Genomic DNA, 122,721 nt, shown 5'->3' on the forward strand with positions numbered 1-122,721 from the left:
TCCCTCTTGGAGGAACTCCTTTTCCTCCTTCTCTCTGTAGTTCTCTTTATTGATTGATCTTTACTATAGGCTTTTCAGGAATATACTCTGGTGTTACTTCTGTCTGGCTTCGGCCAATTGTGACTTTGATTCAGTGAAGGTCTATCAGAGAGAGACCTTACAACTTCTGGGACAGGACCTGGGTATTCCCCTATGAAGGGTAGTGATCTACAAATATGACTTTTGAGCTTCCACAGAAACTTGTTCCTGGCTTTACCCATAGCTCTCAGACAAGTTTAATTGTTCAAATATGCAATATCAAAGTTTTAGTGACTCTGAAATGGGCAGATACTGGCAAAATCTAAGACATATGTCCATAATCCCATGAAGCCCAATTTTGTGGGAGCTCAAAAGTTTGATTTACAGATCACTACCCTCTATAGGGGCATACCAAGGCCCTGTTGGGACCTTGGCCAAGTCTGAGGTGTTTCAGGTTGTGGGCACGGCACAAAAAGCACACCTGGAGAGCTCCTGATGGTGGGCGTGCCTAGGGCCAAGGCTCAAAACAAACCCCCAAAAAGGGTGTTGGAATGCCTTTTGAATTATCACAACAAACCTGAAAAATCCATCATCAAGACCAAATTTGAGTTGTTAAAACAGTGGAGAGGTTTCTTGTGACCTTATGCACTGGGAGAATTTGATACTGGAGGTTCTCCTGTAGAAAACACACTGATTGATCACTTTCTTTCTGGCATATATGCCTGATTTTGATACTTCAAGGTTTGGATATCAAAGTGATGCTGTGTTAGGATCACAAATGAACCACATCATGATCAATTACATGAATGTTTTTCTTGTATCAATGAAAAAAAATCATGGTGTCCAGCGATCCATTTGAAAAAAATGTGATGCCATGCCCACAAAAATTTGAGTGCACCCACAACCTGAGAGGTGTCTGATGTGGTATCTTTTTTTGATCACCTGACCCAACTGACATGTAATATTCTTCCACATATGCCTTTGATGAGGGAGCTGTACAATTTTTTTATCAAGATTATCAAAAATCATTGGGACAAAACCCTATGCTTCCTTCAGAAATGAATGTAAATGTGATTGCTGCATACAAATACACATATTGGTGAGCTAGGAGACTTAAACAGGTCTTAAGTTGTGTTTGGAACAAATTCATTTGATGATTGACTTGAAGTTGAAAACTTGTCCTAACTTAATAATCATTATGAAACACAACAGGTTCACTCAGTTACGTAATCTGATACAAATCCTTATACATCACCCAAGAAAGTTTCATAGATATTCCTGCATGATACACGTGTCATGAGATGTAATTAATTCTTAGAAACAATGAATGAGAAAGTGTAATGATCTTGGAATTCTAGATCAAAAGAACTCATGATCAAACTCAAATCCTTTCCCTTTATCCTCCACAAATCAACAGTACCTTCCACTATATCCCCCCCAAACCAAAAAGTGCATCAATAACAATGATCTATTTTCTCATTCAAGTTGCAGGGTTAATCCAGCTTCTTCTTTTCTTTACAATAGCTTCTCCATTTTCTCAACCCCTAAAAAGTCCAAGCTCAATGAGAATCCCAGGTGTAGGAGATGACTTCAAAGTTCAGAAATTCTGTGACACTGACCAAGGTTGTGGGACTTTTCCACATGCATACTCAAATTTGCATGATACCAAAGAAGATAACAATAAACAGCTTATTGACCTCAATGTTATTCCAGAATTAGATCAAGTTTACTTCGAATTTCATAATCACATAATCCCTGACCAATCATCTGGACCGTCAATTTCCTTGAGATCTTTTGATAAACAACTCACACCAATGACATCACAAAGTTCTGGTGAAAGAATGGGGTCATTGGTTGAATTGGACCACATAACTGAAAGTCCTCCTGTCCCTCAAGATCCCAGTAGTGAAGGAATAACACCTGAAACGATGGCACCCTTGTTTCAATATGATGATGGTGATAGAAAAAGACGCAAGTACACTAATTATTTGCCTTTGGGAGATGTCAAGGGGAAAAAACCAATCACAGAACCACTGGATGAAATTGCTCCTGGACTTCAAAATGAATCATTCAATTCACAAATTCCTGAATCTCAATATGTTGTACCACATCTCTTGATAGGTTTTCTCCAATGGCAATACAGCTTAGCCATCTGGAAAAAGGATGGTCTTTCTGAAGAGATCAAGGATGCTTTTGACTCCTTGAAACACTTAGCTAGCCTGGACATCCCAGATTCTGTCAATGAAAAGGCAATTTCAAGCAAAATAAATCTAGCTATCAACAAAATCAAAACTGATTTAGTCACAGGAGTCATTGGAGCTTTAAACATGATCTCTTGGCAAGGAGAAAAAGTTTCAACACCTATCAATGTGTTGATCCAAGATGCATGGGAATTTCTACACAAGTTCTTGAAGGAAGACATCACTTCTTTCAAAGAGCAATACCTCTGTCCTTCTACTAGGGGAATGAAAAAATGCCGCCGCCTCCCTTTTGGATCTGAGAATCTGCTGAGCTACACGATGTCTCTCAAAGATGATAACAAGATACCTCCACAGACCACCCATAGGATGTTACAAATATGGGCCAGTTCATCCATCTACAGGGATTCTATCCCTGAATCTTCTTTGAACTACTTGTCATTCATTCATAGTTGTGAGATGGTTTGCAAAATGAGGGGACAAGACACATTAATGGTTGAATCATTTAGGCAGAGAACTTTGTTGCATAAAGATAGTCCAAAGAATAAGGACACAAATATAGTGCCAACATTCATCTTTTTCAAATTCATCAAGAATCATGGGCAAGTGATAGTCGCAAAAAGACAGACTCAATCCAGAATTACTATTTCAAATTTCTTTGATGATTCCAATCAAATAATACAATCTATGTTTTTGCAAAAAGCAAAGAATGACCAATCCTTAACAGCTCTTCCTCAAGGAAAAGTTATGCTTAGTCAATCTCTTGTTCAAAAAGCATTCAAGAGAGCAAAGGAGGACATCACACCAGCATTCATGGGTATTTTATGGTTAATGCATCCAGGGCTTGAAGTGTACAAAAACTGGGATGAAATTTATGAGAGTGGATGGAAATTCTTGGAAGCGTATTTCTCTAGATGGACAAGCTATTTAGCAAAAAGCAATGATCCTATCACCCTAACCCCAATTGAAGGGAAAACAATTGCAGAAGATTGCTCTGACTTCAAAGGAATAATGCAGTACCTAGGAAATTTAGGTAGCACACGCTACATACCTATGACACTGATTTGGCATCTTGCAGATTTGTGGTATGAAGAGAAAATCATTCTCAAGAAAAGTGAAATTATTTATTCAAGGTTTGATAAATTGAAACCAGACCGTACTGCAATCAAAATGAAATGTTTGAAGTTATCTGAAGGCTCTTTCAATGCAAAGGGGCCAAGGAAATCATCAGAAATGTGATCATATCCAACTTCTAATTTTGCCCAATTTCAATGTTCAATAAGCAGAAGAAGACTCAATGCAGAGTTAAAGCTTCAGAACACGAATGAATGTTCACTCCATCTTGTATACATGGCTCAAGCTGATTTCTCAATTTCTTGAACCAAAATATGGATTTTACTTCAGAGATACAAAAAAAGACTCAGGATAGTTGAATTGAGATTTTTTGGTTTGATCAAGTTTGTTTGGTTTCTAGGTATTTGCAATTTTGAGAGAATAATAAAGTAATTCACTTATTGATTACTTATATGTTGTTTATCTGTGCAGCCATTGACCACTTCTGATCAATGAATGTCCAAAATTTCAGGGTTTTCTTGTTGAGCATGAGAAACTTTGGTGAAAATTGGGAGTGTTAACATTTCCACATCAATTGATCACTTCGGGTAGCTTAGGGTGTATATAAATTGAGTTTCCATTGACGTATGTGAATGAAGAGATATGTGATCATTGCCAGTTTGTAAAAATATGGTTTCTGTGGGCAATCCTTACTTTGATCAGAAACCAAATTGGTTTGTAACTACAGTCAAACAGAGTCAGATTGTAGCATGTGTCCCATTACCCATAGGAGCCTTGCTGGGGCACTGTACAGGTCCCCACACCTAGGAAATGTAATCATTGGGTTTGAGACAAACCCTGGCCCTGCCAATGCAGAACTTCAATGATTACGTAAATCACTTGGAGGGGACTGTACATGACAAGTGGTCAATGCTTATCTCAATACAACCTCTTTAGATTCATTTTCACCTGAAAATGTTGAATTGCCTGTAATTTGTATCAAGATCTCCATGTAAATTTACAACACTTTATACTATTGAATTTTTCTGGATTTACCCATCTTCTCATGTATTGAACAATCATGCACTCATTTAAGTCACAGATCTACCTCCAACATGAGGAGATATAACAGCATTGTTGATAGCTTATGCAGCTGCTGATAAGTGTCTACTTTTGTTTTGCTTCTCAAAGAATCCAATTTTAGAGCGCAGCACCCACTGTTCAAACAAGCTAGTGATGAATCAAAAGCAAAATAAATAGAACTCTCAAAAAGGCTTTGAATGAATGACTATTGATCTTTTTTTAACTTTTTTGAATTATGAATCAAAGTGTGAAATAACTAGAACTCTAAAAAATGACCAGGTGGAATGAAAATCTAGTAAATTGTGTGTATGAGAAAGTAAAATGTGAAATGGACTGTTTGGAATTAATCAAGCAAGGGAAAAAAACATCAAGCCAAATGAATAATTATTAATCTTTTATTTAAGCTTTTGTGTGATGATTGGAAATGTGAAACAAGTCTGATTTTTTTGATAAGTTCTTGATGTTTTCTTGAATACTATCATATTGTCTTCTGGGGGAACATCTGAAATGTTGATTTGACATTATGAATATATCATATCTTACTACACTGTATTTTTCATTGTTTCTTCATTGTTACCAACACACAGGCTCACTGTTTTTCCAGTCCATTCTTTTGTTCTTGTGTAACCTTCAACACATATGTCACTGCTTTGAACGGGTGGCAAAGTCACCACATTGAAGCATGTTAATTACCTTGGATATATATTGGTTCAATGAGAACAGCCTAATATGGGGATTTGATTGTGAGTGAAAGGTGGTGAAGTCACCACACACTCAATTTGTCAGCATATGGCAACCTAGAAGTCATTCCATTCCTATCTGTAGCAGGCATAAATTTAAAATTCTCTCAGGATCTTCAACGAGGGATGGTATCATCAACTGAACATGATTGCCAAAATCATGGGAGAATGTACAAGACTGTCACAAGCCACTTGTGTATGTCAACCAGCAGTTTATGTCTGTCAGAGTGGTTTGTTGCTGGGAAGGTTTTTCATCTGGTTACCTGTTTCACTATTTGGTGGCTGAAAGGCTACTGGGACAAGATGGCATATTTCATAAACTCAGGTGGTTATTAAGCCTGCTTTGTAGATTGTATCTCAGTCAGATTTGAGCCTTGAAGCACAGATTTATGGAGCAGGTCTTTTGAACAACCCAAATGGGCCAAAGTCAAATTGACTTGTGTGAAAGTGTAGCCTTAGGTCTACAGATTGGTGCATGTAGCCAAAAGTGTAATTTTTAAATATATCAAGGCCCAGGCTTGCAGGGCGGCTTGTTATTCCATGTAACCTCCAATTTTCTGGGAAAAAGACAAAAAACCATCTCCAGTGTGAACATCATTCAACTTCCCTACATTGGAAGAGGAAAATGATTAATAGTACAGTTTGTCATAAAAGGATCCAATACTGCTCACCTGAGCCATAACACCCATACTAAATATGTACAGCAAGCTAAGTAAATAGTTGGCTATCATGTACATACAGGTCTACTCAGTTTTGTGCCCATCAGAATAAATAAATCACATGTTATACCACATGGAACTTTTTTGACTTGGAAAAAATAGTCCCAAAAGTTCACTACATATAATTCTGTAGCTGCTTGGGCAATATTGTTGAAGATATTTCTTAGTAACAGAAAGGGTGTTACATGCAGTTGAGTTGATGAGATTACACTGAAACATTGAATCAGTGTATGTAGTCTATCTTTTGAATGCTTTTGTCAATCTGAAAAAAGCTACAGCATGTATTACATATGAATAACTTATCCTGATGAGAAGACAACTGAACAGAACTGTATGTACATGATAACCACCTATTCACTGAGCCTGCTACACATATGTAGTGTGGGTTTTATGGCTCAGGTGTGGAGTGGTAGATCATTTTATGACAAATGATACTCCCAATCATTTTTTCCTGCTCACTTGGGGAAGTTGAATAATGTTTACAATGCTCCTCTATGTTGTTGCATTGACCACAACTCGGCCTTGCTCATCCTCTCTGACCAATCTGAATATCCACCTTCTCAAACCAATTTTGATTGATGCTTGGCATGCTTTTATACTAGGTATATAATGGCCCATTGAGATGCTTTCCTTTCTTCTCTTTTAGTCCATCTATTTCTTACTTGATGTACCTTGTTTTCACCACTGCCAGGATTGAACACTGTCCCTAACGGAATAATGATCACTTTTGCATTAATTGCTAAGCATTTATATGGCAAAAATTAATTATCCCAAAAAAGCAACACATTATCCCAATTAGGACAGTGTTTAATCCTGGCAGTGCACACTGTCATTTCCTTCCCTATCAGACAGTTCAATCTTGACTTGACCAATTAAATTCGTTATTTTTCTTGATTTTAATTGTCTCACATAATAAAGTGAGTTGTTTCTCATGGTTTATCTTCCATCATTTGAATTGGAGTAATGACTCTCTCTCCAACCTCCCAAAGTCTCATGGAATTCAATCTCAGCCTTCCATTTTGTGTTTTGGATGTGGATCATTTCTATTTTGATTTTTCAGCTTGTTGAGATCTCTATTTGTTTATTCATTTCTCTTGTTTTTTCTTTCCATTCTCAAGCTGGCTGATTTGAATTTGCTTCAATTTGCTTTGTACCTTTGTTAACTTGTACTTGACTGTCACACTTGTTGTGGTAATATGATGATGGAGATGCCTTGATGATTTAATAGAAATGTGGATTCATAAAAACTTACGATAACTTAGTATGAAACATACTAAAAATCAAATAGCACAGTGTTTGGACAAAACCCATGGCTAGAAGCCAGGGTGATAATATTACTTGATAATAGAAAAAACCCCTCTCCGACCCGCCTACCAAACCGTACACCAGAGTGGTGAAGTAGGAGAGGGAAGTGATTAAAGATAAACAAAACAAGTTTGTCAGCAGTGTAAAAATTTTTCACGTCCAAACTTCTTTTTTCTTTGTCCAACCAGGCGAAAAAGCCATAGACCCCACTTCAGGCTAAAAAGCCATTGACCAACATATAAAGGCACAATGCCATTGACCGAGAAACCAAAAAAGGCAGCAGCCATTGACTCGGTTCTCTAAGGTATAACAATACCATTGACCAATACTATCAACAACAAAAAACTCACTACTAAAATGACACTCTCGAACCGACGTGAGCCACGTGCCCGATCACATGATTCTGATTTTCTGGTAATCGTAAGGCTACATGGCCCCGCACATAAATCAAAAACGCCTCCGATGACCAGCGTCCAGCACTTTTGATTGCATCCATTTTAGAACCAGCTTGAGCCATGGCCGTCGCTCCCCCTGAGCGTAAAGAATGGCCGGAAAAAGTTTTGTCGAAGTGAAGGTAAAAATTTTTGAGAAACCAGGAACGAGTCGGGTGAGAACCTGAAGAAGTTAAGAAGAGCTCGTTTGAAGAAATGAAGTTCGAGTCTCTCTGTCGGAGATAAGATTTCATGAGACGGATAGGACAAGCAGATGAATCATAAAATTCCTGAATAACCACTGAGGCACCCAAAAACTTCCGATCCCCTTCAGAATACGGTAGATGATATTGGATGAATTTCTTGCATGTTGAGAATCGAAAAGATGAACGTAAGATGATTTTTCTTGCATCGAAAAGTTTTTTAGAATCAGGGATAGTCAGCTCCCCCAGACGATGAAGCCCTCCAAATTCCACACTCAACATTGCCACGAAAAGTTTGTTGTCGTATGAAGATGAAGATTTTGACACCACTGAAACTAATTGATCTAAAGTGAGAGGATTTTTTCTAACTACCGGCTTGGAATAATTTTGAAGACAATGTTTCATCGTTTTCTTGACATCTTGATGGTCGGTTTGACATATGATTAAAGGAAACTCGAGATAAAAAATGTGCTTTATACCAGTTAAATACGCACGAACAGAACGAGGCGATATCATTTGACTAAGACAAGAGATAAAATCACATAAGTTTTGTTTATTTGGGTTAAGATCTTTTTTGAAGTGAGCACAGAATTTTGCGAAACATTTAAAACCAGACTTGTACTTAGAAAGAGATGAATCTTGGACTGAATTACGACAATCCTCGTTTGATATTTTCTGTAATTCTTCTATGCTAATGCTCAGGAAAGGTTTCCTAGATTTGGATTTAACCATATCTTTGTATTTACCCATGATGAAGAAGATGTTTTGACTGGATTCAAATCGCTTTCTAAACTGTCAGAGGATAATAAATTGACTTCTTTTCCCCCTGAGGAAAGAGAAGGATCAATCGAGAGATAAGTAATCGACTCTGCGCCAATTGCATGACAAAGGACCGTGTTGTCCTCCCCTGACAAGACCAATTTCACTCGAGACAAACTGTCAGCTTCCGAGTTTTTGTCCGCTGAAATGTGCCTGACTTTAACATCAACTCCCGACTTTACCAGTTGCATGACACAATGACGAAATAATGGTCTAACTATTTTGTTCGGTGCATGAGTGTTGAAGAGATTGACCACATTTCTGTTGTCACAATGCACGAATATCCTTTTTGCTCCGTTGTTAATGCCGATGTTGATTGCTGATATCACCCCTAACAACTCGGCCCAGAAAATTTTTCTCATTGGAGGAGGAAGAATAAAATACCTTCCTTTCCTCGGACCTGGTTCCCAAACTCCTACTCCCGTCATGCAAGCATCGGAGAAGAAAATCGAATCCGCCTCCGCCGAGCTCCATCTCAACGTGTTCAACATCTGAACTCCATCACTTTCTCTAAAAAATTGAATTAACCATCGTAAGTCACTTTGGTTCTCTTTATTAAGATGTATTTGTAGAAAACAATGATTTTTGTTTCCCGATTTCTCATACAAACTCTGAAGAGCAAACCTTCCCCATGGCATCGAGGTGCAAGCCCACGAAGCGTGACCTAGAACCTTCTGCCAGTCGTTAAGCGAATGACTTGGCTTTGATACGAAATCCTGGAGAGTGTCGACCAGGTGGTTCTTCTTATCTGGATGCAAATACATAAGCATTTTTTCTGAATCTACCATGTGTCCAATGATTTCAATTATTGGACCGTGTAACTGCTTCTTCCAAACCCACGGAATCCCCAAGATGTCCCACAAGTTCAATAGCTTTGCTTGAGGTAAGGGGATAACATGATCCTTGAATAGTACAAAATGCTTTTTCGAACATACCGACCAAACGTCATCCATCATGTTATTCATATATTTAATGTCAAACACGAATTCGGCAATCCATAGAACGAGAGAGAAGACACCGCAGAAGATGTGGGGAGAAGCTGATGAACCGAACGTCAGGTTATGATCCACCCGCTTTTTATTACCTCTAATCTTTAGGATTTGTCGAATCTGATATTGAATGTGGAGAGGAATCATTTGAAACGCATTCTCTACGTCGGACTTGAATAGCACCACTTCGCCAAACTCTTCTTTCATCTCGATCAAAAAAGGGACGAAGGATTTCAGCGAATCGTAAGCAATTGGGATATCTTCTTTTTTAATCAAGTCATTTGGAGAAGGGTGGCCCGCGCTCATATTCGAGCAGACACGCATCTTTGCCGAGTCTTTCTTGGAAGCCATCAGGAGAGGTATGACTTTCATGCCGGCTAGTAATGTGGTGAATTCTTCCGAATATCGTCCTTTGTCAACTGCTTCCTGGCACTGACTTTCTAAAAGTTCTTGATTAGCTTCGCATGACTTGTGATTAGGTCCATCCACAATGGTTGAATCTGGAAGAGAGGAACAGGGCCAAAAACCCTCTCTCAAACCTTTAATCACTGATCTGACAAAAGGTTGGTTTGGGTGATTGACTAAGAGAGTTTCGAATTTATCGATTTTTATGGGTGTTTCGATCTTGAACAGATGCGGGTATTGTTTTATAGTGAACGCCGCATCCGTGTCGACAGATAAAGGGGGAGCATTCGGGAATGGCGCTGCGTATAGACTTGATTCGATAGCTGGAGAAAATCCAAGGGAATTCACGCCGTCCCAGACATATCCACGCAAAAATTTTTGGTCAACTACCTCTTCTGATTCATTTTTTGTCGAAAGTCTGTTTATTAACTCAATGTCAGTCTTCAGGTATCCGCTATGGAACATCTCTATTATCTATTAGGAGAGGAATCCAGAAATACCAACCCCGCGGACAAAGTTTCATCACAAGGTTCTTGAACAACCGTTTTTTCAGGCGTGGTTGCATCCCTGGTGATCTTTTGCACATCCTTGAACGTTCTAGAAAAAAGAACTTAAATGTCAGTTTCCAAACGAGTCCATCCCTAGGATTTCGATTCCTACAACATAAAAGGAAAAATAAAAAGACTATAAGGGAAGAAACCAGGGAATACCAACACAACGGTGCATGCGAGGACAGGCTTTCCCCAGTTTACAATGTCCCAGATTATACGCAAAACAGAACTGCTCCCTTTCTGACAAAAGATTTCCATCCACCACCGGGAAAATACCTTTGTGCTTGTAAGTTGACCTATAACGAAGAGGCGAGTCTTCAGTTTTAAACCTAGGCTGATAAGGTTGATGTTGCATTTGTTGATTTTGATGGGACCTAGACGTTTGATGATTTTGTCGCCCACTCAAAGAATCAATTGGAGGTTTTTCGTCGAAAGCTTTCTGCATATATCTTGTCCTAATCGTTCCCAGGCTCTGATGGTTCCAATCAGCAAAAGAAATATCACGACGAATGGCGAATTGGCCTCTGAGCGCTGCATCAAAACTCGCCACACATGTCCAGTCAGCCTTAAGACCATTCAACATGAACTCCTCCTTAATCCATTTTGAATATCTCTCAAAATACTTGAAACTAAGAGGAAAGGCTTTGTGATATGCTTGCTCCAGAATATCGAAATAATAAAACCAATCTTGGATGTCATCCAGCTTACTTGAAATCTTCTTATTTTGAATTTCAATATCCTTGTCCTTTCCCGTGACCATAAGATTGACAGCCATTCCTTTCTTTTCCGCCATAAACTCGCCCTTGATCCTTCGAAGGTCGATGTATTTACCTTGTAAGAGCTCTTTTGACAAGTTAGAAGGAAAATTAGGGGGTTTAACTCTATCATTAAAACCCTCCACCGCCTTTGAAATGTTAGGAGCAAAGCCTCTGACCGCTTTTGAGAAAGCAATGGCACTTTCGGAACAGTTTTCCAAGGAAGAAGGACCTTCCTCCTCTCTTTTGATCCATTCCCAAGACTTTTCCATCCTCTTTTTCTTGGCTTCTGAGTCGTCATCTTCATCATCAAGGTCGTGGTCGCTTTTATGGCCTTTCTCTTTCCCTTGACGATTTCTCGCAACAAATGGCGAAATTGATCTAGAACGCTCATGTCGCATACTATTTTGAAAGTCCAACATATCTCTTGCTTTTTGAGCATTGTTGATTTCTTCTTGTGTAAGAATGTGAACGTTATTGTTCTTTGGGGACGGAGATTGTTGGGTTTCCGGAGCAACATCAGGAAAGACTGGGTTGTCGGTAAGATCAAAGACATATATTTGTTTGTCGTCTGATGTGATAGGAACAGTAGGGACTGGCCCGGCGTTTTTAAAGATTGGGCGGTTTTTAGCTTTGTCCAACTCGATAAGATCTCCTGCGAACTTGGACCAAGATTTGTACCAGCAACGCTGCCACCTTTACTTTACTAATCATAGTAAAGTATCGGTATCGTATCTTTTTTGCAGTATCCTACCCCCGATACTCAGTATCGGTATCGGCGATACTGTACTCGCTGGGTCCTGACATGGTATCCTGGGATCCGATACCATATCCAGTATAGTACCGCGGAGGCCGATACTTTACCGGTTGGGGTCCTGGATAGTATCCCGGTATCTTTCAGTACCTTTCAGTATCTTATTTAGCACAAAAGCAAATGGGATACGTGATACAGCGCGATACTTTTCCAGTATTGTGTAAAGATACTCAATATCTTACCAGTATCGTTTAAGATACGCGATACTTTTCCAGTATTGTGTAAAGATACTCAATATCTTACCAGTATCGTTTAAGATACGCGATACTTTTCCAGTATTGTGTAAAGATACTCAATATCTTACCAGTATCGTTTAAGATACGCGATACTTTATCAGTATCGTAATGGTATCGTCAAAAACACTGATACTAGATACGTATCGGTATCGTACCTAGTATCGAGGATACTGTACCCAAACCAGCCGGGAACAGTATCTTGGAATTCGATACGGTATCCAGTATCGTATCCTATTGGGCTATACTGTACCGATACGTGTTCGAGACAGTATCTTGAAAAAGATACTTTACCGGGTATCCTCGATACTATACCGAGTATCGTATCGTGGCAGCGTTGGTACCAGTTCTTAGGCGCAAATGGGACGATCTCTGCATATTTTGACCGAACCCATTGCATATCTTTCTGGTTGGAACCATCTGCCAATTCATATTTGGTTTTGAGAGATTCCAACTTCTCTGAGACCAATCTAGCAGCTTCGAAATCGAAACTACCGGCATTGCTCATTTGAAAATTGTTTAAATAGAATACTATTATGTTTTATGTACCTTTCTTGCAAACGATGATTGATTGCAAAAGATAATACAAAGATTTGATAGAGTATAGAAAAAATATAAGACGACTGTGAACTTCAATGGGAATGGATTAAATTTGATGGTGGTAAACAGCCTTGATGACATCATGGCTAAATTTGGGATATAAAAACAATATCTGACCCGTCAGCCAAATTTCATACATGTAACTTAAAGCTCAAATTTAATCCACATTCCAATTGGTTAATAACCAGTTACCAACTCCTAAACTAAAATAGTAAGATAGGGGCTAAGAACAATTACAATAAATTGCAAGGAATACTGATAATGAGATTGAATGAGCCAATGTGAATGCTGAAGTTAAGTGTGATATCTTCTTCAAGTCTTAAGTTACATATGTGTATCTTCCCATATATGATAAACATGTTGTAATGAGAAAAAAATACAAATGCTGATTTTGATTCAATCAAAGCAGTATGATATTTGAATTCCACAAGGTGACACTTGCACTGGTGTACTTGAAGAGCCATGAATTTCACTCAACTTGTTTCCTATTAGTATGCTGCTGATTGCAATGAAGTTAATCTTTCAGTAAGGAACTCTGTAAACTCTGTCTTGACCACCACTCCTGTTTCATCAACCAATAGAGGAAACAACAAAAGGAAAGCCCTGGAAAATTGTAGCAGAGCTGATAAGATTTGTGACAAAACATGCAGGCGCATGTATCTGAAACTTGCAAGAACCCATCATGCCCCAAAAAACCTTCTGATTGCACCAGAACTACTTCAAGAAGATAAAAGGTAAAAATTCTTCTAATGCTGTAGCTAGTGGTTCTGGTGAATCAAAAGCCTAGGCAATGTAAGACTAGCTCAGTTTGTAGTTCCTGATCTGTGTGAAACACCCCTGGGCCCTACTGTCCTAACTGAAGATTGCAATAAAAATTGTGATATTATTGTGATATTATTGGTGTTCTTTCTGAGCCCACAGTCCCACTTCCTTCTCAAGGAAATTCCCCTGGTCAAGAGCCTATATCACAGGCTACCTCTTTGCTTGCCAATAGTCTAATCTGAACAAGTGAGAAAGTGCCACTGATTAAACCTTTTAGTTTGTGTGACTTTCTACCAAGAACTCCATGCAGGAAGCAATGCTGTCAAATAGTTGCCATGCACTGCCTGCATATTTGCCTCGGAGACAAATTTCCGAGGAGTTCTCGGATGGCACCCCCGAGGAAAAGGGAACCCAAGGGACAATTCCAAGGCAAATTTTGGCCCTGGCCATTGCCTCGGATTGGATCCTTGGATTGTGCTTCACTTGGAGTCAAAATCTGAGGACTCGTTGGATTTTTGGCACCAAGCCTAATATGCTGGCTGTGATGCCTTCTGCATCCTTACCAGTCAGTGAGCTCCATAATTCCCCAACTGGAGCTAACAAGGATTTCCTCCTAGATGTATTGTCAACAATTGAAGATGACTCAGGTCTGCCACAAGTTAAATTTGTTGTTACACTGAACAATATTTCCACTGTAGTACTTTGAACACTGGTGTGAAACAATCCCACATTTCTCAACTTTATGTAGATGAAAGGAAATTGATCTCTAAAAGTACTCCCTTACATCCTGTGGCATATGGTATTTGGGGAAAGCCTTATAAATGCAATCATTTGGCTAATTTGAAAATAGACTTTGGAATAATTTCCATTGGTCATGCTCTTTGAGTATCCCCCTTATGGTCATACAAAATGATCATTGGTATGGAATGGATCACTCATTATGCAATGTCAACGGATTGCCCCAATGGTACATGGGTACTAAGAGATTCAAAAGGAAATGAGCATTCCTTTTGACCAGCAGCCATTCTGAGTCTTTTGGAAACTCTTCATGTTACAGATGGTAAAAATGAAATCAAAATGGACAGAGCTCCCTGTACTTGGGGTTTGTCAGAACACAAGAAACCCAACAATCAGAACAAACAAGCATAAAAGAAGAGGAACTTAGAAGAACAAAACCGTGATCTTACTCAGCTCTAATTGGGGTTTGTAAGGAAAAGGAGAGCCCAATGTGAGCTAGGTGACTAAGCTATACCAACTACTGTACCTCTGTAAACCAATCCTACTACATGTAACTTTTCTTACAATAGTACAAGCGCATGAGACTATCCAGAAAATTGACAAAGTACAAGGCCCTAGGGAAGAGATCCCCAGTACACTCCCAGACATGTTCACTGCAGATCTCAACTTGGTCCAGAAAGTGACCAGGGTAGTTCTGAATTTAGGCATTTATTTGATTATATTATCAAAGCTCCTAAAGAGGAGCGAGTAGTACAACATCTAATGGATACAGCTGATAGTAAGCCAATAGCCAAGGCTGTTCAAAAGATGCCACCTTTTCTATTGGCTAACTTTCAGATGAAGTTGAGATCTTTGAAGAATAATGCTTCTATAGAACCTTCTACCTCATCTCGGTCTGAGTCATCACCTGCTCTTTTTTCCAAGATCCCATTTGTCAAATTAAGTTTTGTTAAACTTATAGGGCTATCAATGTCATTACCAAGAGGGATAGAAACCCCCTTTTTCTTATCCAAGACTGTTTCAATCAACTGCATGGCACAGTTTGTTTTTCCAAATTTGATTGCTAACAGGTATTCCATCAATTTAAAAGCTCCCCACACCTAAGACTGCATTTAGCACAAGATTTGGACATTACAAGTGGTTAGGAATACCATTTGGGCTTGCAAATGCTCAGAGTGCTGTTCAACATGTGACGAGCAACATTTGTATAAGTCTATATGGATGACATACTTGTAAACTCCAAGGCTGGAAAAGAACATGAAGAGAATGTTCAGTTGGTTTTACAAGCTCTGCAACGAAAGACCTAAAATGCAGTGCTGCCAAACATGAGCTATTTGCTGACACAATACAGTTTGTTGGCCACATGGTTTCAGTCTCCAGAGTTTGTCCCATGAAGGACACATTGCACACTGTTCAGGAATGGCCTGGGCCATTAAATGCCACTGAGGTCTGTTCTTTTGTAGGAGTCACAGCAGATTAATAATGTTCTGTTGGAGGCTTCTCCAAGATAGTTTCTCCATTGTGTGCCCTCACTGAAGGTAATGTGACAAAGAAGTCAAATTTAGGTTCTTTGGATGGCTGTACATGAGTCAGTTTTTGTGCTTCTTGAGCATGCTCCTCTTGAGTCACCTATTTCAATCACCTCAGACCCAAATAAGCCTTGTATTATTGATACTGATACAAGCAACTTTGATCTTGGGGTTCTCTTGCTTCAAGGTGAGGATTGAAAGGTACGTTCAGTGCCTATGAATCATTCAAATTAGGTCAGGCCAACATACTTATATGGTTTAAGAGTGTGGACTCTTAGCAATTATCCACACTTGCAGCAAACGGAAGAATCATGTTGAAGGAGCTGTACAGGACACAATTTTATGAATCAACCATGTTACTTTGACATATTTACAGAAACAAGCCCTCACCACAAGAAGGCTTCTTTGTTGGATCAAAGAATTTGGGAAGATGACAATAAAGTTTAAGTATAAAGCTAGCCAACATTGTCCCAGATGCCTTGAGTTGTAGGTGTGAACCCAAAATCTTGGTAATTCAATATTGTGATGCTTGACAGTGTGCTGGACTCCATAATCCAACTAATTGACCTCTGCTGATACCATATATTAAAACATTACAAGAATTTCCCAAGTGGGTTACTCCAGCAGTGATGGAGACTGCTATTCACAATTCACTTTCACTCATAGATTATCCCCATGAGGCAACTAGATCTGTGTTGGCACGGTAATGAGAGCGAGGAAAGTCCCTTTATTCCTTCTTGCCAACAAGCCAAGTTAAGGGATTTGCTACCCTGAAAATATGGCCATTGCGGAAGAGATGAGACCATATCTTGTCTTCAAAATTGAGGATGGCAGCCAGGTTGCTACAAGGACTTAGAGACCTATTGTAAGTATTATGCCAAATGTCAGGTTTTTGAGTCATCTGATAAGGACCAAGAGACTGCTAAACAGATCCCTTTAATTCCTGTAAATCCACGTGAGTGGTGCAAGTGGGCAGTAGATTTTATCTCCTTGCCAGAGAGTAAAGATGGGTATGAATGGATCCTGCACATGATTGATCATGGAAGATGTTGGCCATTGGGTATTCCTTTGAAAACATCAACTTTGGCAAATGTTGCAGAAGCGCTATACAGAGACCTTGGACGGTCTATGGGGTCCCTTTAAAGATAATTTGCAATAAGGGATAAAATTTTCCGTCAAAAGAAATGTCTAATTTTTATTGTGGATTCTGTCTTCATAAATTGGACACTTCAGGCTACCGTTTTCCTTCTAAGAGGAAGTGTGAGCATTTCAATGGGTTGTTGGAAAAATCCTCGTTTAAAGCCAACAAATCAAAAGACCAACAAGTTTGCCTGAGTACCTTGCAGAGGATGTTTTTTCTGTAAGAATAAATAAGAGTAAAGTGACCATTCTCAATTTACAATGTGTTTTATGCATATGTTTAGTAGAAACAGAATTGATCTAAGGCACAAGATAGAGATGTAGTTTTCTTTCAGTTGTAAGTATTTTTAAGAAGTGAATTGTCAACAAGGTAAATAAGGGAGTTTCTCAAGGACAAAAAATGGTGTTTACTGAAAAATCCTGAGGGGTGCTCTATTGGAGCTTACCTGGTATCAGGAAGACTACTCATCTCTCACAAAACTGGATATTTTGAGGTATAATATTTTGAGGTGTTGATAGGGGTGTTGAGACTATCACTGCAAGGGTGTTTGGTCAAATGCCAATGCTGTTCTCTTTTGAAATAGCCAATCAGAAGACCCTAGTAATACATTGGCACATAGAGAAATTTTCTTTTTTGAAAAGATGGGAAACAAACAATCAGATTGCCCCCAAAGTCATACAAAGCAATTTGATGTTCTGAAAAGCTTGGTTTCAATTTGGAAACCTCATTGAGTTCAACTTTAGGGAATGATCAATGTTTGTGATATTTGTGCAAGATGACTTGGTCTTTGCTTGCAACAGCCATAGGATTATCATATATAAATGAAGAAGGGTACCCCTTAGATCAACATATGTGATCTCAAAATGATTCTTGAAAAGTCCTTCCAGGACTTTAGTTTTCATATTTTTTGAAAATTCCAAGACGGAGAATGGTTCTCTGGATGAATTCATTCAGCTCTCAATTGAATAATAATGCATGTCATGTCCATGGAGTGCTATGTTTGCTTTTGGTATGTTGGTTATAACAAAACTTTCTTTACTTGATTTGTTGATAATAGTGAGACCAAAAGCTCATGTTGATCATTTTCCATGCATATAAATAATAATTGAGAGACTTATCCTTTTGAATTTGTGAAATTCGTCATGAATTTTACAATCAGAAATTGACCAATTGAAGATATCTTGTTTATGAAGTCAGATGTGGATTAGATTCATGTTTGATTTACCGTCAAAGATCTTTTTGATGAAAAAAGAACAATCGAATATGAAAAACCCAGAGCCTTCAAGTAAGCAATCCACATAAATTGCAGTTGAGAAAATAAAGAATGAGATGAGATGAAGAAAAATATGAATCAAATTCAATTCTGATGTTTTACACATGATCAGAGAAAGGTAAATGTCCAAGGAAGTCCCTTCACCAAAGTAAACTTCACAGAATGACCAATTTGTTAATGTTCTTGAAAGAATGTCGTTTTAAGTGTGATGCACTAACAGAAGGAATTGGTTTTTACAGAGAAAATGAAACAAGGCATCCCTTGTGAATGGGCCAACACCCATTCTCACTCACCTTGCTTCGGATCTTGTTTTGAGGAGGTAATGTCATGGCAGATTTGTGGTTCGGCTTCTATGCTGATTCAAGCTTCAGGTGCTGGAAAATAATATGATGTTCCAATTGATTTTGATCTATTAGGATAAACTGTATTGGATCCCAAAGGTTGACCTCCTCTGGCAGATTTAACATTTGCACGAAATGATCCATAAATATTTCCTTTCCTGTAATTTGTTTTGAAAAAAAGATGATCAATCATTTAAACTCATGATCATCTTTTTGGAGAGTTTTTTGACAACTTTACTTACGGTGCATATTCACAAACATAAAATGGAACAGGAGATTGAGGTAATGATGCCCCATCAATATTTGTACACGAAACAGTGGCACATCCAACATGAGTAGTTGACTCCCATACTACCTCTGTGATTGTTGAAGTATTTTGACAAGATGTAAGTTTTCAGGAGACATGACATTGAGGACAAAATGATGAGAAATAACTGACGTGTGAAATGTGAAAACTGAGGAGAAGCTGGATCATATGAATCCTTCTCCTGTGGTCCTTCTACCCATGCTATAACAGTATCTTCAGCCGATTCTTGACCTGCCGCAATATTCTATATGAAAAATCCATTGAGTTAATTTGTTTCGAGAATCACGATTGACAGATCAAGATGAAAGTTACCTCTCCGCTTGGATTATTTGGGGTATGCCTCCATCGACATGAATTTGCAACTCCTTGTGCTTGATTTGCAAGACTAGAATCCCACTTTAAATCAGGAGCTCCATACCTAGATCTGTATAAATTATGACCATCTAGCCATCTTTTGGAGCAAACAATTAAAAATATGATATAAGCATCATACGAGTACCGATTATAAATATTGAAAATCACGTACTCCCTCATATCGCCTGTTCCTCGTTGAGAGGTAGATTCTGTGACATCGTCGACTGTTCTGGTAGGTTGAGCTGATTCAGTAGGTCTTGCAGTATCACTACTGTCTGGCGATTCAGGTAAATCACTTGTTGTGGTTGTGGTTGTGGTTGTTCCCTTGTTTCCGGATGGGCTACTGGAGACAGACGTGGATCCTGATGGTCCATCGCCACTTGGTGCACGGGATGGGTCGTTCCCACTCGGCGCGCTTGATGAGTCATCTTGACTCGACGTGCGCGATGGCCCGTTGCCACTTGGTGCGATCGATGGGTCGTTCCCACTTGGTGCGCTTGATGAGCCATCTTGACTCGATGCGCGCGATGGCCCGTTGCCACTTGGTGCGATCGATGGGTCGTTGCCACTCGTTGCACTCGATGGGATATTTCCACTCGTTGCACTTGATGGCACATCACCACTTGTTGCACTTGATGGCACATCTCCACTCGGTACGCTTGATGGGTTATTGCCACTCGGTGCGCGGGATGGATCATTTTCACTCGAGGCGCTCGATGACCCATAGCCGCTCGGTGTTCTGGATGGCCCATTGTTGTTCGGTGAGCTTGATGGGCCCGAGAAGTCGTTTGGCGGAACAGGGTTGTAATATTGACCCTGAGAAGTGGTGTGCTTCGATGTTTGAGGAATTTCAGCGCCTTTCGTCGAGCCGTAAGGACCGTTGGTGTCAACATTTGGGGTGATAGTTGATACATCAGGATAACTGTAAGTATAACTCCAGAGTGCAGAGCTTGCTTGAGAGATACCTCCGCCAACTGGCATGTTCCCGAAAGTGGCTGTAGTAATAGTCGTCACTCCATCTACTGTCTCAGAATGCCATGATGACTCCCAAAGGGTATAATTCCCCTCAGAAACTGTTTGATGTCTAACGCGTAGATTTCTTGTTTTGTAAATTGAAGAGAGTGCCCGACTGTTAGCTTGGAATGCGAGGATTTCAAATCCTATAAGGATACAGATCAATAAGTTAAAGCGGTTTCTCAACATCTGATTGCCGCTAATAAATACTAAGAAATCTTATCCGCTGTGCTGATAATGAACAGGTTTTTGAGAGAGCGAAAACACGCCGACAAGTTCGTGGCAGATCGATCTCCTTTATCTGGCTGTGAATCCGTTGAGAGAATTTCGAAAGGTGAATAATGGAATCGACGACAAAAAGATATAGGGAAATGACAGAGGGAAAATGGAATACGAAAATAAAATAAAATAACAAAAACGACGAAATAGATTGTAAGGAAACAAGGAAGTGAATTGATTGCCACCTTGATAATATAAAGTCAATCATAAATCAAAAAAACATCTTTAAAGGAGACTCAATGTGCGGCAGACCAAAACAAAAAGCAGCGGAATGACAGGCCTTGCATCTTGATATAAAGTTATAACTGAGTTGAATGTCTTATGACCTGGTTCACCTCGATCTCGATCAAGTCATACTTCCACGAGAAGTGTATTCACGAGCGCTTTCAGTCTCATTGTGGCAAGTCATGAAAGTGTCCCGCATGGTTTGTTTCGAGGACTTTTGAGATGTTTCAAGTATGTATACGAGTGAGACTTGAGAATGACTTGAGGGGTTGTTTTCAAGGCGTCGAAGCAGGTGCCGCCCAAACCAATGCCTGATAAACAATTTCGAGGAAACCCTTCCTCGCTCAAACAGATACTGCGGTAAAGTGCTTTGTTCTCAGTCTTTAAGAAATAAATGAAGGTCTCTTTGCCGGTGATCACACTGCCACACACTCAATTCAAGTTACATTCGCCAACTAACATTGACTCGCTGAAAACGGGCTTTTGTGAACACACCTTGGATCGAGGTGAGCTGATGGCACCCGTATACGTTGATAATCGCCTGATCGCAGAAGAAATGAACTCGCCACAAATCTCGATGTACATAGTCAACCAGAACTTTGGCCGAATTGGCTCATTCTTCATGTGCTCCGTTCCCTGGAAATATATGTGAGGGATAAGGCAGAAGTTCGCACAATCCAGCCGCATATATCCAAGGGTGTAAAGGCTCATTGATTGTGGACCTCAAATGAGCTCGCACAGATCACGTTCCATCGCGGGATCGACCAGCGATGTTATGAAGATGTAGCGTTCATGATAAGGTACTTTCGAGATCAACAGGCTTTAAAGAAAATCGAATGTGAAAAGCAAACAGATAAGACACACGAGCCTGTGGGCGGACACTTGGCTTTTTAAAGGGCATTTCTATAGACTGGTGAACATGACTGGACAAAATCAGTAAACGATGATGAATTGAATAAAGAAATTTGGAAAGACCGGGCGGGAAACAAAGCCACTGAGACCAGAGTGATGGTTGGATGTTGACAGTTGAATAATCAATTGCTGGCACATATCCATGTTACACGCAGGACATCTGAAATGCCTGTAAAATGTAAAAAGCCTGTAAAGCCATAGTAAAACCTATCAAACGAACCACAAGTGAACCGATATCGAGCTCTCCATATATATTTTGAAACAACGCCGTCCCTTCTGCCGTCTCATCCAACACCTCCATCACATCCGATTCATCCACCTCATCCTCCACCATGCTCATCACCCGACCTCCATATCCGTGCTGCTTTACACGGATAAAATGTCGCCATTCCACTTCCGATGGCCACTTTAGCTGGTTAGTTTTCACTCTTCAACCTTTTCCTTCCTCACAATCCTTTTTTCTCATTATATGATGATTGGAGGCATTTGGCTGTAGGCCGCCTTTTCTACCCGTTTTGAACTTGGAGTCATTTTTTTATTTGACTTCCAATCTAAATATGTTAGACTTGGCAGCACTGACGAAAACCATTCCGCTACCTTTTACCGCCTGTCTGACTCTTACTGTTTCATTTTAATCAATTTCATACCTCGTAACTTTTTGAATCTTGAAGCTGACTTTGACCTTTTCTTTCCTTGTAAAGGTACCCTTGCCTATTTCAACATCCACGCTCGCAACCATTTTTTTTTCTTGTAACCTCTTCATCCCATCTTGTACTTCTCCCTCATGATTTGCAATAATCATATTGCACACTGTGCTCCTTATTCATAAAGAAAGAGACATAGAGACATGTTTGCTTGAAATTCTTGTCTACTAGTGAGCAACCGTGTGAGCCATCTGATTACGCTGATTATTTACGTGCAGTCTGCCAAGCCTGGAAACATGAGCTTCAAAGAAGACTTGATCATGAGTTTCCTCCTCAATACTGAGCAACGCTCGCGATTCAGAAAGTGCTCACCCAAAATGTACTAAGGGAAGTTCGCGTTTTCACAACCGATTTGTTGGCTCACAGTGCTTGAATGACATGATGATTAAGTAGCACAATAAGTTAGAAAATCAAGTTTTCAATTCCAAGATCAACATTTCCAAAAACATCTTGAACCAAAAGACCCTGCCTGATATCTTCTCAAAGCACGAAATGAGTCCATACCGTCCATAAAGAAAAGGACGACCAAATTGAAAAATGCTTCATAAAAACCCATCAAAGATCAACCCACTGATCAATGAATAGATTTCCTACAATCTTCTCATACATCCCTTAGGCTTCATCCATCCATTAATCAAACCTTCATCGCATTCCAAAAAAACCAAAAACCAAAAAAAAATCCATTTAACTCATCTTCACTTCACCAAATCATAAAAAAGTACACCAATTAGTTTTTTTTCATATTTGCTTAAGTACACATCTTCTTTAAATCTTCAAATCTTAAAATCTTAAAACCTTCAAATCCTAAAATCCTAAAATTCACTTTTTTTTAAAACATATCAATTAATTTCTGCTATTTATAACGGGAACTACTAAAACCAGCCCGCTTTAAAACCTGCGACCGCCCGCTTTTGTTGACTATCACATATCTGTTGACAGCTTTTGACACCTCAGAGAGCCGGAACTCTCATCAACTTTCACTCGAAGGAATCAGCTGATATTGGACTGAACTGTAGTTCAGACCCGAGGTACTTATTCTATTCCTTGTCTGAATTCAATTGAAATGTAATCAAATAGAAACCGGGCGGTCTTGACTCTTGTTAATTCTTGAACCAATTGTTCTTGTATTTCAAAACACGAATTCAGGAGAGAGAGATAGTAAACAATCGGGAATCGATCAAGTCAACAGAGCATGTAGAGGTATGTATGTAGTTACAATCAATGATGTGATCAATCATCCGTAGTGGAAGAAAGGTCCGGGAACATTGCAACACCATATGATTGACTCTCTTTGAGAGTTTCTAAAACTTTTGGATTTGAGAGAGGTAAATTGAGGTCTTCAGAGATCAATTGCATCGCAACCTCAGGTAACAAAACTTGTCAAATGAAGAAATTGGCAGACAGAGGAGCAGTTCTGGTATCATCGAGTTTGAATCTAGGCAAGGAAGTTGTGATGAAAACTTTTTCAAGTGTACTTAAGATGACTTCGAGTCCGGCCATCCCATAACTATGGTATAGAGTTTGATTAGAAAACGAGTTGTTTTTGGAGTGAAACTTAGTGACTCACTATCCTGGTTGTTCAATCTCAAACTGATTGAATTGATTCATGATGGAGTTTCTGCTGGGACCAGCTTGAGTCCATGTAGCAATGGCTGGATCATAGAACTGCGAGTCTCGGTTGTTCACAATCTTGAGTAGATGTTCTTGATAAGCCTGTACACGTCTAAAAGGATGGGGTTTAGCATAGAGATACATGTGTATTCAGAAGTGGATGCGACATACCGGCATAAGACTTTTGAATCAAATGAAGTCGGCCAGCCGCGTTCTTTTGCCAGGGGAATTAAGTCCCGTTCAAGCTTGTGCAGCTGACAGGTAGAAGCTATCTCCCAAAACTGCAATACATGATGTCAGACAGGCCCAAGTGAGGCTAGCAAGAGCTATTAGAGAGTCGAACAAAGATTAACTTACTGGAAGATCAACTGCCTCCGGGTTACCAGGAAGAGGTCTTTTCTTAGCGTGCGGCTTGGCAAGATGAAACTGAAGCTGTTCTTGAAACTTCTTGGAAGGTTGCTTGGGGAGTGGGTCGTCACATAATGGACATTTGCGTTCATCTATGTCGGATTGATCATCAGAATCATCAGAATCATCAAGGTCCACAAGAGAAGAATCGAGCAGATCGAATACACTGCTGGTTGAAGCAGCTGCAGGGATGTCTTGCTCATTCTCATCATCGAGAGATTTTTCTTCATTGGTGAGTTGTTGAGGGCGGGGGCATCGATTGGCTTGATGCCCTGTCTGATTGCATTGACTACACTTGGAAGTCTTTGTGACGGTCAGACGAGGGAGCTCAGGCATTGGATGTCGAGAGGCAGCTTGACGTTGAGCAGCGGTACAGTTGTTTGCTTTGTGTCCGTTTCCACCACACTGGCCGCATTTGTATGATCGTTTGTTTTGCTTTTCCAAAACATTGAAGTCAGATTGGTACCGTGCTGTTGAAGACTTTGAGCGTCTTTTTTGGGCGTCAAGTTTTGGGCGTCCTCGGCCATTTGATCTGACATCTGGATTAGTTATCATGACAAGGGCGAACCGATTTGACTCAAGTTGTTTGATCTCGCTGTGTATCTTGCGAAGCTGATGCTCAGGAAGGTCAGACAATACCTCGATTTTTCTTTTCATCGAGGACCTCAAATCATCGAATGTAGCCGGTGTAAGATCAAGGCCCAACTTCCACTGATCATGGATCTGATCAATTGTAAGAATACCACCGTTGTTCAACATTTCAGCTAGCTCATGTGAGCAAGGCATTCCCCAAGCACCACGGAACGAGCCGGTACATGGACGTAAACCGCAGTCAGGTATGAGGACAAATTGTTCTTTAAGCTTCAGAAGTGCAAAATTTGAGAGCTTGTTTTGAACGGTTCAAAAACTATCAGGAAGTCCGTTGATTGACTTGTTCGTCTCGATTCCTTCCAGGCCCATATACTCGCTGATCTGATGCTCCAGAGCGTGTGCGATAGAGTTGAAACATGATAGAAAATCTTGATTCCCACCAGTGATAAACAACTTGATGTGGTAATGTGATCCTTCAACTCTTGATGTACTCGAATTGCCAAAGTGGACTTGCTTTGATGTAAACATCACCACAAACTTTTGAGTGAGCTTGAGCCACGTATTGTTAAGATAGTCGTAGAAGTGATGCTTCTTTGCAATTGCACTGACCACAGAGAGGTTTTCATCGTATTCGGTTTGGTTTGTCAAGGAACAAAATACATTCCATGCCTTCATGAATGCATCCCATTCATCTGTGTCCACCTTGCCTTGTGGTGTCTTCACGGAACTTCTACAGTTCTTGAGTAGATTCTGGTTGATGTGCCAGATACATAGCAGGTGATGGGAGTCAGGAAATACAGTCTCGATGGCTTTGATTAACGCCCATTCGCGGTCGGTGAAGAAAGTCAAGGGTAGAACTGGGTTATCGCTGTTGAATATAACCTCCCGGAGCTGGGTGAGAGCCCACTGGTAGGACTCTTCACATTCATTTGACATGAAAACAAGAGCAACAGTGAAAGACCGATGGGTGTTTGTTGTTCCAACAACGTGGAGCAAGGGAAAATTGAACCAGTTGGTCTTGTATGTACTATCTAATCCAAGGACCGTTGGAAAGTGTTGTCCAAGCCGTATCCCATCAGGACTTGCAAAAAAAAAGTTTAGAACCTTGCCATTCAAGTCGGTCTTTGTACGAGATGCCCAATCCTTCTTTTTTATAAGGTCCATGAGCCCCTGCATAGGAGTTCTACCTTTCAACCATTGATTACGGTGCTGAGCGCGCACATTGTTGATATCACGAATGAGAGGGGGTGGTCCTGAGCTTGAGCGAGCTAGAAGTTGTCTGATTTGTCGAGGTCGTAATCCAGCATCGGAGAGAATACAAATCTCTTTCTTCTGTTCGCGGGTCAGTTTGCGGTATTGAGCCAGGTTCTCTGCAATGATGAAAGGTTCGTGATTATGATGATGACTTGCACCTTCATCTGTCTTATTCATTGTAACTTTCCATGTCTGTGTACGTGACCAGAAGTTCAGTGACACAGCATATTGACATTCTGCCTTGATTGTGGATGTAGTACGAAGAGTAGCAGTCGAGATGTGTTTGCCGGCACGTGAGCATGAAAGATAGATGCGAACAGTTTTCTTGAACTCCGTTTTGTGACTAGTTACTGCAAGTGAATAGCCCTGGTGTCGTGCCACTGCTCGAAGGTACATCAATCCATGATGCATTGAATGGAATTGCTTTCCAACAATCGGGTTTTGAAGCAAGCGAGCTGGAGCAGCACCTACAATACATGTGATGAGCTGAGTGTTGAACCACAGAGATATTATTATTAGATTGGACTGACCTTCAATAGGAAAATCAGGATCTCTTGTAAACTTTTCATCAGCATTCAAGGTTTCATCCAAGCTATCATCACTGTCATTCTCATCGTCTTCGACATTCTTGTCTTTTTGTCCAGACTCATTTACAGTGCTTGTCATCTCGGTTTCTGGAATCTCATCTTCCTCTAATTCCCAGTCCCCATCGGGATCTGCATGGGTTACTTGATGATGTTGATCATGGTCGTTTTGGCTGTCATTGTTGAGATCATGAGTAACATGGCGGATGACTTCTGGAGGAGGAGGAGGATTTCGAGGTAAGAATTCGTGAGCTGATCTGTTCATTGGAGTGTGCGGATAGGTGTACATATGCTGAGAAGGGCTGCAGTAGAGATGTTGTGGTAAGGTCATCGCATTGTCGTGAGTAACATGGTTGGCCACTGGTTGAGGAGGAAGATAGTTTTGAGGCAAGAACTCAGAAGCTGCTACATTCATTTGAGTGTGTGGATAGGTGAACATAGGGTACGGATGTTGTTGAACAGGAAGGTTGGGTGCGTAGCGTGCGTAGCTAGTCATGGGAGGATGAACTTCAACTGGTCCTTGATTAATGCTGAAAGGGATGGATGCGCAAGGTGACAAGGGAGGGGGGCCTTGATGGGGCCAAAGATTTGCTGGATAAGTCCCAACAAGTGGTGGGTAGACGGTGTGATTGGGAGAAATCACATTTCCCTGATAGGCTACTTGGTGATTTGCCAATGTAACTGGGTGAAAGCCAAAATTTGCGGGGTACTGATAAAATGGAGGTGCATTACTATCGGGGTTATTGTACGGACTTTCAGAAGCTGGATTGTGTTGGTGTCTGTGGGAAGATTCAGGCATGCTGGTTAGGTTGAAAGGCAGATAGTTTTGCTCACTCCTCCTTCTTGTGAGCAAGAGGGAGGAACTTATAACTTGTAAGTTTGCCTCTCACTTGTAAAATTCCTTGAGGAATAGTGTATGTGATTTCAATAAGTTTACTTGACCGCCCGCTTTATGTCAGCTTTATTTCATAGAAGTCTCGAGTGAGAGTTGATGAGAAGTCCGGCTCTCTGAGGTGTCAAAAGCTGTCAACAGACATGTGATAGTCAACAAAAGCGGGCGGTTGCAGGTTTTAAAGCGGGCTGGTTTTAGTAGTTCCCTTTATAACACACAAACACACACACACAAAAAAAGAAAAAAAGAAAACTAAAAAAAAGAAAAAGATATATAAAACAAATCACAACAATGAAATTAAGAGGGAAAAAATCAATACAACATCCCAAAAAAGAAAGAAAAAAAAAAAGTCAAAAGATCCATCACAAGAAACCAAATCCAATAAATGTTCCAAATCAAATCAAAAAAAAAAAAGAATCCACCCACATAATCCAAACCCACCTACCCCAAAGACAAGACGCCCACCAAGTTCACCAAGCAGATCCCATCCCTTCTCCATTCCCCTCTCTTTCTCCAGCTTCAATACCAACCTGCATCCTACCCGAACTTCTCCTACTTCTAATCTCATCATCATCCAACCTATTCCTACCAACAGCAGTAGTCCCACAACTTCCATCCCAAGAAACTCTCTTAGAATCAGCCGATTCTAATCTCGAAATCTTTGATTTCATCATCCCATTTAAAAACTCTAGTTGGTTAACTCTTTGTTTGAGTCGATAGACTTCTTCATCTCTTACATCTTTTCGACCATGAAGATGATCTTCATCAAACGAAGGTGGTGTTAAAGGTTTCAAAACCAATGGATTCATTCGACGGTTCAGCTCTAGGGGTGTTGAATGATACGATTCGTTATCAGATGATTTTGATGAACTGATCGATGATGTTCGTTTGGAAACCAATTGATGTTGAGAATGTAATGGATAAGATGATAAAATACTTGATGAAGACGATGAGACTCGAGTTTTAGGTTGAGGTGATTGATAAGCTTCTCGAGCACTTTCTTCAAATGAGATTGGAGGTCCTGAGAATCGTGATGGTGATTGAGTTTCATTGAATGTCCTACTGACTAATTGTGATAAAGGTGGAAGTCTGGTTCTTGGTCTGCCTCGTTCGTTTGACGAGGATGATGAAGACGAACACGAAACTGGGGTTTGGTGAAGATCTACTGAAAATGATCTTCCTAATGGTGACGTAATAGGCTACAAAACGTTCAAAGCAAAAAACCGGTTAGATTTGAATGTAGTTTAAAAATAGAAACTGGTGAAAAAGATGACATACTGAAAGGTTCAGGTTCGAATTAATTGATAATTGATTCAAATTAGGCACTTTAAGATGACTCATCACTTCATTTCGATCATTCAGTTTTGACTGTTGTTGATGATGATGAAATTCTTCACGCGAACTTGGTTCTCGATCAAACTGAAGATCAGAAGTAGAACCTAAACTATTCCTAATATGATTCTTATGAGTCTGATTAGACTTAAAGTTATTCAAACTAAGACTACGAATCGAAGTTAACGTGTTGGGTTGTTGATCATCTTGGATTAAGATGGATTGAAAATGATTAGGTTGAGTTGGTTTTCCATTCAAGATTCGTTTAGAAATCGAAATCGGTTCGATAGGTAAGGTTTCTTTTCTTCTTTTAGATCCAATCGAATGATACAAAACCCGATCATCATGGTTCACATTCGATTCATCTTTCACGGTTGTAGAATGATAATAGTTTGGATGAATTTGTGAATCTAAATCTAACACTCCACCTGGTTCACTTTTCCTTGAATTGAGAAATGATCTATTGATTTGATTTTCTTGTAAATCTTTTGAAGTGGATTGAAACGAATGATCTAATTCATCACTATGATAATGTTCATTTAATGAGATAGGTGATGATTCGGATTTGATGTCATCCATTGATAGATTTCCATTAGGAGTAGATTGAATTAAAGTTAATGGATGACTCAAGAGTTTAATAGACTTTTGTGATTTTGATTTAGGATTAGATGAAGTGATTGATTTATTAGTTTTTGAATGAAGATGATTTACTTCTCGATCGATAGCTTTGATTCGATGACGTTGTTTGATAACATCAGTTTTGAGTGAGATCGGTCTAGGTCTTCCTTTCATCTTTTGAAATAATGCACATGCATTACAAAGTGTCGCTCCTGATTCATCTCTACGCCAAAGTGGTGTTGTCTGTGAAGAAACACGAAATGGAAATGGATTAGTGATCTTGATTTGTAGATGTGGTGTTGAAAGAGATTGACTCAACTTGAGTAGAACAATTTGCACAAGTTGGAATTGAAACTGGTATTGAAGATGACAAATGATCTAAAGTTAAACCAGTTGGAGTTGAGATGATCTTATTTTGATGATGGTTGATAGTAGTAGTAGTAGTGGTAGTAATAGGTTGATTTAAGATGTTAATTGGATGATAAGACATGAATGAAGAAGAAGAAGATATCAAATGTGAAGAAGAAAGTAGTATAAGAGTATAGATTTTTAGAAGATGATTTCTAGAAGTGGTGAAATGAATTTAGATTTTAGATTTTTTAATTTTACAAAAGACGGATAGACTGAAACAAATTGAGATGACTACTTTATAAACAAAACGAATTATAAAAGAACAAGGCAGCAGATAATTAGCAATGCGTAGTGATGATGATAGACTTGCAAAAAGAAGATAAGTTTGAAGTCAATTTACAGAGTGTTACATAAAAATGATAGAATAGATGAATCCCAATAAATGATCAGGATCAAAAAGTCTAAAGTCTGAAGTATCTGAAGTATCTGAAGTATCCACAGATTAAAAAACAATAATGATCGAAATAGAATTATAGAAATAGAAAAAGTTTGTGAAGGATTGATGGATTGATTAATTACTATCTCCTTGTCTTCTTCTGTTCTTTTATATTTACATAACTCTTTCTTTCTCTCCTTCAACTCTCTTCACTCATTCATGACTCACTCATGACTCACTCACTCACTCAATCGATTGATCTGAAATGCAATCCAATCGAATCGAATCGAGTGATTTGATCAGATTGGATTGGATTGGATTGGTTTCGATTTGATTCGATTGGAATATGGAATTTGATTTGATTTGATTTGATTAGTCTCTTTCTTTCTTAAAACAGTCAAGAGTATAAAAGGTTCTTTTAAAAACTTTGAAAACTTAAATTCATCTAAAGCGTAGCTCACTTCTCCAATCGTAACTCTTCCTCCACGATCTGTCTTAATCTAAATTAATGATTGGCTAAACGAATTCTGATTGAGAAAATCCAAGAAATCTTTTCAACTTTCAAGATCACTTTTTTTGGCATTTTCTTAATCGATCAATATTTCACCTATTTCCAATCATACAACAAAAACTCACCTATCAATCAAATCAATCAATCAATCAATCGGTTTATAATTTCTTTTGATCAAACCAAATCAGATAACATACGTACAAATTACATCAAATTCACTCAAGAACTTTATCATCAAGTGATCATCTCCTGAAAACCAAATGACGCAACCATCGTAAAGTTCTATCATATATTATCAGATATTATCTCTTTGAGAATTTGTTTGAAATGTTCGATTTCTAAACATCAAAACATTACTTTTTGATTTGGTCTACAAATTCAAATCAGGAGAATAGTGACGATTTAGAGTAAACCGATTGGGAATCGGGGGAGAATGGAAGATCGGTCGTCAATTTGAAAGTTGAAATTCCAATTCGAGCTTCAATTGTTGTACACCAGGGGGTAAACTTGCGGCAAGAAAACGGTTTTCGAAACCGTTTTCTTGCCGTCACGGTTTTAAACTACTTGCGTCGTTTCTGAGACGATTTCAGATGGGACCGCACGAATGCGGTTCCCATCACCGTTTTTGGCGGTGCAAGCAAACCGCCTCGGTGACCCCTGGACACGGTCCCTGGAACGTTCTGAGTTACAGCGTAGATTTCACAAAAAGGGAATCGAGCAGCGAGACTTGAACACAGGCTCAAAACTGAGCACAAGCCCGACCCGTGCCTCTTGCCTCTACACCATGCTGACCACAATGGGGAAACCCGTGTGTCATATGATGATTCTTTCGAATTGTCAATCGATTCATAAAACTAAAATTCCTCAATACCTTCATTCTGTTTTTGGAATGTCATCTGATTTTGGTGAAAAAGTATATAATTCTTCTAAAATCTTTACATCCCAAAAAACCAAAAAAAAACAGAGCTTTAATCTAATCCTCAAGCTTGCCTTTTCAATTATGTTTAGTAATTCTATAATGATGATCTTATTAATTGTTTTATTCCTCACATTTCAATCTAAGATTCTTCAAGGTTCGAATATTCATGGTGATCAAGAATCTTAAAAAAGGCAGAAATGAACAGATCGATTGTGAAAAGTCTCTCTTGGACTTTCTTTCAGATCAGTTTTAATTGACTCCCAACCTTATACTGACCTAGACTTTTTTATATCATCTTTTCTTTTTCTTTTTGTACGTATCGCGCTATCAAGAGCTTTGGAACAATTGTGTTATCAGAATGATTGGATGTTCGATGATCCACTCTTAATGGAACAAAGTTGTTCAACTTGTAAGGTCAGTCATGAACGAAAAATTATATATCTCATCATGATCAACATCTTAACAACTTTTTACACTTGATAATTCATCCTATAGATCACATTCGAGTTACGGGAAGGAAATCCAATCACTACGTCAGTACTTGAGTTCAGTTCATTCAAACTCACTGGACAGTTAGTTTTCTTGATCCAATGAGTATATCCATAATGCTTTCTAGTTTTCATGATCTCATGAAGAGAGCAGTCAAGGAAATCCTCAATCAATGCCACTCACATGTATGTTAAGTTTTTGGCCATTGTATAGGTCAAATCATAAATTCATTTGTTTCATACTAATAGTCAGGTTCGTCAAGCTTTCACAGTTAACTGGTAACGTTCATTTAGATAGCTGACCAGCTAACTTCTTTCTCTTGAGGTCTTTGGTAAACTGAGTTTCTGTTTTGATCATGCACTGTTCATATATTGACAGTTTGACACCGATTGCAATCGGTGTCGAACAAACCGCTTCACCACCGCCTCTGCAGCCGTTCTCAAACGGTTGCGAGATGCAGCTCGTTCCAGAAGCGGTCGTGGAACGGTGTCCGAAACGGTTTCGGCGAAACCGGTTCCACACCTTCCTGGGTGGTTCTGGTGACGAAACCTTTGAAATCGTCACAGGAACCGGCCGAGGCCGAGGACCATTACCCCCTGGTGTACTAGGTCTTGATCATTTGAATTGATCATCATGGCCTATAAATATCTACAACTTTGGACATTTTAATTTGTGATACGGGGCCCCTTTCGGTTTACCCGATCATCTTCAACTCGGATCTTATGTTATTCCTACTTGAAGTTCTTCTTATTTATTAAGTTGATCAAAAACTACACCACGGGTCAGCTCTGATATCGATTCGAGGTCATCTGGCCCGATGTCGATTTGATATCGAATCGAGATCGAATCGATATACAAATTGTTGATATCGATTCGATATCGGTCCAATATCAAATCGACATCGGACCCGTTTGGTTCCGTGGGTGATTGACAGGCCCTGAGACCTTGACCAATAGAATCAAACCAATTGATTTGTATTGAGGATTGGGAGGGATTGGGTCAAGAGAGGGTGGCTGGGTGGCACTGGCCAGTCTCTTTGAGCGCGCCTAACCAGGTGCTTTCAACGGGTTATGGTAAAAGCATATCTAAAACCAATCGATTGATTTCATGTAAGGGTAAATTCAGATTTGGTATATATAAACCATTATTTTGTTTTGTTTGAGAAATGGAACTATTGGTAAAGAAAAAGATCAATGGCTTTTGAAGTCTTAATGTGAAATTGAAACAGGTGAAATTGGTACAAACATTCTTTTTTTCTTTTTCTACTTAGATTTGGTTGGTTGACTTTTAGGTATTACTATGTACACATATGAACATAAGATAGGGAATGAAAGTGATAGAAAAATGAACAATAAAATTGCTAGAAAAACCTCGCAATCGCTAGCTCTGCGGTTTAAACCACTGACTTTCAAAATAAGCCGGGGTTCAGAGACATACTCTGAGCTGTCCACTCATTCTCGTTGGAAATTTCCAGATCAGGTTCTTGCACTTGAATAGTTTTGAATGTACGCTTTCCGTCAAATAGTCTGCTGTCGGTTTGTAAGACGTACTGGTAATATCTAGAGTAGCGAGCATATAGGTTAGTCAAGAGCCTCGCAGCACATGAGAAAGAACGACTAACTCTTCTCTTTCAGCACTGTTGGAAGTTTCTAGCCAGAATAGCCAGCTATGTCATTGCACAATGGAAGGCTTTCAGTCCTTTGGGATTGGGTGTCAACTCAATTCAGGCTGAGCGGATGGTTGATCATGCTCAAAGTCTGAATGGCAAAGAATTCAAGATCGTTTTACAAGCTTCCGTTTTTGTTCTGGAAAATCACATTGACTCCTTATATAGACAGATATGGCTTGACTTGGGCCACATTGCTTCAATGTTATATCAGCCAAAAATTGAAGACATGGAGACATATTGCTTGGAACTCGACAATACAATTGATCACTTTTTGTTTGGAGTGGTCCGGCTCAATGCACAATGGGTGAATAAGCCCAAGTTTCACATCATGAAGCATTTCACAATGTCTATCAGACGCTTTGGTCCGCCATCACTTTTTGCAACAGAATCCTTTGAAAGAATGAACGGAGTCACAAGAGCCTTTTCTGTGCATTCAAATAGACACAACCCTTCAAGAGACATTGCAATATCAGCCAACAACTTCAACGTCCTCAGGCACCTAGTTTCGGGGGGCTTTATCCGCCATCCAGATTATAATTCATGGATTTCACCTGGAGTGAAGGTTCTACTTACCCTGACACAGAATGAAGCTTTGTGTAAAGCACTTGGCTATGACATGGCTTTGTTGGATAGAAATTCTCAACCGAAATACCATGGAAATGCATCTCCTGCAAACAATGTCACCCTTCCAGCACACATTCAAATAACTGATCACACTTTCAATTGGACTCAGAGTCGGGCAAAACCAATCAAATTGGAAAATTTTCAGGTTGTACATGAAGGGACTTTTGTATTGGTATGACAACCCAGTTCACTAGAATTCTGGAGACAGATCAGCTGACCAAGCTACTAACACCCCATTGTAGGTCAGAGATCCGAACCAGCGATTGAAGGTTGCGTTAATAAAAGCCATATGGACCCCAGCTTTTTCAAAAGCCACAAATATGATATTTCATTTAGAGACTTGTACACTTTCTCATTCTCGTGATGCTTTCTATGGAATGAGGGGTTTGAATTTAAGTGGAGAGTCTATCTGGCTTTACCTGAAAGTGAGTACACACACATTGATCATATGCCTGATGAGTGAATAATGATCATTAACTTGTTGCCTTACATTTTGACATAATTAAGGATGTTATCTGTGTTCTTAATGTACAGCACAACTGTTTTGATTCCAGTTGCCAGGTTGTCACTCCAGTCAGGGAGTCACAAGGGCTGAGATATTTGACAAAGTTGGACCCCAAGCTTGAACATGCAAGGAATGGAGCATACATCCTCAATACACTATCACTTCACTCTGCTACAAGCCACCGACAGATGGGAAGTGTTCAGACAAGTATACTAGAGCCGGCGCAAAGGGTTGCAGCCATTGCCTCTGGTATAGCGCTGTGGCAGCAGAAGAAAGTTGCAGAACCGCAGAATAACATTCAGAAACACCCAAAACCAAGAAGAGGATCTAAAGCTGCCAAAAGGGGTCCGCCCAAGTCCATATTACATAATTAGGCATTCCATATTGTTCTCAAGATATAACTCCAGATTATTCTCAAAATATCATTGCAATACAAAATGGAATGCAAAATTATGGAGCTCAGGTGCCAATCTTGTAACTCTTTTGAAATTGATATTGAGGCGGTGGAAACTATTTTTTATTTTTGTATGGTACTCTCAATCAAGAAAATTTGAAGTCTTCTCATTTTATGGTTATAGATTTGTAAACCCTTTTGGTTCACAGATGCTATGAAACATATTTGCTTAATGCAGACCACATTCAATTGATATCCATGTCATCTGGGTTAATATCAATTCTTTCTAAGCGTAATCATGACATAAACTGAGACCACATTGGGTTTGAATGCCATCTTATGCACCAAAGAAAAATTGACCATGATTGAAGTGTTTGTTCACTTCTTCTCCCTATCAGTCAAAGTGTGACTTTGTACTTTTTCAGGTGCACTTGGAATTTATTTCATACAACACTGTTTAAACACGTTAAAATGAGCGGAGACTAATCGACTTAGCATAGACGGCCATCTACATAGTCAGAGCAAAGGAGTATTGATGTCTTAACAATGTAGGTACTTCCTTTTTTGAGCCTTTTGTTCAACTTTGTATTTCAACTGTCATCCTTGGTGAGAAAAGGTCGGTCGCGCGGTTTTGTTCAGGTCGTCTTGCCAAGGTTCGCTATTGGCCCTGGTCGTGGCGGGGCTTGGATGACCAGCTCCAGCAGGTGTGAAGAAGGATTGCACAGCCGCCAGAGCTCTGTCGGCTGGCTGTCAGCGGAGGCTAATCATCTGGTCTCCAATATCGAACCGATATCATCTCGAGATCAATCCGATCTAAAAAATTTGTAGATCGGATCGATATCAGGCCTGTCAAAAAGTTGACCCGTGGTGTATGTATAAATATCTTACTACACCACAGAGGTGTCTTGGCCGGCTACAGGCGGCCATGGCAGGCCAGCCGCAGACCGCCAGCGCTTGCATAGGGGCAGGCCGTCTGCAGATGGCCCTCACGCGAGACGTCTGCCAGGCGCCTGCTGGCCTTGCCTGCAGGCTGCCTGGATTCCGGCTTTCGACAGTCACACTGTAAACATCATTCAACTTCCCCAATTTGGCAGAGGAAAATGATTAATAGTACAGTTTTTCATAAAAGAATCTAATACTGCACACCTGGGCCATTTCACCCACACTACATATGTGCAGCAAGCTAAGTCAATAGTTGTCTATCATGTACATACAGGTCTGCTCAGTTTTTTGCCCATCAGAATAAATAAATCACATGTTATACCACATGTAACTTTTTCGACTTTGAATTTTTTTTCCCAAAAATTCACTACATATAATTCTGTAGCTGCTCAGGCAATATTGTTGAAGCTATGTCTTAGTAACAGAAAGTGTGTTACATGCAGTTGAGTTGATGAGATCACACCAAAACATTGAGTCAGTGTATGTAGTCAATCTTTTGGAAGCTTTTTTCAATCTGAAAGAAGTTACAGCATGTATTACATATGAATAACTTGTCCTGATGAGCAGATAACTGAGCAGAACTGTATGTACATGATAACCACATATTCACTGAGCCTGCTACACATATGTAGTGTGGGTGTTATGGCTCAGGTGTGGAGTGATAGACCATTTTATGACAAATCATACTCCCAATCATTTTTCCCTGCCCACTTGGGGAACCCGAATAATGTCTGCAGTGGATCAGCTGGATCGATGGCCCAGCACATTCACCGGGGTTTTCAGCTCTCAGACACGCTTACCCGGTCTGAATGAGGTATTCGGATTTTAGACGGGGGAATCAGGCTCTCGGGTGGGCTTAGCTCAGCTCAGCAGGGAGCTCAGCACGGGCACACGAGTTTGACAAATCAATTGATTGATTTCACAGTCAAGTCTGGAAACAAGTCTAATACAAGCCTGATAAGAGACAGTGACTACGGAACATGAGAAAGATAAACAAATCTTAAAGAAAGACTCATTCTCATTATTATAATGTGATAATAATAAGAATGTTGGAGGATAAAGATCGAAGTTAAATCACAACCAGAAAGCCGTCTTTTAACCCCACTTAAAGCGTGTTCAGAGGCCAAAAAGCTAAACTCAAATCGATTTCCTCCAATGATTGAGATCACGGCTCCTGTGGTGTTGAGACTTATCATAAACCATGAAAACATCAACATCGAGTCAGGACTCCAATAAATAAATTCAATATATTTGCTTACTCATCAGCCAGTAAGCAGAATGTGATAGACAATTTTTCGCTTGTTGGATAGCTTTTAATAGATCGAACCAACTGACAGTCCAGTAACTTGAACGAGGTGGAAGTGCAGGACCTGGTCATGGGTTTTGGAAGATGACCCAATAGGAATTAGTCTAGATTGTGGATAATATGATGTGAGTCAATTTTGCTTTTCAAGAGTGATAAACGTACAAAAAAACTGACCAAGACAATGTTATATGTATCAAGCAATTTCTTGCCATTGAGAGGGATTACGACTGAAAGGTTGATAATGATTACAAAGAGGTAGCCCAGGTTAGAGTGCAAGGTGGATATATTCAAGATTTGATTGTGTTCCAGACTGCATTCGATTTCGAGCTCATCAGCAGTGAGAGAACTGGATCGTTGTAAGGCTGCCTTCGCTTGTGGGGTATGACGAGCTAGTCTAGGGAAAGCAGCTACATAAAAGACAAGGGTAGCATCATCTATGATGATCAAACTCGAATGAAAAATCTTCAAGACAGGATTAGCAAGACTGAAAACAAACAGGTGACAAAACCGATCATGTAAAGTGAAACTGCCCACCTCCACCTGGAATGGTCTTCATTGAGAGCCAAAGTACAGTACTGACTAGCCCAACATATAAGGGTAAGTATCAAGACACTGATTCTTCTTCATATGCGTTTGTAAAAGAAGCAAGAGGGGGAGAACAGACACTTACTAAAATTGAAGGATAAACCTGTGTGTTTCAAATGTTCTAAAGCGCGATGAGGTTGAATTAAAGCATCTCTTTTTGAATTTGGAGTGGAATAATGAATTTGAAAGTTCTTGCTATGCAGGAGGCCAGGGATGAACGTGTCACATTTGACCTAACCAATCTCTGGAGTTGCGGACTTTGCAACTTGAGTGATGTTCGTGGTTGACGTCTAGTAGCGGTCTCCTGGCCTTTTGCAGGCGGATTTCTGCTTGGATTAGGCCGTGTGAAGGATGCCAGGCGGCAGGCTGCCTATTGTTGGCCTGCAGGCCGCTCCTTATTCTTAATTTTGGAAAGAATTGCTTGCCAGAAGTATGCCCGACTGCAGCCCGCATCTAGATGGCCTGCAGTCGGTCTTGAGGCCAATTTTTGACCTGACCATTCTCAGACAGTGTCAGGCCAAATTCTGACAAAAGACCCTCCCGTGGTGTATCTTTAGTGGGTTTTGATTCATCTACATGAACGAATAAGTATGAATGAACAAATCACTTTGGAGTCCAATTTTCTAAACAAAAGAAGAGTTCATATTGGAAGTTTTTGAATCACTTTCTTCATCATAACCAAAGATTCCACTCTCTCCTTGATCGGATACGGTTACCGGAGTGAAGTGATGAACGGTTTAAGATAATATCTGTTTACTTACATACCAAGCTTACCATGATCCAAATCTCAATCGATCTGGATCGTACCGACTTGAAATTCATGATAATCTTTTTTCAGAGCTTGAATCCAATTCTCATCAATCAGCCTGATTTACCAAATCCTCTCCCTGGTACCTGACTCAGATCGGTCCATGATCTTTGGCCGTACCGTCTGGTCAGTGGTGACAAGAGGATGATCATATCGTACCTACGATCAGAGGCAATGCCAACAATATGCTTCGTCTTGTGGCCTTGATGAATTCGTAAGATTAGAAAAGTGCTTTCCATCAACGAAAACTCACCGAAACATTTCAACGGAGAACCGGAAGGCAGTGTAACTTCATGTACCGGGGCTCTAACGTCATCGATAGCTTGCCTCACTTGAGATGATTGGTTCAAATATCGAATATTGTCCACAGATATCAAGACTACATGACCATCGATCCAACGACAAGGAAACAACATATATCATCATGAGCTTGACCGGAACTAATGATGCTAGACAAAAGCTTTCCCATTTTAGTTGAGCTATTCCATCGTAGAATGAATCCACTGCCAGGTCCATTTTCAAATCAGGATTTTGTCAACAACCGTCACGGGTCTTGCGTTACGGCCTGGCTGGCAAAACGGAATCAACTTCCATTCTACCTTGAACCCGATTGTTGGGTGATAAGCCTTCGTTTCTTGAGTCAACCGCTGGTCAAGAAGGATGTAGCAGGATCACTTCGAGTCCCTCATACGTCACCACCCATGAGTTATTGCCGCTCGGTTTGGTGATTGAAAGCTGAGGATTCGGAAGCTACTCAGAATCATCTACTCGTGACAAAAGTGGATGGTTGCTTCTAATTCTATACTTACCTTACTAGTTCCACCATGGCACTCACTGAGCTCGGGCGGCTAATGTTCCTATCAGTTGGAATTATAACGTTCACTGAATCTTTCGTTGGTGAATCCTATATAAACCAAGCCTGTTCTTACCTCACAATCTTTCTTCTCCAGTCTTTTCTCATCCATTTTTATTCATTCAAATCAATACCTCAATCAGCATTCTTTCTTGCCTTCTAGCACTAATACCTAAAAACTTTTATCACAATCTTTCGCATTCAACTTGAAATCCCTAGCCTTGTTCATCGTTCATTCCAACCACAACTGATTCTGTCCTTATACTGCAGTCCTCATCATCATTGAATTCGAGGCCTCTACATCGTTCTTTCGCTAATTCTATCATCGAATAACCTTTCGATAACTTATAATCAAGACGTATTTCACGTCACGTTCTATTAATCGCTAACTTTGCCTTTCAAAAAATCTGTAAGCTCCTTCAAACGTTTCACTTGAATTGTGGTGGCTCGGTATTATTTTGATTTACTACTGAAGAAAGAATGTCTCTGACTCAAGTCTTTTTTCGTTTTGATCAGGTTACCTTTTAACCTTTAACTTTTAACGTTCTGTTACTTATTGCTTATCAGCCAAAAAAAATCTAATACCGCAATCATGAACAATCTATCCACGTTTTTCTTTCAAAACCTAGACCCAGTAGCTGGAAATTTCAATGAACAAAGTCTTTCGAATGCCGAGGTTTCCAAATCTGATTCATCCAATGGTCTTCGATCATTGTCTAGACCAGTAGAAGAAACGACTATCGACCCATCTGTGCTTAATACTTTGGGCACCGAAGAGGTAGACTTTTTCAATAAGTTTCTCGGCTTCACTACTACCCCGAGTGTTGTTCCCAACGATCCTCAAGTGGACTTATTGAATCAAATTCTCGGTATGCCAACAACTGCATCGGCTGAATCACCACCATTGATTCAGAACCCCGATAACTTGGACTACTTGTTTGGCGATGAAGCTGAAGACTCTAACACTAGCAATTCTTCATCCTTGGATTTAGATCAGTCTGAGGTAAGTCAAGAGGTAGAAAGCAAGGCACCGGAACTTTACCGATCCACTTCCTCCTCTACACCTGAATTTCATGGCGACCATTCTAGCGAGTTGTCCAGCGCTCCGGCCAACAGTTTTAAAGATCATCAACATCAACAATACAACATACCACCACTTCAAGTCTTTACTCGACCCTTAGGTATGGAGGATGATCCTTTGATTGAGCATTCACCACGATTGAGTCAGATGATGAGGTATCCCGATGAGATTCCAATCGTCACCCTTGGAAGAGGAAAGAAGAACACGAGGAGTTTGATCGAGATGAGTGAAGGAGAAATGGAAGAAGCTTTACATGGTTTAAATCCATCTCAAAGTCGTCAAGCTAAACAGCAACAAGCCATCAAGGAATGGAATGGTGCTTGTCAATCTGCTTTAACTAATGAGATACCACAACATCAAGATTGGAACTCGAAGAACAAACTTCATCTGACTGTTAACACCGCTCCTGATCACCAAAGCCAACTCGACCATCAATCCTTTAACAATTCTATCCGCCAACAATATTCTTTGTCCGGGAATGCGAACCGTGTCATGGAAGGTGTTATGATGGCTCCTCCCAGATCGGCTCCTCCAGAAATCCGTCATCACACTTATAACTATCTTCCCAATCAACACAATGGAATCGACCATCCTAATGTCACTTTAGCTTTACCTACCCCTCCATTAAGTGCTGGGATCCACTCAAACTCTAATCACGGATTCGATTTCTCTAGTTACGGAAGACTCAGTGCACCTGGCTATATGGGACCAAATAGCTTACCACTGACTCGATCGATGAGCGACTATGGAGCAGTCCCGATGGCTAACCTTAAATCTCCTTCTAATTATCTCAACGTTAATCATCAATATCTTCAAATGCAACCAAACCAGAAACGAGAGTTTGAGAAATCGAGCTTTGGACAAGCCGCTCATCTTAATAATTCACTTGCTTTACCTACACCACCTTTGAGTGCTGGATTGAGTTCGGGTACTAGTTTAGATTTTTTTGATTTCTCTAATCATTCGATCCAAGGCTCACTTTCACACTTAGGTACCAACCATGATGTACATGTTAATATGGCGACCACTAGTAATCCAAGCTCAGTTCCAAGTCAATCAAGCTTTCAAACTTACCCTACTTTACCTTTACGATCGAATATTAATAATCCTTTATCAGGTCAATTTAAAGTACAAGAAAACCAAAGTCGAACTCGAACGATTTCATTTGGATTAGAAGAAAACCCAAGTAAAAGAAGATCGATTGATCCGAACCAACGAACCGATTTACAACAAGAAAACCTAAGTACTCAAATCGCCTTGAAACCTAAACTGATAGGATCCAGATTAAAACCCGGACCGAAAGCGAAATCGACCATCGTTCAACATCCTCCTATCCAAGCCCAATGTAAACTTTCGAACAATGGAGTCTCTGAGATCGGATCGTTACCTAAAGATGTGATCAGATGTTTGTATAACCATTTAGATCAGATGGGTGAAGATGGAAAGATGATTAAGAATTATGTGTGTCAGATTGAAGGATGTGGTAGGGTGTTTCCTAGAAAGACGGCTATTGAGAGTCATATTCAAACTCATTTGGAAGACAAACCGTTTGTTTGTCCAGTACTGAATTGGTTTGTGATTGTTTCTTTCATTGGGGTTTTTTTTCGGTCTTGGATTGAAATCCATTTCGTGTTCTGATCTGATTTGGTTTTGGTTTGGCTAGTAATGCTGCTTTTGTTAGACAACATGATTTACGTCGTCATGAACATATTCATTCTGGAAATAAACCTTTCAGATGTGAATGGTAAGTAATTCCAAAAAAACTCAACTTCATTTAAAGCGAAAACAAGTTTTTTTTTGCTGATGATGGTTCTTTTTTTTTGATGATTTAAATAGTAACAAAGGATTTGCAAGAGGTGATGCTTTAATGAGACATCGTCAAAGAGGAATCTGTATTGGTAGTACAATCCCTAGACGTTGTTGATTGATGATTCTTTATTTTGTTTGACTTTTTGTTTTTGTTTTTTCTTGATGATTTGATACTTTTTTTTTTGATCAATTATCTACTTCTTGATTTGATTTGTTTACTTTAAGATCTTGATCTTATCTACAATTTCTTTTTTTTTCTTTTATTTATCTGATTCTGATCATTGGATTTCGTCTTTCTTATCTGATTTTAGTTGGTTTCTATGCATCTCATCTAAAATTTCAATTTGTCGTTTTTGTTTCCTTATTTGATTTTGAGATTTAATGATAAGTTTTTCTATCTTTATTTCATCATTAAAATCTATTGAACTTTTTCTCTTTTTCTTTATCGATGGATCATGTTGATCTTATCTTACAATTTAACTTTTTTTTTAAAAGATCTTAATTTTATGTTTTTTGTTTCTTTATTGGTTTATCTTTTCTTGCTTGAAATTTCAATTCACCGAATTTAATTTCATCTTTTTGATTTTTTTTCAATCTTTACGTTTGTTTGATATCACTTTCTATAATTCTTTTGAATGATAATATAGATTTATGATTCCTGGATTTTTCTCTTACATTTACCTTTTCAACAAATCTTTGGTTTTGAGAATTGATCAATTTAAGTCTTGATCCAATTATATGATTTGATTGAAAATGAGAGTAATAAAGAGAAAAGGGATGCTCAGAAAGGAATGATCAAGTCATGTGAAGATCAAGATTAATTCGTTAGTTGCATTTTGAAAGAATGAACTCGTTTTTTGTGACATGAGAAAGGTGATTTCAAGTAGACGGTGGAGACTTTTTAAAAACAAATTCAAGTAGGTCACTTCTTCCAGTGCATGTCATTTCCAGGCTTGATGAAGAGCAGGCCAGTAAGCTCCAACAAATGAAGGCTCCAGCTGATGAGGTTTTCAAATGTCTTTCAGGTATGTGACATTATCTATACAACAGTCATATCAATTCCAACACAAAAAGACTTCATCTTTGTCGCACTGAAAAGACGAGTAAATTGATACATATATTTGTTCCCTGACCACCAGGCTCGCGATGAATGTAATCTAGGAGGATATTGTTTAAATGAAATATCTCTGACATGGTTCTGTGGTGCTTTTACCCTCACAATCTTGACAATACATTTACGCGGTGTTGGAGACTTTGCTATTGAAAGCTAGTGATCTGAATCCTAAATCAATCGATGAAAAGTATCAATTTCACCTTCCAGTCATACCGGTCCCCCATGCTGTTCAGCTCAAAACTTTGGAAGAAATGCCTATTTTCAAGACGCTAGCAATTATTGATCAAACCATTCATTTTTTTGGTCGAAGGTATCTTAGAGCATGCAAAACTCGTGTGCCAGCGTATCCCACGAAGCTCCAGGGTATGCCTGATTCCTCACATGGAGGGAAGGATATATGTAGCCAAGGCATCACAAGAGCTTAGTTTCTGGTTGAACTTGTGTCACAGAAAACTAATCTTGATTCTATGCGTCCATCAGAATAAACAACATGTCGGGGAGGTATCTAATCTTCATCCTCTCCGAGAAACCACAAACTCAACAATTCTAATGATGACATCTGGAGAGTGCTTGATGAGGAGAAGCACATCACACAAAAAGGATGTCTTGGCATCTTCCATTCTAAGACTTAAAATGAATCAAAATGCACCTGCGCTACATAAATGATTGCACTGCCGCAGCCGGATTTCACAGACGGAAGGACATTAAATTGAACTGTGTTTTCTGAAACTGTATTTCTCTCGAGGACTTGTTGACCATCTTCATTTCCAAATTTATGAATTGGTCAACAGAAGTGAATCGATCGTGATATCCTTCAACTTTTGCTTGCCTCATCCACCTGAGAATCATTATATATCTTGTCCATCAATCAACCAGAGACCTCCAGAATGCCTCCTCCCGCTTCCTCCATAGCTCCTGACGGTACGAAACTGTCCTTGGACGATGGTCCGGTGAATTCAGCCAAACTATTGATTAGTGAAAAATTGCGCCAGTTAGTTGCTCATTCCTGATAGTATCGTTTTGAGTGTTCACTCCGTATCGTGATCATCTGACAGATTGTTGTCTTGCATTGCATCGGTGTCCTTCTAGGGCAGAGACGAACTTCGTCGGTCCTTTGCGAGCCATTTTCAAGGATGCCTTCAAAAACTATCCAACTGCAACTGTGAGTTCCAGTTTCGGATGTTCTTCGACTTCAAAGCTCATGAAACTAAACCCCTTCACTATTCCCTTTAGTCGTATTTTATGATTTTCTGCGGTCTTAGCTTGTTACCGATCATGTGTTTCGTTGGGTTTACCATCTTCATTGCATCAGCCCTGTTAGCTACAGGATTGGTTTTCGTTTTGACCTGGGGTGGTGTTATGATCGGTTCTGCTCGTTGAGTTTCTCATTTGAATCCAGTTTCAATATGCGTTGCCTTCTGTTCATTTACCGATTGAAAAGTTGACTTCTTTATCTCTTGACTTCACTAGTCTTCACACTTCTTCTATCATTGGCGTTTTTAGCATTTGCAACTTTTTGGATCGTCATGGCTCTCTTCTCCACCATCTTTGTCTTGAGACTTATCTACAACGTTCAAAAGGTGTTCGTGCATCAAGTTGGAGTACATCATTTTTCACAAATCATCCCCAATCACTCACACCTCGGGAGCCCCTTTGGTCTGACTTTGCTTTTTGTCATCAATAGGATAGTCAACTGTTTCAGGACTTGAGTCAGCATCTTCATGAGAAAGGACTGAAAAGAAAGCAGCGAGAACGAGAAGCAAATGCTGAACAGGCCAATATCACCTTGGTTGCCGGGGTAGCAAGTCCCTAGTACGGTGTACCACTCATCATGACCATTGGGTATCTTCTGGAAAGTGTGTCAGTCTGATGAAGATTCACATCCTTGAATTCCATCATCATTCATTTTTTAGGCTGATTCTCAACGTGTCAACTGTAGTCTATCCTCTTATTCATTCACACTTATAGTCCAATCTCTCTAAATCTCCAAAGCTAATTGGACTCAATTAGACGGCAATTATCATCATTTATCACATGTAAGAATGTCGTTGTAAGGCCACTCGCTCATACATATTACCTTATCTTTGTTTTGAAAAGTACATATTAGTGTATCACCTCATATCTCTATAAAACAGGGAAATGCCATACTTCCGAAGAGGCCAAATCACCTTCTGATATTCCCTGATTAACTTACATGAGAGCCTGTCTTTGGCCAAATTCTCTCCACTGGAAGTATTTCAGCGATCCATGAGATTCAGCAGTCCATGATGTTCACTGATGAGATTGAGTAATCGAGGCTATGATGTCATCTGATGTCAACTTGACGTCTTCACACTAACAGAGGTTAGAGTGTAAAGTGAAATCACTTGCTTGACGTGCTGCGTTTCATTTATAGATAAGATTCGATTTATGAAGAGTTTCACCCATCGGGTCCCCTTTCTTGATGACTAAAAGCTTTGTGATTGGTCACTGGATGGGTTCGTTGCTATCTTAATTGATTTGGCTATGACTAGATATGCAGCTCAGCAGTGTATAAAGGAAGGATTCGGCCCGCAAACAAGACGGATTGATATGTATGCATTTACATAAGAAACCACCTTGATCTTCATCGTCATGATCTCCTTCATCGCCCACGTTTCTTATCTTAACATTACTTTTTGATTGATAAATAGTTTGCAATTACGATAAACAATGTAATTTATATATGCTGCGGATTCTCATACGATTGACAAAAAGGACACACCATTCAGTTGGAATTCAATAAGATATTCTCAAGGAAGTTTAACCTAAAACACTGCACCGAATAAATAGCGATAGACGGATATAATCCATTGGCTTATCTTTGTGAATGGGAATTCGCTACCTATCCAGCTCGTACTCTAGACTTAATATCTTCAATAACAAAATCATTCCTCTTCAGATTCATTCGATTCATTCCACAATTAATTATCCTCATAAAACGTTTATAAGAATGTCGAGCCATGAATCTTTTGTTCAACTCAATGATGGTCACAAGGTTCCTCGAATCGCTTATGGTAGTGGTACAGCTTGGTTCGAAAAGAGTGGTCCGGATGGAATCAATTCAGAACTTCGTGATGCGACTTTAACTGCTTTACGTTGTGGTTATACTCATCTTGATACTGCAAAGGTTTATGGAAATGAAAGAAGTACTGGAGCTGCAATTGAAGCTTGTGGTATGAAACGAGATCAACTCTATATTACTACAAAGGTTGGTCAAAAGTTTTCACTTGACTTGGTTTTTCAAATTGAAGAAACTGATCAAAGGTCTGATTCGAATTGCTTTAGATCATGAGTCAAATGACCAAAATCAAAGAAACTTTAAAAGTTCAATTAAGTGATCTTAAAATAGATTATGTAGATTTATATCTAATTCATAGTTCTACTTTTGTTTCTGAAGCTGGTGCTCCTACCTTACAAGAAGCTTGGAAAGTCATGGAAGAAATTCAATCTGAAGGTTTAGCTAAAAGTATTGGAGTTAGTAATTATAGGATTAATGATTTGAAAGAAACTTTAAAGAATGCTAAGGTTAAACCTGCGGTGAATCAGTTGAGCAATTTGATTTTAAGATCTTGATCTGCTTTATACATATATATACTATTTTATCTTACTTTACTGATCATGGGATTTTTTTTGTCGAATTACTTTATCAGAATTGAATTTCATCCTTATGTTTGGACTGAAGCAGAACCATTATTAAAATTCATGAAGGAAGAGGGAATTGCTTTGGCTGTGAGTTTCATTTGCTACCGATCGACCCATCCATCCACCTAATCTATTCCAACGTGAACACTGACGCGATAATCTGATGTTCAACTTCTAGGCTTACGGTCCACAAGTTCCAGTAGTCAAAAAAGCAGGAGGAAAAGCAGACCCAATCTTAGAAAGAATCTCCAAAGAACGTAATCTAACAACCGGTCAAGTTTTACTCAAGTGGGCTAAAGCTCATAATGCGATTGTAGTCACTACGAGTGGAAAAGAAGAACGAATGAAATTAAATTTAGAAGCTGTGATGAAAAGTCAAGAAGATTTATCTAATGAAGAAATCGAAGAGATCAATAAGGCTGGAAAAGAGAATGGAGTTCAGAGAGCGTTTATGCAGCATAGTACGTTCATATAAGCTCTTTAATTGTGATTTCTGATATATAATCGATTCAGACTTACTGATATGTGATTTTTTTTCTGAATTTTCATCATAGTGAGTCAATAAACTTCAACCATTGAACCAAGTTGTTGTGATGAGTTCCTTTTTATCAAAATCCTGGTCTACCATTTTCAAAATTCGTCTTGATTCTTATCATCATGATATAGCGTATATATATGAAGTGAACCTCCTGTGCTCCTATCATCAGCTGACATCTTGTAATTTTTCATATATTGATCATCTATCACCGTCTTAGATTTTGTGTCTTTGTTAGCAAGTGTGATGGTTTCAATATCGTTTTTATTACTGCCCCTTGTAAAGAAATCTGGACTGTGTTGATGTTGAATGTGATATTGACATTGAGGACAGCATACTCAAGGGATCTAAGAGAGTGGAAAGAAAAAAATTGGCTCCATTTGGGTCACTAAATGTCGAATAAGCTAATTAGAGTATGTATGAGGAATAAGGAAAGCGGGTATGGCCGGGTATCTGTTGGTCAACTTTGATCACCCATGAAACATTATCACAGTGTTGGCGTGCAAAGCACTCTGTATCAAATGTGACTGCAGACTTCCTCTTGTTAGTGAAGATAAGTATTTCAGTGGACAGTTAAAGATGTTATCACATTATTACTATAGTATAAAGTATGCAATTGTCAATGCCTTTGAGAGAGACGACATTGGTATAGACTTAGTCACCCCAAAGCAATAAACAATGTGGGTCGGTCAAGACACAAATTCCTGATGCATCTCCACATCAAAGTCTCTGATGTCTTCTCAGTGTACCTAATTAGCTTGAAATAGACCGAGAAGACAGAAGATGCGATCCAAGTATTTGATAACAGAAGAAGCAGCAAGGGGGGAATACTGCAATATACATGTGTCAAAGTACAGCAAGGAGGTTCTACCAGTGCAGTATTGTCAGAGAACACCAGAGCTTCATAAGATTTTCAAAGCTTGACCAAATTGTATGTTGAGTGAATGATTTGTAAAGTGACTTTTGAATTTGTCCAATGCCAGTTTGCTGGCCTGGCCAGGTTTTTTTTGCAAGAGTTAAAATGAGTAACATGAGTTTTGATAATCCAATTTCTATAAAAGATTATTTAATTTGATTGATTTTAGCAAATAAGGTGGATGATTTCTTCAGAGAGAAGAATTTGTTTTTCTGAATGGGATGGAAATAACTTGGCCTAAGATACTGGGGGACTACAGTGATTCGAGATTAGCTTGACCAAATCTCGAGTTTTTTTTTTTTTTTTTGCCAATACAGGCAATTTTATAAGCATAACTAGCCTTATAGTCAATTGAGCTGTTGACCGGGTTCAGACCGTTGAACCCGGTCAGCAGCCTTGTTGACTCTTGTTTACCACCACCTCAACACCACTCCAAGCCCTCGACACCCACTCCAAACCCTCGACACCCACTCCAAACTCTCAATATCCTTTCGATACTCTCGACACCCACTCCAAACTCTCAATATCCTTTCGATTCCTTTCGATTCCTTTCGATATCCTTTCGATTCCTTTCGATATCCTTTCGATTCCTTTCAATATCCTTTCAATATCCTTTCAATATCCTTTCGATTCCTTTCGATTCCTTTCGATTCCTTTCGATTCCTTTCGATATCCTTTTAAATCATTTCAACTCTTTTAAAACATTTCAAATCCTTTTAAAACTCGATTTCCTTTCAAAACTCAATCCTGTTTGGTATTTAAACCCTCGTATCTACTTCTACTCGACGATCTCAACATGCAAAAACGACCTACGAGGCAACAGATGGATTTGGCGGCAATGGAAGCAAGAAGAGCGCTAGAAGTGTAAGTAATGTCTACTTTCCATTGTAATCGTCATCTAACTCACTGTTTGTCGGAAGGAACACATTGGTTTGCTGCCAGGGTACTCACGCCCTTAGCCCTGATCGTAACCAACAACCTATCTCGACCAGTCAACCCTCATCTTGATCGGACCAGTGGATTACTTCAGGGCAAGGTCCAGACCAGCAAGGCTGGCTAGGCAGGGATGTATGAACATCATGGTTCAGGCTAGACACTAGACACATGTACACTCTCATATCACATATATAATGTACTATTGTTCGCTCTCTTTGTTGTCTCTTTTCCTCACCAATTCCATACATCACTAGCTCGCCTTCCTCTTGTCATTTTCTCTCAATTGTTGTCTCACTCGTGTGTGCTGATCGTGCGCACCTCTCAGGTATGCATTGCAATCTATGACCGATTCCATACATCACTAGCTCGCCTTCCTCTTGTCATTTTCTCTCAATCGTTGTCTCACTCGTGTGTGCTGATTGTGCGCACCTCTCAGTCTGCTGACAGGTTATGAGCCCAGCTTAGCGCTAACTCATACAAACAAATACAAACACAAGATTAAAATCCCTATAATGAAATAAGAAGAGCAATCAGTCCTCGGTCAAAATTCATTTTTTTTTTTATCATGTCCGATGAAACCCCCTCTCGCGAGCGATCTGGAATCCCTCTGCTCAAATCTGACAACTTTGCGGTTTGGGAATTCAAAATGAAGACTTGACTACGTGTTCTCAAGGTTCTGAACATCGTTGAAGGAAACGAGGCGGCACCGGATCCAATCACGGATGCCTGGAACGATAGAATCAATCTAGCTCTATCTGAAATCGTCACCAAATTAGATGACGCCAATACCTCCCATGTCTTCGAGCACGTCAATGATCCCGCAGCCATGTGGATGGCACTCACTTCTCTCCACGCTTTGTCTTCCCCTGCCAACAAAGCGAAAATCTTTGGCCAGTTCTATGCTCTCTCCTGCCCCACTTCAGGAGACCTCAAGACTTTTCTGTCTGAGGTTCGGTTGGTTGACCAACAGCTTACTCGCATAGGATTCAAGGTTGACTCAGAGGTTCTAGCCTATTTCACCTTGTTCAAGCTCCCGCAAGAACTCGATTCTGTACGTTCGGCCCTTCTGTTCGGTGGCAAGGAGGTCACTCTCAAATTTGTTCTCGACAGTCTCGACCAAACTTCAACCACCGCCTCAACTCCCACCATTACCGTCAAAACTGAATCAGCGCTGGCCGCCGTTCCTGAGCATAGTCCCGCAGCAAGTCGACCTCGATGTACTCACTGTAAACGTATGGGGCATCTTGTCGACACTTGCTACCGCCTGAAACCCCACCTCAACCCTTGTAACTCTTTGGCTTCAGTGGCAGAGCAGGTCTATACGGTCTCCAAATCGACTTCCTCCAACCTCACCATTCTGGATTCTGGGACCACATCGCACATGTTCAATATATTGTCCCTTCTTCAGAATCCGCAACCTTGCAATATCAAGGTTGGTATAGGTGAATCAGGTCGGTTCATGACGGCAACCCATATGGGCACGGTGTCAGCTGTGGCTTGTTCAGGGTCACTCCAACTCGGTCAGGCTCTGTTTATCCCGGAGCTTTCGAGAAATCTGCTTTGTTATAACAGGTTTTTCGAGAAGGGGTACTACATATGTCCTTCTACCCCTGGAAGGTTCAATCCCACGAACGGATCTCACATTCTCATCAATGGGACTGTCAACAATCATCTCTTTTATCCGGACATCACATTTTCATCTTCGGGAACTTTGGGGTCAGTATCTTTCATAGCTCATGGCATCAAGACCTCCACTTCCCTTTGGCATAATCGCCTGGGTCATCCTAGCCCATCCTATCTTTCTTCCATTTTATCTCTTGTTGGAGCTGGTCCATCTGATGAGGCTGTGTGCGCCACATGCGCTACATCAAAAGCCCATCGTCTTCCCTTCTCTGGCAACCTTCCCCGCCCGTTGGCTCCCTTAGATGTTGTTCACTCCGATCTGAGCGGGATGATCACTCCTCCAACAATTAGTGGCTTTCGTTACTATATGAAGATAACTGATGGCTTCACCTCCTATCGACACATTTTTCTACTCAGATCCAAAGATGAAGCGTTTTCACAATTCCAATTGTATGCAAACAATGTCGAAACGTTTCACTCCCGCAAGATCAAGAAGCTCGTATCTGATGGAGGTGGGGAATATGTCAATAAGTCTTTCTCGACTTGGCTTTCCAAGAAAGGCATCACTCACCAAGTCACCGCTCCGTACACGCCTGAACAAAACGGCGTGTCTGAACGCGGCAACACCATCACAGTCGAAAGAGCCCGCTGTCTACTTTCAACTGCAGGCATGCCGTCGAATCTTTGGGGTGAGGCGGTCACCACGGCCATCTACCTGGAGAATCGCCTTCCAAGCAAATCAACCAATTTTTCCACACCGTATGAGCTCTGGCACGGACGAGTGGCATCCTACAGCCACATCAGAACATTCGGATGTGCTGCCTTTGTTCATCTTCCCAAGTTCAAGCGTGAAGGCAAGTTTGGTCCTACCGCTCAGCGCGGTGTTCTCCTTGGTTTTTGTGAGGGAACTTGAAACTTCAGGGTAATTGATCCGACTTCAATGAAGATCACTGTTTCCCACGACGTCTCTTTCGACGAGTCCTCCTTCCCATTTTCAACGCTTTGCCACAATCCGGATCTCAACTCCATCTCTGAGCTATTCGAAGAGGATCAATCTCCTTCCATCGACACTTCCAAACCTCCCCAACGACTTGTTCTTCGGATTGGGCCTCCTCCGGCTACGATTCCACTTCCTGACTCTCCAACCACTGAGTCCACGACCTATGAGACGGCCGAGTCCAATCCCTCGACTGCAGCCCCCGTCAGTCCACCTTCTCCTTGTCCCGTTCGCAATTGACAGCCTCCTGAACGATACGGAGAATTTGGTGCTCTTGCCTTCAATGCCGAGATCATACCTCCTGGCGAACCGGTCACTTACCGACAAGCCTTGGCCTCCGCAGACTGTCATCAATGGAAGTCAGCCATGGACCAAGAGCTTCAATCTCTGGACGAGTGCAAAACCTGGTCGCTAATCAAGCTCCCCCCCGGTAAACATTCCATTGGTTCAAAATGGGTCTTTAAAATCAAATACAAGTCAGATGGTTCCATTGACCGCTTTAAGGCTCGATTTGTTGCCAAAGGATTTTCTCAAGTTCCCGGTCTCGACTTTGGAGAAACTTATGCCCCTTATACCTGGTCAACTTTCCACCCTCCGCCTTCTCATTGCCATCTGTATAGTGTTTGGTTGGGACTTCGATCAGATGGACGTCGTAACTGCCTTCCTCAACGGTCTTCTCGACAAGGAAATCTATATGGACCCTCCTCCCGGGCTTCCCAACTCAGAAGGTCTCAAGTGTCGACTTCACCGAACCCTTTACGGCCTGAAGCAATCACCTAATCGATGGTATCATCGCATCTATACCTGGATGTTATCCATGGGTTTTGTGGTAAGTGAGCACGATCCGTGTCTCTTCATTCGTGCCAAACCTGTCTCTCCGTGCTTCGTCTATATCCACGTGGACGACCTCGCCATCTTCGGGAAGAACATCACCTGGTTCAAAGACGCCATCAAGAAAGAATTCAAGATGGTCGATCACGGTCCAGCTCACTTCCTGCTCGCCATGCGCATCACTCGTACCCCTGACTCGATCTCTCTCTGCCAAGATTGGTACATTCTCTCCCTGCTCGAACTCTTCGGCATGACAGAATGCAGACCTGTCTCAACCCCTTTTGTTCCCGACACCCATCTCGTCCCGGCAACCCAATCCGAGATCGATGAGCTCAATGCCTTGGGCGTATCCTACCGAGGTATTGTGGGCTGCCTCGGCTACCTCGTTCAGTGCACACGCCCGGAACTCGCCTATCCATGCAGCATCCTTGGTCAGTTTCTCGAAAATCCCGGCATTACCCACTGGATGGCCGCCAAACACGTCCTACGATATCTTTCCGGCACTCGACTTGTCGGTCTCACCTTCCGCAATAAGCCTTCCTCCCTCAACATCATCGGCTACAGCGATTCCGATTGGGCCGCCTGCCGCTTCTCCCGTCAAAGCATGTGTGGGTACACCTTCATCATCTGTGGCGGTACAATCTCTTGGCGTGCCAAGAAACAAGTCTCCGTCGCCTCATCCTCAACTGAAGCCGAGTATCGAGGTCTTTTGGATGCTGGTAAGGAGGCCCTTTGGCTTCGTGGCCTCTACCAGTCGATTATCCCATCCAACTCGACCGATCCGAACATTCTCTTTTGCGACAACCAAGCTGCTATAGCCTTAACGAAGTCTTCCGCCTTTCGGGCCAACACCAAGCACATCGAGGCCCATTTTCACTGGATTAGGGACCAAGTATCTTCCGGCCTCATCTCGATTCCCTATTGTCCCACTGGTGAAATGGCCGCTGATATTTTTACCAAGGCCTTAGATCGTGTCAAGTTGGTCCGCTTTTGTGCTATGATGGGGATAGGGCCCTGCGTGGCACCTTCGGCGAAATGACGGCTCATGTCCTGATCGCGTTTTTTTTTCTTCTTTCTCTTTGCATCAGGACGGTCACGTGGGACCCGAGTGCGTGTTATCCTGTGCTGTTTTCTTTTCAAGCTACTCCACTTATTGGTTGCATGTGATCAGGATGTATGCTGCTTATCATTTTTTTTTCTCTTTCTCAGCTTTGCTACCTTCTTTTCTTGAGAGTTGTGAGGCACCCTGTGCATCAAATGGGGGGGGTGTCGGAAGTAACACATTGGTTCACTGCCAGGGTACTCACGCCCTTAGCCCTGATCGTAACCAACAACCTATCTCGACCAGTCAACCCTCATCTCGATCGGACCAGTGGATTACTTCAGGGCAAGGTCCAGACCAGCAAGGCTGGCTAGGCAGGGATGTATGAACATCACGGTTCAGGCTAGACACTAGACACATGTACACTCTCATATCACATGTATAATGTACTATTGTTCGCTCTCTTTGTTGTCTCTTTTCCTCACCGATTCCATACATCACTAGCTCGCCTTCCTCTTGTCATTTTCTCTCAATCGTTGTCTCACTTGTGTGTGCTGATCGTGCGCACCTCTCAGGTATGCATTGCAATCTATGACCAATTCCATACATCACTAGCTCGCCTTCCTCTTGTCATTTTCTCTCAATTGTTGTCTCACTTGTGTGTGCTGATCGTGCGCACCTCTCAGTCTGCTGACACTGTTTTCTCTAGTGCGCACAGGCAGACCAGGAGAGCTGGACCGGAAGGCTTCAGTCCCGAGCTTGGAAGAGGTGGTAATCCATATTATTACGACACGTAAGTTTTCTTTTCGATTCTATTTTTGATTCAAGCACTTCACAAATGCTGATTACCTTCATGTACGGTTTTTAGACCCGGACACCACTGGGAAGGTGTTAGATTTGGCCAACGCCAATATCTTGACTTGGAAGTCATCCATATCGATCCTCACGAGCATCCTGGTTTTCGCGAGTTCCGCTGTAAGAACCATCCGAAGATTGATCCAGGTGAGTCTTTTCTTTCACTTTAAAACCTTTATGACAAGCTTTAAGTTGATATTGATTCAACTTCAGATGCCGATATCAAGATCTTTCCCCATGGTTTACCGTCTTACACTCCGATGGCCTCTCAAGCTCAATCTGCTGGATCGGGAATCATGCTTGATTTCGATTTCAATCATCGGGATCCCATGTTTGGAGATCAGTTTTTCGATCGACGACTCGAACGTGCCATTGGAGGTCAGTCTTTTCTCTTTTTATCTCACTCTTGAATACCAAATATAAACTGACTATTGTCCCTTTAGATCCACATGTTGATGTGGATCTAACCCAATCACCGAGTCCGATCCGCGAACCTTCTGTTGGACTGATTCACGCTTATCCTGAGGCGATTCAAGCTCCTACTGGACCAATAGTTGCCTCTGCCAATAGCACACCTACCCGAACTAAGATTGGGTATCACGTCTATAGCCGAAATCACCTTACTGATGCCGAGAAACACTCCGGGGCGACTGTAACTTACGTTGACTACGTCACCAAGGTACCATTCGAAAAACTCATTCAACTTCATGGTTTCTCTCTCAACAACGTGAAGGAGTCCCTCTACAAGGCGTGCAACGAAAATAGGCAACCTTGCGGTGACCTTCTCAGGACCGCTGATGAGGAAGGTAATCTTACTCTTAAGGGCTATGTCTGTAACGGTGAAACATTGAGCAAGACCGCCCTACCTTTAATTCCAAACAACGAAGTTTTTGGTGACTTGAAAGAGATGATCCTCCTCAAGGAAGGGAAGGAAGTTGGATTCCGTCTCATCATGGAGGACCCGAAGAAAAAGGCTCGAACTATCTCCAAAGTAAGATTGAAATCTTTTTCTTTTTGCATTCTCAACTTGATATCAACTAATGTTTTGGTTCATTTTTAACAGGACTTGCAATTTAATCGATCTGTGGCCCATCGTCGTCCAGATGCATTGGATACTGGCGAACATGATGAAGTTCAGATGTCGGTAAGGTCACATTTCATTAACTTCTTTCTTTTTTCAAAATTTTACTCATTTCTCTTCTGAAACAGAGCATTGGAGTTAACAAGGCCATTCAGGAAGAGCTCAACAATCTCATGCGCTCCTATTGTCATACCAACATCGGTGGCAGGGAGTGCATGGGTTTTGTTAAACCAGATGATTCTACAAGTGTTATATACTTAACCTACACGTTGTTGGAGTTATGGGCAAGTGACATAGTAAGTGTTTTTTTCTTTACATCATCTTGTTGAAAAGCAAATTCAACTTTGTTTTGATCCGTTTGACACAGGTACACAAGCGTCATGGAGCTACCCAACACAAACCACCTACTCGCCTCCAGTTCAAATACGGACCGATTGAGCATGCGAAAGCAAAATCAAAATCCGGTCAATCAGCACCTTCTTGTTCTGGCTTGGCTGTACCTCAAAATCTGTTTCCATTCAACACCAACATTCCCCAACAATCTTTCCTTTGATCGGATTCTCCAGCCCCAAGACCCCTCCCTTCATTCAAAAAGTATCTCAAGTATTGTGAAATCAGTCCTGACGATCAACACACCCGTGATCTGCTCAAACAATACGATATTGTGAACTTTGAGATGTTTTTATCTTCAGCACTCGACATAGAAGCGATGAAGAACTTTGGATTTCAGTTTGGGCCTTGTGTGCGTCTTCATGAAAACGCTGTGTTGTATCGACAGACCCTCAAGGATGAAGCACGTGGACGAGTCTAGTCTGATCTTGTTCCATTAAACAAAGTACTGACCGTGTCCTATAAAAGGGCCTCATCAAGTTGTAGCTATAGTTTAGTTCAACTGTTATCTATTATTATCTGTGTTGTTTGAGGCTTTTTTTGTAATGCAAATTTTATTTAGTGAACAAATTGGTGGTCCAAACATGACCACAGTTACAAGTGAGGTTCTTAATAATCAAAGGTATATTCACCTTTACATACTCGAGGTAAGAAAAGGTCAAATCTTGTGAAGATCAAATAAGCAAGATGTTTCTTGAGTTTCAAGATGTTCATCAACACTCAAGAAACATCGTGCTTATTTGATGCTTGAGTCTGTTTGATTTTTGAGATTCTTGACAAAACTCAAGATGTTTCTTGAGTTTGTTTCTTCAAGATAAATTTGTTTTTATTCTCATTCTCACTCACAATACTCAAAGTGCCAGCTCAAGGTTTGGGTCAAAGTGAAAAATTGCAATACAAAGGTTCATTTCATCAATCATTTTTACAATGAAACCATGAAGAAATTTGGGATAACACAATACTTTAACAACACCATTTTGTAATTAGACAAATTCAAAAATCCTCATCATCATTGATCACGTGGTCTGTAACCACAGGTTTTGTATAAGCTAATGATAAAACTACTCGTGCAGACATCACTCATGACATTCTTGAGACATTGCAACTTATCTTGAGCCACTGCAAGTAAACAATTACGTCGAAGTGAAGCCTTGAAGATATCAAATACTCGCTCGATCGGATTGAATTCCGGTGAGCAAGGTGAAGTGTATATTAATAAGACTCCTGCGTCTTCACACAAGGCTTCGATTGATCCGCGGTGATGGATAGTCGCATTATCCATCACCAGAACCGAATTTTGATTCGGGTAAGGCTGCATGACAGGTAACTTGAACAGCATGTCTAATGTCAGCTTGGTTTTTGGAAATGAAGCAAAAGAAAGAATGAACTTACTAAAACGTGTTTTAAGAATGCTTCGAATTCGTTTCGACGATAAGCGTTCACCTTTGAATTAACTGCCAAAAGACCCATTTCGCAGATCGCAGCTAGAACACTGTAGTGAATCCCGTGTCTCGACCGTTTCAGAGCTTTTGGATGTTCACCTTTCTTGGACCGAACATGATTGCGTTGAACATCTGGTAATTTTAAACCAGTTTCCTCTTATGAGATGTTAAGAAGAAACAATAGAAATCAGTAAGAGCTCTTCCAGAAGAGAGAAAACAAAGAAAGACTCACCTAAGAATACCAAATATCCGGATGGGATATTTGCAATAGAAGCACAGAATTTGGCTTGTAAAACAGATGACTGATTGGGATCCACTTTGGAAACCTTGTGAATGGTAAGGAGGAGGCGTTCTTTTAAGTCGTTGGCGATGGTTTGTCAACAAGCCAGTAGATCAGTGTGATCATACATGGCTTCTTGGATTTCGTCAAGGAATAAACACAGATCGTTTTCGATGAGTTCGAGCATAAACTCTCGATCTTCGTCAGTGTAAAGAGTTGGGCGGCCTCGTTGTTCATAGGTATCCGGATTGCGAATAACGTCGTGAGTATGAGTGTAGAGAGAGTTCCATCGCACGAAAGACTTGTTGGATATTGTAGTGAGAAGCTCTTCGTTGATCGATGGAGGAGATTGTCCAGATAAGAACTTGTGAACGGCAATAACTTTAAGCTGAGGACTGTACTTGACATATCCCATCGCTGGATAGATTTGAATAAAAGGAAATTGGAACAATGAAAATGAAATCGAGTGGATAATGAATTCGAGTGGATAATGGAATCGAGTGGATGACTGAAGCGGTCTGACGCAGGGATGCAGGTTTGAGCATGAGCATACCGTGCTCACGCTCACTCTGCAGGTTTCTTGGCCCCGTGGGCGAGTATATACTCCCAATCGGAACATACATGTGAGTACAGTAACATGTAGTACTCACATGTTTGGGTCCGATTAAGCCCTTGTACTCAAGGGCACATCCACCTCTGCGCCTCCTACTCATACATAGATCCAACCCGCGCGCACCTTGTTTGGATGAGTACACTCATCCAAACAAGGTGATATCCGATTATTGATCTCCTCATTCAAGTTTTCACCATCACGCCATTGAATGCTGTTCAACGATTCCCTTTTATCAGCTCCGTCCACTCTTAAGTCGATCTTCGTTCATAACTTCAGCCTCAAGATTATTTCATTCTCCCTATTTGAACATCCCTAAACGGCTAGTCAAGCCTCAAAGTACTATCGCTTTGGACTTTATACCGCCTTCGATCTAATTTCGCTTTCTTGGTTTCATGGGCCAAGAGTCTTTAGGTAGCCACATTGTCTTGTGGCTCCCTGCGATGGCGTGGGTCAACCTCGATATGAAGGGTATTGGCGACCTCGAATGGTATTTGGATGCTCGGTAAGTCTCTTCCCTCCCTCCTATATATACGTGTACGGTGTCCCATTGTTCACGCTCCCCGTTTATTTCCCTTGGCCTCATTCCACTTTGATTCACTCCGTCCCCTTCATTTCATCTTATTGCCAGTCCGTTCCAATACTTCGACAGCGTCATGCCGAAAGCTCCAACAAAATCCACCCCAAACCAATCCCCTTACGCGCGTCGAGGTATGACACCGGCTGCTTCCACTCCTCGTGTTACGTCTGCGTCTATGAATCGAGTAACTTCTACTAGCCGTCCAGGAAGCGGTACTGGAGTGTTGTCCCTGTCCCAAAACACACGCATCACAATTCACGACAACGAAGAGGGCGATGACACCGTTTCGAACGCAGGCAAACACCGTTCAGATGTGTACCTTTATTATGATGTAAGCATTTGAATGAATGTCTCAGTTACGATTCCAAAGAGAACCTTATGAATATCGATATTGTTGTATCAGGACCCTAAAGCTTTGCCTGACGCGGCCAACGGGGATCACTCGAAGTGGTACTCCTGCCTCCATTGTCCGTGAGTACTTGAAGCTGGTCATTCCCATTTCAGTCACATGATTGTTACTGACTATGTGATTTCACTATGCGATTTCACAGGATGGACGTCCAGATCACTGGACGTCCCAACTCAGGTCTACACAAACACCGTCGCAAGTGTCCCAGCCTACCTGATGCCTGGATGAATCGCCTGCCAGGCAGTATCGCCCCCAACGAGGCCCCTGGTGTCGCTGCTGAACGATACAAGCAGCTTCGAACTCTGCTCGTTGGGGCGGTTATCAGCAAGAATCTGCCGTTCTCGATATTTGAAGGTGAATTGATGCAGTCGGCCCTGCGAGCTATTTGCCCAGGTTTTCGATTTCCTGGTCGGATGTCAATTAAGGCGGACTCCGAAGCTCTTTTCTTGGACTTGGAAAAGAAACTCATTGCCGAAATTGCGCGAGTCCCTGGTTCAATATCGACGGCAACCGACTGCTGGACTTCGGCCGATTTTTCTCACACTTACATGGCAATCAATGGTTTTTTCTTTAACTCTCAGGGTCTTTTCTGTCGTCGACTGCTCGCATTCAAGGTACATTTAATTTATATATACAGCGGTGGACATTTCATGTGTGCTGATCTTTCTTTGTTTTCATGTGTCGTATGCCAGACTTTGGCTGGGAACCACACAGGCGAAAAGTTGGCCCAGGTCTATTGGGAATCCCTCGAACACGTTGGGGCATTGCGAAACCATTTCTCCGTGACGGGAGACAACGCCTCTTCTAATCGTGCTATGGTTCGTATTTTGGGAGACCGATACAGGGAGATAGGCATCCATTGGCCCTTTGATTCTCGGTTCCATGGGTGTATGTGTCATGTCATCAACCTCGTCGCGAAGGACTTTCTGGAAGGAATGGGAGAGTTAACTGAGGCCAATATCCAAGCTTATGAGACCACGGGATTGGCCGAACCTCAAGCGACTTTTGAGCCTGACGAACTCCCAATGACGGATGACGATGCCCCAGGGGCTGGTTCTTCAATTGATCAATCATCTCAGGACGTTCACGGTGTCACTCAAAACGATTATCAAGTATTTGATTTTACTCAGGAGCCATTCGCCGAAACCGTCAGTGACCAGCCCTCCTCTGCTCCTGGCGGCAATCAAAAGAAGAAATCGACTGTTGTGAGCCGTATCCGAGCTTTGGATACGCACATACGCAAGAGTCCCTTAGAACTTGAGTGCTACATCACGATTCGCGATAGCGTCCAAGACCCTCCTCTACTGCCTCTTAGCTGCCCTACGACTCGATGGAATTACTTTTATTACGTCGTAAGTATTTTGAAACTCTCCGACTTACCAAGTTCATCTCCCAATTTGACCATGTTTACTTTCTGGTATTTGTCAGGTCCAACGCACTCTCGCCCTGAAGAAGTCAATTCAACTGTACACTTCTTCAGACCCTAAACGAGCCAAATTCACCATCTCTCAATCAGACTGGGCATTGATCGAATACATGCGACCAGTCCTCGAAATGTTCGAGTCCGCGACCCAAGTTTTCCAGTCAAACGAACCCACCAAGCAATGGGTCCTGCCGACTATGTGGGCTCTTCAGAAGGTACTGCGGAAGCACCAGACCGTGCCTGGTGCTTGGGGCCGCGCTTGCAAACGCGCGGAAGACAAGTTAGTGAAGTATATGGAACGTGAGGAGTCGAATGTTCAGACCTTGGTGGCCACCGTCCTTGATCCCTACAATCGCAATTCTGTATTTCACGATCATGAAGAAGTCGAAGCTCATGCGAAGAAGTACCTCCGTGAAGAATATGACCTCTGGAAGCCCAGCCCTACCGAAAGTGCCCGTGACAAAGGACCACCACCTCCAGCTGACCGTCGCCCTGTAGCCAGCAAACTTCAGGCGATTTACTCCTTGTTGGGCAGCCAATCGAATGCCCCGATCAACGATTCCACCCAAGAACTGGATGAAGTCTACCGTTACTGTTCTGGAAAGGAGCCGCTCCTGCCTGATGAGAGTGTGGGCCAATACTGGACGGTAAGTTTTCATATCTTGAATATAACTTATCTCATGTGCTTTTCCTGACATCGCCCTATGTTTCAGCGTATGGCCAAGCCTGGCGCGCTTCCTACTTTATCCAAAATTGCTCTCCAGCACCTCACCATTCCTGCCTCTGGTGCCTCAGTTGAGCGAGTTTTTTCGATATCCGGTAATATAGCAGTGCCTTCCAGAGGCCGTCTCCACACCGACATCATCTGTCATCTTGTGCTAATCAGGCACTGGCTCACCAATGATGATGCTTCGATGGATTTAGAGGAGTAATTGTGGTGGCCTTTCAATCTTAACTTAAGAAAAATCCTGCCAGCCTTATATTATACAACTTATGAAAAGATTCGTAAATACATTTGTGATGAGCCAGAAATAAATGATTCCCTGTTGTTGTTGTTTCCATTTACAACACGTTGGTGGTACAGTGAGAGTGAGCAATCCGAGGAAAAAACCCAAGTCTGCCCCTTGATGTTCAAGGGGCATCAAAATCCCCGCCGGTGTGTGAGTGCTCATATGAGTAATGAGTCCTCGCACACCGAGGACTTATCCTCCTGCTTTGAGTGAGCAGGAGGATAAGTGAGTCTGGAAACTTACTGAGTCGTGCCATTGGCCAAAGACTCGCGGACAAGCCTGTTTTGAGTCCCGTCCTCAAGGCACGCCTAACCCTAGGTACAGTTAGAGTTTTGTACTCTAACTGTCCGTAGATGAGTCGGTACTCAAAATGAGTCCCTCGGACCCCGCATCCCGATTGTGAGCGTGAGTTGCTCAAACCTGCATCCCTGGTCTGACGCGGCCAGAGAAACCGAAGCCTTGTGCAACCCTTCTGGCCGGCCAGCGAGATTGGCCAGCCGCTGGTCATTTCACACGATGTACAGGGGCATTTCACATGTATTTGAATATCCCTGCGTGTCACACGCCTCCATCTGCCAAACTGTCGGATACACAACAAATAACAAATTCAGTCCATAGCAACACCAAACCGCACCAAACCTTCCTAAATCGTCCTCATCCAATGTCCATTCAATCAGTTATAATCACATTTTCAAATCCCCATACTATACCTCACTACACCATATTGAAACTTTTGTCAAACGCACACAATGCGATGTGACTTCATGCAAAATAAAAACAAACGTTCAAAAACAAACGTTCCATTTGGTCTTGCCCGTCACAACACAAATGAAGGAGCACTCCAACCAATAGGAATTGCTCGCCGATGATAGAACATTAAAATTATAAATGTCTACTCGGGGACACATCCTTTAGAAGCACGTACACCCAAAGAGAAAACATTGAGTACAAACTGAAAACTGTTTTGTGAAATCTGAATCTCAGCATATGACACAATTCATCTCCGCTCTGATTCGATTTCATTGTTCTCAAACCTTTTGTTTGAAGCTTTTTGTACCAGCTGGGCTACAGACAGAACTGGTCTTGCTTTTATTTAATCTTAAGCAAATCACCTCGTAGCACTTCGTATCCGCCTTCCATAAAAGTGATTCTGTCGTTCTCGTACTCATCACTTTGGACCCTATTCATATAATCTTCAGCTTCAACTTCCGCACATAATGCTTGTCAAAGTCCTTATGTCACGGCTGGCCACATTATACCCTGATACCTATCAGGAATTAACGTTGAGCCAGCTCATATCATTCGTCAATCTTTCCGCGGATTTTTTAAAGAGGAATGACGGCGCACACCCGATGACGGCTCTCCATGGGCCTGTGGTAATCTTTGTTGTATTTCCACCTTTGCCACCTTCGCCAGAAGGGGAGTGCATGGCAACCGTCAGTTCATTTGGGGAGATCACAATACACGGGACATTGGATCGGGCACATTGAAATGTGACTGCGTTGACGGATCTGTAATTACATATACCTATGGTGTCAGCTGTACTGGCCAGCGGCCAGCGGCCCGCGCTGGTCAGTAGGTTTGCACAGGGCTGCTATTGCTCACGACGCGGCAGGCTGATTAGCCTGACCCGTTTGAAGGCTATGCTTATAAAATTGCCTGTATTGGCAAAAAAAAAAAAACTCGAGATTTGGTCAAGCTAATCTCGAATCACTGTACAGTCGTTCTCAGAAATGTTGGAAAAATGCAAAATCTCGAGCTGAGCTCGGGGTCCGTGCGCTGAGCAGGGACACGCAGATACAAACACTGACAAAAACTTTGATTTTGACAGGTATCTCAAGATGAAAATTCGTTTACTTTCCATCATACCTCGATGACCACACACCTATCTTGCCAATGGCCAGGCTAACGGACTGATCTCTTCAGAAAAACGGTGAAAACGTATGATTTCATGGTTAAGGGATTGTAACACGAGTTGAGGATCAGAGGAAGGATGGCATGGAGAGGACACAAGGGAGTTGAGGTTGGTGAAAGGGACACTGATCTCCACTCGACAGCTGCCATGACTTTTCCGTGACACATGTCATGAAAAAGTCACCTCCTCGGGACCACGACCTCAGCTCGAGATGTTGGATTTTTCCAACATTTCTGAGAACGACTGTATATAGCAGTAGCTGGCTGGAATTCCAGATTTTCCAGTAAAACAGTCAAAATGGTCAACACAAGCCGGTCTTGAACTTTGAGTTCCACTCATTCAATCGTATCCTTGAAGTCTCGTAATCTTCCTGGGCTTGTAGCGTTGTAGGCGCGGTTGTGAAAGTTGAATTCTTCATATTTGAAGAAAAATAGTTTTAATGCACAGTTTGTCTTTAATGGTTGCTTTTAAAAACTAAATGGGTTGCATTACAACAAACGATAAGATATGTAAAGAGATCAAAAAAAAAACTAAAAAGTACAACAAACCAAAAAAACGAAAAACAAAAAAGAGTACAAAATCACGACACGTCAATCCAACCTTTGATCACGTTGATGATGTTGAGGAGCATCAAGTTCAAAACCAAAGACAGTTTCCAAAAAATTTAAAAACCAAATCGGATAAACCCAAATCTCATTAAACAAAAATGTACCCAAGATCAAGATCAAGAACCCTAAGAGTTGTAATCCATTAAAGACTTCCCAACCCAAGCCAATAGAAACCATCCAAATCCCAATCGATCTACAAGTATCAATCACCGATCGAACAGTTGCCGAAATATGTTTAGTAACTGCTAGTCCACAAAAATTAAACATTGAAATACTAATCGCTATGGCTAATGAAGACCAAAGGATTTGAGAATTTGAAATGATTTGATGAAATCCTTCGTTGGCATCGAAATAACCTTTTCGACCGGCCGGTTTAGATCCAATAAAGATATGTAAGACTGGAATAGCTATCACAGTAGTAAAGAGACCAAAGATGCCTTCTAATCCAACAGCTTCTAATGGAGGTACTTCATACTTTGTCATAATCTTTTCTTCAACTACAAATTGACTTGCCGAACTAAAGGAAAAAAAATCCATTCATCAATAAGATTTGAATGATTTGTTGACAAAAAAGCGGTTTAAAAAAGACTTACAAAACTTGAGCAAAGAAAATCAAAAAGATTCCCAGTACAGTTTTCGTTCCATCATCTGCACCTAAACTTTTCATCTCAGTTTTCTCTTTAGACTGTAACGAACCAGCAAATCCGACAAGAGCGACTCCAAAAGTGATGATCAATAAACTTAACCATTTATGAGCTTTAAAGGTTCGTTTAAGAAAAATAACCGAAAAGAATGCTACCCAAAGTGGTAAGGCACCTCTGATCATTTGAAAAACCGAAACTGGAACAAATAATAAACCGACGTTCATTAACTAAAGAAAAGAATCCCCAACGAAAAAAAAACAAAGATCATGAATGGTTTGAATCGATTTAGATGAGTCAGATTGATGATGATCACTAACAGTTGTACCACAAATATCAAAGATCGTAGGTAACCAAAAGATCATTTTCTGGATCCCTATGAGTTGAAACGTTTCAGGTTGAGAAGACATCACAGTAAGTTGATTAGGTTCTAAAGAAGTTACGATCGGATTAGGAGTAGGACCATGAACAGCTAAAGGGGTTTGATCATTATTCGATGGATCATCCGAATTTAAATGAATAGGTTGGATTAATGAATCTGAAATGATAGGATGATCTTCAGATCCTCTGGGTTGACTTTCTTCTGAATGTCTTGGAATAGGTTGGTAATCATGAAGTGAGATTGGTTTGCTGGCTTTGAATGTGTATTTGATTAGATAAAATGCAATCAAACATAAACTTTCGCCGGCAAACATGTTGAGGGTTTGCCATACTGGTTGTTCAAAGTGTTGATGAGTTGAAGGGTCTGGGTTTTGACAGTTTCTACAGGATTAAGAGAGGCATGGAAAAATGTTGAGTGTGGTGGGTCGGATTGGTTTGAAACAAATGACCGTTTGAACTTACTCTACACATTGTTTGTCTTGAAACTTTGACCAGAGACTGTTTGAGCAACCTTTGGTGAGTAGATTAGGATGGGAAGGAATATAAGGGACAAATGAGTTTGGTATTTGATTTGAGGGAGAAGATCTTGGGATGTACCGGTTGCTAACATTCCAACAATCAAGGTGACTGTGGCAAATTGAGTTGACATGATGAGAAAGAGACTTCAATGCTGGTTGGTTGGTTGATTGATTGATTTGGTGTTTGCTTGGTATGGTTGAGGTAGTTTGATGGATGAATGATATATAGTTTGTTTGTTGGTTCGATGAGCTGGTCTGGTTGTCTTTGAGGTCAAATCACAAGAAATCCTTACAGTTGTACCCGGCTGTGATATCCGATCCGATAGTTTGCTATCTACTCGAAAATTAAATTGCACTATTCAAGTTTCTTCTTTCTTTCTTTCCTTCTTATCGACCAAATCAAATCAAATCGAAGAAAGCAAGATGTTATCAACTTCAACTTCTCATCATCATCATCTCATCAATTCTATCAAACAGAACGTAAGTCTCAACCAGTTCTTTTCAAAATCTCAACCTCATCATACTCACACATCATTCTTATCAAGCTCAACATCAAACCCCAATCACTCTACAAACGTTTCTCAACCCATTCAATCACCTCCTCATCCTCAACTTCCTCATCATCAAGCCTACCAAAAGACGGTTTAACATTCCAAGACTTTGTAAAACTAAATCCAAACCCAATCCCATCAACTTCGATTCCTAAAGTACATCAAAGATTACCTAGTTTTTTAAAAACCGAAATCCCAAGTTCACCTTCATATAATAAAATCAAATCAGATTTAAGAGGTTTAGGATTACATACAGTTTGTGAAGAAGCTAGGTGTCCTAATATTGGTCAATGTTGGGGTGGAGACAAAGGTGAAGCTACTGCTACAATCATGGTCAGTCTTTTTTCGATTCAAGATTCTTTTGAAAAACTAATGTTGATTTAAGTTAATTTGGTTTTTGTTTTGTGAAATTTAAAATAGTTAATGGGTGATACTTGTACTAGAGCTTGTAGATTCTGTGCTATTAAAACTTCTAATCGACCTCCTCCACTTGATCCGAACGAACCTGAAAACACAGCTGAAGCGATCAGTAAATGGGGAGTAGGTTATATTGTCATGACAAGTGTAGATAGAGATGGTTAGTTTTATATTCTTTTCTTTAAACTTTTTTGATCCATGATTGATCGGTTTGATTTTCACAGATTTACCTGATGGTGGAGCTCATCATATTGCAGAAACCATCCAAAGAGTCAAATCAAAGTAAGTCCAAACCCCCGAATCCCAAACCCCATCCTAATCATTCACTAAACCAAACCATTTTTTTCTCAATTACCAGAGCGCCACAAATCTTACTAGAAGCTCTAACGCCCGACTTTGCCGGTCCAAACCAATTAACATCTACTACTTTAATTGCTAATTCAGGTTTAGATGTCTTTGCACATAATTTAGAAACGGTTGAAAGATTGACTCCTTCAGTAAGAGATCGTAGAGCAAACTTTCAACAATCTTTAAAGACTTTAAGCTTTGCTAAACAGTTTGGTCCTAATGGATTGATCACTAAGACTAGTTTGATGTTAGGATTAGGAGAAGAAGATGAAGAGATACTTGAAACTCTTAGAGGTAAGCAAACATCCAACGCTTTCCAATATGTTTTCTTAACGTTTACTTATCATTTTGGTTTCGGTGGTTTTTTTTGGGGGGTTTTAGAATTAAGAAAGATTGATGTAGATGTCGTGACATTTGGTCAATATATGAGACCAACCAAACGACATATGAAAGTTACTGAATATATTACACCTGATCGATTTGAGAAATGGAAGCAGATTGCAGAAGAGATGGGATTCTTATATGTGGCTAGTGGACCATTGGTTAGAAGTAGTTTTAAAGCTAATGAATTACTTAAGAGTTCATTAGGTGAACGTTTATTGAAGAATCAAGCTTTCTAACCATTGGGGGGTTCTCTTTGATTTAGATTTTCTTGTGGGTATTGATTTTTTTTGTATAGGGTTTTGTTTTTTGGTTGAAAGAATTTAAATATTATTTTACAATATATATCATTTATTTGCCGTTTTTTTATATTCATTTTGTCTTCCTCATCAAGATATCAGAATGCAAATCATTTTTATCATTGAATGGAATACACAAGAAGTTTGTTTTTACAAATGAGTTTCTCTAATAAATGATTCATTTTTTTGAATTATAATTTTTGATATGGTACTTGTAATGATTGACGGTTTTGAATGAAGTCTAATCGTTTTTGATCTAATTTTTCTTCACTCATTCTATTTAATCCAAAACCAAAGAAAATTAGAAAAATATTGTAAGCGGTTTGAGAGATATCATCAAGGGTTTCTGTGTGGGAAAAAGATTTGAAAGAAAGGTTTGGACTGACTTACTCTGTTCTTAAACATGATTGTAATGATTTCCATTGTGAACGACAAGACCAAACAACCGAAAACGTTCGATTGGTTGAACAATTTGCAAATTCTATATGATTCCATTTTCCAAAAGACCACCAAAAACCAAAAGGAAAAAAATCAATCAAGATCTTCATCGAAAAAAAGAAACCCTATTGTATGGTTAAAATGAAGGAATTTGTTTTTGATTTGAAAAAAGATTGACCTGATACTAATTTATCACAAGATTTTAATGCGATTAGTTTAGATTGTTTTTGAAATTCGTCTTCTTCTCTTCTTGAAAGTGATTTAAATGTAGTTGACATTGATTCAAGGAGTTTAGTTTTTTTGATGGTTTGAAGGTTTCTTGGGTAAATCTCCAGGTTTCGTAATCTTTGTGGTGAGGATTCCTTCAAGTTGATGGAACAGATGGAAATAAGTTGGATGGTGAAAAGTCAAGAATGATGGCAGAATTCAAAGTGATGCAAAGATCCGATCCGATCCGACCCGAAGAGACTTGGGGCCGAGAAGGTTCCAATTCGGATATTTCTTCGGTGATCAAAATTTATCAGAAAACTCATCAAACCAAACCATCAAACCAACCAAAACAAGGACGGAAAACTTGTCAGACCAGTTTCGAGGAAAAGTTCCAGAAAACCAAGAAAGCAAAACTTCATACGGATCCTAGGAAAATCAAACTCACCAAGAACACCTCAGAGTGACAGAATCCAAACTGGAATTCAAACTCACAAAGGAAACTTCACTTGAAGGAAGATGATCAAGAATGGTCCAATCAAATTCAACTCACTTCATCTTATTCAATTCATTTCTACAAAAACAATACCATCTCATCAACATTATCATCAGCATCAGCATCAGTACCAGCATTTACATCAACAACTCGAACAACCTAGTAAGTTGATTTGTGATGTTTCTACTTTTCATTTCATGGACTAATTCATCATCATTTCTCATTCAGATCTTAATACATTTCAAGCATATCAAGAAAAGCCAACAAGTCCATCATTATCTTTAAAATCCAATTCACCATCATTACCAATTCTTCAATCCACTTCTACTTCTACTTCTACTTCCATCATTAATTATCATCAAGACCTCACCTTAAATACGATCACAGAAACCTTAATAAAGTATTTAAACCAAAACAATTATTCAGCATTCAAAGAACTTTATTCAAAACATCTTCATACGACCTTTAATTTAAAGAATGGACGTTCAACATTACTTTCGATTTCAAAGATATTTAAATCTTTATCAAGATTAGGACAAGGAATGGGATTGATGAGACGGATTATGAAATCATTACATGTTTTAAATTATCCAATCGGATCTGAATCGATTGTACAAGAGTTTATTGAAATCTTAATTAAATGGGGTAGGTTTGATAGAGCCTTAAATTATTTAAATATGTTTGATTTCGATTCATTAGGTCATCAAGTCTTTAAACTCATCAACAACCGATCCGATTCCCAACCGGGTTTTTCGAATCATTCATTGAAATCTAATTTACCACCTAATTTATTTAAAGTCAATCAATTGGTTTGGGAGAAATTGTTATTGATTTATTTAAAGTTGAATCAAATCGAATTAGTTTTAAAGATCGAAAATGATTTTGGATTAGATGGATCGGTTTGGTCTGATGAATGTTTAAATCAATTCTTGATGGCTAAAATCATCAAGATTAAACAATCTACTGATTTGAATCAAGTTCAACAAATCCAAAAGTTACATGAATTGATTCAAGCATCGGAAGATAGAGTCTCAAGAATTGGAATTAGTCAATCTCATTCAATCCTTAAGTTAAAATACGAGATTTTAGGTTTAGATGAAGTTTTGAAATTGGTTGAAGTTCAAGAAACTGATCAAAGTTTGATGAGTATGCAAAATATCCTTAGAGCTTGGTTAGATGCCTTGATTGATTCTAATTGCGATAAAGGCTTGATTGATCCCATTCAAGTCGGAAATGTATTAATTAGATTAAATGATTTATATCAGTCTAATCAAGAATCGAATTTAATTGAAGAACTCGAATTAGAAAAGTATACGAGGTATATGAGAGAATGGTTAGAAAAAAAGATACATTTCAACATTCAGAATAGTTTTCAAACCGATTTAAACCTATCTGATGAACCTTTTGATATTTTTAAAAATCAATCCATCTTGACTATCGATAGGAATCATCCTGAATTAGGTTATCATCAATTAGAAACACTTTTGAATATGGTATACAATTCATCAGATTCGAATCAAGATGAACGTTTGAAGAAGAAACCATCAAGCATGATGATATCAGAATTAAGTCGAATCGAATCTATGATAGGATCTTCATCAGAATCAATACGTAAATTAATAAGAGAATCGATTATAGATCGAGAATTGAATTTGAGAAGTAATCATTTGATCGGTTTGATTTGGACAAAATTAATTGAAGTCGATTTGATCGGATTACTCAATCTTTTAGAACGTGAAATCAAATTTGGTTATAGATTAGTTTTAACAGGTTTATTGATCAGTTTAGTCTTAGGAGGTTTAGTGGCCATCCGAGTACCTAAATCGATTCTACTTTCTTTTTCTCAACGACTTCTTGATCAACAAGAACTCAATAATACAACTTTAAAAATCCAAGATCAAGAAGACGATCATGGACCTAGAGCGTATTTAAGAGCAGCAAGAGCAGCAGCATCTGTTGGGAATTTCTTTTTGGTGAAAGAATTACATTTAGATTTGATTAATCGGTTTGGACATGATGTTTATTGGAATGAAGCATGTGGGATTGATTATTTAACGATGATTGTGGAATCTTTGATGAAATTAAATGAACCGATTGAAGCACATGAAGAGATTTTAAAGGTTTTCAAACAAAGCAGATTGATTGAAAGTTGGATAAAAGAAGAAGATTTAGTAAACCCACCTCAAAAGGATGAACCTAGGGAGATGATGAATCTTGGAGGATTTGAAGATTTCATTCATGAAGAAGAAATCAATTGGTATTTTCATCAAAAAGAAGATATGACGAAATTGATTAATAAACTTGAGTATAATTTTAATAAGAAAAAGTTTAGGAAAAAACCATCATTGTTAAAGATTTTATTAAGGATTAAGAAGAAATTAGAAATTAAGATTAATAAGATGGAAAGTTTAATTCAAAATTATTCAACTACTAATCATCAAGAAGATTTTAAAGATGATCATAAGATTATGGTGAATGAAAATGAAAGAAACATTCAATCAATCGATCTTAAAAATGATTTTGATTTTGAGAAAGGATTAATTGAGATTAGAAAAAGGTTAAAAGAATTTAAATTAGCTGAAAGTTTAAACCAAGAAGTCATTAAGATTTGGAATAAGAAATCATCATCATCATCAATTGAAAACAAAACGATTGAAAGATGTTAAAAAATCGGTTTGGTTAATCATTAAAACGAGGTTTTTGGGGGGTGGGTCGGTGGGTCATTAGATTTGATGTTTTTTTATGGATTTTTTTTCCTTTTTGGGTTTTTGGAAATCATATTTTCATTTTTGGTTTATTCTTTTGATGATGATTTATGATCATCATTTCGTCATCCAAGTGGTACTCTATCTTTTTTTCTTGAAATTAGACAAGACAAATCACTCTGATTGTTTATACCCAATTAAATCTGTTATCTTTAAGCCGCCTGGTGTTCTCTATCACTAGCCTGCGCCATTAGAGTATATTCACACATGTTGTGTTTTGATCAGATGCCCTGAGATGCGAGGCATCTGATCTGTGAATTTCATGAATCATTTGATAAATGATGATCAAAATCATCAAAAGTTGAAAGATGATGAGTACATAGATATATGGAAAATGCAAAAGTATAAATTAATCATCAAATTGATTCTAAATTTGAAATACAGTGAAGGAGCTTTCATGTACAAGTGTGATTTCAATATGAAATTTTACATTTGCAACAACACCTTTCAGATAAGATAAGCTTCTGATCAATCATCATATGTGGCAACAAATGAGGTTACCTGCTATATCAGCTCTCTTTCTGGTAACCAAACAATGGCAGAATATACTAAGCACTTGAATTCTCCTACCCACCAAAAAAAATGGCTTTGTGCAATTCAAGGAAAAAAGAGCAGTCAATGAAAAACCTCTGAGGCAATTATTGCCATTGGGCCCCTCAACTGCTGATCAAAGAATAGAGACACTACCACTACAACTTCCAGGTCTCTCATCTTTCCTCAGACAAAAGCTTCAGTTCAGTAACAAAAAAATCTACCCTTGTGTCACTGTCACAGAAGTCTCCGTGATCAGTTTCACATTCCATCTAGATTAAGATCACTCCATGAGAGGTAGGAACTTCTCTACATATTCAAAGGGAATGGTCCACTTTTGTTTTTGCTACAGTTGCCAGGTGGTTCTGTTTAAAATCATTGCAGATCAGCCTCAGTTGAAATCCAATCACCAAGAAAGTCCACAGAAACCTAATTAAAACTTCATTCAAATGATTCTCTAATCAAATCAGAATTTTCATAATCCATACCACATCAATCAATAAACCAATAAAAACTCCAATCCACCCATCCAATCCTCAAAACCAAACCCAATTCCCAACCAAAAAATCCTCAAAAATTATATTTCTTATAAACAAAAAAACAAACAAATCAAGATAAAAAAACAAATCAAGATTGGTTTTTTTTATGAAGAAAAACAAAAACACATTTTAACAAATTGAATGAAGAAAAAAAGAAAATCTATATATGTAGAAATGAATCATTAAATTATATCTTCAAAAAATAACAATCAAGCAAGCAAAACCAAAAAAATAAGTATAAAATAAATTCATTGATTTTCCCTTTCTCCCTTTCTCCCTTCTCCCGTCCCAATCCAATATATATATATATATGTTGATGTTATAATAAGATATATAAAAAACCATTCAAATAATAACTTGAAAAATACCTTTCTAAAGACTTTTGTAAAAAAAACATTCTCAAACTTAACTTTTTGAACTTTTAAACTGATTCCTTCTTTTTTCCCTTCTCCCCCCCCAAAAAAACCAAACCCAGATCCAAATCCAAAAATCCAAAAACCCCAAACCCAAAAAAAAATCCAAGAAAAAAAACCCTTCTTCTATACCTTTCTACTAAAACTTTCAGCTTTCAAAGTTCTTCTTTAACTTCTTCTTTAACTTCTTCTTTAACTTCTTCTTTAACAACTTCAACACCTTCATTCTTATCACCCTTCATATTATCTTTAAACAAGATACTTAAATCTTCAACTCTACGTTTAGCCAATTCAGCCTTACTTAAAGTTTGACCTAAACTCATACTAAGAAAGTGCACAGAATCCAAAAAAAAAACATCAAAATCTTTCCAAAAAAAAATACAATCATCTCAAGACAACTTTTACTTACTTTGCAAGTTCAGTTTTTCGTTTTTGAATCTATCATCGAACCAAATCACCAAATCACCAAATCAATCAACAAGAAAAAACACATTCAACGGAACCTCTTCATGTAAGCTTTCTTTACTCACTTCTAACATATTCTGTTCAACTGATCCAGCAATAATATACCGAATCATTCGAACCGGTTTAGTTTGTCCAAGCCTATGAACCCGATCGACCGCCTGATTCTCAACCGCAGGATTCCAAAATGGTTCCTAACCAACCAAACCCGTTCATCCCATTCCCAGTGTCAAAGAAAATCAAAATCACCACATCAATCCTCTACAAATCTCAACCGAATCCTTTACCAATTCACTTACCATTAAATAAACTCGTTGAGCACACGTCAAGTTTAATCCTACCCCACCGGCTCTTAGGCTCACTAATAACACTTCACACTTCGGATCGGTCTTGAGATCTTCCATGGCTTTGTTTCTTTCAGGTCGACTCATCGTTCCATCTAATCTACCATATCCAATATTAAATTCATCTAGTGCGTCTCCAATCCTAAGAGAAAAAGAAAGAAAGAGAAAGAAAGAAAAAAACTTCATTAGGATTTTGGCTTTCGATTAAGAAGATGGAAGATGATGTTCAAAACAGACCTGTCTAACATCTTAGTCCATTGACTAAAGACTACACTCTTCACCACTGATCCTTTACAAGCTTTATAATCATGCTCAGGATCCTCTTCTTCATCATGCCGGTCTTGAACATCAAAGATCATGTTCAATGGATCATAATTCATCGAAGCTGGATTAGCTTGACTAAACGGTAACAAATCACAAATCAAATGTCGAACTTTAGTACTATGACCATACTCATTCTTTTCGGTTTCATGATCCCCTCCTTTTGCTTTCCCTTTTCCTTTTGCTTTTGATGATGATGAAGTTTCTGATTTTTGAGGTTGAGGTTCTTCAAGTTTTAAATCGGTCACTTCAATGATATCTTTAATTGGATCTTTCAAGACTTGAAAACATACTGTACATTCTGCTGATCCTTTTAATAATGGCCATTCTGGACAAACCTCTTCTCTAAAACATCTTACACAAAACAAATGTTGACATCTAGTCACAACGATCGATTTCAAATTATTATTAGCTGTCCCACCACCACCACATGATGAATCAATTTCTTCAAGATTACTTTTGGCTTTCTTCTTATTAGGTCGTTTACTGGGTCTAGAAGAAGACATCTCTTCTAGTTCTTCTGATGGATTTCCAATCATCAATTCTTCTCCACATTCACTACACTGTCCTACCCCAGTTTCTCTCATCAAGTTTACCAACTTGATCGAATTTGATTTATTAAGTCCTTCACTTTCGATTTCTTTCATCAATTGATTCTGTCCTTCTAAAATCTTCATAAACTCATTCCCTGATCTACTTCCTAAACTTTTCCCATCTGAATCCGTCACCAAACCAATATGTGTACAAATCTGTCGTAATCTTAATAATTCTTGTAAAATCGAACAATAATTCTTTAAAACCGTTTCATCTTTTTGTTGTAATTCAAAGTTCTTTCGACTACGTTGATGATAAGTTGAATAAAATTTCTTTTCATATTCATCTAATTCTAAATAAACAATCGTATCTCGTTTGGTAGGTAAACTTAAAATCGGTTTTCCATTCTTATCAATCGAATTCTTTGTTCTTCTTAATGCGATTTGTCTCATGATTAATTTCAGTCTTGAGACTCCTAACTTATCTCCTAATTTGGCTGGTGTACCAATATGAGTCGTCCAAAACACTCGATCTGTAAATGGTTCGAGTCTTAAAAAGGCTACTAATGAAAATAAATCGTTGAGTGAGTTTTGTAAAGGTGTACCCGTAAGACAAACTCGTCTTTCGGCTAAGAGATCACAAGCCGCTCTTGATTGTATAGTAGAGTGTTCCTTGATCATACTAAAGGAAAAATCGAAAAGCTCATCAGCCCTGATAAACATATTGAAAGTCATGTCACCTTACTTACTGAGCTTCGTCCAGGACGACTCTAAACCATTCGATAGACTGTAAAGGACTAGGAAGTCCATCTCCCTTCCTTTTCCGTTTCAGAGGTCTCTTTCGTTTACTGTTTTCATTTGACTCGGTTGCTGTCAACGAATTTCCAGATCCATCTAATTCTTCAATTCCACCATCACTACTATCTTGAGCAGCACCTTCTTCTTCTTTACGATTCTGTCTAGAATATTCATATCCTAATAATGAATAAGTTGTGATCACTACATCATGATCTGCTAAAACTTTGACATCTGTCGTTCGACTGTTACCATGATAAACACAAACACTTAATCCAGCTTGAGTTGAATTTTTCAAAGTCTTTGATGGGATTTTCCTCACGTGTTCTTCGATTTGACTTTCCCAGTTTTGAACTGTAGATAAAGGACAGATTATCAAGGTAGCTCGTGATTTCATCGTGATCAATCGGTTTCGATCGATGGTAGCTTCTTTCTTCTTAATTGAACTCTTCGTTTCTTTTGGTCGTTTTTTAGGATTTGAAGTTGATCCTTCAGCTAACCTCGTATGATCTTCTCCATTAGACATCGATGTGTTCAATTGTTGGATCGATGAAGATGATCCTTCTTGTGGTGGCTGTGATGAAGATGAAGATTGATTATGCTCAAAGGCCCGAGCTTGAACTAGGGTAGTAGCCACGAGTGAGATTATCGAGATCGTCTTGCCTAAACCCATATCATCAGCAAGTAACGATCCACGACACTGATTGGGTGTTTGAATGCCAAGTTGTTCGATCCCTGTGACCACATTAACCCATCCGATATGTCTTCCATAAGAATCACGTGACTTTTTCCATAAACACACCAAATTCGCTTCATCGTGATCAAGCTGAGCCTTTCGTTCGTCCGGATCATGTATTACTTTATTGGGTTCGGGTTTGACTTCCTTTGGGGTCTCACGATCTAACATGAAGGATAGGGCTTGTTTCTGATGAGCATATAATTTACTCGAAATCAAATCACTCGGTTCGGTTTCATCTAGATCGACACCACTTGCCAACGATTTGAAGACTGCATCGACCTGTTCATGTGCATCATAAGTCTTGAATTGAGGAGTTCGAGAACCTAGGAATAAATTGGAAGTTCCATAGGCAGGTCCACCTAAGAGTCTTTGTCGAATTTGATCGATACCTTCACGCGGTTGAGCTGAATGTGGATTATGATAAGGACATCCCAAGTGCAGATCTGGATCATAGCTAAGTGGATGTTCGAGGACGACATTCGAACGAGTAAAATAAGCCCCTATGGCTGAGATCGATTCGGGTGAACAGAAAACCAAGAGTTGTAATGGTAACATGAGTGGATTCTTTTCGCCACGTCTGATCACACAACATTCAATATAAAGTTGTCGTCCAAGTGGTTGTGCTCTACGTTTCAACTTGTTTCCTCCTAAACCGTCCGTTTCTATAATTTCATCATCATCATCCGATTCTGGAGCTTTCCAACCACCTACGCTAGGACCTCCACTGATCGAATCGATGGGACCTAGTAAAGGTGCAATGACGTTACCGACCTTGTGTTCGACCATTCCGAATTGTTCATCAGAAGGCGCTAAGAAAGGTTTGAATTAAATGTCAGCTTAGAGAACAAAGGGATCGAATGACAAAGGGAAATTGAAGATTGATGATGTTGAGTTGATTGATTTGATATGGTTTTTGTAGAGATTAGGACTGACAAAGCACCTTCAACGTCTCATTACCACCATTCGGAGGAAGTCGTCGAAGTCTAACGGGTAAAGTTTGAGCTCTAGGTTTTCCACCCGGACCAATGATATCTGATTGAAATTCTTTCAAAGGATATAACATTAACACCAAAGAGCTTAATAAACCTATACAGACTGGTTTATAAGCCGAATTATGAACTTGATTGAATTTAGAATTGGTCGGATTATGATTCGGATGATTGGAGGTAGGTAAAGAGAAAGTATTTGATCTTGGAGAAGGAGTGAGTGGATAAGAAGTAGGTCCTTGAAAATGATGCGGAATCGAAAGTGACGAAGTTGAAGGAGTTGAATTAGATGAATAAGAATTAGAAGATGAAAACAGCTGATGATGATGATGTGGTGAGATGGTTAGTTGTTGTTGACGTTGTGATCTTTGTTCAGCTTGTCTTCTTGCAGTAGCTTGTAATGCAGCCAATTGTTGTTGCCTTGGACCGTGTCTAAGTTTAAAAGTTGAAGCTAAACCTGATCCTGATCCTGATGCAGCAGTAGAAGTGGAAGTAGAAGTCGAAGTCGAAGGTTGAAGTGATGAAGATGTTTTTTGATTTGGTTGATCTTGAGTTAAATCGATTATTTTGAGTGGTTGGTTTGATTTGATTTGATGTTGATTTGACATTGAGATTGATTGACTTGATTTGAATGTTCACTGAGACTGAGACTGATACTGAGAATGAGGATGAGAATGAGAATGAGTTGATATGGTTGAGCCTTGAGGTGTTGTTGTTCTGGTTGATCTTTGCAAACCGTTGACCGTTTGATTGATTGAAATGGTTTGGTTATCGATGTATGTATGTATGTACTTAATAGGACTTAACCCTTAAGTTCTATTGAAACCCTTGATTAAGTCGTGCTATGTGGCAGTGCTTTAAACTGAACTACAATCGATCGATCGCCTCTTGATCAGTTTGACTCTTGACCTTATAGGATGTCAACATTTGATGGTTATTGTAAGTCAATCAATCAGTTCAGTTCTAATCAAATCAAAACAAGATATACAACTGACTATCCATTTCTTTTGTTTTGATTTAGTTAGAGAATTCGATGGATTGATCAGAGCAGATAACTTTACAAAAGATTATAAATCGATTTATCATTCCAAATCAGTTTTATATCTTTTATCTCATATTCATTCAGATCATACAAACGGTTTAAACACTTTTAATGATCAAGACCTTTTCATTTACTGTTCATTCATCACCAAAGAAACTATCTTGAATACAAAAACATTCAATCAAAGATATCCTTTAAAATCAACATCACCATCCAAGAAATCAAAAGAATATAAATTTGAAAATCTACAACAACATCCTTTCTTAAAAGCTATATCATTAAGAAAACCAACTGAAATCATCCTAAAACCTACTGAAAATCCAGATGAAAATCAAACATGTTGTATCACTCTATTCGATGCTAATCATTGTCCTGGTTCAGTCATGTTTTTAATTCAAATGTGGAATAAATCAGTTTTATATACCGGTGATATTAGAGCTGAACCTTGGTGGATCGAATCTTTAACCAAAGAATCAATCTTGGCTCCTTTTCTTGACTTTAATCATGCTCATCAGTTTAGCAATCATCATCATAATCGAATCAAATTGGATAATATTTATTTGGATACTTCAGGTTTGGTGTATAAGAAAGACGTCTTAACAAAGGTATTCTTTTCTTCTCAGTTAAGGTTTGAATGGTAACCGTTTTGACGCCACTTTTTGTCTCTTTTTCGGAGTTAGGAACAAGCTATTCTTTCCACACTTCGATTGATGTCTTTTTATCCTGATGATACGATTTTCTTTATCAATACTTGGACATGGGGTTGGGAAGAATTATTAGAAAGGATTTCAATTCATTTTCAAACTTTAGTAAGTCAAACCCATTCATTCACTTTACTTAAACTCTAAGATGTAATATAGGACGATTTGGTAATCTTTTTTCGATCGATGGATTAGATTCATGTAGATCAATACAAATTTGATCTATACACACTTCCAAATTTCGAAAAACATTATCCATTACTAACCACTTCGATCACCTTGGATTGCAAATCGACTAGGTTTCATGCATGTGAAAGAAAACAAAGATGTGAAGAATGTGAAGATGAAAGATACCTAAATCAATATTGTCCAGACCATCTTCAGAACGGTATGAAAGAAAGAAAACCGTTTGGAAGAGTGGTGACGGTGAATCCAATGGAAATTGATGAGAAGAAATGGTCAAGTATCAAAGTTCAACTTGAAGGTGAAATTAAATTGGCTATTGAAGAAGAAAAGAATGGGGTACTAGAGAATGATTTGTGGCCAACTCTGATAGTAAGGAAGGATTCATGATCAACTTTTGATTTCTTTTGATTTCATTCAAACTGAAGTATTGTTATTTTGGTTTCTTAAGATTTCTCCATTCACTCGACACTCATCTTTCAAAGAATTACATAAACTAGTTTCGATTTTCAAACCCAAAACATTATTTCCAAACACAACCCAACCAAGTAAAGGGTTTATCGAATACCATTTATTACCAATCTTATTCCGATCAGTTTTGTCAGAAGGATCCATCGAAAGATTAGAACAAGAAGTCCAAGAATACATTGATCAGTATTCCAAACAAATCGGAAGTTTAATGATCATTGAATCTCAAGTGATTCATGATTTAATGGAATCTTTACCTCGCACGTTTTCACAATTTCATTCTGGAGATCATCAAGATCATGGTCATAGTAAACCAATGGAAATGAAGGTGGATGAGATTTTTGAAAAGTTTGATGAGTTGGATGTAACAGATGAAGTGTTTGTGGAAACGTTTTTGAATGATGAAGAAGAAAAACAACAAACGATTTCACTTTTGAATTCGATTGGATCTCAAGATAAAACTATCCAAGATGATCAATCAATGTCGAATGGGTTTAATTCAAAGGATTTCTTATCGAGCGGGATGATTGATTTAACTAAACATGATGATCATCCATTGACTTCTTCAACGAACAAATCCGATCGAACTGATCCTAAACGAAGTATGATTGAAGAAACCCAAGACGATCACCCCAAAAAATCAAAACTTACCTTTAAAGAGACCACTAACCAATCCACACCACCACCAAGACTCACCAATTCTACTCAACCAAACTTATCAGAAAATGATCATCATGATGAATCAAATTCCGAAGAATTCGCCGTTCATCCGTTTTATACATCTGATTCAATTAATCAAAAATTAACAAACTTATCAATCCAAGTCAATGAAGTCAATCAAAGATGGTTAAAATCATTAAATGATTTACAACTTGATTTAACATGTGATTTAGAAGAAAGTTTAGTTTATCAATCTCTCGCCTTTCAAAATGGTTTGGTTGATTTGATTTTGATTAGTAAAGAACTTAATCACCTTAAATTGTTTATCATTGATTTCATTCATCAAATTTATTCTTAATCTTTCTTTTCTTTTCAATTGTTGTTTTAGTAAACCATGTAAAAAGCCTTTTTCTTTTCAGAAACTGGATTGTTGTAAAACTTTGTATACTTTCAAATTCAACGAGTGAATAGTAATCAAACTCATAGCAAAACACCCATTCAATATAATCTCTTGTATATATGTAGACCAAGCGCCAAAGAAAGAGTCAAGAATAAGACGTCGGAAAGCGATAGACTTTAATTGTCATTTGTATCTTACTCAAAGTCTTTGTATGTAGATCAAGTTTAGAAATCAAGAAGAATATTTGATAAAACAAGAATTGATAAAACTAACATACAATCATACATTTATAAAAGACTTGCTACCTGGTTCTACACAGGATATTATATATAGATGGGGATTTTTCAAAAATGTAAAAAAAAGATAAATTATTCAAAGCCCTTTATGGTTTTTTGGTTGCCCATCTTCGAATCAATCCTTCACTAATAAACCAAAAAAAAACCAAAAAAAACCCATTAGTGATGCTCCAAACTTGAGAATTAGTAAAAGAAAACAACTCAACTAAATTGACCATCCGATAGCCGAACTCAAACCTTTTCTAATTAATCTAAGACTAGACCCACGAAAGAACAATTTCCAATTCTTTGCATGATTGTCATCCAAGATTAATTTAATAGATTGAAACAAATTTAGATAAAGTTTAGGTTTTAATTGTTGTTGAGTTTTAATAAAATCAAATGGAGTCGTAATCAATGTAGCCAAACTTGCACCTAATGTTGCAGAGATCATATGGATCAAAGTCGGATTTGATGAGATGATCAATGGGGTGGTAGAGGATTGTAGAATCGATTTAGATTTTTCGTAGGTTGAGACAAATAAACCGGCAAAGGGTGCGTCTCTGATCATCGTGGGTACAAAGCCTCTCCAGAGTCCTTTTAATCCGTTTTGTTTGACTACATCAACGAAGGCTGATCTGATGGATTGATATGAATAGAGACTAGACTATGATTCAAAACACAAAGGATTCATCAGTATAGGATACAATCTTTACAAATACTCAATCAAGCGGAAACAGTATAAAATGTACTAGCTTCAAATCGAGTTTTAACCACTGTGATCGGCATCAATAAGAACCCAACAGCAGTACGAGCCATCATTCCAGCAGCCAAATCTCCAGCAGCTGAAAGTCTTGGTAAGATGGTCACATTTGAATGGGTTAACTGATTCGAAGGATTTGAATGAAGATGCGAAAGTTGTGGGATGGTGGTCATAAACCTTCTTAATTCGGCTAAACTAAAAAAATATAATGCTACGCCTGGTACATTCCTAAAATCAAAGTAAGATCGGTTTGAACGTTCGATCTTGATGAATTCAGATCTTGAATGTTTGGTTTTAAAGGAAACTTGGTATTGACCTTGCAATTGTAGGTGTCATTCCACGCCAAAGACCTATTAATCCATCTTGTTGAATCACTCTAGACGTTAAGCCAAATACATTAGACCTATTAACCCAACCAAAGAAGAGTTCAAAGTCAAAAGAAACATGAACAAAAGATTAGTTATCTTAGACAATCAAACGAAAGAAGAAACAGAAATTTGTTTTATACCAAAGTAATGAAGAATGTAGAATACCTTGGTAATGGTATCATTCCAGATTGACCTTGTTGCATCCTAGTTTTAATCACTGTAAAACCCAAAACCAATCAAATTTCTTTCAATTAGATTTCAAAAAAAAACTTTCAAACGGAATTCGTTTAAGAATCACTAACAATCTAAAGGTTGAAGTAAGACACATGATGCAAAACCTGAAGCTGCACCTGAAAGTAAGTGTAATGAGACTGGTGGTAAATTGAAGTTATTATGATGGGTCATCACGTCACCGTGGTTTTCGAAATCCGGATTATGTAGTTGATGGGTTTTGATTTCTTGAGAGTTTCTTGGTATCTATAGACTTGAATCAGGTTATGAAGGATGAGAATGAATTCTTAAGGTTTCATCAAGTTCGCCAGTCCTTCGATCAACTGTGGTGGTTCCGATCGAGAGGTCAGGAGTGTGAAACCGAGTGAATCAAGTATCACAGGGTGATGACAGTGAACACCACGGGAATCGTGGTGCAAAACCCGGACGAAGATAGTCGCGGTAGACGGGTCTGAGATTACATATGTATGAGTTCTGCGGGCCTTCACCGTGTTTAAGCTTCAACGCTTTTGGGCAGAATTTTAGTTTATTGTTTGACTTGTCTATCCACTTCATCTCGCATATAGATATCTCTCAGAGTGAGTTTCACCACGGTTATGGTTGATCAAATATATAACTCAAAAAAAGACTTGAAAAATAAAAAACAAAAAGAAAGACAACACCTTGAAGAATAAACTCCACTAATAGTAAGATGACCATGAAAATGTCTTATAACTTTAATTTCTTCTAAATCCCAATGTTTTACCATTTTATCTTACCAAACAAATAAGGATGACACTTTGGAACAGCTAAACCTTAAACTGTCAAGATATGAAGAGATATGACCATTTAATAACATCTCAAATTACAGCTTGCTGTATCCAAAATCTTTATAATTTGATCACCTGCATCTGTTGCAAACCATTGATTGCCAGGGTTGGGTTGTTGCAGATCAAAACCATCCTAAATGTCCACAGATTACTTGATGTAATTTCCATTGTGAATGGAAATCTGGTTTGATCAATATTGCTTCTTGACAAACTATCAATGATTTTGATAACTGTGTGGGTTGTTTGTGGGCTACATGTGGTTGATTTGAATGTGAATTTCAATCTGTGGCTGATGTTCTTGAAATCAATAAAGTAGATTGAGGATGGAAGATGAATATAAATTTTGTTTGGAGTCAAACCTTTCCTGATGAGTTAACTGGTGTTTAATTGAGTCTGATGGGCCAGTTGGAGTACTTCATTGATCTAAAACTACAGAAGGAAGTGTTTGGAAATCACAATACAGTCAACCCCGCGCAAATGCATAATTTGGGTGAAAGACTTTTGCTATGAAATTTGGCGGGTTATGCATTTCTGTTGTCAAATTTGGCAGTAAAACATATCAAGATTCAAGATTTTTTTATGCATCATCATGGGTTATGCAGCTGTGCAGGTATGCATTTGCGCGGGTTTGACTGTATTCATCACAAACCTGGATTGCTGATCTGATTCACATACTATTGAAATGATCAAATCAGATTGAAATGGTTGATTTTTGATTGATTAAAAGATGAATTAGTTTACCTTCTTTCAATATAACTAGATTCTATCAATTTTTCTTGACATAGTCCATCATGAGTTCTTTCAAGTGAATAGACAATTCTTTTATTGATTGTGGTTGAAATTCTTGATTTGAATATTAATTGTTGAGGTGGTTTTTGAGTTGAGAATGTGAATGGTTGATGTTAAGACTTGTAATGGTATGCGTGATTGTGATTTGTATCTTTTGATCAAGTGATATTTAATTACAGTTTTGATTTGGTTAATCTGCAGTTTCAATTTTTTGATTGTGGTCCAAAATTGATCAACTTTTTCTTGACTTTAAACCTCAATCAATTGAACCTTTTATGAGCCAAGATGATTCACCCTGGTGTTAACAGTGAGTTAACTCTGGATGCAATCAGAATTAAGGCTTGGACAAATCCCTTCAGCTACACAGAAACACTCAAAAATCACCTACATGCATTAGTCAATGCAACACAAAATTATGCACTTGACAGTGGGGTAACAAAGTGGTGAATGCAGTCACTATACAAATACATCATAGGAAATGTTGTTCTAGCACAGCCTATAGCTAACTTCATTGAAGGTTAGTAATCAGTATTTTGATTATTATTGACACAACTAACAAAGCTTTATCTTAGGAATGTTATGAGCCCGACATAACTGTTTGTGCTTGTATGCTAATATTGAGATCACTCTAGACTCATGACTTGCAGTGTCAGAGATTTTACATCTCTATGTTGCAATATTATTATAACCCAAGGACACTCTTTTTTGTAGACTCTTGATCTCCAACTCACAAGGTCCTAATAATTAAGGAACATATGGAGATGTCCACCCAAAACATCAAAATGGTACTAATTTGAATCAACAAGTTCATACCATATACAGTCAAACCCCTCTAAAACCATACCCCTTGGGAGAAGGGGAAACCTATGGGTATAGAGGGGCTATGTCTTTGTTGAGGAACCCCTCTATAGACATACATTCATGGCTTTACATTGAAAACCCTCTAAATATATGAAAACCATGGCTTTAGAGGGTGGACATTCCACAACCATAGAACATATCTAATATATAAATACAAAGAACAGACTCGCATATGTAAGTACCGTCCAGTCCTGTTGCGCTTTGGTCAATTTTGCATCATGATCAGTGAACTTTTGATCCTTTTTCAAGTTCAATCCATTATTGTATTCTCTACGCAATCACAGACTGCTTTGTTAGTGCGCAACTGTGCTTTTTCTCACCTTGTGGAAAGAACCTGAAAGAACCCATTTGACTTTTCCGGATTGGCTTTTGACCCCTTACTTTAGATTCTCACTTTTCTATTCTGATTGTCCTCAATCTTCTGTTTTTGTTTGCATGTGATTGTAAAATTACAATTCTTTTGTTTTGATTGTACAACAACAATTCTTTTCTTTGTGTTACCTGTGACACTTTTGTTTGTGTGACCTGCAACGCTTTTATTTGGGTGAACTTCATTTCTCAAAAGTGAGCTTTTCAAAACCCGACTCCAAATGTGGTATTTCCACCTTGGTATACATTTATTTTTTACTCTATAAAAAGGTAACCTGTCCCACCTGGTTCAACAACTCCGCCACCGGCAAACCAACTGTATTTCTCAATCTTTCACCCAATTTATCAAATCATATATGAGAATTTCCTATCGAATCTTTTTTTGGGCATTTCCTATGTTGCCTTCTGTCTGCTGTTGGGCCTACTCGTACCCGTCTCTGTTTGCTTTCATCTCACACTAAGCCTGCAATCTTTCACTTTCATATATCTCATTTTCCTTTCTTTTCTTGAGTTGCTTTTAATTTACATCCTATGTAATATCTTGGTGGATTGACCTCAACTGTATACCCAATGTCAGATTGCCTCTTTGTAAGGTATATACCATATCATCCACTCTTGCTTTGACTATTGAATTCATGACAGTGTTGCTGTTTCTAATTGACATTCATTGTCACCTAATAAATCCCTTTAGCACCCAATATAAATTAGCAGCGTTTGGGAATACAGGCACTCTATGGAATCTGTCCTTTTACCAGTTGATCTCCAATTATTATATTGTAGTTTTCACAACCAAATTACACGTGCTAACAATAACAAAGTATCCAGGTTTTAATTTAACTGCTTTAGTTCAATAATCTGGATATTTCTGGGTGAGTATGAAACAGTCAACCTGTGGCGGGCATGCCCGCATGTTCTCTAGTCCCTCTAAAAACATGGAAACATGGCTTTAGAGGGTGGTCCCCCTCTTGTTGTTGAAAAATTCTAACTTGCTATCAATATTTCAGTATCTGCTGTGTTGATTTTTTGTGAGAAGAATACATTTAAAATTGTAACTACATCACAAGATTTGTTTAATTTCTACTGAAGGAGAAAGTGATGGAGGGCTGAATTTTGTTGGCAAGATAGGTCTTGCTGGTAATGTGCTTTCAAGAGCAGGGAGAAGGGGGTCAACAGCTGTTGCTTTGGGCATATCAGTACTTTCAATGAATTGTATAAGCAAAGATACTGCCGTCAAAGCTTCAGAAGCTGTTGGAGGTATCCCCTTTCCTACCTCCCTATTGGCCATTTTTCTATGGCTTTACATTGAAAAGATTGTTTTTTTTTGGATTCTGGGTATGGGTTAAGGGGTTAGACAGAACTATGGGTTTCTTTGCAACTTTTGGCCCCTCCCAACTTGGGAGAACCAAAAAACCATCACTATAGACGGGTTAAGGCTTTAGAGGGGCTTGACTGTACAGCTTTTACATTACAATTACATCACCTGAAGATATAACAGTCATGATTGGACCCAGATAATTATGCTTCTGAACTCTTTCCCTCATGAGTATCTTTAATTTCAGCAGACAATTTACATGCAGAACTCATGTGGGATGATTCATTGTCCAGAACAGTGAACTTTCTTACATTGTCTTTTGAAGATTGTTAGTACATGGGTTGTAATCCGGTTCCCACAGTATATGCATTAGGTATGAACATAACTTTTTTGGCTACTTTCAACAATGACAACTTAACATTTCTTGTGCATTCACAATACTAGCTGAGTGGAGATTCTTGAATTTAGTAGAAGCACCCTGAAACTAGGCCAAAGATAGGTGTTGAAATTTGGTGTAAGGGTATAAGTACAATTCAGTGCAGTTTGTATAATAGCATTCAACAATCAATGCATGTTGCTTTGTGAACCGCACCCTGCGGATATTTGAGTGAATTTGAAATTGGCCTACTGCAGCCACGCCCACATAGTCTCTAGTTATGAAAATAGATGGTCAGATTGATCTGAAACTCCCACTACCATGCAAATGGATCTGGACACAGTGTACCTTATAAGCAACTTGAAAAAAACGTTCAAGGACAAACAGCATTGTATCTCTCTGCAATCTGTTTTCCAAGAATTTTGGGCTAAAACTGGGCCCTAAATTTGAGAAACGGTTTTTTGTCAATCATTTTAAAATAAATGCAATCATTTTGCACCATGGAAAAATATATTATCTTTGCAGTGTAATGCTCTCAGGGATTTTCTCTTTCCAACAGATAAGATTGAATTACTAGGAGCTAGCCTAAACAAACAGTGCCTATTATAAGCACTATTTGCCAAATTTGGGCCAGCTTGTTGCTCTGAGCAAGCAATTTTGAGCAATGCCAAGCAACAAGAAAAAATCTGCAAAGCAACACAACACACCGGATCAGACCATTGCCTGGTGTGTTGCTGGGGGGGTGTAAATTTTCACCCTGTTGTGTTGTGGTTATGACTCCATTGTGAGCAACACAACACCACAAAGGGTGGTCAACAAAGCTATTGAGGCTTTTTGAGGTAAAAAATCTAGAAAATGATCATCACTGCCAACATATTGACCTCAGATTGGTGTTATGATCTCATCTATGTAACAGTTGGTGAAAGGCTCAACACAACATGTCACAGATTAGAGACCACTTTGTATTTCTCTACGTTGTACACACCTCTCTTTTCTCTTCATCCGACAATCTGCATACTAATACGAGAACCTGGTGACAGAACCTGATAACCCTCGTCCCACAAACCCCAACACCAGTCCTAACATATTGTCGGATCTACCACCGACGAGCGTTACAGAAATCAGCCTCAATCAGAATCAGAAGACTTTGAATTAGAACTCAAAATTAATTCACACTCACGTCGAAGGAATAGATAAAGCCAGAACCTTAGAATAGATATACTGAGAAATTTAGAATAGATAAGCTCAAGACTTTAAGAATAGAAACGAAGTGAAACTTTAATACCCCAGATTTGAACTCCCGGATCGACCGAGATCTTCCGACCTCCCGCTCTAACACCCGGCAGATCAACTACCACGTCTCCCTCGTACAGAACCCCCACCGACGACGACGTCGAATCAAACGACTCGTACATCAGCGTAAACCGTTCAATACAAGAACCATCAGATCCTCTCAATCACTCACTATCGATTGAACTAGATCCCGACAGAATGGAAGAAATACAAAGACAGCTTACTAATCTTCAAAACTCATTAGCTGAAGAGCGCCTGTTACGCGAACAAGCCGAAGTTAGAGGCCGCCAAGCTGAGGAACGTCTCGAAGCTATGATAGCGGGACGAACCAATGGTGGCAGCAACCCCACAGTAGCTCCAAACCTTACCCCTGCTCAAAACGAGCCCCCGATTGTCCTAAAGGGACCCAAAGTCTCCACTCCTGACAAATTCAATGGCAGTAGAGGAGGACCGGCCGAGGTGTTTGCCAGTCAGGTACAACTGTACATGATGGCACACCCGTACCTATTCCCAGACGACCGCTCTAAAGTGGTATTCGCTTTATCCTACTTAACCGGGACAGCGAGCGCATGGGCTCAACCACTGACGGCCGAGTTATTTAACCCCGAAACTGCCCATGATGTCACCTACGACCGTTTCGTCCGTAACTTCAAAGCGATGTTTTTTGACACCGAAAAGAAGTCTAAAGCTGAGAAGGCAATCAGATCCTTAACCCAGAAGTCGACCGTAGCGGCGTACACGCACGAATTCAATCTTCATGCGGCTAGTACTGGGTGGGAAATCCCGACTCTAATCAGCCAGTACGAGCAAGGCTTGAAGCGCGATATCAGAGTAGCTATGGTCTTAGCCTCAGAAGAGTTAACATCAATCGAGCAAATATCAAACCTAGCCATCAAGCTGGATAACAAGATCCATGGCACAGCCGATACATCCATCGCACCACCAACCCCAGCCCGTGACCCTAATGCCATGGACATATCAGCATCCTTTACTCGACTATCAGACGAAGAGAGAGCTCGACGAATGCGTACAGGAACATGCTTCAGATGTAATCAACAGGGTCACATATCCCCAAACTGTCCTAGTCGCCGAAAAAGCGATCGTAACTTCAAAGGAAAAGGAGATTATAAGAGTAGACTGGCAGAATTAGAAGTCAAATTGGCAGCATTAGGAGGAAAGGAAGACATGGGAGGTGATCAAGGAGAAGGCATCAGTAGATCAGACTTATCAAAAAATGGAGGCGCTCAAGCCTGAAGGTCGTGCCTAGCTTGAGCAAAGAGGATTCATTAGGAGTGATAGACTTAGGCGCTAGCAACATTGTACCATGCAATTCAAGCGACCCACGCTTATTTCTACAAGTTTCATTATCCCTACCCCATGAATCCCGCGCCACACCATCTGAGAGACCCCCCGCTCGTTTCTTAATTGATTCGGGCGCTACCCACAATGTCCTGAGCGAAACTTATATCAGGCATACAAGACTGTTCCCTTACGCCTCAACCACATCCCGAGCAGTCACTGGTTTCGACGGATCAAAAACCAGCTCAACCCACGAATTAGAGCTCAAGATCAATCAAGACCACGACATCACCTCATTCATCATTGTCAACATTAAGAACACTTACGACAGCATCTTAGGCATGCCATGGATACAACTACACCACGATCACATCAATTGGAAGAGATGCACCGTTGATTACCCTCAATACTCAGCTGCATCCACATCAGTGGATTCGTCTCATCCGACAACACTCTCCGAGGACACTAAGTTGGACCCCAGGAGAGAAGCTAGGAACTGTGACGAGGGGATGTGCTTTCAGAAGATTGCATTAACATCCCCACAGAGTGAGTTTGATACCCCACTCCAGACCCAAATTGTGTTAGAAAAGACTCGCAAGCATGATTCTCTCCTACATAGACAGCACGACATGATATCCGAAAACCCTGACCCCAACAATCACGACACAGCTCCAAACCACACCGCGACTGTCAAGACAGTCTCGTCTAGGCCGCAACATAACCCTACCAGCCCGACAGAGGAGCCTATAGGGCACGCTAGGCACTATGACGAGGGGGTATTAAATACAATTAAACCCCCGCAATGTGAGTTCGAAATTCTTTCATCATCATCTATACCTGAATCAGCTGGCAAGCCGTCTTTTCCCTGGAAATTTAGCACCCCAGCACAGGTCGACAGCGCAAAAGCTTCATGGTCCACGTCAGCGCGGTTAGCAGCAGAAGAAAAGAAGAAATTGCCCACCAAGTCGGTGGAAGAACTTGTACCTTCATTTTACCATAGACATCTACACATGTTTATGAAGTCTAAGGCTCAAGCACTACCCCCTCGACGAAAGTACGACTTCCGAGTAAATCTAATAGAAGGAGCTCAACCCCAGGCCAGCCGCATTATCCCGCTCTCTCCAGCAGAACAGGAAACATTGGATGAGATGATAAACTCAGGATTGGCAAATGGCACGATTCAAAGAACCACGTCACCATGGGCAGCTCCCGTCCTATTCACAGGAAAAAAAGACGGGAACCTACGACCATGCTTTGACTATCGCAAACTGAATGCCTTAACCGTCAAGAATAAATATCCATTACCGCTTACCATGGATCTCATCGACAGCCTACTTGACGCCGAAGAGTGTTAAAGTAAAAGTGTCAATCATGTTTCATTTACATATCACGAGTTGAACTTGTTTGTGTTATATATTTCATATCTCATTTCACATTATTATTGCATATGTAACCGTGTTTGTAACAGTTATCTTTTTGTTTGTTATCATCATTCTTAACCTATATACCGCTTAGAATCATAATGTATAACCTCGAAGAGCAACGAATAGAGTTTCCTTCCTCATCCAAGATCTTCTTAATCATTCTTGGGTGATAGGTGTGTACTCTATTCGTGGGATTTGAGATAGTTCATAGGTTCAGTTCTGAACTTTATCTCTCCCTGCTCTGACAGGTATGTAGCTTAAATTTGTTTTCTCATGCTTTCAACTTTGTGTTGTTTCTCATTTATATTCAGTATGATGGAATTAAATGCTGATCCAAGATCTTCTTAATCATTCTTGGGTGATAGGTGTGTACTCTATTCGTGGGATTTGAGATAGTTCATAGGTTCAGTTCTGAACTTTATCTCTCCCTGCTCTGACAGGTGTGTACTCTATTCGTGGGATTTGAGATAGTTCATAGGTTCAGTTCTGAACTTTATCTCTCCCTGCTCTGACAGTTCTAACAGGTTATGAGCCCAGCGTTATAAGCGACTGCGGTATCATTTTTCCATCATACTGTAGCAGTTCAGAACAGAACACTAGCAAACTTTCTTAATTCCCGAATACAGTCACGTCGAATGAATCCGATTGACGCCACAGATTTGAAATCAGAACTTAAACCCGAATCAACTAACTCAAAACGCCCACCAATAGATAATACACAACCTATCAACAATCAAAACACTATCCTTTTTCCTACTTTTGATCAGAAATTTAAAATGACCTCTAATATTTCTGAACAGAAAGAATTCACTATAAGTTCTTACTCGAATGTCACCAAGTTAACCACTGGAACATTCAATGATTGGAAGCTTAAACTCACCACCATCTTAGGAGGACAAAGATTATCAAAGTATATCCTTAAAGATCTAACAGCTCCAGATGAATCAGATGAAACTGCATTAGATGATTTTGAAACCAACTCAAGTCGAGCCTTGGCAGCGATCCATGCTACTATTGACAGCGAAAATTTCCAAGTTATTCGATCATGCTCATCACCAAGAGAAGCTTTCAAACTTTTATGCAGTCATCATGATGATGCCGGAGGACTGTCGACCGCCCACATTTTCTCTGATCTAATATCTTTAAAAATGTCTCCCGATGAAAGTTTATCTGACCATCTCCATCAATTTCGTAAACTTCATAATGATTTGCTCAGTAATCTATCATCTTCCCCAGACAACAAGATATCTGAACCGTTCTTCGCCATCATTCTTATCAAATCTCTTCCTTCTGACTATACCCCTTTGGTCCAAAGTCTTCTCTCAAATTTTGAAACTCTCACGTTGACTAGACTATACTCCTTGCTCAAGATCGAGGCTACCCGAAACTCTCATACTTCAAATTCGGATACTGCCCTATCTGCTGGACGAAGTAGAATCAATCCCAAACCTCGACCTGGTCAGAAGAATGTGCGCTCACCACCCCAATCGAATGTCAAGTGCTCGCTGGGACATTCCGGTCACAATGACGAACAGTGTCGTACTCGAAAGTGGCGTGCGTTTCTAGAACAAGAGAAGAACTCCAAGAACCCTTCAACATCTCATGCAGCTCAATTATCTCAATCTACTCCTGAGGCAGATGAAGATGTGTCTTACTGGGAAGAAGCATTCTCAGCCTCGACTTCTACTTGTACTACGAATCCAATCATCTGCGATACCGGTGCGACCAGCCATATGTTCTCTGATCTTTCCCTTCTATCCGATCTTCAACACATTAAACCAACTCGTATCGGGGTAGCCTCACAAGACGGAGCGATTTGGGCAAAGAGCAAAGGCACTGTCAGGTTCGGATCTCTTACTCTTCGAGATGTGTTATATTCACCACAATTGACTGGTAACTTAATTTCAATTGGTCGATTATGTGACGATGGTTATCGGGCTTCCTTCGATAAAAATCTCGGAATCATTACAGATCAGGATGGCAAGGTAGTTCTCAAAATGCGGCGGAATCCTCAAACCAATAGATTATGGATTCCGGAACTTAATATCATATCTACCAATGCTTTCTTTTCCTACACTGATCCTCAAAAGCTTGCCGGTCTGTGGCACAAGCGATTGGGGCATCTACATCCTGATGCTGTCATTTCCTTTCTCCGACGATTTAAGTCTATATCCTTATCTCGAAAAGATTTCCTGCCTTGTGACGCTTGTGCTTTGGGGAAACTTACTCAATCTCCATCCACCTCTTCATTTCATCGATCACCGGATTTACTTAACGTTGTACATAGCGATCTGCTAGGACCAATCAATCCTCAGACCAAGACAGGATTTAAATACATCGTTACATTTATTGATGATCATACCCGTTTCTGTTCGATTTATCTTTTGAAATCTAAAAGTGACACTTTTGAATCCTTCAAGCAATACAAAACATTGATGGAAAAGAAGTGTGGCCGTAAGATTCTTAAATTAAAATCAGACCGCGGTGGCGAGTACTCCTCAACTCAATTCATGAATTTTCTCAAACAAGAAGGCATCGAGGTTGAGAGAGGTCCTTCTGAGCGTCCCATGGCGAATTCAGTATCTGAGCGTTTCGGTCGCACCCTCCTGGGAAGGCTACGAAGCCAGTTGATAGAATCAGGCCTCCCGCTACATCTTTGGGGGGAACTGGCTAAATACTCTTCTCTTCAAATAAATTGCTCTCCTCATGCAGCTCTTCAGCACCGATCTCCTATGGAGGTTTTTCAATCACTACTCCCATCTCATGTTCATCCTTTTGATTATGATCGACTCAAGCCTTTTGGTTCACTATGCTTTGCAGTGGACCGCACCCAGAAGTCTAAAGTGAGTCCTCTGGCTCGACGATTTATTTTTGTAGGGCTTGAAGAGGGGGCCAGGGCTGCTCGTCTGTGGGACAAGTCGACGGGTCGAATCTTTGTGACCGGTGATGTTGTGTACCGGGAGGAAATTTTTCCTGGGAAGCATCCGACTCTGTCTCCAAATGTTCCGGAGGAACTTCTTATCCCCAACTACTCAGATACCATCATCCATCGTCAACCAGATGTGACTCACAATTCAGATCCAATTCCTGAACCATCACAGGAGGATTCATCAACACCTCATTCGCCACAATACCCTAAGGTTCGTATACCCTTGAGTGGTTCCATCCATGATCCTCGACAATCCCAGGACAAGTCAACACCAACTGTTGTTCCTGAACCGTCGATCAACACAACTCCACCTCGCAGACATGCGACATATCGTGATGCTGTTGTTTTGGATACTCCATCAGATCCATCGATTCACTCGTCGGCATCATCTGTAAATCAAGATTCTCTGCCTGACTCTAACATTCCTGATCGGGAACATCTACCTAAGTCGGGAGATTCATCACCTCTATCCCCTGTTTCTCCTGTTCTTGTTTCATCCAGACCCGAGGCTTCTGCATCATCACCAGGACCTACGCCACCATCTGAAATAGAACCACCAGCAGAACCGACCCCTCCTCCTTCACCTACAAGGGTTCCAAGTCCTGCTCCAGCCCCTGTTCCTCAACCGGTACCTCAACCACAGGCATCAGTAGCGCCTGTTCGCAAATCCACTCGATCACGGGCCGCACCTCAGCGTTATGGCTTTCCTTCAACATCAGTCGCCACCACTTCGTCTTTTGGACCGATGATCATCACCGGAAAGAAAACAATCATACCGGACAGGTGGGGATTTTCGGCCACGACTGGAACGGACCCGGATAGTCCATCTTATTATCAAGCCATGAACGGACCTGACAGACAAGCCTGGACGCATGCTATGGAACAGGAATTCAACTCATTAATGGAGCACTCGGTAGGAAAACTGGTAGATCCTCCACCCGATGCCAATATCCTTGGGGGGATGTGGATATTCAACAAGAAACGAGATGAATACAATCGAGTCGTACGTTACAAGGCTCGGTGGGTAGTACTCGGTAACCATCAAATCAAAGGTATCGATTACAATGACACATATGCATCCGTGGCTAAAATTGACTCACTCCGAATTCTTTTGGCCTTATCAATCTCAAGGTTCAAAGGTAACAGACGCTCACGTCGTATGAAAATTAGACAATTTGATGTCGTAACCGCCTTCTTAAATGGAGATATGAAGGATTTGGTTTATGCACGTCAGGTTCTCGGTTTTGAGCACCCAACGCAACGTCACCGAGTTTGGCTCCTCATCAAATCCCTATACGGTACAAAACAGGCGGCGAGGAGATGGCAACAACACTTTGGAGCCACGACAGCTGGTTTTGAAATCTTCCCTATCTCGTCAGACTCGCCGGTGTATGTTTTAAAGTGTGATTTAGGACTGCTCATCTTGCATCTTCACGGGGACGATTCGCTGGTTTTCTGTGACAGTGATGAACTGTTTTTCAAATTTCAAACTTTCATCAACTCCAAATACGAACTAAAATGGACGGAGAACCCTACACTTTACCTTGGTATCAAACTTGACATCGCCGAGGATGGATCTCGAGTTAGTATTTCACAATCTCATTACATCGAATCCTGCCTTGAACGTTTCACCATGGTAAACTGCAAAGCTGCAAGAGCTCCGCTTCCTCAACGAACATCTTTAAGCCCTGGAACCGTAGAGGAAATTGAAGAAGCTAAAGACATACCCTATCAAGAACTTGTCGGGTGCCTCCAGTGGATCGCTTCTTGTACTCGTCCGGACATATCGTATGCTGTCTCTCAACTTTCCAAATACAATTCGGCATGGACAGTTTCTCATTGGACGGCAGCAAAGCATGTCTTACGTTACTTAAAGGGAACTCAAGATTTATCAATCACTTACTCTGGGGGGACTGATCAACCGGAAGCATACTCAGACTCGGACTTCTCGCAATGCCCAATAACTAGAAAGTCAGTCACTGGTTACGTTATCAAAGTATCGAATGGAGCTGTATGTTGGAAATCTCAAAGGCAATCGGTAGTGGCCTTATCAACCTCAGAAGCAGAATACCTAGCGTCCACCGAGTGTTCAAAGCACATGGCATGGGTGCGATCGTTCTATTTCGATATCATGCATCAAATTGAACAACCATCACCATTCTTCATTGATAACACCTCAGCTATCTTCACGGCAACGGGGGACGGTCTGAAATCAAAATCCAAGCATATAGATAGAAGGTATCATTATATACGAGACTTAATTCAAACAAATCAATTAGAAATACACACTGCGCCAAATTGCAAATTTACCGTGGAGTTTAGAAAATTGCGTAGACATAGAAAATTATAGAGAAGCTGGCAAGGGTCAGAAAAATATGAAAAAAGAATGGGAGGGCCCTTTGATGCATTCCGATTGTCTGGCATATTTTTTCATATTTTTAAAACCACATTGAACTTGTTTGTGTTATATATTTCATATCTCATTTCACATTATTATTGCATATGTAACCGTGTTTGTAACAGTTATCTTTTTGTTTGTTATCATCATTCTTAACCTATATACCGCTTAGAATCATAATGTATAACCTCGAAGAGCAACGAATAGAGTTTCCTTCCTCATCCAAGATCTTCTTAATCATTCTTGGGTGATAGGTGTGTACTCTATTCGTGGGATTTGAGATAGTTCATAGGTTCAGTTCTGAACTTTATCTCTCCCTGCTCTGACAGGTATGTAGCTTAAATTTGTTTTCTCATGCTTTCAACTTTTTGTTGTTTCTCATTTATATTCAGTATGATGGAATTAAATGCTGATCCAAGATCTTCTTAATCATTCTTGGGTGATAGGTGTGTACTCTATTCGTGGGATTTGAGATAGTTCATAGGTTCAGTTCTGAACTTTATCTCTCCCTGCTCTGACAGGTGTGTACTCTATTCGTGGGATTTGAGATAGTTCATAGGTTCAGTTCTGAACTTTATCTCTCCCTGCTCTGACAGTTCTAACAAAGAGTTCACAAAGCTAGACATGCGCAATGCGTACGGGAACCTGAGGGTCGCTGAAGGCGATGAGGACAAATTAGCTTTCATATGTAAAGCCGGTCAATTTGCACCCCTCACGATGCCATTCGGACCAACCGGAGCACCGGGATACTTTCAGTATTTTATGCAAGATATCCTCCTGGCTCACATTGGAAAGGACGCCGCGGTTTTCTTAGACGACACCATGATCTACACTAAGAAAGGAACCTGCCACAAAAACGTTGTAAATGAAATCCTTAACATCTTCAGCAAACACCAACTATGGCTCAAACCGGAAAAGTGCGAGTTTTCCAAGTCCGAAGTCAAATACCTAGGACTTTTAATTTCTCGAAACAAGATAAGGATGGACCCCACGAAGGTCAAAGCTGTATCCGAATGGCCTGCACCAAAGAACGTATCAGAACTTCAGAGATTTATCGGATTTGCTAATTTCTACAGAAGATTCATAGGCCAATTCTCAAAGACAACACAACCACTACACAATCTCACACGCGATAAGACACCTTTCATCTGGGACTCTCAATGCGAAAAGGCCTTCCAGAACCTGAAAACCCTGTTCACCTCAGCGCCAATTCTGAAGATTGCAGATCCATACAAACCTTTTGTATTGGAGTGCGACTGCTCTGACTTCGCACTAGGAGCCGTACTGTCTCAACGTTGCGAGGAGGATGGTGAAATTCATCCAGTGGCCTACTTATCACGATCACTAGTACAAGCTGAGCGCAACTACGAGATCTTCGACAAAGAGTTATTGGCGATAGTAGCTTCATTCAAAGAATGGCGTCACTACTTGGAGGGTAATCCACACCGTCTAGAGGTTATTGTTTATACAGACCATCGAAATCTTGAAACATTCATGACCACCAAGCAATTAACTAGGCGTCAAGCACGATGGGCAGAGACCCTAGGATGTTTCGACTTTCAAATCAAATTCCGCCCTGGTAAACAAGCCACCAAGCCAGACGCCTTATCAAGAAGACCTGATTCAGCACCAAACGAAAACGAAAAACTATCCTTTGGACAACTGCTTAGAACAGATAACATCACGCATGACACATTCACCACCGATCTGGCTACCCTAGAGTCATTCTTCAAAGACGAATTAATCCAACTTGAAGACGCTGACCATTGGTTTGAAGTCGACGTCTTGGGAATCTCAGACAACAATTCATCAGAACCTATCATGAACGACAGAGAGATCATAGAGCTCATAAAAGAATCAACTACCAGAAGCCCAAGACTCAACGAAATCATAGAAGCAGTTAAGAACCCGATATCATCAAAACTACGCGAAGCATTTTCAAGATACAAGGTTGAATATGGAATGGTGTATAATGGAGACAAGATTGAAGTTGCCGATGACGACAACATCAAGTTCCAAATATTACGTAGCCGACACGATAACCTTCTGGCCGGACATCCAGGCAGATCAAAGACGCTAGGATTGGTACGTAGGTGCTTCCACTGGCCTTCTCTGAAAGCTTACGTCAACCGCTACGTTGACGGATGCGACTCCTGTCTGAGAACCAAAACAACAACAAAGAAACCGTTTGGGACGCTGGAACCCTTACCAATACCAGCCGGCCCTTGGACAGATATAAGTTACGATCTGATCACGGGATTACCCACGTCAAACGGTAACGACAGCATTTTAACAGTAGTTGACAGACTGACAAAAATGAGTCACTTTATACCATGTAGAGAGACCATGTCAGCAGAAGACCTAGCAGACCTAATGATCAAGTTCGTATGGAAGCTACACGGCACCCCGAAGACAATCACTTCAGACCGAGGTAGTATCTTTATCTCACAACTGACGCAAGAACTAGATTCTCGACTAGGTATTAGACTCCAACCGTCGACATCCTACCATCCACGCACAGACGGACAAACCGAAATCGTGAATAAAGTCATTGAGCAATATCTACAACATTTTGTCACTTACCGACAGGACAACTGGGACGGACTACTACCAATCGCCGAATTTTCATACAACAACAAGGACCACACATCAACAGGAATCTCACCCTTCAAACACAGGAAACAAGAGACAATTTTCCCACGGGAAGACCAATTACACATAATGTAGTTTCTGAGCCATAATGTACAAATAACACAGATATAACACCAAAATAATACATTTTGGCTCATTACCTGAGTCCAATACAATTAGTTTTCCCGCGGGAAAATTGTCCCTTGTTTCCTGTGAAAGCAAACTACGGATTCGAGCCTAGCTTCAACGGTGTACCGTCGACAGAACAGTGCCTACCTGCGGTGGAAGAGAGATTGAATATCATCACCAAAGTTCAAGAAGAGCTGACTGAGTGTTTACTGATTGCACAGGAGGACATGAAGAAACAGTTCGATAAAGGAGTAAGACCCACACCCGAATGGCAAGTTGGAGACCAAGTCTGGCTCAGTAGCAAGAATATCTCAACCACACGACCGAGCCCCAAACTGGATCACAAATGGCTGGGTCCATTTAATATTTCAAACAGAGTGTCACGATCAGCTTACAAATTGAATTTACCACTCTCTATGAAGGGAGTACACCCAGTATTTCACGTATCACTACTCAGAAAACACGAACAGGACAGCATCGACAAACGAAAACAGCAAGAACCTCCCTCAATCAGAATTCAAGAGAATGAAGAATGGGAAGTTTCAGAAATACTAGACAGCCGCAAGAGATACAATAGGGTCGAATATTTAGTAGCGTGGAAAGGTTTCACGGCGGAACATAATTCATGGGAACCAAGCAGCAATTTAGAGAACAGCAAGCAATTGGTTGATGAGTTTAACAAGAAATTTCCAAACGCGGCCAGTAGACATAGGAGGACACAGAGAAAGAAGTGAGAGGGTAAGCTTTTTCCCACTGGGTTTTTTAACGCTACCCGGAGAGGAACGCAGAACTTTCAAGAGGGAGTTTGGGCGTAAAAAGGGGGATACTGTTATGATCTCATCTATGTAACAGTTGGTGAAAGGCTCAACACAACATGTCACAGATTAGAGACCACTTTGTATTTCTCTACGTTGTACACACCTCTCTTTTCTCTTCATCCGACAATCTGCATACTAATACGAGAACCTGGTGACAGAACCTGATAACCCTCGTCCCACGAACCCCAACACCAGTCCTAACAATTGGGAAATCCAAGGTGTTCACGGATCTGGAACCTTGGACAAGAGCTTTCCAAGGTTTTGGTCTGAGGTAATATTTGGCGCATAATGATACCTTGGACAGAAACCTTGGATAAGATCCGTCCAAGGATTTGAATTTAAAAATACCTCAGATCTCCCTATCTGAGGCATCTATGATGGCAGTGCATTATATGATGTGTCTTCTTTTTGTATCTTTACTCTCAATTGGTTTATTTTCAATTCTTATGTTGATGGAGCAACGGCCCTTTGTGTTGCGGGAAACACAACGGGTTCTGCAATTCCCCATTGTGTTGTGGGATTTTGGGTTCAAAATGAATCTGCTGTGTTGCGCGCAACAGCCGGTTGCTCACAACACAACACAACAGCCAAACATTGTCTTCTACTAGTTGTAATGTATGCAGACCTTACTCAAACTAACCTAAAAATCACCACAACAAATAAGATATAATGAAAGCAATAAACAACTAAGAAACCAATAAGTAATGTTAGAAGATAAAAACGTACCTAAAGGTTTGCAGGGAAAGTATAAAGGTTAGAAAACAAGAGGGTAAGTTCTAAGACTTGTGACTGATCTGAGGGATTTCAAATGTGTAAAACACTATTAGTATCATAACCTTTGATGAAACTTGTAGAAAAACCACTTACTCTCTTTCCAACAGATTAGGGAAGAGAGTACAAGGGAGGGGGACAATAGGCTATACGTAAAGATTCTCAATCAGGAAAAACAAGTTGGGGATGATTATTGTTAACATTGAATGGGTTTGATAAACCCCAAAGCCATGATGAGACTGAGTCAGAAAAGATACAACAAAATTACCATAACAATTTGAAATCCTAGGACCTAACTCATTACCATAAGTGCTAGCATGTATCCAGCAATGATTGTATTTCAACAGAAGTTTGGGCCAGGGGGTAGTGATTAACCAACTGATTTGACCTGGTTGTGAATAGCAAAGACAGCTACAGAATGGCCTACCATGGCAGCAGCTAATTTCCAGTGGAGCCAAAATATAATGCTGTCTTGGGTATCAAAAGGGAATATGTCTTTCACATAAATCAAGTTGTAGCAGCACACCACGGTATTGAGGGCTGAGGACTGAAAATTACACACACACATGTCATGCTGTGTGTTGGCATAGCAAGTTTACCTTGGTTGAGAAATGGAGGGCATGTAAAGATATAACATAGTGACCAGGCAACTGGGGAAAACACAGCATCAATAGGGACAATGACATGACAATGAGCTGAGGCAAGGTGTTCAGACATATCAACAGTCCTCCTGGGGGTGGCAACAAAGGGTAATGGCATTGAACAGATCAGATTCTGCCGTCATAACAAAGGGTACATAATGCCCTAGTAGCAACAGCCATGACATTAATCTATGACAGCAACTTTTTTTGTATCCAGGAATCTTCCTTTTGTATGTTTGATGACTAATTTGCCTTGAAATGAAGGCCATATAGTCAGGGCAAGGTGTTTGGTTGACTTTTGGATGAATATATTTTCCTTTTTTTAAACATTTCCTCTTTTGTTCATAAACTTTCATCTGCCATCCTTGGTGGATTCATTAATATTGGGTGAATAAAAGTAAATACCATGAATAGGTAGCTGATAGTTTGAGGTATAATTAGAAGAATGAGTTTGTGATTGAAGAGCATTCTTGACTGAGTGCCCATTGTGAAATTTTTTTTGTGGTCTTTAGTCCATTTATCCTGGAGAATGTCATACCCAAACCATCAAACCCAAAGGGATTGAACAGGTTTCTAGTGAAAATCTTATGATTAGAATCTCATTGACCTTTGATCCCAATTCTTTCCTGGAGGTCTCTGAACCCATATGGGATTCAACACAGTTAATTTAACACTGGTTTGAAGCGTGTTGCATCAACCTTTGAGTCCAAATTTGTTATTGGAGGTCCCTGAACCCTTATGGCATTGAGCATGTTTGTTAGGAAGGTAAGCTGTCTCATCAACCAGTGGATCCAAGTTTCTTATTGGAGGTCTCTTAACCCCTTTGGGATTACACAAGCTTTGAGTGAGGGTTTGAGGAGTTGGTAAGGTAATATACTGTTACATCAAGCCAACACCACCCTTCCTTTGCGGCCACCTTCTTTTGTTTGTCTTGTAAGTATGAGTGAAAACAAAAAATTGTTTTGTAAAAAGGATAAAGTCTGCTAGGAATGTAATTCTTTTTGGTGAGTCTAACAATTTTGTGACATTTACCGGATACAAAGCAGACTCCGGGCACGTGCCCGGCTTTGTGCCGAGAATTATTTTGGCAGTAAATTTCGATTTTCTGGGCAAAAGTCCGGGCCCAGAATTCAAATTTACTGCCAAAAACATCTGGGCACAAAGCCAGGCACGTGCCCAGATTCTACTTTGTATCCCGTAATTATTCCAGTTTGTTATAATGCCTTGTTCTTTGAGTCTTCTCCTAAGTTTCTTTCTTCCTTTTGAATATTGTCTGCAATGTAGAAGGTAATTGTGAGTGTTTTCTTTAATCTTGCACACATCACAAAGTGGAGATGTGGTTAGTTTTCTCTCAACACAGGGGGCCAAAGTTGATGCTCACATACAGGTGAGCATTGTACACTTTCCTGAATTCTCTATCATGCTGGCATCTAAGCATGACACATCTTTCATGGATCTTTGTTCACCAATGAAATCAATTCTCATCTCAAAGCACTACTCCAAGCAACCCAAAAATTAGCGGCAAAGTTCAATGAACTTGGCAAACAGAGGCCACCAGTTTTCAGATCTCATCAAATTAAGACAAGCACTTCTCTACTTGCGGTAGATTTTACCGCATCTTGGGGAACTGCCTATCTAGGCAAGCTGAAATTGGAAAATCCAACAAAACAGGTCCCTCATTGGCAGGATTTGGACTGGGCGCCTGATGGCTCAGATGTTGTCATCAATCTTCATGAGGCAAAGATGTTATAAGCTCTATGTATCACATGTGACACTTATACGCACCACATGTCACAGACAGAGAGAGTGTTCTCTGAATGTGCACGTACCTTGTAGACCTCTCCTCAGACTGCAATCCATATAGAGATACGCCGATACCTTCCTGGCCTCCGTCCCATAGCGTGAGCCTACAACAAAAGACAGCTTTACCAGGAGAGGTTAAACAAGTTCACCTAGAAAAGCAAGACTCTTTACTGGACCCGGTCACCATTCTGGAAGCATTATATGATTTTTGACCCAGATAACCAATTGATTTTGTATTTAGCTTATCTATTAATGAGAAGAAAGTGCGGCTAGGAAAACAGAGTACAATTAAATGGTTTAGGAAAATCTGGAATGTTGATCAACCAAGTCAAAGCAACTCCTCCATGGGCACTCTTTCCAGATAGAAGGTGCTTTCCTAAGATGGAATTCAGGCGCATCTACAGCAGAAGTCAAAAACTGTGGGAGATGATCATTAGATGTGTATTGTATATATCTAAGAAAGTTCTCCTCAAAAGATCTCAGAAAAACAAAGTCTATTTTATGCAGCCTCTGTGTGTAAACAAAATTCATGTTTTCCTGAATTATTTTCTGTCCATCAAGTGTTGTCCACTCCCATCTTTCTCTCAAGTTTTGGGGTGCTTCCTTCCTGTGTTTATATTTGTCTGGATGTTCTTTAAATTCAACAAGATTGAGCCAGTTATTAATATTGTCTTACTTAGTCAAGACAACAAAGATGGAGTGTTCTTTTTGTTGTGGGTCAAATATGAGAGATAGTGAAAGCTTACACAGATTTACTAGCAAACGCTTGAGATGTGGGGATTCCCGGCTCACAGCCCTCCCCCCTACAAGGAAATGGGGAGAAATTCCCACCTTCTTGATACTCATTGTTCTCACCCCTTGAGATTGGCAGTTTGGACAATGATTCATTAGCTCCTCACCCATCCTGTGGCTCAAGGGGCCAACTCCACACCACCATGTTTAGTTTGTTAGTTTGTATTAGTTGTTTAGTACAACTCTTAACCTATTTTGAAGTGGTTACAATGAATACTAGAATTTGTGTTTCTCAATCAGAAGAAACATCACATGTATTATCCACCACTAAGTACATAGAAGATGGGACATAAACCCATCTTCTCATCCCATAAGGAAAGCCTAATCTCTGTCATACTAGGAATGGACTGCACATACATCTACCAATAACTAATAAACCATGTTGGGCTATGGTGAAGTCCTGTATGCAGTGCTAGGTGTTAGATACGGTATGCACAACACTCTTTCACCCAGACTGTCATCATATCCTCCCAATTGACTCATCAACATCAACTTCATTCTCTCAATAAATCAAGGATCACCTACTGAATGAGCCAATTCAGAGACTACATGATTCTTGACTTATTCACATTTCTTCATTGATCCGGAGGCACCGAAATACACTGCATCTATCTACTAACTATTCATTTGTAGTGGGATTGCAGAGCTACAATAACACCTCAAGTTCTGGAGAATTGGTACCAATGCACGAGGAAATTAGTATGGCAATAGTTCCATCTAAACCCACAGGATATATTCTTACGGCAGGTGAAGATAGAATGGTACGGTTTTGAGACCTCTCAGCTGTTGAAGGATCCAGTACTGTTTCTGGACTTCATCTTGAAGCCGATTGACCACATTACAGGTAGGATGATCATCTTCTTAAGGTATCTGACAATGCTGACAAAACTTCCTGGTCCCTTGCCGTTCAATGACTGATTTAGAGCGGATCAGTCTGCGAGTCCCATTCTCTATCTGGAATATACTGCAAGACGTGAAGCTGGGAGCTCAAGTAGACAACCAGATTTGGAGCGCAACAATCCAGTGTCTACAACACATAGGTCAAATGTTGTGGCTGGATAACAGGAAAGTGTTTTACATAATCATTTAGATGCTGTTACAGCTGCTGCAGTCATAGACATCCCCTTCTGGTGTATTGACAGTGCAGATGAAAGTATGTCTTCTTGTATGTTGCTTCAGCTTTACTTCTCCTTTACTGATTTATATGTTGTGGCATCAGTGGGAAAGAGACATGTGTATGAGTAGGCAGATTGCACATAGGCGGTGGCCAGTTCAATAATTTTGCAGATGACTCTTGTTGTATGAGTCAATGAAGATATGAATGTTATTTTCATGGGTTCCAAATTTGAGTCTTGACATTTCATGATAGCACCTTGTCAAGTGCCTCATTGAATGTTTCAACAAAATTCTAGAATCCATTTCAACTTGCATTGCTAGATATCTGCACTTGACAAATCAGATATGATACTGCTTGACTCCGAACTCTGGAGAGATTACACAAGTCTTGAAAAAGCATTTTTACGCACAAGCTAAAATGGACTTAAATGTGGGTGCATCTGGTCAAGCAAGGGCAAAACCTGAAAAGAATGAGTTAACTAGGTATTTACCGTTTAACCCATCTAGACTCTTTGAACCAAATTTCGACCAAATCACAATTAGAGTGTGTTGATAAAATGATAAAAAGCAATGAATATGGACAAGGATGTGAAAAGATTGACCTTGGCACTACCATTTCTAGCCAATGAATTATCATGGCTCTGAGTCCCCTGTTATCTTTGACCTCCAAGATACTTGTATGTACTTTCAACACAAAAATATCATTTCTGTAAATGTTTCTTCACATTTGTAAAGGTTTCTCATCTTGCATAAATGACTGATGATTGTACCAAATCTAGGTCAAAAGCTATACACAGGCTTACTTGTCTCTTTCTAGCTACTGAAAATGAGGAGATGCCATTTTGATGGATTTATTTGCATTAGGAACTCACTGTACCATCAAGCACGTTCCATGGAAATGCTATGTATTAGCATAATAATCCAGATTCAGATTCAGATTCAAAGCCCTTCACAGAAATTCAGGAGCAAAGGAGTTTCAAAATTGCCTGTTACAGTAAATAAGCAGAAATGGTAACACAACAACAAGCAAGTTCTTTTGAAAATAGTGACATGGTTATGATGGTGAGATAAAAATACTCAGCACACAGTAGTTGTCAGACTGATTAGGAATGGTTGTAGTCTTCATTGTGCAAGTGGAAGATGCAACATCTACAAAGAATTTTCCGGTGGAAAGGGAAAGAGCAGCTCAATGAATCTGGACTGCATACATTAATTGATTAACAACAATAATGATCTGAAGGTCAGTAGGTTTGTGATAGAATTGAGGGACCTCATGAGTCATGGTTCAGATAGATTTTTAAGACAACTCAAGTCTATGTTATCATCTTATTAGGAGCCAACTTTGGCATATGATACAGGTAATTGACTGGATTCAAAGGATTTGAAAGAAGGTTAGGCATTGACATGTAATCACTGAAGCAAGCTTCAATTCACCAATGCACTCTTTGAAAATGTGTCATAATATCAATTGCAAGTCTGGGTTGAATTTATCTGACCAGTATAAGTGATACTACAAAGGAATTTGACATTCAGACTGTGGTAGTCAGCAATGGAGAGGTCATCAACCATAGAAACAATGTCATGACTGGGAAAAGAGGGAATAGCAATGAAAACAGCATACCCTACAACAAAGTATCAGACCCATTACTCACAACTATTCCATAAGATCAGAAACACAGGGCACCATAGCTTCATTTAGTCCTCACAATCAAAGGGGGGGCAGTAAAGCTGGCAACAAGTTCAAAAATGTAAGCTAGCCACCTATAGCCACAAAACTCTCACCTGAGACAGTGCAAGCCATATATTGAGGACTAAATTTGATACAAACAGGACAAACCACCAACAATTGATTGTAGTGCAGTACACTTTTCCTCTATAATCATGGAAATTGAAATAAATGCATTACATGGCTGTAATTCATTGTCTCCTTGTGGTTCAAGTTTTGAAAACAGGGTGCACAGGCAGACACAGAAAAGATACAACACCCTTGGGTCCAAAAGATCATTACAGTCTCAGACACAAGATCAGATTATTGCATCAAAGAACAATAAATTGCAAGCAATGACTATCCATATAAAAATATTGGGTCTGGATACTTGTCTTGAACAATACTTCAATGGGCCTGAACTCTGATATAAACCATACCCTTTGCAACACATACTCTGGTCTAACCTTTTTCTTTTTGTAGTGCATGATTTCTCACTTTTTAGCCCAGAGCCTGTCTGTGATAGCACATACTCTGTCATAAACCCTACCAAAAGCTGTCCATAAGATGGTATATGGGTTATGTCAGAGTGGGCTGTAGGATAATGATGATGCGGCGGCCGGGTGCCCAATCTCTAGTGATATCTAAAATGACTTGCCGATCGGTGAGCATATCCAGTACAGTACCAAACCTACTAGTTTGCCGCAAAGCTCTAGCAGCCTGACCGTCTACTGCATCTCAAATTTGTACAATCAAATATGCAACCGTACCATACTTTGACTGATATGACATTCAATGTAATGAAACGATGCTAGAATGATTCGAGAATAACCTGTTGAATGAAATGCATTGAAGATTAGTAACGGTGGAAATGGGGGGTTTCTTTGGAGATGATCATGAAAAGAGCCTGACCGATTAGGTTCGGAACAAAGAGGAAACTTTGCGGTTTTGATATGATGATTTGTTTTCAGACGATTCGGATTGAATGATTTGTTGAAATTAATGGAATAGTTTATGAATTAGTTATGAATTAGAATGGTTTTTCTTCAGAGATTGATGATATTAACATGTTTTCGTCTGTACAAGGTGAACCCAAGTTAGGATTTAATGATGAAGATGAGTTCGATGATGATGATGATGATGATGAAGTTTGCGTATTAGTTGACGGTGGAAAGTTGAGCTGATGATGGTCGTTGTTCATTGAAATGGATGAGATTGGTTTGATGCTTGATTGATTTGAAGTTGAGTTTGGTAAACAGGAAAGTTGGAAATCAAACAAGTCTGGTAAACTGTTCTGATCCTGTGAAATGAAATCGATCAGTTAAAGAATCTGTTCGAAATCCAAATTCAAGCTTTAAGGCTGGGTTCATGTACTCAAGTTCTGAGTTAAAGACGTTCAAGTCTATCTGATTCCCAGGAGAACATGACCTCAGTCAGTTGATCAGATCGACTCTTCGAGGAACTTAAGTGAACTGACACCTTCATGGAATCAAGATTGCTCATAGGAAGACTGAACAAAAACATTTGACGTTGAAGATTCCCAATGATTCAGAACAATCAGAGTAGCATTTTTTTTGAAAAGAAACTAACAGAGTTGAGAGAATGTTGTCATAGAATCACTTGGTTTACAAATTACCTGGAGTACAAAAAACAAACTGGTGCAATGATGGCTATGATAAGCAGACAGCAAGCTGACTTCGAACTTTGATCAGGAGAACGCGTAGAAGAGTCTTCTGGAGGAAAGAAAACGTTGCATGTTATGATAAGGTCTGTGTTTACCTCCACCTATAGCCCTCCTGAAGTTGCCAAATACGTTGATTGCCTTGACATCTGCCAGATCAGCAACAACCGGGTCCATCATCACATGGGTCGCAGGGTGGGTTGATCGTCTGAGGTTGGGGCTTGGTAAGGTTCGGGACGCTATTACTTTTGGAGCCACGAGTTTGGAGGGGTTTTGAGCTAGTGAAATTTGTTTTGTGTAGACAAGTATCACATCAATCACTCAAACGATGAACGAGAGTAGAGTCGAGAGTCGACGCTCAGAACGGTCACTTACGACCTCTTTTCGATGGTGGAAGTGAACTCTACAGATCGGCGTTGTAGGACTTCACGATTTACACTGAGATCAAGCAGGTCATGCGTTAGGAAAAGTTTCTGAGAGCGGTTGTAACACAGAAAAAGATGTCAAGCCTTTGCTCACGTTTGGTCAACTTGGACGCGGCGGGCAGAGGTTGTGGCTTTAAGAAGAGATAGAGGATTGAGTAAGATTGAGTACGAATGGAGATCCGGATTAGTGTGTATGAATTCACTGACCTGCAAGAACAGCAGCAATGATGATTTTGAAGAAAAGCATGGCAAATCCTTGATTGTTGAGGAATGAGACAGGTTTGATGGGATATTTCAACGTATAAGGTCTGAAAGAGACTGACAAGTTTTGGTGTGAGAGGGAATGAAGGAGTCAAGGACATGTTAAAGGAGCTTTTATATAACTTTTGTAATCTTACCATAATCTTACGCGACACTGATACCCACTCAACCAACCATAAATACAACATTAGACTTTGACACGGGTTGAAGCGGGTTGATCAATACTCCTGAAGTATTTTGTAATACATTCTATTTTTAGTTTTAAATGAGGGAACTGTCGAAAAAAGGTTGGAATTGATATACACCATCAATTGTAAATTTGCTTCCGGTTCGTTATTTTTAGGTTAGTAAAAAACTCAGCCTGGCACAGCCTGAGGCTTGAGCGGCTCAGGCTCAGATGATTTTTCCCAGCACCGGTGTTTTGTAATGAACAGGTAGGATCTCTCTTTCTTTAGGATAAAACTTATATTTTAATTTCTTTAACAATAATATTTTATGTAAGTAAAAACGTAACAAACAACTTTGATAAAAAAGATAAGAGAGAAATTGTAGTACCTTTAACAATAACTACACTTATGAGATTCAACTTTGTAACACGAATTTTAAATCGAACAATGTAATCAAAAAAGCGAAAGTCTACATTTTGAGGAATCAATTTAAAATTAGATAAAGAAGAAATCAGACATCATAAATAGAACCAAGCTATACCTCCTTTCCTTTCGATAAAAGCTTGAGTTCGATTTAGATTCAGCTTTATAGTTGAATAGATTTGTCGTGTAGTATTGAGTGTTTTAGAACGAAACGAGGAAGTGACAATTTTCTTGACGATCAAAGGAAAACGATAAAAAGAGAAAACGATGAGAAGATTTTGAATAGTTTTTTATCGAAGTTCTTTTGGGCAAGGACTCGAGGGTTTTTGTGAGCGAAACATATCCAGTGACGTCATACATGTTTGTCAGCAAAGCGTACAACACAGATCAGCACACACAACGGAACAACGGAATCAGGGCAACACAGCATAACAGCAGAGCAAACGGAATCAGGGCAACACAGCAGCAAAACAGGTCAGTGATTTATTACCGATCATAACACTCCCCCTAAATCACAACGCGCCATCTTGAGCTGTTTCATAGCTGATTGATGTTTCACGCTTCCTAACGGTTTAGTCAAAACATCAGCTATCATATCTTCTGAGGCCACTTGACGTATCGACATTAAGTTCTTCATTATTAGGTCTCTGAGATATTGATACCGAACTTCAATATGTTTAGAGTTGGGATTTAATTGAGCTTCTTGGCTAATAGTCACTGCACCGGTGTTGTCGTTGATCAGTAATGGAGGTTTGGAGATTTTTAAATTTAAACTTGTCATTAAGATCGACATCCAGCGCAATTGCTTGGCACATTTATTAGACGATATGTACTCAGCTTCAGTAGTAGATTGAGCAACTACAGATTGTTTCTTTGTCGTCCAGCAGATCGGATTGTTGTATAAGGTCAAAGTGAATCCGGAAGTTGACTTTTTGGTGACAAAAGACGTGGCGTAATCGGCATCGGCCCATCCGCATAGTTCTGGTTCGAGACTGGTGGATTGAGTGTACAATAACCCTAAAGAGACGGTGCCTTTCAAATATCTGAACAAATGACAGATAGCCGACCAATGAAAGGTATTCGGGTTAGTCGCGAATTGAGTGAGGAGGTTGACAGTGAATGTGAGATCAGGCCGGGTGTGAAGAGCCAAGTGATTAAACATTCCTAGAGCTTGTTGACAAAGTAAGACTTTCACGGGATCGCCTTGACTGGCGACTAGAGCGTGTAGATTCATCGGAGCGGGAGTTTTGATGGGGTTGCATTCAGACATATCGAAGCGCTCAAGTGTCTTCTTTGCGAAATCAGTTTGGTGAAGTAGAATGGATCCATCAGTTTTCCAGTCGAGGCTGTAACCTAGATGCTGAGTTGGACGTTCTTTGATTTTCATGGTGAAGGCTTTCTTTAAGTCTTTAAAGAGATTCATAATCGAGTCTTTGTTCTTGCTTACAACGAATCCGTCATCAACATGGATGTGAAGAAAGATTGATTTGTCTTCGTTGACAAACAGAGATTCGTCGCCTTGAGAGGAGTACATACCTGCGGTCAGCAGTACCTCGACCAATTTTGCTTTCCATCGACGGGGAGCTTGTTTTGTGCCGTATAGCGATTTATACAACAGCCAGACAAAGTCTTCCATCCCGATTTCTTCAAATCCACTGACTTGCGAAACATAAATCGGAGCGTCAATGAGGCCTTCAAGAAAGGCGGTCTCAATGTCGAATTGATAAGCGTAGAGTTTGTTTTGGACAACGAGCACAAGGAGAAGTTTGAAAGACTCATTTCGAGCAACGGAAGCATAAGTCCTGAAGTAATGTATGCCTTCTTCTTGATCGTTTCCCAGACATACCCAGCGAGCTTTGAACCGAGAAGTTTCACCAAATTCATTTAATTTCTTTTTTAACCTCCACATACCTCCTATTACTTTATCGTGAAGAGGGCGTGGTACCAGGGTTCCAGTTTCCTTTGAAATCAAGGAGTTGAATTCGCTCTGCATAGCTTCTTTCCACTTAGGCGCTTCATCAGGATTGGTGAGTGCTTCCCTTAGACTTACATCAATCGCAAGATTCAGTTCAAGTTCTTCTTCGGCTTCACTGACGGCACTAGTCTTCTTCCGACGAGTTGATTTGAGAATGTTGGATGGATCAACTTTAGATGAAATGTCTTTAGGAGCTTTGTCGGAATAGGGAATAGTCGTGTAGTGAGACTTCTTAGGAGCAGGCGGTGCGGGTCTAGGAGCCGGAGGAGGCGTTTGTGGAAGAGGAGGCGTTTGCGGAAGAGGAGGCGTTTGTGGAAGAAGAGGAAGATCCGAAGGTATTGCCGGGGTACCTTGAGTGGTCGAGGTAGCGGTGATTTTCTTCGGAGTTTTCAAGTGAATAACTGTGTTTTCTGACTTGTAAGTCGTTTTTCGAAGAGGAAGAGTCTCGATGGGTTTCTTCAAGATTGATTCTGACTTGTAGGGGAAATTCAATGGAGATGATGAATAGTCTCTACTTATGATGATATGTCGATTTCTTAGATTGAGAAATCTTCCGGCATCGGAGAAGGGTTCGTAACCGAGAAACAACATAGGGTTGGATGGTGGGAGAATTTTGGATTCTTGCTGTTGACGAACAAACACCTTCAGTCCGAAAGGGATGAGTTTTGTAAGCTTTCGAAGTGGTTCAATGCTTAGGTTTAAGTCACTCAGTACACTGACCGGTGAAATCCAATTAAGTGGTTTAGAAGGCAGTATGTTGATAAGTTGAGAGGCATATCTAGCGGCTTCATCCCAAAAGTTCATCGGGACTGAACATTGCGCTAGAATGCACCGCATCTTGACAAGTAAAGTTTGATTGAATCTTTCGGACAGACCATTCGTTTCAGGAGAATTTGCTGGGCCTTGTTCAATGGAGATTCCGAGTTTAGCAAATTCGTTTACTAAATAGGTGGAAGTGAATTCACCGCCTCTATCTGAGTGAAAATAAGAGGGATTCGATCCAGTCTTCGATTTGATTTCAGCGATGTATTGGAGAATTCGGTTTGGAGCCTCCGATTTTTTCTTTAGCAGATAGATTCTATTGAATCTTGAGAAATCGTCGATAAGTACCAGAACGTACTTTATACCTTGTCCGGTTACTGGAGTGATCTGTAGTAAGTCGGAGTGAATTTTTTCGAAAGGCTTAGATGCACTAGGGATAGGATTTGAGTGAGGTGAATTCTTCAATTTACATCGCAAGCAGATGAGACATCCTGAACTATTTTCGACGGCTGATGATTTGATTTCATTAATCTCCAGGAATTTCTTGAGATAGACGTCTGAGGGATGTCCGAGAATGATATGCCAGTCTTTTGGCTCTGAGAGATTAATTTCTTGAATTGAATTGACTGAAGAAGTGTTCTTGGACACATACAAATCACCATCACGAAAGAAACGAAATATGGTTTTGTCACCTAATCTTACTTGTACTTTTCGATGAGAATGAATTATATTCATTCCATGGTCCTCAAGTTGAGTAGTTGAGATCAGATTTCTTGGACCGTTTTCAGAGTAGTACACCGGATAAATGATGGTGCCTCCAAAATTGAGTTTGCCGACATGAGAAATGGCGACTGATCCTCCATAAGTATTCATGGATTTCGAGATTGGTTTGGGATCAATTAATAGATCAAGGTTGTTGATGGTGGATTTGGTAGCTCCGGAGTCATAAACAAGTTGAAATTTTTCGGCACCGAGGTAATTGACAGAATCGGTGATCATGAAACCACTGTCGTCAATGTTGTTTTCTTGACGATGTTGAATATGGTCTACTCGTTCGTCTTCAGATTCAGAGGATTGTTGAATGTGATGAGCTTCCGAAGATTTATGTTGAGAGAGATGTTGGGCGACTAAACGGGCAACTTTTTCATCGATGGACTCAAAGTTTTTAACCCAAGGTTTTTTGGTAGTGATGATGCTTTTAGGATTGAAAGAGGAAGAAGAAGGATTAGGCTGAGATGAAGATGAGTTGGGCTTTTCGTTTCTTTTTCCTTTGACCTTTGAAAAGTTAACAACTTCGGTTTCTTGCGATTCCCGACGGTTATGCTCCATGATAAGCTTATCGTAGCAGGATTCGAAACTGAATGGACTAAGGTCCCAGCAATTTTGAATTAAAGGTGTTAATCCTTCGTCATCATTAAAACTGAGTAAGAAGAAAATAGCGGCAAGTTCAGTGGAAATGGTTAAAACAGTAGGTTTGGTGGCGGCCAATGAAGCTGAAAGCGAAGTGTAAGTTCCGGAGATTTGGTCGCAATGTTCCTGAATGGAACTCCCAGGAATGTATCGAAGAGACATCCAGTGTTGTACCTTCATTCCAATCATAAGAATTGAAGAGACACCACAGGATTTAGCGAGAGCGGTGTAGGCGTCATGGAAGCTTTTGCTATTTTTCAATAGTATAGCTCGAAGTTCGGAAGATACAGTTTCGAAGAGCTTGTTAATAGCCCAGGCGTTTTTGCGTTTGAAAGCGGGTTTGTTGATGTTGGCGGCAACCCATTTCTCGTCCAGTAAATCGTCGTATCCTTTACTGACGAGGATGTTATCGAAACGTATTTGCCATTCATGCCAATTTTTTCGAGTCAATTTGATGATTTTGACTTTGGTTGAAGAATGATTATCTGAATCAGAGGAGGAATCATTTTCGTTTTCGTCTTTTCCGGTGGCCTTGGTCGAAAAAGTAGGTTGAGACATCTCAAACGAGTCGTTCTAAAAACTACGAATGTAAAAAGAAATAATATAGTTTTTCCAAGAGGAGTCTCTCGCTACCATGTAATGAACAGGTAGGATCTCTCTTTCTTTAGGATAAAACTTATATTTTAATTTCTTTAACAATAATATTTTATGTAAGTAAAAACGTAACAAACAACTTTGATAAAAAAGATAAGAGAGAAATTGTAGTACCTTTAACAATAACTACACTTATGAGATTCAACTTTGTAACACGAATTTTAAATCGAACAATGTAATCAAAAAAGCGAAAGTCTACATTTTGAGGAATCAATTTAAAATTAGATAAAGAAGAAATCAGACATCATAAATAGAACCAAGCTATACCTCCTTTCCTTTCGATAAAAGCTTGAGTTCGATTTAGATTCAGCTTTATAGTTGAATAGATTTGTCGTGTAGTATTGAGTGTTTTAGAACGAAACGAGGAAGTGACAATTTTCTTGACGATCAAAGGAAAACGATAAAAAGAGAAAACGATGAGAAGATTTTGAATAGTTTTTTATCGAAGTTCTTTTGGGCAAGGACTCGAGGGTTTTTGTGAGCGAAACATATCCAGTGACGTCATACATGTTTGTCAGCAAAGCGTACAACACAGATCAGCACACACAACGGAACAACGGAATCAGGGCAACACAGCATAACAGCAGAGCAAACGGAATCAGGGCAACACAGCAGCAAAACAGGTCAGTGATTTATTACCGATCATAACATGTTTCCCAGTCCACACACCAGGAGGAATAATCTGTCACATTTCAATATTGATGATGATATCGAGTGATTGTTGTGGTTGATGGTCATTGATTGTGGTATTGGAATTGATCGAGTGGAAAGTTTGTTCAAGCAATGGATTGAATCGACTTGAATTATTGCTTCAGGAGGGGTTGTAAAGGTATGTCAGTTACAACATCCTAGAGGTACGAAGTGAGAACTGAGAACTGATTTTTGGCGTCAAAAGGGTTTTTTTGAATCCTCTTATCGATTGTTTGAAAAAGATGACAGCATAAAACCGATTGGTAGCAGAACAATTGCAATTTGCAGGTAAAACAGTTTGGTTTTTTAAAAGTATGTTTGGAATGTGATGACTTTTTCCAAGCTCTGTCGCGAATGTCTTCGTCATTCTCAAAAGATAAATGCCAAACAGGCCTAATAATCATGAAAGTTGGACAGAGCTGTAAAAAGTGAACCAACACCTTGATCAAATCAAGGTTTCTCATAGGAAGACCAGACAAAAACATTTGACATCGGCAATTTCCGTTGATTCAGAACAATCGGAGGAGTGAGCCTTTTTGAGAGAAACTAATAAAGTTGGGACAACATTATCATACAATTGCTTCGTTTCCAAAACAGCTGATGTACAATAAACAAGCTGGTGCAATGATGGCTATGATAAGGAGAAAGCAAGCTGGTTTTGAACATTGAGCAGGAGAATGTGTGTAAGGGTCTTCTGGAGGAAAGAAATCCTTGCATGTTATAATAAGGTCTGTGTTGACATTCACCTATAGCCCTCCTGAACTTGCCACATACGTTGATTGCCTTGACATCTGCCAGATCAGCAACAACCGGGTCCATCATCACATGGATGGCAGGTCGGTGGGTTAGGCCTCGTAGGTTGGGGCTTAATAGTATTTGGGGAAGGATTATTTCCGGAGTCACGAGTTTTGAGGGGTCTTGAGCTGGTGAGATTTGTTTTGTGTACACAAGTATCATATCAATCACTCGTACGATGAACAAGACACCGGTGGAACAAGATTAGAATAACGAGAGTCAATGGTCAGAACGTTCACTTACGACCTCTTTTCGAATTGTCGTCGCTGTAGGACTTCATGAGGTACACTGATATCAAGGAAGTCGTGCGTTAGGAAAAGTTTCTGAGAGCGGTTGTAAGACAGAGAAAGGTGTCAAGCCTTTGCTCACGTTTGGTCAACTTGTGCAGGGTTCCGGCTGGCGGAGATTGTGGCTGTAAAAATCAATTGAGGATTGAGTAAGATTGAGTACGAATGGAGATACGGATCAGGATGTATGAATTCACTGACCTGCAAGAACAGCAGCAATGATGATTTTGAAGAAAAGCATGGCAAATCCTTGATTGTTGAGGAATGAGACAGGTTTGATGGGATATTTCAACGTATAAGGTCTGAAAGAGACTGACAAGTTCTGGTGTGAGAGGGAATGAAGGACATGTTAAAGGAGCTCTTATATAACTTTTGTAATCTTACCATAATCTTACGCGACACTACACGGCTTGATCATACTCCTGAAGTTTTTTGTAATTCATTCGAATTTTATCTTAAAATGAGGGAACTGTCAAAAAAGGTTGGGATTGACATACCCATCAATTGTAAATTTGCTGCCGGTTCGTTATTTTTAGATTAGTAAAAAACTCAGCCTGGCACAGCCCGGCACAGCAGGCACAGCCGGCACAGCCTGAGCCACATGTACAGTGTACACAGATGAGTTTAACACCGGGAGGAATGATCTGTCACATTTCAATATTGATGATGATATCGAGTGATTGATGTGCTTGATGGTCATCGATTGTGGTATTGGAATTGATCAAGTGGGAAGTTTGAGGAGTAACCGAAGGGTTGTGCAACTTTGTAGCGGCTACGGCTACCCACTACGATTCTGCTACTCTAACCCAAAAAAAGCCCGCAGCACCCCCCCTTCGGAAACAGTACCCAAACTCTACCCCCATAGATCCCCATCCATCTTTGTTGTTGATAACGCTCATCCAACTCCTCACCGTCCTTCCGATGCACATTTGTATCACAATAACCGCGGATTGGAAGCCGATGAGTTATGTCTTTTACCCCTCAAGTCAGATTATCAACTCATACACTCGAATACCTTAGCATCAAACACTGCCAGCATTAAAGAGGTTCCCAGATGGGAATACGGGTCCTAGTGATCAGATTCCCATTCTGCTACTGTTACACAGTTCCATGAATATTTCCTGAGTAGCCATTGTGATATATGTAGTCAATATTTTGAAATGTGCGTCTCAATCTGAACAAAGTTACAGCATGTATTACACATGATTTTCTTATCTAGATGAGCAGATAGCTGAGCGGACCTGTATGTAGCTGATAGCTAAGGATTTACTCAGATGTTTGCACATATGTAGTGTATGCTTTATGGCTCAGATGTGCAGTGCAAGATGATTTGATTCTCCATTCTTCTCTCAATGATATTCCCAGCCTAGGTCATGTTCCGACCAGGGAACCTATTTAATGCTGGCAGTGAAAGCTTGATATAGGCTTGCTAGTGCTAGACGAGAGACTTTGGGAGTTGTTAAGAGGTTAGGGGGAATTGATCCTAATGCATTGATTTTACTCGTAAACAGATTAGACAGCTTAAACAGATCATATAGAACAAGATGAAGTTGTAATCAACTAGATTGTATCTAATTAAGCTGAACTACAAAAGTGATTTTCTTTGAAATGTTGACGCTTCAAAGCTCTTATATACTGACCTTGCTTATGACAAGGAAACGATTTTAATCAAACAAGCCTCGAAAAATATAAGTTCAAGGTAATTGATTCAAACTTGTCAATGAGACTTTTGGTACCATAAAAGCTATTCAAGAATACACATGATCTTCATGAACTCAGTTGGCAATGTGAACAGAATTTGAGTGAATGGGCATGGGGTGTAAAACATAGCAGTGAAGCAGGTGTTATTGTTCCAAGGCTTCCGCTTGTAACGGGAAATGTGATATTCTCATTTTCAGTTCGAACAGGTGGAGCAGTGGTGAGCGGCCAAACAAAAAGCTTGGGAAGGCTCAATACGGGCTTGTTCGTGGATGGTTTCTGAATAAAGCGTCTGCGCACGCTGTCCTAGGTCTCACGGTTGGATACTTCCAATGCCTGTGTGTCAGAAAGGGATACGTAGTAGATAGTAGCTGCTACCCAGTAGCAGCTACTTTAGTTGCACAAGCCTATGAGTATTCTGGAAGTTTGTATCAAGCAATGAATTGAATCGATTTGAATTATTGCTTCAGGAGGGGTTGTAAAGGCATGTCAGTTACAACATCCTAGAGGCACAAAGTTAGAACTGAGAACTGATTTGTTGCGTCAAAAGGGTTTTTTTGAATCCTCTTATTGATTGTTTGAAAAAGATGACAGCATAAAAGCAGGACCATTGCAATCTGCAGGTAACACGGTTTGGTTTTTCAAAAGACAATATGTATGGTTGGTGACAGCAAGAACCACGTAATTGGGCACTTTTTCAAAAAGTGTTCCACAAGTTGCAAAAATCATTTACAAAACAAATCAAGATAGATCTGAGGTTGTCTTGTTGAGGGCTACCCAGAATTATCCTCAGCGGAACACATTTCAAAAGTCTTGTTTTCTTAACTTTTATAAGACTGATGAATTTGGGTTTTTGGTTGTTGTAATTACAAGATACCTGGTCTGTGATTTCATGCTTCTTGCTGTCACCAACCATATGTTTGAAATGTGATGACTTTTTCCAGTGTAAAAAGTGAACCGACACCTTGATCAAATCAAGGTTTCTCATAGGCAGACCAGACAAAGACATTTGAAATTGGCAATTTCTGTTGATTTGGAACAATCAGAGGAGTGAGCCTTTTTGAGAGAAACTAATAAAGTTGGGACAACATTATCATACAATTGCTTCGTTTCCAAAACAGCTGATGTACAATAAAAAAGCTGGTGCAATGATGGCTATGATAAGGAGAAAGCAAGCTGGTTTTGAACATTGAGCAGGAGAATGTGTGTAAGGGTCTTCTGGAGGAAAGAAATCCTTGCATGTTATAATAAGGTCTGTGTTGACATTCACCTATAGCCCTCCTGAACTTGCCACATACGTTGATTGCCTTGACATCTGCCAGATCAGCAGCAACCAGGTCCAGATTCACATTCAGTCCAGCAGACTGGGGGTTTATTACCAGGTCCATATTGACAAGTTTTGAGGAGTCTTGACCTAGTGAGATTTATTTTATGTAGACAGGTATCATATCAATCAGTCAAACAATGTGTGGCAGTAGAGTAACAAGATTTGATGTTCATAACCTCCACAAACAATCTCTTTTCAATGATGGGAGTAAACTCTACATATTGTTGTTGTAGGGCTTCACAAGTGACACTGACATCAAGCAAGTCATGTGTTAGGTATATTTTCTGAGAGTGGTTCAAGTAAGGCAGAGAAAGATGAGGTTTTGCTCACGTTTGGTCAACTTGGACACGGCGGGCAGAGATTGTGGCTTTAAGAAGAGATAGAGGATTGAGTAAGATTGATTACGAATGGAGATATAGATAGTGTGTATGAATTCACTGACCTGCTAGAACAGCAGCAATGATAATTTTGAAGAAAAGCATGGCAAATTCTTGATTGTTGAAGAAAGACAGGTTTGATGGGGTGGGAATGAAGGACATTTTGAAGGGGCTCGTATGTATATGTATACATAGAGAACAATCAACCAACAATAGATACAACATTTTACTTTGACACGGGATGATTAAATAATGTATTCTATTCTTTGTTTTTAAATGAGGGAAATGTCAACAAAGGTACACCACCGGAGGATTCTGTGTCAGAGAATGGTCTTCCCGGGGCCCAGAATGGTCGGGTCAGTAAATGGCCTGTAGACCGGCCCATAGAGAGCCCATAAGGGTCTGAGAATGGTCGGGTCTACAGCTGGCCTGTGGACCAAAACTCATACGGGCTGTGGGTGGCCGGTAGGCGGTCTCCAAACAGGCCACACTTTTCAACAAGTTTGCTGAGCTTCTGACGGTCTACAACAGCCAGGAGACCAGCCTTCAATCTCCTTCAATCAATCACTCCCGACTGCCACCATGTCAAACTCACAGGTTAGGTCAAGTTTCATGATACCGGTGACTCAACCTTTAAGAATCAAAACCCCCCCGCCCAAAACAACAAAACACCCTTGCTCAACACAGCATCCTCAACTCAGTCTCCAAGTCCACTCCCAATGAGCCTTCCATCTACTTACCGATCTCTTGAGATTGACAACCTGGAATTCAAGACAAATGGTCATCTAATTTAAGTGATTCAATCAAACAATCCAGTGTTACAACAGATGACCAAGACCACTCAAATCTTTTTGTGACTCCTCCTTAACTTCCTCATTCGCCTGCAGCTCTTTCGTCCATCTTACCACTTTGTCCATCTAGTAGCCTGCAACTGGATCACGATTATCTGAACCGATCTCATACTTGATTCAAGAATGTACAATCAAACCCTCAGATCAAGCACCTCTTGCTACATCTTCATATTTCTTTCAATCTTCACTTTGTTCCCCAACTCATGGACTTCATCACCGCTGTCATCATCCAGCCACTCAATCTGTTTATAATCCTAATCAAAGTCATAGTCACAACAGTCTTCCATTACCATAACTCATCCCACCTACACCACCACCATCATGTACACCACCTCATCTTTCTCATTTGATCTCGCAACAAGTAAGTGGAATTCAAGTCACTACTCACTTTGAACATCTCCTTGCCTGTTGTATGTTATTACTGATGTCTTTTTTTCCTCTATCACAGGTCAAGTTAGCACAATTGTTAATCCGAATTGTCAGGCTGTCTGCTTTTCCCTTGCTAGCCTTTCCTGCCTATCACTCAAATAGATGACTATTCGTATCTGTCTGATTTCTTTCAATCTCTCTGGCTAGCTTGTTTTATCATACTCTTCTTTCCAATTTCCATTTTCTGGTTGCCAAACCCACACATGCTTTGAGCAAGGGTAGAACATGATTGTTTTTAGGATTGTTGGTGTTATATACAGATAGTCTATTCATACAAATTTCATACTTTTTGCAATTGTATCTCTGGTCATTTCTTTCCACTCATCCTGGACCAGTAGTGTAAGACCTGTGGTCATTACACAATCACATTACATACATCTAAATATTAATACTTAGACTTAAGCTTATTTCATTTATATAGTTGTTTGTCATTCCATCCGATGACTGGTTCCTTAGAGATATCGGGACTGATTACCGCCCTCTATCCTTCGGAACCAGGTATGGCCATTTCTCATTTATCTCTTTTCTTTCATTATCAGTCGTGTAGTCCGTAGAGAGAGATATCGGGACTGATTACCGCCCTCTATCCTTCGGAACCAGGTTGTGTTCTCGTTGGTTTAGTAATTAAAATCAGATCTCTTGGGTTCTAGAAACCCCTGCTGTGCCTCACAGCGTCCCGTCCGAAGTGTCTAGTGAAGGTTCAAACACGAACCTTACACTT

The 122,721-nt window shown here is 40.0% G+C and overlaps 21 protein-coding genes across 21 annotated transcripts; 9 read left to right on the forward strand and 12 right to left on the reverse strand.

The window, feature by feature from the left end:
- Positions 1–1,580: 1,580 nt before the first annotated feature.
- On the forward strand, positions 1,581–3,455 carry MELLADRAFT_107212 (uncharacterized protein; the record flags this gene model as incomplete). Its single annotated transcript, XM_007410762.1, has 2 exons — positions 1,581–2,670; positions 2,920–3,455. 2 exons carry the CDS (start codon positions 1,581–1,583, stop codon positions 3,453–3,455), a joined length of 1,626 nt encoding a protein of 541 aa, XP_007410824.1.
- A 16,271-nt stretch (positions 3,456–19,726) lies between these two features.
- Positions 19,727–20,137, reverse strand: MELLADRAFT_28849 (uncharacterized protein; the record flags this gene model as incomplete). Its single annotated transcript, XM_007410895.1, has 1 exon — positions 19,727–20,137. A coding segment is annotated over one exon (411 nt), but the record flags the coding sequence as incomplete, so codon positions are not given.
- A 4,040-nt stretch (positions 20,138–24,177) lies between these two features.
- Positions 24,178–25,069, reverse strand: MELLADRAFT_87651 (uncharacterized protein; the record flags this gene model as incomplete). Its single annotated transcript, XM_007410894.1, has 3 exons — positions 24,178–24,218; positions 24,278–24,320; positions 24,464–25,069. The coding sequence occupies 3 exons, from the start codon at positions 25,067–25,069 to the stop codon at positions 24,178–24,180; spliced, it is 690 nt and encodes a 229-aa protein (XP_007410956.1).
- Positions 25,070–26,903: 1,834 nt separating this feature from the next.
- MELLADRAFT_107214 (uncharacterized protein) lies at positions 26,904–27,742 on the reverse strand (the record flags this gene model as incomplete). The annotated part of the gene is made up of 2 exons (XM_007410893.1): positions 26,904–26,920; positions 26,962–27,742. The coding sequence occupies 2 exons, from the start codon at positions 27,740–27,742 to the stop codon at positions 26,904–26,906; spliced, it is 798 nt and encodes a 265-aa protein (XP_007410955.1).
- Positions 27,743–28,305: 563 nt separating this feature from the next.
- Positions 28,306–28,644, reverse strand: MELLADRAFT_87652 (uncharacterized protein; the record flags this gene model as incomplete). The annotated part of the gene is made up of 1 exon (XM_007410892.1): positions 28,306–28,644. The coding sequence occupies one exon, from the start codon at positions 28,642–28,644 to the stop codon at positions 28,306–28,308; it is 339 nt and encodes a 112-aa protein (XP_007410954.1).
- A 939-nt stretch (positions 28,645–29,583) lies between these two features.
- Positions 29,584–30,275, reverse strand: MELLADRAFT_87653 (uncharacterized protein; the record flags this gene model as incomplete). Its single annotated transcript, XM_007410891.1, has 3 exons — positions 29,584–29,679; positions 29,879–30,064; positions 30,105–30,275. 3 exons carry the CDS (start codon positions 30,273–30,275, stop codon positions 29,584–29,586), a joined length of 453 nt encoding a protein of 150 aa, XP_007410953.1.
- Positions 30,276–34,776: 4,501 nt separating this feature from the next.
- On the forward strand, positions 34,777–35,663 carry MELLADRAFT_63808 (uncharacterized protein; the record flags this gene model as incomplete). Its single annotated transcript, XM_007410763.1, has 3 exons — positions 34,777–34,956; positions 35,027–35,209; positions 35,319–35,663. 3 exons carry the CDS (start codon positions 34,777–34,779, stop codon positions 35,661–35,663), a joined length of 708 nt encoding a protein of 235 aa, XP_007410825.1.
- A 5,106-nt stretch (positions 35,664–40,769) lies between these two features.
- MELLADRAFT_116699 (uncharacterized protein) lies at positions 40,770–43,740 on the forward strand (the record flags this gene model as incomplete). The annotated part of the gene is made up of 3 exons (XM_007410764.1): positions 40,770–42,829; positions 42,922–43,002; positions 43,095–43,740. 3 exons carry the CDS (start codon positions 40,770–40,772, stop codon positions 43,180–43,182), a joined length of 2,229 nt encoding a protein of 742 aa, XP_007410826.1.
- Positions 43,741–45,068: 1,328 nt separating this feature from the next.
- Positions 45,069–45,561, forward strand: MELLADRAFT_63810 (uncharacterized protein; the record flags this gene model as incomplete). Its single annotated transcript, XM_007410765.1, has 3 exons — positions 45,069–45,172; positions 45,271–45,343; positions 45,415–45,561. 3 exons carry the CDS (start codon positions 45,069–45,071, stop codon positions 45,559–45,561), a joined length of 324 nt encoding a protein of 107 aa, XP_007410827.1.
- Positions 45,562–47,073: 1,512 nt separating this feature from the next.
- Positions 47,074–48,713, forward strand: MELLADRAFT_43691 (uncharacterized protein; the record flags this gene model as incomplete). Its single annotated transcript, XM_007410766.1, has 5 exons — positions 47,074–47,410; positions 47,488–47,747; positions 47,853–47,931; positions 48,023–48,305; positions 48,399–48,713. The coding sequence occupies 5 exons, from the start codon at positions 47,153–47,155 to the stop codon at positions 48,407–48,409; spliced, it is 891 nt and encodes a 296-aa protein (XP_007410828.1).
- A 2,083-nt stretch (positions 48,714–50,796) lies between these two features.
- MELLADRAFT_63812 (uncharacterized protein) lies at positions 50,797–51,499 on the forward strand (the record flags this gene model as incomplete). Its single annotated transcript, XM_007410767.1, has 3 exons — positions 50,797–50,862; positions 50,905–51,282; positions 51,401–51,499. The coding sequence occupies 3 exons, from the start codon at positions 50,797–50,799 to the stop codon at positions 51,497–51,499; spliced, it is 543 nt and encodes a 180-aa protein (XP_007410829.1).
- A 13,676-nt stretch (positions 51,500–65,175) lies between these two features.
- Positions 65,176–67,104, reverse strand: MELLADRAFT_48630 (uncharacterized protein; the record flags this gene model as incomplete). Its single annotated transcript, XM_007410890.1, has 5 exons — positions 65,176–65,844; positions 65,921–66,198; positions 66,289–66,730; positions 66,812–66,860; positions 66,947–67,104. 5 exons carry the CDS (start codon positions 66,996–66,998, stop codon positions 65,310–65,312), a joined length of 1,356 nt encoding a protein of 451 aa, XP_007410952.1.
- A 152-nt stretch (positions 67,105–67,256) lies between these two features.
- Positions 67,257–69,168, forward strand: MELLADRAFT_72050 (uncharacterized protein; the record flags this gene model as incomplete). The annotated part of the gene is made up of 6 exons (XM_007410768.1): positions 67,257–67,347; positions 67,413–67,751; positions 67,839–67,995; positions 68,060–68,117; positions 68,194–68,477; positions 68,565–69,168. 6 exons carry the CDS (start codon positions 67,291–67,293, stop codon positions 68,801–68,803), a joined length of 1,134 nt encoding a protein of 377 aa, XP_007410830.1.
- A 5,239-nt stretch (positions 69,169–74,407) lies between these two features.
- Positions 74,408–79,040, reverse strand: MELLADRAFT_87660 (uncharacterized protein; the record flags this gene model as incomplete). Its single annotated transcript, XM_007410889.1, has 7 exons — positions 74,408–74,576; positions 74,662–74,690; positions 74,783–74,908; positions 75,014–75,200; positions 75,296–76,594; positions 76,662–78,255; positions 78,380–79,040. The coding sequence occupies 7 exons, from the start codon at positions 79,038–79,040 to the stop codon at positions 74,408–74,410; spliced, it is 4,065 nt and encodes a 1,354-aa protein (XP_007410951.1).
- Positions 79,041–79,349: 309 nt separating this feature from the next.
- MELLADRAFT_77991 (uncharacterized protein) lies at positions 79,350–82,135 on the forward strand (the record flags this gene model as incomplete). Its single annotated transcript, XM_007410769.1, has 5 exons — positions 79,350–79,371; positions 79,454–80,079; positions 80,155–80,283; positions 80,371–80,730; positions 80,810–82,135. 5 exons carry the CDS (start codon positions 79,350–79,352, stop codon positions 81,842–81,844), a joined length of 2,172 nt encoding a protein of 723 aa, XP_007410831.1.
- Positions 82,136–82,387: 252 nt separating this feature from the next.
- MELLADRAFT_116706 (uncharacterized protein) lies at positions 82,388–83,841 on the reverse strand (the record flags this gene model as incomplete). The annotated part of the gene is made up of 6 exons (XM_007410888.1): positions 82,388–82,828; positions 82,900–83,152; positions 83,241–83,327; positions 83,458–83,509; positions 83,595–83,642; positions 83,706–83,841. 4 exons carry the CDS (start codon positions 83,493–83,495, stop codon positions 82,388–82,390), a joined length of 819 nt encoding a protein of 272 aa, XP_007410950.1.
- A 276-nt stretch (positions 83,842–84,117) lies between these two features.
- MELLADRAFT_87663 (uncharacterized protein) lies at positions 84,118–84,751 on the reverse strand (the record flags this gene model as incomplete). Its single annotated transcript, XM_007410887.1, has 6 exons — positions 84,118–84,139; positions 84,186–84,276; positions 84,360–84,413; positions 84,478–84,582; positions 84,692–84,696; positions 84,747–84,751. The coding sequence occupies 6 exons, from the start codon at positions 84,749–84,751 to the stop codon at positions 84,118–84,120; spliced, it is 282 nt and encodes a 93-aa protein (XP_007410949.1).
- A 20,595-nt stretch (positions 84,752–105,346) lies between these two features.
- Positions 105,347–106,636, forward strand: MELLADRAFT_107226 (uncharacterized protein; the record flags this gene model as incomplete). The annotated part of the gene is made up of 4 exons (XM_007410770.1): positions 105,347–105,395; positions 105,601–105,728; positions 106,033–106,120; positions 106,458–106,636. 4 exons carry the CDS (start codon positions 105,347–105,349, stop codon positions 106,634–106,636), a joined length of 444 nt encoding a protein of 147 aa, XP_007410832.1.
- Positions 106,637–109,626: 2,990 nt separating this feature from the next.
- MELLADRAFT_124542 (uncharacterized protein) lies at positions 109,627–110,141 on the reverse strand (the record flags this gene model as incomplete). Its single annotated transcript, XM_007410886.1, has 4 exons — positions 109,627–109,747; positions 109,845–109,907; positions 109,989–110,025; positions 110,102–110,141. 4 exons carry the CDS (start codon positions 110,139–110,141, stop codon positions 109,627–109,629), a joined length of 261 nt encoding a protein of 86 aa, XP_007410948.1.
- Positions 110,142–117,035: 6,894 nt separating this feature from the next.
- Positions 117,036–117,559, reverse strand: MELLADRAFT_124543 (uncharacterized protein; the record flags this gene model as incomplete). The annotated part of the gene is made up of 4 exons (XM_007410885.1): positions 117,036–117,159; positions 117,275–117,319; positions 117,401–117,443; positions 117,520–117,559. The coding sequence occupies 4 exons, from the start codon at positions 117,557–117,559 to the stop codon at positions 117,036–117,038; spliced, it is 252 nt and encodes an 83-aa protein (XP_007410947.1).
- Positions 117,560–120,339: 2,780 nt separating this feature from the next.
- Positions 120,340–120,825, reverse strand: MELLADRAFT_124541 (uncharacterized protein; the record flags this gene model as incomplete). Its single annotated transcript, XM_007410884.1, has 4 exons — positions 120,340–120,430; positions 120,530–120,592; positions 120,674–120,710; positions 120,786–120,825. The coding sequence occupies 4 exons, from the start codon at positions 120,823–120,825 to the stop codon at positions 120,340–120,342; spliced, it is 231 nt and encodes a 76-aa protein (XP_007410946.1).
- Between the last annotated feature and the right edge of the window lie 1,896 nt (positions 120,826–122,721).

Source organism: Melampsora larici-populina (assembly GCF_000204055.1).
Source record: "Melampsora larici-populina 98AG31 unplaced genomic scaffold MELLAscaffold_22, whole genome shotgun sequence".
Lineage (NCBI taxonomy): Eukaryota > Fungi > Basidiomycota > Pucciniomycetes > Pucciniales > Melampsoraceae > Melampsora > Melampsora laricis-populina.